Genomic DNA, 144,179 nt, shown 5'->3' with positions numbered 1-144,179 from the left:
CATTATATGTTGAAAGAAAATATTGGAGAGAGCCAGTCTGGAAAACCATTCAGTCTGCTTGATCCACACTCTTCATACTATTTACTGTAACGTGATACCTTATTTATAATATGTACCTCTTATTTTATGTAACATAGAGTTATGCTACATTGTGCGTCACATTACCTCATAAACATAAACATCCGAACACAACATATTTTCTTTTCAAAGAGGATGGTGTAAGCTTATTTCCATTTATAAAATATATTTGTTTTTACTCAAATATAACGATAAAACGTGTAGATTAAGAACACGATTATATCTTGTCGCAATATTTAGGGAAACTTGTACTGAACCATATATTGTGATCCTCAATATAACACAGACTATACACTACTTTAGTAATACGCAGTACCTATTTAAGGGGCTTTCTCACGTTTTGGTAAAATGACAAAATTAAAAATAATTGTTTCAGATTAGCAAATTTTTGTTGTAGTTATGATATTATTGAGGAAACAGTTATACTGAACATTTACCCTGCTCTAAAATATCCATTATGTGCATCTTTTGACTATTTAAAAACCTGAAAATCATAAAGCGTTGCAACGCGAAACGATTGAATAATTTGGAGAGTTTTGTTGTTGTCGTTATATTTTGTGATACTAAGAGGATTGCTTATATAAAGCACAAAATACATCACTCATGGTATGCGCACGGATGGCCGAGTGGCTGAAGCGGTAGGCTTTTACTCCAAGGCTCCAGGGGTCAGTGGTTTGAGCCCAGTTGAGGGTTACTTTTTTATATCTTTAATTTATTCTTGTTTTTTTTTTTTACTGGAGCTTTTTAGATCAAATGTTTAGATTTATCAATATAGAGCATTTAATGACAAACTTCAATACATGCCAAAATTAGTGAAAAGAGCCCTTTAAAATATTATGAACAAAATTATTACATGGAGCTTTACAGAATGGTTATGAAAATTTATAATCCGCAGGCCGCCTATAATCTGAAGTAAAACACCACAAGTTGTTCAATGAACAAAGCGTTAGTTCTACTTTAATTCAAGAAACGAACAAAGTGTGATTGATTATATCATTAACATTCTTTGTAAACATTTCCAGTAAGATCAATAAACCTCATGATGCTGACCTTCCTCTTTTGCTTAGAATGCTGATGGATTATTTTTGCTTTATATGATATTGCCCATCAAAGTCATTGGTCAGTTTGAAACAATGCCTACGGTTCTAATTTCAAAGGTACGCTTTCCTTTTTGTTTCGCTTTCCTACAACCCGAGGAAAGCGCTAACAAACACTTAAAAGGACACACACAAAATTAGTCAAAATTGAAGCTTAATCTTTGTTTACACTCTTCGATAGCGTCGTTTTCAATGCGATGATTTTATAGACCGGAAAGCACACATTTTACGCATTTGGTTTCCCAATTACAATACACAACATCATATATAACTGGCTCAGCTGCATATCGCAATACGGACCTTAGTTACACTCAGCTCACCACCATGTCTAACATTGCTTTTAGCGGCCCGTAATTGGGATCAAATCGAGCTCCGTTGTAAGAATATAATACGCGGCCTTGTCAATATCGGAGTAATTTATCTTAATTTCTTGCACGCTATGACTACCAATAGTTACAGTATGTTGTAAATCACGTATGTTTTACCACGAAGTGAACCAAATAATTATAGGAAACTACAATAATTGTATGCTTTGGTAACAGTGTAATTTTGTCGCGAAGATGTATTTATGTGTTTAACGTATTTCTCTTTATCACATGCTGTACCCTGTTTCCCATGTAATACAACCATTACAAATTTTTTTACATTACACATGTGCAATACAACATTTGTAAGCGTTTTCATTGGCTTAGTTTTCGTTTAATGACCAATCGCATTTTGTTATTTTTCTAAAATGACGTTGCAACGTCAAATGAAGTCACGAAATGTAAACAATATTCGGGATTTATCTTTATGTTTGCGTAAATATCTATTTAATTTGCTCATTAAAAAGAATGTACAAACTGTAATAAAAAAAGATCTGACACTCGCTGTTAAATCATACCATATTTTATTAAACTCGTCCAGAGAATTCGTTAGTAAGCTCGCCAAAGGCTCGCTTACTTACAAAATTCCTAAACTCGTTAAAAAAATGTGGTATGATGGTCAAAATATACTAAAGATTTCCTACACAAATTCAATGTAAAGCAATAACTTTAACAGAAAATAAAGTCAAACTTTTGCGCATAGATATCCACATAACCATTTCTTTTCTAAAAGAGCATTCCAAGCCGCACTGTTTTAAACAATAAAAAGGGGGGGGGGGGGTCATACGTTATGCAAGAAAGAACTTGACGCGAATCAGCGGTCACTGTTTTATGGCCATCTATTTACCGGCTTCGTACCAGTTTAGAAGGGTTTCCCGCCATCTGTCAAAATCTCACGTAGTCTACAACCTTCAAGCAAAAGAGTGAATATCTGTTGAACATCAATGTTTCCCTACCACATGCACAAAGACACATTCTAAAATAAAGCCATGGCAAGTGCCCCTACAGAGAATTGTTTCTTCTTACAAATGATGTTCATGTTTTTAGAGAGTATAGCATTGCACTCCAAAATATTTTAGTATATTGTAACCTGATATGACAACTCGCACGATCCTATATATCTTATGATCTTGACACTTGTGCTATTAGGATCATGTTTCGTTCAGATACATTGTAAAATAGTATTAATAAGAAAGCCAAAAAAGTGAGAGCTTATAGATGGCGCTTTGTCCGTAAGTCCGAATCAAATTATTCTAACATAGAGATTACTTATGTCTACAACGTATTTCTTCGATAATCGTTTCCATCCTGCTAGATTCCCTTCCTTTTGTCCACACTGGCGTTATTACGTCTGTTACAATTTTCGTTTAATTGCGAGATGTCTAAAGTTTCAAATTTAATGAACCCTAATATGCAGAATTCATATAGAGTGGACATGCGCATCCGCGTTAGGTCTTCCCGGTCCAATTATGTTAGGGAGTTATACTTCTTTGATTATTACTGGTAATATGTCATAATATAATGGAGGATTTCGTCTCCGCACGAGACTTCATGAGCTAATTATTCGATTTCGACAAAAATGTATATGCATTTCCTTTAAGGGTGGACACGTGCATATTGCCAGGTCGTTCCGGTGTAAATAATAATTACGTACAACGTTTTATTTCAGAAATCAATTTTCTGAATTTAATGACATTTGGTTGAAACAATATTTAATTAGCTTTTCGTAGACAACACCTAACCAACAAAACAAACTTACATGCTACTTCGGACAAATATACTTAGCATTAGGACTTCAATGTGTGAATGAAAAGAATTGAAAAAAGCTCATATCTTATGCAATGTCTCTCTTCTGTTAGTTGGAAGTGCTGCTGATAAGGTGTAATAGATGCTATAACAATGAGTAGTGTGAATATGAGTAGATATAAAAATACATTATAGGAATAAGAACATTACATAGGATATAATACAAAACAGTGTACCAGAATGATGTTGATATCGAAAAAAAGATATTTCGTTGACATACATCAGTATTATTTTTATGTAATATGCTTTACATAATACAAAAAAGATAATAGTGACCACTTGAGAAAGTTGTGATTAAAAAAAGAAACCTTTTCGGGTCGTGGAATCGTTAGTTTTGGGTCGTGGAATCGTTAATATGATAGGCTCATTTTCCAGAGGCGGAGGAATGTTAAAGTCTATGACTATCTCGGATGAAAGACTTACCATGTTTGAATATCAGATAGTTTTCTTCGTATGATCCGTCTTTGACACGGGAGAGATGAAGTTGCAATGTTACGGGTTGGAAGCTGGACAGATTATCAAATAGGACTGCTCTGTTTTCATTAATTATTGGGCAAATGTAAAAACAAATATGTATCTTCAATATCTCCAAAATGACAATATGGGCTTTCCAGTATGTTATTCCCGTACACAATACAGGGATAATATTGCTACAATGTATTCGAAAACGTGTGTGAAGAATATTAAGCTTAACCATAGAAGTAATACATTGGGATTTTTCGGTTGTCTTAGTTTAGATATGCTTTAAATGTAGAGAGAGAAGAAGCAGATTAAACAGGTTCCTGTAATGCTTTACATTGCCTATATTAACTCAATTACGAAGTGGATAAGCCGTTCTTTCATCCACGCTAGAGCGGATCAGTGCAAAAAATATGGGGTTGATAGAAAAGTATACATCTTGTAAAAGAGGGTCAGTTTATCTGTAGTTCTCCTATGTTTCAAGATAATTATATATAATCCCATACTACATCAGCGTATTCAACAATTGGTCTAATAAAGGTCGTATATACAGATAGAAGAGACTTTCTATCGAGCGTACACTTAAAATATCTCATTAGATGTAATATCTGTCATGCTTACTTAATGGATTCAGTGGATCATGCCAGGAGCATGAGTTCGAAAAGTTCAAGCCTAGATGTTTATTAGATGAAACCTTATTGATTTTAAAGTCTTTAAAGAAATAAGAGGATGGATCGGACAGTTGATCTTCCTGGATATTACTATTAATATTGGTATTAGGATTTTTATTGGATTGGCAAGCGTATATTGTTTGGTTATTGCGTTTCCAATATTCATCGTGTTGTTTGATACTTTAAAGTTTGAGTGTATGTATTTATTGCGTATTAACGATGCAACACAGTTTTATGCAACAATATTGTAAACTTGGTGTAGTTCACTTGTACACCAAAATATATTACTTATATTAAATAAATGGTCATTTTGCCAGTAAAAGCTTTATTAAGGGCAAGGAAAAAACACAATACAAATTTGCATTGTGCTTCTTCGAATGGGCAGGGTGGAGAACGAAACATGTCAGTGTTTAAAATTGTTTGAAAATTAGATTAAACTAGAGAATTGATCTGTGTAACTATTTAAAAAAAATACCGTTTAACAGTTTTTGATAGCCCCTCGTGGTCCGAAATAAAAGAAAGAAATTCTTCGAAATTGGCGTAAAGACAACAAGAAAAATATACAGTGCCCTCTTGGGCCATCAAATGTGGTTGTCATATGAGCATGTTCTCGTGAGACATTTAAGACACGGTCACCTTTGCGATTCATTATAATGTTGTCAGTGACATTTGGTTAATGCAGACTTATCTAATAATTTCCTTAGGCTTTATTGCCAAGTTCCCTTTATTAATCACCACTTTGGACCGTCCGTCTGTCCATCCGTCAAAGTATTCATGTTTTATTTTTTTCGAACGTCAACGGCGTTTAAACTTAATATTTACTTGAAATTTCGGGTTATCGATCTCCTTTAAAAATCGCGCAGTACGCAAGAACCGTAATTCGGTTATTACTATTGGGTGGGTTCGGTTTAGTTCAACCTAAAGTAAAATTGAACAGGCAAATGTCTAATTAAAATTGATGCATTGAAATGAGACGTATCTTGGGATTGTATATGATTATTAAACGGTTTCAGTTCAATACCCAGAAAATATTCGATTAAGCTTTTGAAATGATAAAAATATATAAGGTCCTGGTATTATATAGCTATACGTCGAAAAACAGCTTCAGTTGTTTATTCGTATGGAATATATTAGGCTTTTGAGTTTTACCTTTATATGAAGGAACATTAAATTGTGGGTATTTCATGGAATATAAATATGGAGAATGCATTGTAATGGTCCGAAATACTACGAATAAAAATACTTAAAACATGTAGCGGAATGAGCGTTTGTGAGGAAGCTATTGAATATTGGGACATATCTTGGAATAACATATTGGGTAGGTGTGGTTAAATTCACCATAAGACTTAAGACACAAATCTGACTTTCTGTTCTATGCTATTTTAGCAAGTAGCTTTTGAATGCAAAATTAACATTTCACTAAAAATCTGTCGGGACACTTGCAACTCAAAATCTAAATTTTTCAAAAAAAGATTTGGAAAATGGAAATTTTTCATCCACAACCTTTTTTTTTTATTTTCGTAATAACTTAAAACCCCATACACCCTCAGGATCAACGAATATTCCGTACAATATTGCGAAAAATAAAGTTAACACATACAAAATCAATGTTCCTTATAATTTCAACGCTAGATGCTGGTCTGGTAACAGATTTAACAAGATACAAAATGATCTTTTTTGCTGGACAATATAATCAACGCATGATGTTGTACCAAGTTGTACCAAGTTAGTGTTCGTGTATCGTATGATAAATAGATAAAAAATTAAAAAGAGCTTATTGTTAAATCTATATGACCATACAACATCAAGCTTTGAAAGTTTGGCTATTGCTTTAAGCAACACTGATTTTTTATGAGTTTACTTTATTTTACGAAATATTTTGCGCACTATTTGTTGATTATGAGAATTCGTTTTACTTAAAATAAATTATTTTGACAAATTTGATCTCCGTGGAACTTTAACAATAACTTATTATAAGTATACGTATTGGATTCAATCACTTCATTAAGTTAATAAGTTCATATGTAAATGAATACAGTAGTTAACTATTTATAAGTGTATTACATAGAGCATTCGCTACTATGTGACTTTAAAATCAACGAGGTCATAGCACCACGTTATTGACTGACTCATGCCAATATTTGCTTCACATCAGGAAATACAGACGTAGATTTATATTACACACCATACCAATTACAATTTCAAATACATGTTCAGTTTGTCGGATAGTTCATATCGCACTTTTGGTGCGATTGTAGCTTTTTAAAAGCTGATAATTATATGCATTCTGATTTTCCCCCATTAACACTTCACTTTTCACAATGTCAGAGCATTGACAACCATTGCTACAGTCGCTTAGTGTCCTAAATTCTGCTTATAAATAATCGAACTCACCTGTAAGAACATAACAAGTGGACGCGTCAATTCCCATCCATTTTATTTCAAGGGTCATAGAATTCCAACATTATGTTGGGACTAGTTTCTGAGCTTGACTTGAATGTATTAAGATCATATAATATTGGGTAGATCATATGCAGTGCAAATCAGATAATGCTCAAATCCTATTTGATTTGTCCAGAACGTCGTTTGCCAAGTCCAGATATTTTTTTAACTAGTTCTCGTTTAGCTAGATCTAATAAATCCTCAAATGGAGACAGCAGACTAGAGCACATGTTATACAAAAGAAAAGTGAAAGTAATCCAGTGAGTAGTATAATTGGTTAACTAAGAATATCCCACATATAAATATATAATATATAAATGTAAATATAAACCAACAGTTGATGTATTGAACATAGCTTTCATGCAAACAACGTCTGTCAATACTCACCATGGTTACAGTATGTTGAAGATGGCGAAAAGGGCCAACGTAAAGCATTTGATTCTACAATATAAAACATCACTTAATGTCATCGATTATGATGTTTATTTACAGAAACAGCAAGGTGGATGAATTAACGAATTGTTCGTGCAGATGGCCTTCGTTGTGTCTATATCTTGATTTCCCCTCTGTTTATCGATGACATATTGTCTTATCATAACATGTTTGTTAGACAACCTTCCACTTGTTCCAATTCTAATTGGTCTATTGTTTGTGATTTATTTGATAAATATAGACAATAAAGAATATCGTGACCGTGTAGGCTATGCGCAAAAACATTGCAAATGTATGAAAAGGTATGAGATGGTTATCATGTATAACTTGTTTAAATTTGATTTAAAATTTCAACAAAATGATTTGACATTGCTTTACTTTTAGTAAATGTCATCACTGTATATTTGTTAATTTGTTTAACAAAATGCTATAATATGAAATTACACTTTCCACCAGTGCACAAACAGAAACTGGATGTTTGCACATGGTTGTCAGTTTAAATAATGATGTAGTAACTTTTACTAGATTAGATTATTCCTAAAAATGCAAGACGTAATCGATAATCGGGTATTAGATGCTTTTGATTAGCAGCCCAATAACTCGGGGATTCATTTATTTTGGGAGATGTTATGAATTACATATGGTAACTCAAAATTGTTGATACCTATATTGTAATAAATGGTAAAAATTTTACTCAAAGAAAGCACTGCGTATTTGAAAATAAAATATATAAATAATGGCAATATTTTCAGTTGGAAATACATTTTGTATGTAAAAAAGCAAAATAATTAGAATATTTTTATTTAAATAATTTAACAAATAAATACTTCATTGGTTTACGTATATAAAATGACCCCACTTACGATGCATTTTCGAGTCGTTTGACCTCTTTTGTTAGACAAGAACGGTAATCAGCACATTATTATTTTAAATAACTAAGAACTGGATAGTCATATAGTAATGTATGGATTGCATCTGTATCAAAACTTGCTTTCATTTTTAAGTCCTGCTGACTTGTTGTACTATTCTCTGTTTCCAAAAATTATATATGCGTAATATTGGTGTACAAATTCCAAAGAACTGATGCTTGTGATTATTTCAGATGGTGTTACCTGTTTCTACCAAATAAGCATAGGTCGTTGTTCTCAGAAATAAATACTCGAATATTGGTGTACGGATTGAAGCTATGTTTTGCTGCTGTTACACACAGCACCTCTCTACGGCTGGGCAGAATACACAAACCTAAGAGGTAGTTCATTCCAAGAACCATTTATGTTTTACACAAATAACTCTTACTTATCAATTACATTTATATGCTATATATTTCAATAATTGGATAAAGCTAAGAGGTGTGATTGAATTTTACGCAAAGCAGGTGTGCAAATGATCCAAGACTGTTCATGTAATGTTTTTTTTTCTGCAGGTGTTATTATCAAAACTATGTGGGAATAAATGAGGTACTAAATGATGCGTCATATTGCTGTTAAGTATTTACTTAATGCCAAAGTGTTGCGCTATGAATCAGGATCGTGTAGTATCACTTGATTTTACGTATATTGTTGTATTTCGCAACTTATATTTTGTGTTCTAATTAAAAACCTAATTAATATTAGTATTTTCAGGCGGGTTATTGATTGACATAGTGCCTTTTTATCAATTTGCTGCGAATACAACAAAGGATCATTTGATAGATGTAACCGCATTTGAAACCTGTGTGACGTCAATGTCAACAATGAAGTCAGACATATTGCCGACTCAAAGTGCAATTATACCAGTTATACGTGAAGTGATTGGACAACTGACTGAACAGTGTGAAATCGTGTCAACTGCTATACCGGATGTTAATACATTCTTACGTTGCCAGAGTGACCAATATCTTAATATCATACTAAATAAATATATCACGGGTGAGCTTGAAACATCTATAACCATGGCAACGAATCGATATATGGCAGGACATCTATCCGGATCAAGCAATTAATGTGCATAAAACTCACAATAGAACAAAATGATACCCATCGCTATCGTCAGGTACACTTAGTTAATCAAGGTAAGTGATTTAAATCCTTATTTGTAATAGTTGTAACATACCTTTAGTTTAAACTTATTTATTTCAGCTCGATTGCATCGAAGCCTAAGGCTTACATAAACGCTCTCGAGTCCGTTTCCTGGGCCTAGAATCAGTACTTGGTGTCTTTGGGGGAGATCTAAAGAATGCTCCCACGATAGGGGATCGAACCCTTGACCTTCCGGTCGCTAGGCGGACACCATATCCATTACAACACGGCAACCTTTGTGACATAACATACCTTTGTGAGATGAACACATTGAAATAAATATGACCATGCTTGAATAGTTTTAAAAACCAGCTAGCAATGATATTCGATAAATCTTAAACTCACATGCATTTTTACCACGAGTAACCATAATTTGACCATTGTCTGAATTAAGATACCAAAGTCAGACCATTTAAGACAAGTAAATGGTTACATGGTAAAAACATTATCCACATGAAATAAAAATAGAAGATTCATGTTTGGCCTTCGTTAAACATGGTCAAAACATGGTTGGCGATGTATTAAAACTGTTGCTTTAATATCATGTATAGTTTGACTATGTTAAGCAATGATTTGACTTTGGTCTGACATACTTAAACGACACCGCAGTAAGATGCTAGCCTTCAATCAAGTGTTACTATGGTAAGAAGTGATACAATCATGCTTGGCTATGGTATTCAATCCGATTTCTCTAGTCAATTTTTACCATGAGTAACCATGATTTGACTATGATCTGACTGTGGCTACCACATTAAGGCAATTACATATTTTTTTACTATAAGTAAAAACCATCTCCATATGAAATGTATACCTTGAAACATTGTTGACAACCATTAAACATGGTCAAAAGAAGCTTAGGAAGGTTATTAAACTGTTTCTTGTTTATCAATGTCAACTATGGCATTTAAAGCACAGAAAGCCGTCTTTTGAACACTGTAGACCGTGTTTTTACCGTGTTAATTTCACAAAGGTTTTTAGTCAAGACATGCTAGAAAAATCATAATTTATTATACAATATTATCAATTTAAAACAAGAGGGCCAAGATGGCCCTAGTTCGCTCACGTGAGAGGTAGTCGGTTCATTCAATCTTACCAAATGTCAAACTTGACCTAGATATTGTCCAGACAAATATCCTGGTCAAGTTTCATCATTATTTCATCTGCGAGTCATGATCAATGTACCTATGAAGTTTCATGATCCTAGGCGTAAGCATTCTTGAGTTATCATCCGGAAACCATTTTTCTAAGTTGAGTCACCGTGACCTTGACAGTCAATGTGTGAATACGTTTTTTGGCACTGTAACCTTGACCTTTAACCTAGTGACCTGATAATCAATAGGGGTCATCTGCGAGTCATGATCAATATACCTAGTGAAGTTTCATGAACCTAGGCATAAGCGTTTTTGAGTTATCATCCAGAAACCATTTTACTATTCCAGGTCACCGTTACCTTGACCTTTGACCCAGTGACCTGAAAATCAATAGAGGTCATCTTCGAGTCATGATCATTGTGCCTATGAAGTTTCATGATCCTAGGCATAAGCGCTCTTGAGTTATCATCCAGAAACCATTTGACTATTTCAGGTCACCGAGACCTTGACCTTTGACTTAGTGACCTGAAAATCAATAGGGGTCATATTCGAGTCATGATCAATGCACCTATGAAGTTTCATGATCCTAGGCATAAGCGTTCTTGAGTTATCATCTGGAAACCATTTTACTATTTCGGGTCACCGTGACCTTGACCTTTGACCTAGTGACCTGAAAATCTATAGGGGCATCTGCGAGTCATGATCAATGTATCTTTGAAGTTTCATGATCCTAGACATAAGCGTTTTTGAGTTATCATCCGGAAACCATTTTACTGTTTTGGGTCACCGTGACCTTGACCTTTGGTCTAGTGACCTGAAAATCAATAGAAGTCATCTGCGAGTCATGATCAATGTATCTATGAAGTTTTATGAGTTTTATTCCTAGGCATAAGCGTTCTTGAGTTATCATCCGGAAACCATTTTACTATTTCGGGTCATCGTGACCTTGACCTTTGACCTAGTGACCTGAAAATCAATAGGGGTCATCATCAATGTACCAATGAAGTTTCATGATCCTATGCATAAGCGCTCTTGAGTTATCATCCGACACCATCTGGTGGACAGACGGACCGACATGAGCAAAACAATATACCCCCTCTTCTTCGAAAAGGAGGGGGGGGCATAATGAGAAAACTGCCCCCCCCTCCCAGCAGCCATGTTATTCAACTGACCGGAACCATTTTTAAACTCAACTCTCGTATGAAGGAAACAAATGAACTGAGCAAATTTCATGAAAATTGGGCCAAAAATGTGACTTCTACTGTGTTCACATGTTTTCACTATATACATATAGAGAAAAATGCCCCGCCCACTGGCGGCCATGTTTTTACACCGATCCCGACCATCTTCAAACTCGTCCGAGATATCAATAAAACCAATATTTGACCCAAGTTCATGATGATTGAGCAGAACTTTTGACTTCTAGAGTGTTTACAAGGTTTCTCTATAGCCATATAGGGAAAACTGCCACTATAAACATATAGAGAAAAATTCCCCGCCCACTGGCGGCCATGTTATTTCACCGATCTCGACCATTATCAAACTCGTCCGAGACATCAATTGAACCAATGTTTTGACCACTTTTCATGATGATTGGGCAAAAATTGTGACTTCTAGAGTGTTTACAAGGTTTCTCTATAGCCAAATAAGGAGAACCGCCCCGCCCACTGGCGGCCATGTTTTTCAACGGATCGGAACCACTTTTGAACTCAACCAAGATATCATTTAGACAAACATTTTGACAAAGTTACATGAAGATTGGGCATGAAATGTGACTTTCTACAGTGTTTTCAACGTTTTTCTTCTTTTGAACTAGTGACCTAGTTTTTGACCCGGCACAACCCAGTTTCTAACTCGGCCGAGATTTTATTGGAACAAAGCTTCTCACCAAGTTTCATGAAGATGGGACAAGAAATGTTGCCTCTAGAGTGTTTACGAGCAAATGTTTACGGACGGACGGACATACGACGGACAAAGACCGGTCACAAAAGCTCACACTGAGCAATCAGGTGTGCTAAAAAGCTACCCCTTTTTCATGATTGTTCTTGATATATTACGCCTATTCGCAAGATCCATGGCTAGTTAAATTATAAGTATAATAGTGTGTTTACAAAAAATATATAAACATCATTTAAAAACAAAACACATCGGTCGTCAAATTCTGTCAATCGCATTGTTTTACAATTAATCGGATCAATCAGATATAAATTCATGGTATTTATATTAAAAATAATACAAGTATGTTTAATATATTTTCAGAACTCGGCGTTTGTAGTTTGGATTACACAGATGTAAATCAGTCAGTGGCATCCTGGATAAGTCTCGTTATAATAACAACAACCTGTATACCTTATCTGATGTCCATATCTAGCACTGCGCATGTAGTGTTCCTAGGAAGATACAACGAGTCACGCGACTTCATCTTTCTGTTTTGTCATATGCTTTGCATTGGCTCTGTCGTAGGATTTCTGTGTTCAATGTTTTACTACGTTGTTTCCATACTGACGTATTATTCAATATATTTGAACAAGTACATGATATTTTGGGGTTATATTGCATACTATTGCAACGCACTATGTTGCTCATCAACATTATTTATTTTGTACTGCACGCGATATTTGAAGAAAGAACATACAGTGTTATAGTAATACTTCACAATAAGGCGTTCATGTCTTACATTAAACGTATTTTTATGTTATTAAATGACAAGATGAACGAAAGGTCATTCGTACTTTACAAGATATCCGGCGTGTATACTTCTTGATTTTACTATGAGTAAATCATTTTAAACTAGTGAATATGCTTTATTGTGTTTTACCATTTTTAATAAAAAAACATCAAAAGAAGAACGATATTTAACATCAAAATATATATTGTCATATGCCAACAATATCACCACAACTTAATAAGTCGTGGGAACGAGTTTCTTTCGTCGAGAGAACGAATAACTGAGTTGTGTTTACGTCAGAAATGAAAACAAGCTCATGTAAAATCTGTGTCACCTTACGTTTCCTACAAAAAAAACTTTTCATTTCATTCTAATCAAGATCTAACTATGATTGCGATGTGTAGCTCTTCACTCAGAAACGCATTACATATATAATATGAAATGTACTGCGACTTTCATGCGAAACATTTATAACACTAGACATACCTTGATACAGGTCCGTCAATCACGTAAGCATATGTAAACTGACAATGCATTCACTTAAGTTTTTAAGATAGATTAGAAATTGTTGACATCGTGTTCATCAAAAAAGTAAAGAATTATAACTGTTTCATATTTATTCACTTGACCGTTCGACATGGGATAATTTTCGTTTGTATATTTGTGTACAGATAATAAAACCAGAAAGTAAAGTACAGTGTAGTTTTCTTCCTTCGGTTCTTTAGTTTTACTATTACCCTTTATAGTTATATATGTAAACCAATTGCAGAATATTAATTGTATAATTGCTGCAATAATTAATGAAAATACATACATAAGTTAGTGTTTACAATTCTTAAGAATAATCGGAATAAAAATTGTATACACTTCATTAGAAACAAAATAGGCTGGTTTATATTAATCTTATCTTATACTTTCATAATATTGCAGACCAAGTATTCCTTTTTCAATGTTTCTGTCGATGTTATCGCTTTTCATTTAACTGTTCAGCAATTTGGTATTTTTGAACATTTTAATAGCAACTTGTTTAAGGTTTTCTGAACATCCACTTTAAGCGGACAAAGTCATTAATGCAGACAAATATTGGTCGGCTTATTTTAGTAGAGATTATGTGTATATACAATCGTTTACCATAAAGCACCGTTATTTGATTTAAGCATAGGCCAGGCGAATTCCTTCTATTGCAGAAATTCTTTAGTGAAACTTGTAAGACCAAGAAGAATCTTTACTCAACCTCATGGATGAATCTTTAGTAGAGTCTGTTGTTATAATTATCGTAGAGAGACCACTTCAATGTTATGTATGTTGAAAGCGAGACTATACGATTTCTATATGTGTTAAATTGTATTATACTGATAAAAAATATGTTACAATAAGACAAAATAGGCAAGAAAAAGTATACATTGAAGACGAATTTAATAAAATGCAGCAAAGACAAATTAGCGCCCAGAGCCGATTGTGACGAATATACTTCGTACATATTTTTCTTTGAGTAAGTGTTCGTGTGTCGTATGTATATATACCGTTGCAGAAATTTGAAATGAACCGTTAAACTAAATTTAGATTCACATCGTACAAGCATGATTTACATGCTGGCGAATTTGACTGTACAGACATTTTCGATTTCAGAATTAAATATCTGGCGTATTTCGCATTTTTCGAGACATGTTCTTCTTACCTTTTATTTTAATTTATATTGAAATATGGATATAATAAGTTTTTAACACATCTTATATACATTCATAAAGATTTGACAATATCGTATAGTCTCGCTTTAAGTTTTCAACCTTTTCCTAAATAACATTCTAACAACTTATGAATTTTAAGTCCTACATCCTAACAGTAGCATAACAAATATATTACATGAGATGTGTTTGTCAGAAACACAATGCCCCCAATTGCGCCGCTTTGAAATACAATTTCAATATATCATTTGGCAGGTTTAGAAATCATCTTCCTTTTAAAGCATATTACCACCCTTGGATTGTATTTTTGACCTTGAAGGATGACCTTGACCTTGACCTTTCACCACTCAAAATGTGCAGCTCCATGAGATACACACATTACCATCGAGAGTTAAAACGTTTATTAACTAATTCAGTTATTGGACAGTACAAATCGCACAACCAGACGACACATAACTTGGTGTTATTGCTAGGCCGTCAGGTCTCGCTTTTATCTTGATGTTTTTATGCGAACATTGGATATCATTTTTTTTGAAAATGTAACAGCATAAATAAATTTAAATAAAAACTTAATTGATTTTTTTGCGTTATTATGTTCCACTGACTTTGTTACATGAACGTACATTTTGGATTATTTGCTTCTCGTAAAGAAGAAAAACAAATACAAACAAGGGACAAAATTGTCATAAAACCAAGTCTTCAACTCAAATTGTGACCTTGACCTTGGAGATATTGACGTAATTCTTTCGCGCGACACACCGTCCAATGATGGTGAACAAACGTGCCAAATGATTATAAAATCTCACAATGATTGGCACAGTTATAGCCCGGGCAAGCTCATTTATGGCCATTTTTGACCTTTGAACTCAAAGTGTGACATTGACCTTGGAGATATTGACGTTATTCTTTCGCATGACACACCGTCCAATTATGATAAACAAATGTGCCAAATGATTTTAAAATCTCACAATGAACGACATAGTCATGGCCCGGACAAGCTTGTTCCGCTCGCCCGCCAGCCCGCCCACCAGCCCACCAGCCCGCCCGCCCGCCGACATTCGCCAATCTAATAACCAGTTTTTTCCTTCGATAAACCTGGTTAAAACATCGAACTATGGTTAAACCTTATATGTTATCTTAATCTTAGCAACATAAAGACGTTAAAGGGTTCAACGTGGAGACTATTTGCCTTTGAGCAACTTTAACTACTTAACTGAATGCGTTCATATATTCTGCCGACACTAACACTAATTCAGTTCACACTCCTCAGATTCAAAACTTATCTCCTACTTATTAACTAACCACTTCTACAGCCAACGGTATCACCGATACAACGGACTCTTCTAATAACCCCAATTACTTATCAGGGCATATACCTACAAATACAGCACATAAATGATGTATTGTTTATCCAATTATTTGTATTTATGATATATTCCAGTAACCTACAACGATCGCACTGGTTTGTTTCTAGCGTATATTCCAGACCAAGTACCGTGTCCCGAAAACTTGCACTTAAATGATACACCGCTGCACGAAGGAAACTGAACATTACAACATTTGTTCAGCTTGACAAAGCTTTTTAACAAACGACGCGGTATGGTAAATTATTGTCATTTTTAGTTGTTCGCTTGCGAACAACAAAGGTTAATATAACGTTTTGCAAGCCAGTTGTGTTAGGTACGATAAACCTGATTCTGAAGCATCTGCGTCGAGAAAGAGTTGTATCATTTATGCCAGAGATTTCAGTTCTTCCAGTTTATTCATTTACACATGGACACATCATGTGAATTTCGTGTCAAATGGAATAATTTTTAACAGAGCGTATATAGAAAAAAATCAATAAAAAATATTTGAATTATACGGTTCGCAGAAGGGAATGTTAATGAATGATTAAAATAGACCACTTTTTGCTGTGTCTTTATCACGTGGTATATTTTCGCATCACAGGTCATTGAAAATCTGCGGATATTAATAGATAAGGGAAAATAAAACTTCTTCTGATCAACAAGTATAGTGGGATATCGAGAGTCCAACACACTATCGTCTGTCGCGTCATCTCGTTGAAAGTGCTTGCTAGGACAGCGGCATTAAATTTGATATGCCTGGGAAACGTTCTTCCCAACGAAAAAAGAGAGCAGTCACTGCCAGAGCACCACAGAAATGAATACCACAGGAACACATTAGTCAATATTATGAGCGCCATTAACAGGTATCTTAAGGATATCTGCAGAAACTTTGATACAGTTCGAGATATTGAGTTTATACGGAGCAACCGCACTCTTGATGTGTTTCTCAAAAGCAGGACAGAAGCTGGGCTGTCAATACCTACAAAGCATAAAATCCTGACAAAAGAAGACCTGGAGAAAACAGCAGCCTATCTTCAGAGTATGAAAACTCTCCAGTTATACTACGAGAAGCAGCACGGTACGTGATCGCAGTGCATTTTGTTACTAGGGGCATGGAATTTCACCATCAACTGAGGAAAAATAGCCTTGATTTCAAAAGGGATTCAGACTCGCAATATATAGTCTTAAACCAAGAAATCAAACAGAAAAACCACCAAGGGGGAGCAAGCTCAACAAATCTCGTGTCTGAAAAGCGAATATATGCAACAGGTGAATGTTTGTGTCGAGTGAAGGTTCTGAAATTATTTGTTGAAGAACAAAGTCCTAATGCAACCATGCTCTTCAATCAATTTGAAAACAACGCCATTCTTCACCAAGGATCATCAAATACATTGTACACAGAGAAGCCATTAGCAAAACGGTCGTTTGAAAACTTTATGAAGAATATCAGCACCAGTGCCAAGCTATCACAGCGTTACACTGGTCACTGCTTGCGAGCGACAGCGATCCAAGCCATGAATGATGCTGGCTATGAAGCTCGTCACATAATGTTCATGAGTGGTAATCGAAACGGGGCCTCCATTCGTTCAAACAACAGTGGCTTCAATATTACACAGAAGAAGTCGAAAGCATCGCCCTATCAGCTCTAACAGAACCTACATGTAAATCAGCAAAACAGCTCGTCAAGTGTCAATCAGCCACATCTTCGAGCGAGCAAACCATGATAGAAATACAGATACAGGACTTGCACAACGGGGATGAAATGTCTGCAAATTCTCATTTAGTGCAATGCAATGAACACAATATTTGAAGCATGGAACTCATTAGGGGAGCTTCATTGATCAATTGCACTATTAGCATTACAAAGCCACATTAGAATAAACAAAATATGTTTTCCCTGGAAAATGTTGACAATTAGATCTAGCAGTTGAATATCAAAACAATTAGATCTAATAGAAATTTAAAGTTGAACAATTTAAGTTTTTTGAACTTGACAGTTACTAGCAAGTTAAAATTTGAATAAACTTGGTACTTGGTCAATGGTACCAAAAATTTAAAATAAGTTCCTTAATCTTGTTTTATGTGTTGAATAAAATACAACTGTAATAAAAAGCAGATGAAATAATTAACTTCCTTGGCTTGAGTTACTTTTTATCAACGCTCAAATTGTCACCTAAATTCGCGAATACACAATGATTGGAGCATGCTTTATTATGTAAAATATCAACCTTAAAATACTTGAACACAGATATAAAAAAACAAGATATGTGTTCGTAAAACACAATGTCCCCTACTTAGCCGCTTTTAAGCCATATAGTTTACCTTTGACCTTGGAGGATGACCTTGACTATTCACCACTCAAAATGTTCAGCTCCATGAGATACGCATGCATGCCAAATATGTAGTTGCTATCTTCAATATTGCAAAATTTTACTTTTGACCTTGACCTTGAAGGATGACCTTGACCTAACACCACTCAAAATGTGCAGCTCCATGAGATACGCATGCGTGCCAAATATCGAGTTGCTATCTTTAATATTGCAAAATTTGACCTTAAAGGATGACCTTGACCTTTCTCCACTCATATGTGCAACTCCATGAGATACATATGCATGTCAAATATCAAGTTGCTATCTTCAATATTGCACAATTTTGACCTTTGATTTAAAGGATGACCTTGACTTTGACCTTTAACCACTCAAAATGTGCAGCTCCATGTCATACGCATGCATGCCAAATATCGAGCTGATATCTTAAATATTGCAAAATTCGACCTTTGACCTTGAAGGATGACCTTGACCTTTTACTACTCAAATTGTGCAGCTCCATGAGATACGCATGCATGCCAAATATCAAGTTGCTATTTTCAATATTGCAAAATTTGACCTTTGACCTTAACTTTGAAGGTTGACCTTAACCTTTCACCACTCAAAATGTGCAGGCACATGAGATATGCATGAATGCCAAATATCAAGTTGCTATCGTCAATATTGCAAAATTTGACCTTTGACCTTGAAGGATGACCTTGACCTTTCACCACTCAAAATGTGCAGCTCCATGAGATACACATGCATGCCAAATATCAAGTCACTATCTTCAATATTGTTTATTTTGACCTTTTACCTTGACCTTGAAAGATGATCTTGACCTTATCCATTCACCACTCAAAAGGTGCAGCTCCATGAGATACACATGCATGCCAAATATCAAGTTGCTATCTTCAATATTGCAAAAGTTATGGGCAATGTTAAAGTTTCAGGCGGACGGACAGGTGGACAGACGGAGAGACTGACTGACGAACAGACAGACGGAAAGTTCAAAAACTATTTGCCACGCTTATGGGGCATAAACAAGTTATGGCGAAAGTTAAAGTTTTCCGACGGACAGACAGATTCCATTCGTTTGACCTTTGACCTTGAATGAAGACCTTGACCTTTCACCTTTCAAAATGTGGAGCTCCATGAGATACACTTGCATGCAAAATATCAAGTTGCTATCTTCAATATTGAAAAAGTGATGGCCAATGTTAAAGTTTTCGGACCGACGGACAGACGCCATATATTTGACATTTGACCTTGAAGGATAACTTTTACCTTGACATTTCACTTTTCAAAATGTGCAGCTCCATGAGATACACGTGCATGCCAAATACAAAGTTGCTATCTTCAATATTGAACAAGCTATGTCCAATGTTAAAGTTTTCGGAAGGACAGACGCCATATATTTTACATTTTACCTTGAATGGTGACCTTGACCTTCACTTTTTACCAACTTAAATGTTCAGCTTCATGAGATACACATGCATGCGAAATACCAAGTTTCTATCGTCAATATTGAAAAAATTATAGCCAATTTTAAAGTTTTTTCGACGGACGGACAGACGCCATTTATTTGACATTTGACATTGAACGATAACCTTGACCTTCACTTTTCACCACTCAAAATGTGCAGCTCCATGAGATGCACATGAATTTTAAATATTACGTTGCTATGTTCAATATTGAAAAAGTTATGGCCATTAAAGTTTTCGGACGGACGGACGGACTGACACACTGACTGACGGACAGTTCAACTGCTAATCCTACCGGGGGCATAACAATAGGTTATCCTACTTTTATCTCTGAAAAAGTAAAATCCGTATATAAGTATTTAAAATGAATCCAGAACACACTCTATTCCCACTCAACGTCTCACGCTGCTGTCAAGTGACATTCTTGTCGCGTGTTTCGTGCTCTACTATTATTAAAAGGAAGATGATCTATGAAATCGTTGAATTCCATTTTATCTGTGTTAAGAACTACAATAAAAATAACATTTATCTATAGACAGCTCGATATAGTACGTTTAAAGCAACTTTAAAAGAGTAAATCTTCAGAACTGCTTTTCTTCGCGCAGGAATAATGAATAACACAACCTTAAAGGGCGGGTAGTAGCTGTTCCCGAAACTAAGATTACAACAGGTGTTGCCTCCCTTAAAGTATACAATTCTGAGTTGTGTGTTATGCTCGGATATGTTTTTATTTTTTCAAATCAAATGAAAAATATAAATATAAGGAATGATTCTTATTTTTCGGGCTTTTATGCAGTATGAACACTCTGGGCGAGTATTGAAAATTTACCGGGAATCACGGAATTTTCAAAACTCGCCCTGAGCGTCCTTACTGCATAAAAGCCCGAACAAAAAGAATCAATCCTTAATTGATCTTTTAAAGATATATTGGCTCAACTTCTTGTTATCATGCTTTTAACTAAACCAACGCACATACTCGAGTAGCTGTTTCTTTTGTTGTGTGAATCTGTCTTAACATGTTTTATATTGTTTGCTAGTTCGAAACTCCAAGTCCATTATCAATATACCACACGCTTACACAGAGCTTGTAATAGGAAAACGATTTATGATGTATATGATTTAGATTTCAATGTCAGTATATAAGCAAATGCCTTTCTAGTTGTAGCAAACGCATAAGCATACCTCTTGAATAAGATAGCAACAGCATTAAAGAAAGTGAAACGTATCTTTGTGGAATGGTGATATACATGTATAAACACCACAGTTAGTTTCGGTTACGCATGAACATGCTTTTAATCAATGTTGATATATCTAAATAAGTTTTTCATTTGTGAACACGTTACAAAAGATGCAATGTGCCACAACGCACTAAAGTGTAAAGTGGCTTTAAAGAATGTAAAGGCTAAAGCGTGTTGATTCCAAAAGAAATGCGACAATTGAATCCATCGAGTTAACCCACATTTGTTTTAAGAACACTGCCGAACTTTGTAAATCGTGACACGCGAACGCACCAAAGCGTTATGCAGTTCAGAAGTATATGCCGGTATAAACGGCCTCTCGCAAAAGGGACGTTTAAGGTAATTAGGACGCATAGATAAGCCAGGATTTTAGTACTCTTGATGCCATGCAGACCAGCTTTGTTTTCCTGGCAGTAATAGTGGCGTGTTATGTGAGTAGAACTTCAGGTTATTTGTAATAATAACGTGTTTAAAAAAAACACATGATTTGTTATTAATATGATTCATTAAGCACTCACTTTCTTTCAGCTTGTTGTAAATGACATTTGTTGATTTTCAAGCTGTTAAAAAATAACACGAGTTATTTAAAAAAAAAATTAGATCTAAAATCTTAAGCTCTCTCCAATCTGTTCAAAACATAATTGGACTTCGTTAATGCTAGCCCAATCAAAATACGTTCCGTTTGTAGTTTGTTTTTAAAATCTAAATCAGGTCATACAAATATCATAATCGTCTGATCCGCGGGTCTAACAAAAAATAAGATTGGGTTCAGTTCAACACTCTTAAAAATAAAAGTTAGTTCATATGACCTTCAAATTCCTTTCCATTGATCATGACAACATACACATCACTTAATCATATAGCATTACCATCTTTAAAATGTGTTGCTGATAGCATTGGTCTATGTATACTGTTTTCTCTGAATAACAGTTTAGTGTATGATGTATTTTTCGACACCTTAAACTTATCCTTAGGCCGCCACAACCATCAAACCAAACCATGTGACTCACACCACGCATGCGCACTTTACGCATGCTGACCACACTACGAATGAGCCAGCGGAAAGGGACATGATTACCTTCCAGTTTCAGCCAACCACCGTAAGCAGTTGATGGGTGCTTAATGATATCAAATAAAAATGTAGACGATATTAAGGATATGGTACATATGAGCGTATCAGTTTGTTTTTGTCAAAACTCAATAGAGGGTTTATTACAAGTACAATTAACATGCCTTTAAATTTAACAAGAATGGTATAAAAACTGTTCAATGGTAATCATTGTTGGATAATATATATTCTCAATTTTTGATTATCTTTAGCGTACAATATCACATATCGTTACTATCAATAGTAACAAAATGACGTCGCGAGCGGGCCGTTATTCGTATCTTGCTGTCAATATAAATTATATCGGCCCGCTTAAAACATATCAGAAAAGAATGGGATCGCGCGGCTTATACTTAACAAAATGGCGTCCACATTCAGTCTTAGCCAACGTTGATCAATAAAATTAAACCACCACTCACCGAAAGAATCAAACATAATTATAATGACACGTAGCACACAATTTAGATAATACAAATATCGATTGAAACTGAAACTCATCTGTACATTAAATTGATACCTCTATTTTGTTCTTTAAAAAGATTCGTCAAACAGCAAAATTTATAGCTAAAGACACACTAACCTCGATGAAAACTTAAATCCGGTTCTTATGATAATAAAATGACAAAGATTTGTAATATCATTGTCTGTTAGTACATCCGTTTATCTATATAAAAAAAAAAAATAATATGGGCTTCCCTCCTGTACATAATAAATTGCGTAATAAATTGAATGAAAATAAAAGAAAAATAAAAGAACGGAGAGCTGGTTCTGTATACATTTTAGTGAAGGACCAAAATATTATTATATGTGATATAAACGATAACAAACGACAGAGCTGGGACGGACGTCTAAAATCGGCCCTATTCGCATAATGGCCCTCGGGCCGTTATGTCGGCAGCGGGCCGATTATAGACGTCCGGCCTAGCTCTGCCGTGCGTTATTTTCTAAATAATACGCTGCAAAATGTACTGATACAACATTACTGTTTGCATTTTATCATTCCCATTGTAGCACCATCTCCTTGTGAAGACCAAACCTGACAGACTGACCACAAACTGCTACATCGCCACCCTGACCGACACCGAGCATGCGAATATTCACACCGACTACGGCATGAGATCCGTCGAGGTAGGGAAAGCTTTATTACGCGTTAATTTACTGTCTAAAAGTGGTGGATATAATACACTGACAAAGGACGATGCGATTAAAGTAGTTCCGAATCATTGACGAAATATGTAATTATCTGTTATTAAAGATATATTGCACAACAAGCTACTCAACGAAATTGAGAATGCAAGTTTGAAGCGCATTAGTTCATGGTATGGTTATGACCATCATTGTATTTATTTTCTGTAGCGTGATATATATATAATTTGTGGTTTATTTGAAATGTCAATCTTACCTTATTATATAACATTGATTTGATGAATAGTTCGCCTTCTTATTCAGAATTGTTTTCCTTGTTGGCAATATATTAATTTTATAGTTATATCATTGGATGTGATCTTGTCGAATTGCCATCTACCAGTGTTACTCATAAGTTAATTTCATCTAGTTGAGACTCCTCGCGGCTCTGGGAAGCGCGACTGCCGTAACCGACGTCAGCACGCTAGACCAACGTGATATCGATTCCTGTGGAATGTACAATCACGAAAGACCCCATTACTACACTATCAGCGTCTAAGTCACATGCAAGCAAATATTATAATTTGTGGTTTCATAAAATAAATACATGTTTAAAAACTATGTAAATAGTGCTTTAGTTTTTAGTGTTTTAGTCACTGTAGGAACGACAAGTGCGGACTTCAATAAACCATTTATGCATGCAAAATGTTTAATTTATTTATAATTGCTGCAGAACGTCAAAGTATTTAAAGTGTGAATAAACAAATAAATTATTAATTTTCTCGATTCTATTTGGATGTGTCATATCAGACATTTACTCATTTTGTTATATTTATGATAAGACCGGGACATGTTTTGCAAAATGTATTTGCTTAATTAACAACGTTACAATAATGTTTATCTATGGCTATAAAAAATTTAATGCGCATCTTCATGATTTTTTGAACAATTTGAATTGATTACTTACACACATTCACGAAACATAGCTGATTAATATTTGTCTGAATTTATATCCTGACCTATCATGCACCAAACTGCTAACTTCAACACTTTGTAAGGGCGAACATTCATGCAATTTGTGTATTTTCAATACGCAAAAAACGAATAAATGTATCAAAGTCTTAATTGTCAATGACATTAGCATGATTGAAATATATTATAGGTAAAACACCATATGAAGTACAGAAACATTTAAATATTTTAAAAACATATTGTGACACGTGGGGTCTAAAGGTAAATACTTAAAAGACAAAAATCATTGTTTTTCGTAAACGGGGTGGCTTACGGCATAATAAAAGCTGGACATACAATGAGTAAAACATAGAAGTTGCAAGTGATTTTAACTACTTAGGAACAGTCTTTAATAACACTGGAAAATTTATCTTAAATCAAGAGCATCTAGTTGAAAAAGCGTTGAAAGCTATGAATGTTCTTTTGTGTAAGTGTAAGGAATTTGACTTAAGACCTAAGACAATGCGTCAGTTATTTGATGCCTTTGTGAGTCCTATTTTGAATTATTCCTATGAGGTTTGGGGATATACTAAGTCAAAGGAACTGGAAAGAGTGCATCTCAAGTTCTGTAAGCGGTTATTGAATGTTAAAATGAATACATGTAATGCAGTCACATATAGTGAATAAGGATGATACCATTTGTTTATTAATAGGTATTTTAGAATTATTAAAACTATTTATTCACAATCTGTAGCAGGTTGTTATAACGGTCATTTGAATTGGGCCGCAAATATCAGAAAATTGTTAACAGAATATGGCTTTGCATATATATTTGACAATCCTAACGTTATCGATCAGGATACATTTTTGAATGAATTTAAAACCCGTATTATAGACACTTTTAAGCAAGAAACTAGATCTAAAATAGAAAATAGCTCTATGTTAAATCTATACAAGTATTGTAAACAATCACATTACCATGAACAATATCTAGATATTTTGTCCAAAAGTAATCGTTCTTTTATGAGCAAACTTAGATTAAACGGACTTCCTCTAAATATACAAATAGGCCGTTATAAACAAATTCCTAGAGAAGACAGATATTGTACCTTTTGCAATTCTATAGATATAGAGGACGAGTACCATTTTGTCATTATATGCATTTGTTATACTGCAATTCGAAAAAAATATATTAAACAATATTACTTTGTTAAACCTTCTGTATTTAAATTTACACAACTTTTGACCTCATGTAATACGACAGATATAAATAATCTTTGTAAGTTTGTCAAGGAAGCTCTAAACTTCAGAAATGCACTTAATTTTGTAAATAACTAAATCACAGTTCATCTCCGAATAAGATCTCGAGTAAGTTCGTATAACTCTTTCATTAAATGCTATGTCATGTTGTTTTATGCATTATACATGTTATGTATCGAAGACGATGTACATGTACAAGTCTTAAATAAAATGTTCTGTTCTGTTCTGTTCATGTTCAACGTTTTACAAAGAGAACTGTGAATATAAACAAACTTTACCTTATAATATTGCGCTGTTATCACCGGTGCAATTGGAAATACAAGAACATTTCCCAGACATATCAGATTTAACCCCGCTGTACTAACGAGCGCTATCAAGCGCTTTGGGATCACACTAGTCTTTTTGTTCATCCTCATTGCTTATATACTGTTACTGAAATTTATTTATTTGAATATATTAGATTACATCCCATTTGCGTACTACTTTATAAATGTATATTGTTACTGAAATTTAGTTATTTGAATATATAAGATTACTCAGGTATAACTAGCATTGTCATTTCCATGTTGACACAAGACTTTTGTATCATATGTACATATGTTATGAAGACGATGTACTATGTGCAAGTCTTAATAAATCATCTGTTCTGTTCTGTTCTGTTCTGTTCTATTCTGTATCAGCAAGGTTACGCAACAGACGCATGATAGTGTATTGGGCTCTTTGTATCTCTTGTTGATCAGTAATAGTTTTATTTTTCCTTATCTATTAATAGACTCAGATTTCGAATGAACTGTACTGCGCAAAATACCACGTAATTAAGACGCAGCCAATAGTAGACTTTTTTAATCATTCATAAACATTGTCTTCCGCGACACGTATTATTCAAAACAATATTAAATGATGCTTTCTATATACACTCCGTTCAAAAGTATTCCATTAAACACGATATTCACAGTATGTGTCCATTTGCGAACGAATCTAGTGGAAGAGCTTAAACCTCTTACATAAAAGGCGAACCCTTTCTCGGCGCATGATATGGAAGTTATCAGATTTCTCGTAGTTAGCAAATCTGGATTGCAAAACGTGTAATTAACTTAGTTGTTCGAAAGCGTGAAAATGAATAAAATGAAATGGAAATACATTAAATGAAGCATTTAATTTTAGGCGAACCTATTTTTTAAAATATGTGGTATGATTGAGAATTAAATACAATGCTCGTTGATACCAATACATTTATTATTAGAATTATGTTTTTGTTAATTTTTGTTAGACTAACTTACTTTTCCTTAGCGCCAACTTAGATAAACGTTGAATAGCTTTTATCATCTTTGTTATCATAAGTGGAGTTCATGTGAATCCTGCATACAATTTTGAGAGATTGTAAATCAATGCTATTTTCTCCTTGGTGTTTGTTCAAACACTCACAACTGTTGACACTTATAAGTAAATTAGATTTGTGTTTGAATTTTTCGTGGCCGTTCAATTTGCCTAAGTTAAAAAGTCGAACGTAACGTCCTGTGACTGTAAGTAATAGTAAATACGTTCAAAGACGTTTTTGCTTTATATATATTTTGTTAGGCGTTGAAGTGAAGGCAACAGTTGTCATATCATTTCTCAGTTTCTTTAGGGTATTGCGTTAATTTGATCAATTTTTGTTGGCAAATAATAATGTTTGTCATTAGAAAAAAAAGGATAAAATTTCACGAAATAACGCAAATCAGAATTGCGTTCAAAGTAAAATGACAAACAATTATGTATAATATGTCTTGTAAAATGTGATTTGCTATTGTTACACGATAGTGAAAAACAATAGGGACAGTGCGTGTTGCTGTTCGACAAGTTTTAACACAACACAAACTTTAATCTATGATACTGTCTATTATGGAAAGCCAAAGGGGACCCCCGCTAAAATACATATAATTATATAGTAACTATCGGGATTTTCATTTCTCGCGGAACTTTCACATTCGCGAAAAACCAATGTCAACATGGCCAAAAAAAAAAATACATAAAAATCGAAATCTAAAAAGCGCGGAACTTTCATATATTTCCGTCGGAACAACTATCTTTAAGTATAGAAAAAGCGGGCTCAATTTATCGCGCTGAACCTACTCTGTACAAAAAGTAGTGTATGAAATCGCGCGGAGATTGTAGAACGCTATTTTAAGAAGTCTATATCGTCCGCGAAAATTGAGCATTGAATTACTGTACAAATCTCGGGTTGCTATGTAAATTGCGGGTTGCTAATGAAAAATCGCGCGGAAGATTCATTACTCCGATTTTTCAATAGCATTGAATTACTGCACGAAATTCGGGTTGCTATGTGGTTACGCGATAAAATTTGATTGGTTCCGACACCTAGAGTGAACCAATCAAAACTCGCGTCTTATCCAGCATTCATACAGTCATCATGATGACGGTTGTTTCACATTAACACAAAACCTTTAAAGGGCGAAAGAATGATCAATTTTGATGACATTAGCCATGAGGTAAGTATTTAACATACACGAATTATGAATTGGAATGCAATTAAAACAGCTCAAGCGTATCGAGTGTTGTTTTCACGGTTTGTCGATATGCAAACTATGGAAAGCCAAAGGGGACCCCCGCTAAAATACATATACTTATATAGTAAATATCGGGATTGTCATTTTTCGCGGAACTTTCACTTTCCGCGAAAAACCAATGCCAGCATGGCCATAAAACACTACATATAAATCGAAATCTAAAAAGCGCGGAACTTTCATATATTTTCCGTCGGAGCAATTATTTTTCAACCCTGTAGAAAAAGCGGGCTCAATTAATCGCGCGGAACGTTATTTATCTACTCTGTACAAATAGTAGTGTTTTAAATCGCGCGGAGATTGTAGAATGCTATTTTAAGAAGTCTATTGAAGAGAGAAAATCCAGTAAATACCAGATCCAAAAAGCGCGGAACACAAATATCGTCCGCGAAAATTAAGCATTGAATTACTGTACAAATCTCGGGTTGTTAGGTGTTAGAATCCCTAGTTACCCGAAAAATTTGATTGGATCCGATACTTAGAAATAACCAATCAGATACTTTGTAACAAATGCAACACAATCAGTAAGTATAACGTTTCAAGATGGCGGAGCGAATTGCATGGTTATTGTTTCTACTCGATGGATTCGCAGATAATTCGGAAATAGATCAGATTGGGATCAATAACTGTATTGCATACGATCATTTACATGTATTACCAGGTTTGTATTTGTACTTTTTTAATATTGTGTAAAACTATCCGATAATATGCATAATGTTGACAATTGTTAATTAAATGAGCCGCGTTCTGAGAAAACTGGGCTTAATGCATGTGCGTAAAGTGTCATCGCAGATTAGCCTGTGCAGTCCGCACATGCTAATCAGGGATTACACTTTCCGCTTTAATGGTATTTTTAATTTCAAGGAAGTCCCTCCTTACCGAAAATGAAGTTTATGCGGAAAGTGTCGTCCCTGATTAGCCTGTGCGGACTGCACAGGCTTACGCTAATCTGGGATGACACTTTACGCACATGCACTAAGCCCAGTTTTCTCCGAATGCGACTGAAATAATAACTTAATGTAATGTAATGTACTTGTGTCTTGTATTCGTTCAGTTGAACGTCAATATATTAATACATTTATTTTTGTTTTCAACCTATTAATTAAAATAAGGTATTGTTTTTAATCCGTTTTTAGTTTCGTTATAGCTGACCTAGATTTAAACATTTCACCATAAATTAATAAATAAAATTATTAATAAATTTATGTTTTAATATAATTTATATATAAATTTTGTAGGTGTGTGTTGCCAGTAATGGTTGAAGATATGCCAAACAAATTGTGCCTCTCTATACAGACAGATTTCAGGTCTCAATTTCGACTTCAAAGGTAAACATATCACTGATATCAGGTTTGTCAGCCATTGGTTTATATTATTCTTATCCACATTGCAGCAAGAATAACTGGATAACTTAACTTTTCAATAGCTATTACATGTAGATCTAATTTAAATTAATCATGTTTCTAAATCATCCACTAAATGCGGCTAATTCTCCACTTGTTGGAAGTTTTTTGTGATAAAAACTTGGAGTAGATTTATTTTACTCCCAAACTTCCTTTAAAGGGGCCTTTTCACAGATTTTGGCATTTTTTAACTTATTCATTAAATGCTTTATATCGATAAATGTAAACATTGGATCGTAAAAGCTCCAGTAAAAAAATCAAGAATAAAATTTAAAAAAGGAAAAGAACATTGCCCGGACCAGGTTTCGAACCAGTGACCCCTGGAGTCCTGCCAGAGTCCTGAAGTAAAAACGCTTTAGCCTACTGAGCTATTCCGCCGAGTACACATATTTGACGTAGTTTATACCTTATATAAGCAATCTTCGTAGTTTCACAAAATTTAACGACAAAAACAGAACTCTCCAAATTATTCAATCGTTTCGCGTTGCAACGCTTTATAATTTTTAGGTTTTAAAATCGTCAAAAGATGCATATAATGGCTATATTAGACCATGGTAAATGTTCAGTATTACTGTTTCCTCACAAATATCATAACTAAAACGAACATTTGCGAATCTGAAACAACTTTTTTCAATTTTGTCAATTTACCAAAGCGTGAAAAGATCCCTTTAAGAAAGCCCAACAGCTGTAGAGTGATGGAAAATCTACTTTTTAAAAGTATTTATAAGTGAATAGACCCTTTTCACAATAAGCCAATATAGCAGGTAGTCAAATGATTGCAGAATTCCAGAATGAGGCTGAACGTGTAGAGATTTCTAATAGTGCATCGCAATATCGCTCTGCTTTTGATCATTCAGCTAGATCTACTTAATGATATTGCCAACACAAGTTGACTTCGTCAGAAATAGCCATTAATTACTTAATATATACTTTCCATTTTAAGTGCCAATATATGAAATACATTTTCTTGATTAAAGTACTTGTTTGTATTCTTGTTTGTATTCTTTTTTTTTGCACAAACTCTGACACTCCAAGTATGGCTTTCAATTCTTAGTGTGTGTAAATTGACAGTCTTAAACTTATTGGATTATCTGACACTCTTTGTTTTCGCATTATTTGGGCGATTAATCAATTATTTTATTTATTGATAGAACTTGCGTTTAAATTCCCCTGTATTCAGCACAAACCCATAACCTCTTTATGATCAGATACTGTGCAGACAAATACTAAATAACAACGTGATGTCATAAACCACATTTTGTAGTTATCTGGTCATCTGGTCATTTAACGCAATTAATGACACCTCCATGTGACCATGGCGTCTCATGGTTGTAGCATTGCGTAGCCGTTTCTTGGAATAATTTAACGCCAAATACTCAATTGTTGCTTTTACTGAACATAAAAGATATTGTCAACATTGAAAGTCATCTGTCCAAAAAGATTGTCAGAAACTAAATACTGTATACATATTAGCCAGTTTTATCATAATTATAAAGTGCTTTATACCTATATATTTTTAATATTTCAAAAATTTAATGCTAAACATTTGTGTCATTTTCTTCTATTTGATAGGACTTTGTCTGATGCTTGATTCAACTCTTACACGTTCTATAATTCATGAAATTGTACACATCCTACCTTTGAAAATTGTAGTCTTACAATACTTAGTATTGTATACTGCTAATTTATGACTTCGATTTGTGCAATAATCGATGTTTAGTCTTCAGACCACATTTACTCTGATGCTTATGGGTAACTGGAAATTGTATGCCCTTGGAAGTGTGGCATATAGCAGTTGAACTGTCCGTCAGTCAGGATGTCAGTCTGTCCGTCTGTCCGAAAAAAAATTAACGTTGGCCATTACTTTTGCAACATTGAAGATAGCAACTTGATATTTGGCATGCATGTGTATCTCATGAAGCTGCACATTTTGAGTGGTGGAAGTTCAAGGTCAAGGTCGTCCTTCAAGGTCAAAGGTTAAAAAAATATATGTATAATTAAAAGCGGCGCAGTAGTGGGCATTGTGTTTGTGATGAACACATCTATTGTTATATATAAAGATTAAATATAATTCATTAATATACACTAATAGTACATAACTTATGTCCTTGAATCATTATTTAGGTGTTATAATTTTTATATTTGAATTACTTATCAATTTTTTTACTTAACACAGCATGACATGTGATGGTTGTCTGTATTCATATGTTTGACTTAATTGTAACCAGTGTCAAGTGCGCATTATAATCTTGATATTCAACGCAATTTGCATAGCAAAAGAAAATGCAGTTCCAGGTTCAGCCTTGTTCTGCAATTCAACGCGTCAGGTGATATGATTGATATCTAAAAATAGTATCGGTGTTCATATTGTGAAACTGGTCTATTATTCGATACTGATTAATTTGATGAATCAAGTTAATTTGTTAAATATCTGTTAAATATTTATGCCCCCCTCCGAAGAAGAGCAGGTTTATTGTTTTGCACATGTCGGTCCGAATGTCCATATGTCTGCCCATCAGATGGTTTCCGGATGATAACCCAAGAACGATTTTGCCTAGGATCATGAAACTTCATAGGTACATTGATCATGACTCGAAGATGACCCCTATTGATTTTCAGGTCACTAGGTCAAGGTCACAGTGACCCTAAATAGTAAAATGGTTTCCCGATGATAACTCAAGAACGCTTATGCCTAGGATCATGAAACTTCATAGGTACATTGATCATGACTCGCAGATGACCCTATTGATTTTGAGGTCACTAAGTCGAAGGTCAAGGTCAGGGTGACCCAAAATAGTAAAATGGTTTCCGGATGATAACTCAAGAACTTATGACTAGGATCATGAAACTTCATAGGTACATAGATAATGACTGGCAGATGACCCCTATTGACTTTCAGGTCACTAGGTCAAAGGTCAAGGTCACAGTGCCAAAAAACGTATTCACACAATGGCTGCCACAACAATTGACAATCCATATGGGGGGCATGCATGTTTTACAAACAGCCCTTGTTTGAAATTTATTTTATGACATTAAAGTAATGTATAGGGAATTTAGTTACCTACACATTCTTTGAAAAGAAATTTGAATTGTAAATGTATACTTCATTTATTTTGTAGGAATTCTGTACAACTGTGGAACCATGTATGGTACGTGACCGCACAATGTTGGTTGGCTAAAGGATATTGGAATAAGCAAAGGTAAATTGTATGTGAAGGAGTCTTGACAATTGCAAATATAGTTAGTTTTTTTGTAAGGCTCGCAGAAAGTGACCCTAGCCTTCATATATAAATAAAAAGCTGAAAGAGTATTTATGAAAAATCGTGTAATCAAGTTTGCAATATGTTACATTTTATTTATAAGCTCATCTTTTTTTTTTGAAAAAAAAGAGATATTGTCATCATCTTGGCGTCGGCGTCTGCGTCGGTGTCGGCGTCCGGTTAAGTTTTGTGTTTAGGTCCACTTTTCTCATAAAGTATCAAGTATAAAACTTATTTACTTACTACCATGAGGGGACTGGGCAGGCAAAGTTAGATAACTCTGGCGTGCATTTTGACAGAATTATGTGCCCTTCTTATACTTAGAAAATTGAAAATTTGGTTAAGTTTTGTGTTTAGGTCCACTTTATTCCTACAGTATCAAAGCTATTGCTTTCATACTTGCAACACTTACTATCATAAAGGGACTGTGCAGACAAAGTTATGTAACTCTGACTGGCATTTTGAAAGTATTATGTGCCCTTTTTATTCTTAGAAAATTGAAAATTTTGTTAAGTTTTGTGTTTTGGTCCACTTTACTCCTAAAGTATCATAGATATTGCTTTCATACTGGGAACACTCGCAAATTATCATAAGGGGTCAGTACAGGACAAGTTGAATAACTCTGGTTGTCATTTTGATAGAATTATGGTCCTTTTCTTACTTAGTAACTTTGAATAGATGGTTAAATTTTGTGTTTTGATCTACTTTACTTCTCAAGTATCAAGGCTATTGCTTTCAAACTTCAAATACTGTCATGCTATCATAAGTTACTGTAGCTGGCAAGTTGAATTTTACCTTGACCTTTGAATGACCATGACTCTCAAGGTGAAATTATTAAATTTTGCTAAAATTTCCATAACTTCTTTACAAGCGTTACAAAGCAACTCTTATCTGACATACCACAATAGACTCCACCCAAACCATCCCCCCACGCCCCACCCCAAAAAAAAGAAAAAAGTACTTTTTTTCATTTTGAAAGATCATCTAATAAATGACCACACCCTCACACTATACCCCTGCCCATTTTTTTTTAAACATGGCTAAAAACACAAATATTTATTTTTATCATTTTTTCATTTTTGGAAGATAGTGTAATAAATGACCACACCACCACACTATACACCCTTCTCCACCCCACCTCTCCCTCCTTTGTGATTGAAGTATTGAGATAGGTCCCTTCAACTTTAAAAAAAATAGATGAGAGGTCTGAACCTGCAGGGCGTGCTCTTGTTAACAATCAAATGAGACATAACTTAGAAGCTTCACTTCATTTACTTTGTCAGGCTGGCGTAGTGGATATGGTGTTCACCTAGTGATGGGAACATTTTGGGTTCAAACCTGTTTATTAGCGGTCTCTTTATCTTCATATATACAAAGTACTGATTACTCCCAGAAAACGGACTCTAGAATCTTAATAAGCATAAAGCTTTCAATGCAATCAAGCATAATTAATATGGCTAAACTCTAGCATGAATTTTACTTTTGTATTTCAGGGACTCAACATTACACAGTCATTTCAACATGTAGAGTCTTGTCAGCAATGATGGAGCAGTACTTCAGATTTCCAGAATCTCGTCATGAGCTGAAGATCATTGCCTATGAATTTCATGAATGATGTAGAATGATTGGACTGTTGATGGAACCCACAGTGCATGTCCTGCTTCAACATCTGAGCATAGGTCCTTGTTTATCAGCAGTTTAGTTCTTCAAGCAGTCTGTGACAGTAACTTGAAATGTTTGGACATATGACCTGGATGGCCAAGTTCTGTGCATGAAGCCCATTTAAATAGGAACGGCACAGTGGCGCATTAAATGGACATTTTTCGAATGTTCTGGAGGATTCAGCTTACCGCCTGACAAGAAATCTTGCTTTTTGTTCCGTATCGAGGCCATGGACATTTGTATCATTTGCAAAAGATACTGCGATATTTGTGCCTTTGTTCATGCTTTATAGTTGATTAACAATTGGAAGCAATAACCTGTTTTATAGGATGGTGTTAGTGGGACAATGAATTTTGTAAAGATTTAAAGACTGGAAAAGATAATTAAAAGTCAAAAGAGTTCTGCTATTGTTAAGCATGCTTTATTGATTTGTAATGTTAGAAAGATAGCATTATTAACAGAATAAAATGTCCATAATTTGAATATTCTACTGTTTTCAGCAACATTTAATTTAATATAGAACAAAATGCTGCATCATGTTATATCATGATCTGTTTTGTGAACAATGACCTTTCAATGTATATTTAATAATTTGTCAATGGGTGTTACACGCATAAGCCCTACCATTAGCCCAAAAAGGAATTGCTTAGGAGTTTTGCCACCTTCTAGAGAAAAATACTTCTCAGAAACAATTGCATTTTGGAAAGTCTATGGCTAGTAAAATTTGGATTCCTTTTGGATACCCAAGGTTACCAATTTATGTTTAATAAATTTGCAATAAAAAGCTTTGACAGAACATAATGTCACAGAGTCCAACACGTGTATGGAATAAAGTGGAAGTTGATTAAATGAGTAATACACATTATATGCTTCTTTGATTAAAAGTTTGTGTTTTCACTAAAACTGCAAACATAGTAAGCTTTAAAGTATTGCAACTAAATAAAAGATTCAGATTTAAATTGTATTATTTGAATGCACTGTCTAATACATATGAGCCTCGCTCTGTGAAAAAAGGGGTTTAATGCATGTGCACTCCAGATTAGCCTGGGCAGACCGCACAGGCTAATCAGGGAGGATACTAAACGCACATGCATTAAACCCCTATTTCACAGAGCAAGGCTCATATATGTTCAATAAACCAAAGATAATCAAAAACAAAATGAGACATTTAACCCTGTACCACTCAAAAACGCACTAAGACACATTCGAGAATAAATTTAATTTAAGACCTTTCTTACTATATTAAAGTTTTAAAGGCTTTGTTTCCAACCCATGGATACTGATGAGCAGCAAACAGCATAAAACCTGAACAGATTGTGAGTTACTTGCAGGCTGTTCTGGTTTTTATGATGTTTGCATGTAGAAAATTTAAAATTTCCTCAGAGCAGGAAAAGGTTAATAAACACAACAGCAATTATACTTAAGTTATTTTAAGACTTCATACTAATGCAAGTAACTTGCAACTGTCTAACCAAAATCGGAGATGGTGGAGGGCAAAATTAATGGCTGTGCACCTTGAATTATCTATTCATACTCAAACAATATAATGTTGCTCTACAGTATCTTGTACAGCATGCATCTAATACTACAGCCAAATTTGCTTACAAATTATATTACAAGAAACACAAGTCATTAAAGACTAAACTTTATTGCATCAACCATTTAGCAGGAATAAAATATAAAGAGAAAAATTATGGCAATTTTTTCATCTGAACATGCAAGTCTTCATATACAATCCCATTGCATATGAAAACGACAGTTTACTATTTTTCCGTTCTATATGTCAGCATAAAGACAAGATGGTATTGACTGTGCAATGAAACACAAGCAATCATATTAAAATTGCTTTTAATTATATGAACTGTACCTTCACTAACATTCAAGAATTTTAATATAAATACACGATGAAAGATGAGCTTTTTCTTGTCTTAAAATAACTTGATACTTTGCAATGACCAAACAATACAACTCAACATACAAATTATCCCACAAAATATATTTTAATGACACAATATTTTTATTCAACAGTAGGAATAGCTTAAGGTTGTAACATATTACACTAAAGTCACAGTGTCAATCTAAGCAAAGAGTAGAATCATAAAGAGATGTCCACAACGGATGATGTGCAAGCTGGCTCTGACTCAGATTTCCACATCAGTTGATGTGCAAGCTGGTTATTACAATGATGTGAACAACCGATACGTGCAAGCTCTAAGACAGATATCCACAACAGAGATTGTCCTTGCTGGCTCTGACTAATGTCCACAAGTATATAACATGCAAGCTATCTCTGACTGATGTCCTAAACATATGACGTGCAAGCTGGCTCTAACACAGATGTCCACAACAGATTACGTGCAAGCTAGCACTTACACGGATGTCCACAACAGAGGATGTGTAAGCTGGCTCTAACACTGATGTCCAAAAGAGATGACGTGCAAGCTGGCTCTTACACGGATGTTCACAACAGATGACATGCAAGCTAGCACTAACACTGATGTCCACAATAGAGGACGTGCAAGCTGGCTCTAACACGGATGTCCACAACAGATGACATGCAAGCTGGCTCTTACTCGGTTGTCCACAACAGAGGTCAGATGGGCAAGCTGGCTCTGCCTCAGATATGTACACAGAAGATGATGTTCAAGTTGGGAACACTGCTACAGCTATAAAATACAAAAAGCATGTTTCATACTATCATATTATTTTACTACATGTATTTCTTCCACAATACAGAACATTATACTCATTATTAGCATTCTGCTATTGCTATCTGAAGGTTTACCAGATGCTATGTGTGAAGATAGTTCATACCAGAAATTAGCCGAAAAACACTTTTTAGACATAATGTGCATTCTGCCTTTAGATATATAGCTCAGAATTCACTGGTTAAATCAAATTTTTTGGACTAAATTGGCGTTGCATGCAGACAAAATGTCGAGTTTTGAAACTGTGTCGTATCTGGTGTGAATCTTGAGTTATTTAATTTGGTCAGTATATCAGATGTGTACACCTGTTATATGTTAACTGTAAGAGTTTAGAATGTCTTGACAGTCATTGTGTTTGTAATACATTGTGTTATCTTTCAGATTTGTGTGACAGTTAAATATAATAATCAATAATCTTGTTCTGCATGCCGGTCAAATTGTTCCGTGGTAAACACCTACCCATTGTGGTCAACTCGTACCTGTTTTTTAGTCAACTTGTACCTACCCAAACTAAACCCGTACCCGATATACAGAAATAGGTGTAGGATGGTTAGCTTATAAGTCAAACTCATAGAGACAATTTTTATTTTCCTCTTGATGTTTCCACTTAAATTATCTAAGTATTGCTCACGCAAGTTGTCTGTTGCAGATATGTATAAGCAGCGAAAGTGTTGATGAAAATTGACACTTGTGGTTGATGTCTTTCAAGAATTTTACAATTGTGACAAAATAAGACAAATGAAACAAGTTGAATAGTTTGAATGAGGTACGAGTTGACAACAAGAGCACCGCATAACGGGTGCCACGCTCTGCTACAGGTGCTTGTCAGATTTATTTTTTTTAGAGGTCACCGACCTTGACCTAGTGACCCCAAAATGGGTGTGGCGTGTAGAACAAATCAACATGCATCTACATATGAAGTTTCAAAGTTGTAGTTGGAAGCACTTTATTTTAGAGCCAATGTTAAAGTTTTATAGTAGAGGTCACAGTGACCTTGGCCTTTGACCTAATGACCCAAAAATGGGGGTGGCGTGTAGAACTCATCAAGGTGCATCTACATATGAAGTTTCAAAGTTGTATGTGGAAGCACTTTGAGTTTAGAGCCTAAGTTAAAGTTTTATATTAGAGGTCACAGTGACTTTGACCTAGTGACGCCGAACTAAAAATGGGTACGAGTTGACCAAGGTACGAGTTGCCTTTGGGTTGAATTGCCTGTAAAGCCTTGTTCTTGTTCTTTTTAATTGAAGATGTATACGGTGCTGGACTAGAGCATACGACTGCCATAACAATAACTTGGCTCTCTACTAACTGAGCTTAAGGGAAGATGTTTCTTACACACAAACACTATATTTCATTATTTGACGACATATGATTATGACGTGTGTGGTGTTTATGTTTTAACAGAGACGTTTGCATATAGACAAACCGTGAAAACAACACTCGATACTCTTGAGCTGTTTTAATTGCATTAAAATTCATAATTCATGTATGTTAAATACTAACCTCATCGCTAATGTCATCAAAATTGATCACTCTTTCGCCCTTAAAAGGTTTTGTGTTAATGTGAAACAAACGTCATCATTAGGATTGCATGAATGCTGGATAAGACGCGAGTTTTGATTGGTTCTTTCTAGGTGTCGGAACCAATCAAATTTTATCGCGTAACCACATAGCAACCCGAATTTCGTGCAGTAATTCAATGCTATTGAAAATCGCGCGGAGTAATGAATCTTCCGCGCGATTTTACATTAGCAACCCGCAATTTACATAGCAACCCGAGATTTGTACAGTAATTCAATGCTTAATTTTCGCGGAAGATATTTGTGTTCCGCGCTTTGTGGATTAGGTCCGCGCGATTTTATACACTTCTATTTGTACAGAGTAGATAATATTAAGGTTCCGCGCGATTATTTGAGCCCGCATTCTCTACAGGGTTGAAAGATAATTGTTCCGACGGAAAATATATGAAAGTTCCGCGCTTTTTAGATTTCGATTTGTATGCAGTATTTTATGGCTATGCTGGCCTTGGTTTTTCGCGGAAAGTGAAAGTTCCGCGGAAAATGAAAATCCCGATATTTACTTTATAAGTTTATGTATTTTAGCGGGGGTCCCCTTTGGCTTTCCATAGCAAACGTCTCTGGTAAAACATAAACACGTCAGACTCATGTCGTCAAAAATGAAATAGTGTTTGTGGGTAAGAAACATCTTCCCTTAAGCTCAGTAAGTATAGAGCCAAGTTATTGTTATGGCAGTCATGTGCTCTAGTCCAGCACCGTATACATCTTCACAAAGAAAAAGAACAAGGCTTTACAGGCAATTCATCCCAAAGGCAACTCGTACCTTGGTCAACTCGTTCCCAAATTTGTCAACTCGTACCTCATTCAAACTATTCGACTTGTTACATTTGTCTTATTTTGTCACAATTGTCAAATCATTGAAAGACACCAAACACAAGTGTCAATTTTCATCAACACTTTAGCTGCGTTAAACATATCTGCAGCAAACAACTTGCGTGAAAAATGCTTAGATAATTTAAGTGGAAACATTAAGAGGAAAATAAACATTGTCTCTTATGAGTTTGACTTTTAAGCTAACCATCCTACACCTATTTCTGTATATCGGGTACGGGTTTAGTTCGGGTAGGTACAAGTTGACTAAAAAGCAGGTACGAGTGGGGAGGAGTTTACCACGGAACAATTTGACCGGCATGCAGAAGAAGATTATTGATTATTATATTTAACTGTCACACACATCTGAAAGATAACACAATGTATTACAAACACAATGACTGTCAAGACATTCTTAACTCTTACAGTTAACATATAACAGGTGTACATGTCTGATATACTGACCAAATAAAATAACACAACATTCACACCAGATACGACACAGATTCAAAACTCTACATTTTGTCTGCATAGCAAGCCAATTTAGCCCAACAACTTTGATTTAACCAGTGAATTCTGAGCTATATTGCTTAAAGCCGAATGCACATTATGTCTAAAAAGTGTTTTACGGCTAATCTATGGTATGAACTATCTTCACACAAACAAAGCATCTGGTAAACCTTCAGATATCAATAGCAGAATGTAAATAATAAGTATAATGTACTTTATTGTGGAAGAAATACATGTAGTAAAATAATATGCAAGTATGAAACATGGTTTTTGTATTTTATAGCTGTAACAGTGTTCCCAACTTGAACATCATCTTCTGAGTACATATCTGAGGCAGAGCCAGCTTGCACGTCCTGTGTTGTGGACATCCGTGTTAGAGCCAGCTTGCACGTCCTGTGTTGTGGACATCCGTGTTAGTGCTAGCTTGCACATCATCTGTTGTGAACATCCGTGTAAGACTAAGAGCCAGCTTGCACATCTTCTGTTGTGGACATCCGTGTTAGTGCTAGCTTGCACGTCATCTGTTGTGAACATCCGTGTAAGAGCCAGCTTGCACGTCATCTCTTTTGGGCATCAGTATTAGAGCCAGCTTGCACATCTTCTGTTGTGGACATCCGTGTTAGTGCTAGCTTGCACGTAATCTGTTGTGGACATCTGTGTTAGATCCAGCTTGCATGTCATACGTTTAGGACATCAGTCAGAGATAGCTTGCATGTTATTTACTTGTGGACATTAGAATCAGAGCCAGCAAGGACAATCTCTGTTGTGGATATCTGTCTTAGAGCCAGCTTGCACGTCATCGGTTGTTCACGTCCTTCTAATAACCAGCTTGACCATCATCTGATGTGGAAATCTGAGTCAGAGACAGCTTGCACATCATCCGTTGTGAACATCTCTTTATGATTTTACTCTTTGCTTAGATTGACACTGTGACTTTAGTGTAATACGTTGCAACCTTAAGCTATTCCTATTGTTGAATAAAATATTGTGTCATTAAAATATATGTTGTTGGATAATTTGTATGTTGAGTTGTATTGTTTGGTCATTGCAAAGTAACAAGTTATTTTAAGACAAGAACAAGCTCATCTTTCATCATGTATTGATATTAAAATTCTTGAATGTTAGTGAAGGTACAGTTCATATAATTAAAAGCAATTGTAATAGGATTGCTTGTGTTTCATTGCACAGTCAATACCATCTTGTCTTTATGCTGACATATAGAACGGATAAATAGTAAACTGTCGTTTTTATATGCTATGGGATTGTATATCAACACTTGTATTTTTAGATGACAAAATTGCCATAATTTTTCTCTTTATATTTTATTCCTGCTAAATGGTTGATGCAATAAAGTTTAGTCTTCAATGACTTGTGCTTCTTGTAAAGTTGTAATATTATTTGTAAGCAAATTTGGCTGTAGTATTAGATGCATGCTGTACAAGATACTGTAGAGCAACATTATATTGTTTTAGTATGAAAAGATAATTTAAGTTGCACAGCCATTAATTTTGCCTTCCACCATCTCCAATTTTGGTTAGACAGTTGCAAGTTACTTGCATAAGTATGAACATCGGTTCAATTATAGCCAGGCTGTATTGATAAAAGAAAAAGATAATTTGGTTTCATGGGGATTTAAACCAGGGTCTTCTAGAGTAAACTTCTTTACCACTGTGCCATTCTTTGAAATGAAATAATTACATACCAAATTTATAGGTGCTATGGCACTTTGATTGGAACCAAAGTCTTAAAATGACTTAATTGCTGTTGTGTTATTATTAACCTTTTCCTGCTCTGAGGAAATTTTAAAATTTCTACATGCAAACATCATAAAACCAGAACAGCCTGCAAGTAACTCAAAATCTGTTCAGGTTTTATGCTGTTTGCTGCTCATCAGTATCCATGGGTTGGAAGCAAAGCCTTTAAAACTTTAATATAGTAAGAAAGGTCTTAAATTAAATTTATTCTCGAATGTGTCTTGGTGCGTTTTTGAGTGGTACAGGGTTAAATGTCTCATTTTGTTTTTGATTATCTTTGGTTTATTGAACATATATGAGCCTTGCTCTGTGAAAAAGGGGTTTAATGCATGTGCGTTAAGTATCATCCCTGATTAGCCTGTGCGGTTTGCCCAGGCTAATCTGGAACGCACATGCATTAAACCCCTTTTTCACAGAGCGAGGCTCATATGTATTAGACAGCGCATTCAAATAATGCAATTTAAATCACTTTGCGGATGCGCGTTATATGTTATATATAATAGCGCGATGTGTTTTTTCTTGCCTCAAATTAGTAAGCCCAATCAGCGTTTTATTGTGTTCTTTGCTTCTACTATTAACAAGAACTTCAACCGATACGAACATGAATTTTATTTAATATGTTTATTTAATGCTCGGAAAACTCATTGTATATTTAGACTACTACTTATAAAACAAAGTCGGGTTTTCAACATCTGTTTTCGGCATATAAATTGTTATTCCAAACCAGATTTTACGCACTTTACTGTACAAAATACCGTTAGGGCCACCGTGGTTACTCATTAAAATCCAGAGGGCGAGAATGCGAGAACGCGAAAGTACGATGACGACAGTGCGACAATACGATGGCGACAATGCGTTCGTACGATTGCGAAAACGCGCTAGTACGATGACGACAATGCGACAGTGCGACAATACAATGGCGGCAGTGCGATAGTACGGGGGCGACAATGCGATAGTCATATCGTACTGTCGCCGTGGTATCATCGCAATGTCGCCATCGTTCTATCGCATTGTCGCCATCGTATTGTCGCACTGTCGCCATCGCATTTTCGAATTGCCGCCATCATACTATCGCGTTATCGCATTGGCACCATCGTACTTTCGCACTGTCGGCTATCTCCATCGTATTGTCGCACTGTCGTCATCGTATTTTCGCACTGTCGTCATCGTATTATCGCACTACCGAACTGTAGAATTGTCGCCATCGTACTATCTCACTGTCGCCATCGTATTGTCGCACTGTCGTCATCGCACTGTCTGATTGCCGTCATCGTATTATCGCGTTCTCGCATTGTCGCCATCGTACTATCGCATTGTCGCCATCGCATTGTCACCCTGTCATCATCGTATTGTCACATTGTCGCCATCGTACTATCGCGTTCTCGCCCTCTGGGCATGTGTAACCACGATGGCACTAACGGTATTCCGTAATACTGCTAAAGCACAGTATGATTAGGTCACTCCCAATGCTCAAATCTCTATTTCTATTTTAGTAACAACACATGTCTATGGAAGGATATTTAGGTAAAAGTTACATCATTCGTGGTGAATATTTACATTATGACTGATGCTTATTCTAATTTGCTTTATGACAATTCCAACATGCTTGTTGTCTATTCGTTTATACTTGATGATTGCTGCAACATTACATCATTCATGATGAATATTTACATTATGCGTGATGTTTATTCTAACATGCTTCATGACAGTTCCAACATGCTTGTTCTCTATCGGTTATACAGTCAGTTTATCTATTCCGGCTCCTGTCCGATTCCGACATATTTCTAGATTGAATGGCTGGTACGGAGAGAGTATGTTTAGAAACTTAATTTTGTCTGTTGTTTCATGTAAAGTAATTATTTCTTTGTCTACTGAATGGATGTTTACAAAATGTATGAACTCTTGGTCTGCCAGCGCTTGGATTTCCAAAACGAGGCTTCAGATCGGTTGAATTTCCGGCGCGTTTTTTCGGACGTCTGAAAAGTCGGTGGACAACATTAATCTGTTCAATGACCGAGGTTACCAAAAGGTTCGTGTTATTTTCTTGAATTATATATATTTTACTCGTTACAGTCATCAATATGCATTTCCACCTTCATTTAAGAAAGATAAACACCATTATATAAAGGCCAGTCAGTGTATCTATTCCGTACCACCTGGATGCATAACTCGGGGGCCGTATAAACATTACCGTAACTTCGACAAACATTTTTGGTGCATGTTTTGCGGATTTGGTCTGTTGTTCAATGCTATAGTTCGTCATTAAACTTGGTTGACATGCAAAGTATGCCTTGAAATAAAATGTTTGCAATATTTTCTCCCATTTGTAAATGTGTAATGAAAATAAATAAACTTTCAGTGGTCAGACAAACTGTCTTAACTGTCAGAATTACACCACAGGAGCTTGAAATTCTTTCACTACATAAAGTCTACGCATAAATTATTTAAAAAAAATACCCCACCCACCCCTCTTCTCTATATATAAAAAGACAGCTTGTCTTTTTATATATAGAGAAGAGGGGTGGGTGGGGTATTTTTTTAATAATTTATGCATAGACTTTATGTAGTGATAGAATTTCAAGCTCCTGTGATTACACACACACACATATACATGTATGAACACTATTATAAACAAAAGCTATGATGAATTCTTTCAAATAATTGGTCTCATTATTCACAGTGTGTCACAATGTGTTCACTATATCCCTGCTGCAGGCTCATTAATGAGCAGTTTATAATTTTGTCACAATATTTACACAAATTATCCAATGCATTGAATAATATTCTTTGCATTAGGGAAATGCTAAATGTATGCTGTCTCAGAACAAATTTAAAGAGTATATGCTGACAGATATTATTATAAAGATAAAGTTATAATATTAATTCAAATAAATTGGCGGATTTCTAAATATTCATGAAACATTCTGTGTAGCCCGCATTACCTTAATTTTTAGGTTTAGACCATCCCAAACTGAAAGAGGTTGCAGATAACACACTAAGTTGTAATGTAATAAGACAAAGTTGATTTAGAAGGTTATATATCATTTTGATAAAAAGGGAAATTGCTCAAATTTGAGCAATTTCTCCTTTTATCACAATTATATCTAGTGTCATCATCAAAATCTTGTAAAACCCTGTTATTGCATTGTAAAGGGTTAACACTTGTTATATCATTTACATTTGCAGATACAAATGCCATGGGAAAGCAGAAGACAAACAGATCATCAGTACATTGTAGTCCAGCTGTAGAGGCAGCAAAATCTGTAAAGCGGGTAATTAATTATCTTAATCAAATAAATAGTTATGCGGTAAAAAATATTTCAAAGTATAATGTGCATCTTATAATGGTACACATAACAATTTTGACTTAAATACCATTTTGATTGCTGTGTGTATCTTAGTTGTGAACTTCCTAAAGCCATTTTCAAATTCATTGAATACAGAGCACAGTTTCATACTTAACTTAGCTATAAATTAAAATGTATGTTATACTCACGCAGTACTGTATAAATAAACTATGATATCATAGGAAATATTTGCCTTTAATAAATGTAAACATATAAGGTTACATACAGTATGAACTGTAATAAAAATGAATACAGTATGGTACATGTGGTATTTTCTCACATGATCAGTTGATCACATTGTGCAACAAGGTGAACACAAAAGGATTTAGTTTTTTTTATTTTACCCCATGTACAAAGTATGGGGCTGAATTGGATTCACATCGGTGGGTTGGTCCAGTGTCTGTAAACAAAAGTTGAAAATCTTTGTGGCCATTCAACAGAGTCAAATGATATGTTATACTAATATGCAATACAGTACTCCACAATTGCCTGTAGGTTTGTTTAATGATTCACTTCAAAATATACTTGTGGCCATTTGAATATGCCTGTCATTTATGACAGGTTGTATAATGTGATCACTTGTAGCTGGTGTGTGGGTGGGCTTCAGAGTTTGATTTGCTAAATAACTTAAGTACCCTTGCATAATGAACACCAAACTTTGTTTACACAAAGGGCATGGATTCCAATACTGTGATAAATGCGTCAACCTTTGGATTATTTCACAATTCAAATTTCAGCACGAGTACTGGTTATGTATCTAAGAAGCAGAATTGAGAAGGAATAGTCTTAAGCTGTAAGAACTTGTTTCCCAAATGTTGTAAAATTATTAAGTTTAAACTAAATTGTTGCTGTAAATTGTAACAGATATGAATGAGTTAACACATAACCAAACAATAAAGATATTTTAGATGTTTGTTGCAGATGACATAGGACATCACTAGGATAAAAGTAATATTTACTCATTTTAGCAATTTCTCCTTTTATCATAATGATTTCTACCCTACCAAATCAATTTCTTCCTTCTCTATCAAAGTTCCATTTTTTTCTGCAACCTCATTGAATTTAGGACATTCCAAATGTATTGTTTGGTAACAAGTTGACACCGAACTTCATTTTTTCCCCCACAAAATATGTGATAATATACTCAATGAATATGCTAGTCCTTTATGTCTTGTTTGTTAATTATATATTTTTATATATTTTTATTTTGTTATTGATTTTAAACCTTTCAATGCTGCATTTCAAGATTTGGAATTAATGTGTCTATGGACTGGATTTAAGCACTTGCATCCAATTAGCTCAGCCTTCCAAAATAGCCAAAATGATTTGAGACAGTTTGTAACAAAGATTCAACTACACGAATGTGTGTGTTATCTTTGAAACACATTGTTGATAAGACACGCAAAAAATATCCAGAATTGAAAGTGTTATTTCAACAGGCAGTTGATTTGCTAGAAATAAAATTGTAAAATTATTACTTAATCGTGTTTTTTATTTACAACCCATATTTTGTAACAATGTCTCGATACCTTTTTGTACAAAAATCTGCTTAAAGTGACAGTCAAAAATCATTTTGAGATGACCCCCGAGAGCACACATCTAAAAATAGATATGCGATTCGGAATAGTTTCTCTGCTATCGCAAACGGACACGTCGGGTGCAGGTTTACACGCGTGGTTTTACCTACTTACACGTGCTCGATTTAATTCAAGTAAGTCTTAAATTATCGATAAAAACAAGTGTCTCTCATCATACGAAAACAGAGAAATGTGTCTATCGCACGTGAGAAATTTGCAGCGAAAAAGCGTAAGGTGTGACGGAATAGATACACTGACTGTACTTGATGATTGTTTCAACATGCTTGGTGACTATCCAATGTTTGTGTGTTCATTATTCCTGAAACCAGTCATAATCGGTTTTGCCACTAAGCGTCATTAACAACGGCAGTTAGCAACAGGCAGTAAGCAGAATGCAAGTTACTAAATTATGACAACAGGTGGCGCGCGTTTATTTTCCGTATGTTGAATAAATTACTTTTCGGAAAAAAAGCGAAAACATCCGAATCATTTTTACTAGTAAACTGAATAAGCTGAATTAGTTCCCTTCGTTATATACTCTCCATTAAACTAAATACGTTCATTATTGCCATGAAGACCAGTAGGTTTACACAATGAATTGACTGCCGTGAATGTTTTTGATATTTGTAAGATGCAATTGGCACTCAAGAAATTATACGTGTATTTTATTCAGGACATAACGGGGCTGATGTGTTGGAATTGTGGCCCTTCCCTAGTCCAAATAATTACAGTAGACGTAATCTACCGATGTGCATTGCATATCGACCTCATATTTATAAAGTAGCCCAAACCCCCATTGCCACAGACCTGTGCGTGAAACTTTCCGATTTCTCTAGTCTGTTTACCATGCTATAATTACAATTTCTATAAACACATATTTATCATTTTATGACTATATAATGTCTGTGGTATAAAGAGAAACCTGAAAGTTACAAGTACTCGTGTCTAGTACTGTACAACTATTGTTCTCCTCGTTGAGAAAACAACTACTTCATATACATGTATTAAAATATCATAAAACATAATTTTCAATCAAGTTGGAAAAAATCAATAAATAAATGTCATATAAACAGGTTTGTCATGAACGTTGATGTCGCTCTTGGTTACCAGAAAAATTCCCACGCACGGATTTCAACCGTCATTGTTTAAAATCAATTAAGTGCATAAGTACTTGAATTTGTATCGTGTTTTTTTAAAGTGTCCAGCTACAGGTGGTTAGCGTGTGGCTATAATACTAATTAGTGAAAACATATTTTGGAATGATAAGTAATCATATTATAACGAAAAATCAACTTTTCTTAAAAAAATATGTTAAATATATATTCAACAAGGTATCCAACTCGAAATCATCCGAAAACGGGATGCGTCGTTTTAAACAGCCATTACTTCATCAATTTTGCAGCGATTTTCACGATCTTGGTCTTATTCAACGCAGAAATAAATTTCCTTTCTGGAAATGTATATGTCTTGCAATATTTTTACAAATACTGGGTCAACTTTTAAGAAATAACACGATACACAACTCGCGTGACCCAGCTGTGATCGATCAGACAGTATTCATGACTGAAATCTTCACGGGGAAAAGGGCATTTTCCCTGCAAAGTTCACGAACCTCGATACCATAATTCAATAAAACGTATGAAAAAAACATTCTTACCGTGCTTGTCGTAGCATTATGCATCAAAACTAACTGTCCAGCGCATTTCAAACCTTTGTTTACATACATTTCAACCTACTGACATTTTAAACACAAGAGTGATTTCATTGCTCCAATGCGGAGTTGTGTCTTTACAACTGGAGATTTCATTCATAAATACGGTCTGATCGATCACAACTGGGTCAAGCGAATTATGTATAGCTTTATTTCTTAAAATTTGACCCAGCATGTGTAGAAATATAACAATTTATATACATTTCCTAAAAGGAAATTCATTTCTGCGTTGAATAAGACCGGGTCATGAAAATCGCTGCAAAATTAATTTAGTAATGGCTGCTCAAAACAATGCACCCAGTTTTCGGATGATTTCGAGTTGGATACCTTGTTATATATAAAACGATAGTGTTTTTTTTTTTTTATAGAAAATTTGATTTTTCGTTTTAATATGATTATTTATCATTCAAAAAGATGTTTTCACTAATTATTATCATAGCCACACGCTAACCACCTGTGTGTCCAGCACGTGTGCCGGGAGAACAGGGCTTAATGTATTTTTTGTTAAACTCTATAATATTTATATCCAATCTGTATGAAAAAATGTCGGTGAAAATTATTCCGGTGTTAATTTTTGAAAATATTGAGGCATTCGTTAATTATGGATCTAAAACGGAACATTAATCCGCAAAAAAACACCGGGCATATTGCATATTAGATCGGACACATGAAATTATTTCGAAAGAAAGCAATAACAGTTTCAATTCTACATGAGTAAGTCTCGCTGTGCACGATTACGCTCTTACTGCTCGTATATATTTGACTCTTGGCAAATACCTAGTGTTTTATTTTGCTTAATCTAAATTGTGTCATGCATCTTTATGTACTTAAAGCAGCATGGCCAACAGCTCTTTCATATGTGAAAGAGATTGACACGAAATACCTACCCATCTATAATAAAGTTTATATGTGAACTTCAATATAATAGAGTTTTATAGCATTTTATGTGGTGCAATATAAAAGTACTCTAGTAAATTTGAAATTATGTAATCGATTTCCTCTCAACATACATGCAAAGTTCCAGATAACTTTTTCAGCAAAGTCTTGGTTTACACTCTATTATAATCCAGCCTTAAAGTCTATTATTAATTCTTTTTTATCAGGTAAATATAATTTTTGGCACATCCGCATTAAGGTTTATAGTCTAAGAAGAGCTCATGACAATTGCCGGGTTACAGCAGACTTTTTGCGATAAAAGGACCAGATAATGGAAAACGTTCGGCTTTTCGACTGTTGTAAAGATGGTCTGTTATTCATAATAACGTTAAAGTGCTGTTGATTTCATAATTGTAATGAGGGCCTAGACGAGTGGGAACTCATTGATAAAATGTTTACATTATATGCATTGATATTGAGTTTTACGCATGATCACACATTTTGAATTCTTATTTTATTTTTCCAATGTGTAACCGTACGCACAGAATTTAAGTCTACTTTTTTACTAAATTTAATTCAATTTTTTACGACTTTAAGCGTCTTATCTGGAGCTCTGCATACATGCATTAGTAGCATATATTGAAATATATCCATAGACTTTCTTTGGTTATTGAAGGTAAATTACTGTACAAAAATTATGGTTAGTCATTAACCAAAAAAAGTTAAGTCTGTCTACAAACACGCGGTTAATTTCGGTTCAGTAGCAAATATCTTACAAAGGTGCGCAACTTCTCCTATAACATAAAATTTCCGTTATACGCCGTAAATTTACGTAGTCCTCCGTAGCATTTCGGAATGACTGTCAATTGACATCATTGTATCATGCATGATAGTATGTTGCTTTGTGTTTGGGTGAAACTCACATCTTACCATCGCGTTAATTTATTAAACGCATTAATATTTGATTACATTATGCACTGCGTCTATTGCACAAGTCTCTCTGCACAAACCAACATACACATATGCAGCATGCAATTAACGAACAAGAATGTTGCATCTGTACACATGCATGATACCATTAAGCAGAATGTAAATAGACATTGGACATCAGGCAAGATGTAAGTGTCATCAAGCATGAAAAGGTGTCTACATACTTATTGAAAGTACCACCAAGAATCATGACACAGTCACAAAGAAGGATGTAATTTTTACCTAAATACCCTTCCATATTTGTCGGCACTGTGTGTTTGCTTAATTTCACTGAAGAACGTCTACTGGTACATCTTACAAAAAAGTGATAAATAAGACTGAGTAGCAATTTTTTCGGCGTTGCTGTTTAACGTCAAATTTGGCCTTTCAACGAACTTCTTAAAAGCCCATTGAATTTTAATGAAGAAGTTTCCCGCTTGTAGGTCCGAATGAATTAAATCAAATTTTGCAATTGGCAATTTGATAGAAATCCCCATAAAACATTGCACATAGCTTTCTGAAATAAACAGGCCACATTGAACGCATTCACGATATCCAACAGCTCTCTTTGCAAAGACCTATCTAGTGTTTCTTGGCCGTGTAAGATCTATAATTAGAACATCGTCACCTAAACATCTACTAATAGAAGAGCATATTTTGGGGAAACAAATTCAATAAGAGTATAAAACGTCCACGATCAATAATGTGTAGTTTGTTAAAGATATCACGGCAGTAAAAACATAGCACTTTAAAGAGACCACAATCTGGTACATTTGGTCAATTGTTGCGTCCGTGGCGGACAATACATTTTTAAAAAGAAAGCGTACAAAAAAGCAAACACAAAGTTCTTCGTAAGCTTGTTTTAATCTTAAAAACACATAATCGACAGTCATTCCAGTCAAATACAATACTAACAGTCAGCACTCTAGAGATCAAAATTGCGGATATAAATATTTAATTCAGGGATATCAAGTGTATCAAGTTCGAATTCCGGAAAAATTAGCCGGTAGTCTGGGGCATTAGGTCCCTTACAGGGATAAAAGGTAAATCCCCGCCCGAGCCGTAGCTAATTGATTTATTGTAGTCTTTCTAGTTGCAATTTCTGGTGAGTACAATGCGGAATATTACGGATATTTGCAACATGTCGAAGATTTTCGGAAAGTAGCGAAGAGGTTTTCGTCAGTTAATATTCATGTCCGTGCCGGCCGCTAACTTATCAGAATCAATAAAAAAGAACCAGGAAAAATCGGTACCGATCGCAAATTTCCGGAATTCCGATAAAGCTTCAACATTATTTGTTCTCAAATGATCGCGTACTCGAACGAATCTGTCCCTACGCCTCCAACTCCCTTTAAATCTCATCGGACGTACATTGATCTCAAAATGGTGTCGTCTCGATTGTCCCACATTTAAAAAACCAATACACCCTTTATGTAGGTGTGAAGAGGGGTAAGAAGGGTAAAGTTATAGGTCGGTTCACGAATTACACTTCAAACACTTAACAGTAATACCAGAACTGGACAAACATGCATGCGACAGACGTCTACGGGTCAGCGATTCCTACTCATAGACGAGGGAGACGACCAGAGATTTCTTGTCTTTGCCACAGACTCGAATCTACAGAACCTGTGTGCTGCGAGAACTGTTTACGGTGACGGAACATTCTACACTTGCCCTGACCAATTCTACCAGCTCTACACCTGGCATACTTTCGTAGACGGACACATGTACCCTGTTATGTTCGCCCTACTACCAGGAAAGTCAGTGGAAGTATACAGACGGTTATTCGAAGCTCTGGTGAGAGAGTGCGCGCAGATAGATCTGATCCTTCAACCAGACGTCTTATTCATGGACCACGAGATAGCACCCAGAAATGCTGCCAGGCATGTCTTCCCAAGAACAGATGTAAAGGCCTGCTTCTTTCACTTCGCACAGTGTATTTGGAGAAAAGTTCAGTCGTGTGGACTTACTGAGGCATACAGAACCGACGAGAATGTACACCGCTTGGTACGGAGAGCAGCCGTTCTTCCGCTTGTCCCTATCGAGGCTGTGGAAGATGTGTGGTTCAATGCCCTCACAGACGTAGGAGATTTGGACCTTCCCGCAGCAGTAGAGACGTTTACCGACTATGTTACTGAACACTGGATCGAAGGCGAGAAGGAAGTATGGAACCATTTCAGCACACACGGTCCTAGAACAACCAACAACCTAGAAGGATGGCATAGTATGCTGAAGAAAGTTATCTATCATCCGCACCCGAACATATACAGTATCATCAGGACACTTCAAGAAATAGAATCCTTGAGCTACATCCGACAGCTACAATACTCAACGGGGGGCACCCGACCCATCAAGAAAAGGAAGTACAGAAACATTGACCAACAACTTGTTGCCATGAAGGGGCGCCTACTTGATCAGACTATGACTGTTGTGCAGTATGCTGATGCCTGTTCATATTTTGTACATCTTTGATTTTCTTGTTTGGGTTGAAACATTTCCATGGGGTTGTCTGAGTTTTGGGATCGTTGGACATTTGCGTGCTATATCATGCTGTGTAATGCGCACAGGCTGATGAGGTACGGAAATTTAATTGACTATGAACAAATTCATGTTATATGAACACATTCTTGTTACATTTTCTATGGGTATTAAATCAATTGGTTTTGAAATATACGATTATTATTAAAGTTAGTCTATATTTCATGCTACTGGAGAAAATCAAAATAAAATATTGATCGAGAAGCATTTTATTTGTTTATTTTATGTTAGTAAATACATAAACAGAAATGAGAGAACAACTCCTCAATCGATTGGTGATTAAATATAAAATGTTAATAAAGTGTGTCTTTATTCCCTCTATTGGAAGAAAATAAAAATAAAATTTTTATCGAGAAACACTTTTGTGTTTATGTTTTGTTAATTTAATCAAATAAATACACGAAATAAATACCCCTTTTCGAGCCCCAGATATGCGACTTACCTGTATGTTCCGTTATCGATATTTTACTCTTAAAATAAAAATGTGGGACAATCGAGAGTAAACCGAAATTAGCTAGCTTAATTCAAAAACTAATTATAGCCTCAATATTATCACAAGAACATCATCACATATTCATTGTGCAATATATAATCATATCACCATCACAATATGCCAGAGCGTTAGTATTTATTGTGCATACTAATCCTACAGCAACATTTACAAAACTTATTACAAACCAACCACTCAAGCTTTAATTAAGATTGATTTCAATTTATATTATGATATACATTAAAGATTACTGTCAATTAATTAAAAAATAGCTTGATGCTTCGTACTCAGCGATTTAAATAAAAGAAACGTTGCGTTTACATTAAATCGGGTTAATAAAAAAAGTCTGCAATTAAAATAATCAAATTTAAATAATAATAGATTTAGTTTCAAATTGTCGCTCCAAAAAATGTATCAGTTATATCAGTTACTAGGGAATCGATTTGTTTAATCTCCGCAATCCAATAATAATTATGGTGTTTGTATGACAAAGTAATAGCTATTCGTCATTGAATGTATGATACTCATAAAAATATTAAAACAATAACCACAACAACAACAACATATGTGATTATGTATATATCTTCTTCAGATACTCTGTGTCATACTTTCAAAATTATCCTCATAAGATTCATAATAATAAAATAAACACTTTTGCAATCTTAGTAAAAACCAACTTAGCCGTTATGCTAATGATTTTATGTTCAGTATGCGTGTACATTTCAATATTATATAACAACAAGTGTTCACAAATACCTATGTTTAATAAATATTTAAAACATGAGAACCTATGCAGGTATTGCATTTTAATAGACTAGTTTTACCGTGTGTGTACATTCATATAAAATCTTTTGAAAATCACACTTGAGATAATGTCTTTAGGTTTTGCTATTTCTAATCGATTTAAACACCATAAAACCACCGTATTTTCTCTTACATTCTAAATTTTCTTACATTTCCTTTTTAAGCCAAAATATTTATGTTTTCATGATTCTAAATTTTCGGACATACGGATTTTCGTACAGTCAGTTAAACAGCGCTATTTTATCAGATTTTGGCCCTGTTTTTGCTTATCTGTTGACCCTTCGGTCATGCATTTTTACAACCGGATTAAAGTAATAAAACATAATCATGCCTAAGGGCAATCGACCATTACATTTGCGTACTTGGGTAAATTACCTTGTAAACCTCTAATAAGCAATGGTTCCTTCCAACAGCGTTTGAAATGATATCGTATTAAGAAAGCCAAACGTTTATTGTTTTTTACTTTTTATATATTATTTCAGTTGATTGCAAAGCTGTTAAGTTGAATTTTTAAAGTAAAGAACGAAGGGAACAACACAATAAAATTATGTACACTGATGTATTATTTCTACTTCAATTAAATAATTGACAAACAAACATAGCACACTTGTCTCTAAATATTTTTCGTATTTAAATTTTCCAACACGAAAAACAATATATTTAAGTGAACGGAAACTTATAATTATTACGGCATATAGTAAAAGCAGAGTTGTATTAACCATAAGTAAAATAAAAAATAAAAAATGACACAGCTTATTTTTCCCTCAAGTGTTAATGATAATATGGATAAACAATTAAAAATACATAAAGTCAATTGTGTTGATTACTCGTTATTGAAATATTGCAATGCCAATTATAAGACATCTGATTAAAAACAAAATGTATGGTGGAATACCTAATCTGGAAATACAAACTAATGATACTATTAATGCAACAACAACAATCACATCTTTTCAAGCGCAATCAGAAAACTGCTACAGCTTTGTATTAACAAACATAAATATGTGTGTGCTTATAGATTTAGATAAACTTCAAATCTTTAAGCGTGCTATGAATTGAATATAATTTATATTTAAAAGTTTTGCTACTCTGTTGATAACTTGCAACAGCAAAAAGGAAGATACCATTTTTTATCATCTAATTTTATTTATATTTCATTGTTTATGTGTTTATGATCACAAGGATTGTTTGGATAACAGAGTGTGTCTAGATATACCGGTACCCTTAAAAATATTTTTATGAATTGCAATGAAGCGTAGAAATTAAACAGGCCCTAATACAGACACCATTTTTATCGGAATGCGATTATAGTTTCAATAGCAACTCTTAACGCTTTTTGGATTGAATGTGTAATGAATACTTTTAGCGACAAATTGACTTGGTCAAATTCTGCATCTTAAACGGATAAATAAAATTGAAACCATTTATTTTCAATATTATCAATATTATTATTTAGTTATTAATACATTAAGCAGCAAACTCTATTAATCAAAAAGATTTGATATAACATCCGAATTCACTGCAAAAATGAGCTGAGCGATAGGTTTTACGGTTGTTGAAATTGTTCATGATGAGAATGACGATGACGACGATGATGACGATGACGACGACGAGGAGGAGAACAACGACGATAACAATGACGATGATGATGATGATGATGACACTGATGATGATGATCACGACGATGACGACCATAACGATGTTGTTGGTGATAGTGACAATAATGCTGCTGCTGTTGCTGATGACGATGCTGCTGCTGATGATGCGGTGGAGGCGGAGGAGCAGGACGAGGACGAGGGCGACGACGACGACGACGATGATGGATGATGATGATGATGATGATGATGATGATGATGACGATGATGATGACGATGATGATGATGATGATGATGATGATGATGATGATGATGATGATGATGATGATGATGATGATAATGATGATGATAATGATGAGATGATGATTATGTTGATGATGATGATGATGATGATAACGATGAAAACGATGATGTTGATGAAAATAACGATACTGTAAGTAGTAAATTAACTCATTAATTGTTATTATAATACACAAGCACATGCTAATGGATCTGTATCCGCAAGGCGGTCAAATGAAAACTCACTTGGTATAAATATGAAAAATTGAATCAAAATAACATAATGCGGAGTGTTAAAATGTGTTCAAATCTAGCGAAATTGTTGCAGGACTTTTCTACCGAAACCAATTTTATTTTATTTAAAAAAAAAAAATCAAAATACCACGATACACGTCAATTGGCTAACAAATACATTTGTAAGTTTTACCTCACTCAAAAACAGTATTTATTGAAGACAGGGCGTCAACAATGTCCGAGTTTCTTCAACGTAGCTTAAGTACCTAAAGTACCTTTCCGTTTGATTTATCGCAGGATCCTGGGTCCGCACCCACATTCTTTTAAAGTGTCTGCATTAAAAAAGATAATAATTGTTGTTTGTAATAATCTTTGACAGCTCATAAAAACATGTTAATCCTCAATTCGTAGAGTTTCAGTATGATTTCATTCATTTAAAAAATAAAGACGGTTAACATATTTTATACACACATAAATTAGTAGCTATACGCCATATAACATAGGACATAATGTATATTATAAATAAAAGCGCTGAAGGCACTGAAGTTGTTCGCTGTTGTCGTCCTTGATTAGCTTGTTCGCATTGCATATGCTTATCATTGTGCACAGGCTAATCTTATTTGACGTGCATTAAGCCTCTTTTTCTATGAAAGCAGCCAATATGTGCATATTTTAATGATAAACACTAGACTGGCCAATGGCGTTTACAAGCTGTATATACATTCACTGCTAGAGCAGAATCATTTGTCGTCTGCTGCAGACAGGCAGTGGTAATCGTTCCTAGCAGAGTGAGTTGTGGTTCTTGCCGTACTTAAGTCTTCTAAGCACCTACTGATTTGCAGTTATTACCCATTCTCTTGAAACGCCGACTAATAAAGTGCGATAAACCGCCTTTAAGCACTTGGCACATTAACAAATAAGAACATTCCACACCTAACCGAGAACCGACGTCTTTAATCGCGAAACTATTACCAGAAATACCGCCAGAAACAACAATGAGCTCACTTCGATTAAATATAAATACACTATATTCATTGCGTCCTAAGCAATCAAACATATCAACCGAAAATACCAGCGAATACAGTTTTATATATGACATCGGTCTTATATATCGCCTCAGACATGCGAGAGCGCCACGATGAGTGAAGAGTGTGCGTATGAGAGTTTGTTTACAGGTCCTACTGGCCTCTTCACGAGATTTGTGTTGCCCAACCTGAATGATGAATGAAATGGATGTAGTAACAGTTATATGAACACGATATATCCGTACCAATATCCATGTGAGCACATACTAATAATAATTAATTTTTTAATCGCCATTAGCTTGAAAATAAACGTAAATAGATACAACAAAGACCAATTCGGAGACTTTAAAAAATTAAAATTACCTCCCCTGCAATAGAAAATATATATGGAGACTCGCATTATATGGAATATCAAAATCTCAATATATCTTTCTCCGAAAAAAATTTCTGGTAAAAATCATCTTAAATTTAGCTGTATATTCGTATGTAATTAATTAAACAAGAGTTATAAAAAGGCATCGCAAAAAATATCGCGTTTTACTTGAATAAGTTACCTCCTTCAAGCCTATCGGAATATCAAAAATACGTATATAAACAAAACGCGTTCCTTGCATAAGTGATAATAAAGCGCGTGCCCGTGCCACTCGTCCTCCAAATACTTACTAAATATAGTACAACGTATCTACAATCATTGCGACTAACTCAAACCTCAGTAAATAAGTAACCAGGATAAATATACGTTTAGGTAATTAAGATATAAAACATACATATAAAAATTTACATGTTCCCTGTCTGCCGAACCCGATCCATGGACTATAGCCACAAGAGGTTCCTATGTACCTATGTAGCCGGATTGCGCCCTCAGAGCGCCCAACACCGACAAAGATCACGCTACTCTCCGGTCAAACACAATACTACATAGGACTGCTGCCTTTGTCACCATATTATCAGAATCATTAACGTGCAAAATGGAAACTTTCAACTGTCCTTTCACTTCATACATAAGCCATTGCCGATCTTCAATGATCGCTTATTTCCGAGAGATGCATTTTATTTTTTTCAAACTTCGAATTTTGATATATGTTTAACTTATTCATTTAGATTACATTATTTTCACTATAAATATTGACTTTGATCCAATTATCATCTGAAAAATACGATTTCGCGATTTCTTCAAAGATCGAGCGAGCCTTTTTACCTGTTTATTTATATATATCTAATTTAAGGTTACACAGATGTGAAGGTTTGTGGCCGAGTGGGTAAGGCGATGAATTTGAAATTTATTGGGATTTTCCCGCGCAGGTTCGATTCCTGCCGACATCGCATACTTTTTGCGACGCGTTTTATTTCTTTTCTAACGTAATTTGATTTAATATAGCACATAAGCTATGTTTATTGTTAAATATGTTGACAATTGTATGCACATCCTTCAATTTTAAAATTAAAACAACGTTATGGCTAAATTGATTAATTTACTGCTGAAAATACGAATGATGCATGTTGCATTTTTATTTTTATTTCAAAAAGTAAACGGTAAATCTGTCTATTTTTTGGTATTTTTGCTGTATATAGTGTTTCTATAAAAACTTAGTTTAAAATATTACTTAAATGATACTATTTTGAATTTTATGACACTTTCTTTTTAACCGACCCAATTTTTACTTGGCTGAAATCACTTACATTTCATGGGGCTATTCCATAGATTAAAATTTGTAAAAAATAAATGTCTGTAAAAGAATACTTATTTCATCTTGTTTAAACTTTAAACACCTTTTCTGCATCTGTACACACCAACTGCATGCCCATATTTGGAAATTTGAATGAATTATGGAACTTTTATATACCTCAGGGGTGAAAATAAACTGGACAAAAGCCGAGCGTAAGGTAGGTTTTGAAAAAATCGGTTTATTTTTTTTAAGCATGGAAAGCCTACTTATAAATTTGCATGTAGTTTAGTGAAATGATGCTGATTAGGAAAATAATTAATTAAATTATATTTGGATATGTGCCCATTAGTGGTGCGCAAGCTTAAAAAGGTAGAATTACCGAAATTCCCGTTCTTACACGTTGTAGCATGGATCGGGTATTGAACACGATACACGTGTGTATTAGCACCCTACTGTAGTCCCGGCGGGGTTTTCAACTGCACCAATACACCAATAAGCAACCAGGGGAATATCATATGAAAAAAGAACTATCATGCATGTTTGATTTGTTAAAGTGTGTCACAAAATTTCCCTAACTGCCGATGTCGGCTATAATTTCGGTATAAACATGCAAAGAAATTAACATATATATAATGTTATTGCCGATATGTTATTGGACATTTTGTATGTCAAATGTTCATTATTTGTATTAAAATTAAGACGATTGTATTGAACACGATACATGTGTGTATTAGCACCCTACTGTAGTCCCGGCGGGGTTATCAACTGCACCAATACACCGGTAAGCAACCAGGGGAATATCATATGAAAAAAGAACTATCATGCATGTTTGATGTGTTAAAGTGTGTCACAAAATTTCCCTAACTGCCGATGTCGGCTATAATTTCGGTATAAACATGCAAAGAAATTAACATATATATAATGTTATTGCCGGTATGTTATTGGACATTTTGTATGTCAAATGTTCATTATTTGTATTAAAATTAAGACGATGCTTATTTGCCAGAAAGCGTTTATTTCAAATTCAAAACAAGCAATAATCATACATAATACCAAAATATAAAACTAACAAAATGACAACACTCTCGCTTAACGCAACGTTCAGAAGCACGCGCACTTAACAAAATTATTGCAACTAATGCAAGCTGTAATTAATATGTGACTACTTGCTATACAACCAGTATCATGCGAAAATTGATCTTATTTAATTGTGGTTCCCTCTTTGAATTTATGTTGCCTGTCGACTTTTAGAATAATGTGTCAGTAAGAAATGTAATGCTTGCTCTACAACCAGCATCATGCGAAAATGGATCTTATTTAATTGTAAATCCCTGTTTGAACTTAAGTTGTCAGTCGACTTTTAGAATAATGTGTCAGTAATAAATGTTTTTCTTCAGTTTCACATGTTTTTTTAAGAAAATATAGTGAAAGATGCAAATGTGTCTTATTTATTTTTTTCTGTGTCTTCAATGTATCTTATTTATATGTGACTGCGTGCTTATTATTTTTTTCAAGAAATGAAAGATGCAAATGTGTCTTATTTTAATTTTATCCATGTCTTAATTGTGGCTTATTTATATAAGATAAAATGATATATTGCCAGTGTCATGCAAAAAAGGATCTAATTTCTTAATATCCACATTCACGCTTTGTTCTTTATTAGCACCGTCTTAAATTAGTCTACCTCTATTTAAAGTACAGATTACTGTGAACTTAATAATTGTGCAACGGTGATGTTGATCCATTATCGTTGTTAATTTAAAACGTAGACAACAAGTTAGCAATTAATGAAATCAGTTATTTTGGAAGTAAATCTTATTTTTTCTGTACAGTAGCCAGGTGGATGTGTATTGAGCGGATAAGATAGGGATCACCACAACAAGTTTCTAACACAGTATAGACTTCCCCTATTATTGTATTTGTTATTTACCTGATTGGAATAAATAAAGTGTTAAAGATCATTTCATGTGAAAAGCAGGATTTCTGACATAATTTCAATCGTTTTGCTTTTATACACAATTTCATGGAACAATGAATATATTGGCGCGATGGAACACAATTTATAAATCAAGCTGACAGTATAGTATCAGTTTTTAATTATGTGTAATTTAATTCGCATCTCTTCCTTAACTCGTTCAATGACACGTGAACTTATATCAATTATAAAACATCACGTGCATCATTAAATATATTTTTTTTAATTATGAAAACATATTATATGTTCTACATGGTTTTGTTTAGTTTTTTTTCTCAACCAGAGAGACATTATAAAACATTGTTATATATAAAGCGCTTTACTTTTCTACATTACATAAAGATATATTGATTTTTTTGTTAAGTGTACGTGCTTGACATATTTGTAAAAAGGCAGTGTTTATTTTTGTAATAAAATCGAAAATTGACATGTAATTTGATGCAATCCACATTGTTTAGCGGCCAAGCGCAGTATTCCGCTCTCGGCGGCCGATGGTGTATTGCAATATATACAATGAAAAGCTGGGTTTCTGACATAATTGCAATCTTTTTGTTGACGCGGAAGTGCTTTTTGGTGGCCAAAAATACTATTGTTCCCTTTATTTAAACCTAAATCAGTATTTTTTTTACACTTGAAGGTTTGTACAGCGGGGATTTCGGTACCAGCGCGGGTTTATGTGCTTGTTAAGAATTACCGAAATCCCCACTGAGAGGCAACTTAATGCTGTCAAGAGTGCTTAATAATTAAAATTAATATCATTTTTTTGCACCTAAACATTCATGTGAAGTCAAAAACCATTCATACCGATGACCTATTGACCCTTTAAGGCGTTAATATGGGGATTTCGGTACTAGGCGGGCGAATGTAGAATTACCGAAATCCCCTTTTCCTCATCGCACATTAGTGTAACATAAATTGTAACACAATATATGTAGGGAAACTCATATGATTCGCGTAATGTGAAAATGATTATTATGCTATAATTCGACCACGAAACTTGACGTGACTTAATACCGGACATTATGGAATGGAGCTACGCTGGCCGTATTTGACATAAGACCCATTTTCGCATATTATCTTATCAATGCTTATATGAATTTGATTGCTATAATCTAATGCGTATTCGACACGGAATTATTGTCAAGGTTTTTCATTTTGTCAATATTTATCATAGCAGGGGAAATTGCTGACATCAATATGGATACTGTTTTCATTTTCTGTCGAGAAATGATATGACTTATTATCAAGATTATTTTATAGTACGGTAGCGTTCTCTACACAAGTGAGATTTATTTGTACTGGTAAATTGCTCTTATACTCACCATTCGGACTCGACGATCGGCTCGAATAAAAATGTTAGTCGCTTAAAAGTACAAATTCTTCATATTGAGCACGATTATTATTATTATTATTATTATTGTGATTATTATTATTATTATTATTATTATTATTATTATATAGCTTTTAGAAACTTATACCTTAAAAAAAATCCCATTTGAACAAAAATCCCATGGGACAAAAAAATCCCATGGGACAAAAAAATCCCATGTTTTTTTTTGTTTTTTTTTTTAACACGATTTAACGCGTTGAAATTGCGAGAAATGCTCATCATTTGTTAAAAGGTAGTGTTTCTGAAGGTTACATGAATAAATCTCTAAAAATCAGAAAAAAATCCCATGGAATTTTTTTTTCCCATAAAAAAATGGGATTTTTTTTCTATCAAAGTAAATTGAACGAAAATAATCACAAATGCTTTAACAATGCTTAAAATCGATAACTAAGCACAAACGAACGTGTTTTATGTTTTTGAAAATCCCATGGGATTTTTTCTCCCATAAAAAAAGCTGGAGAAAAATCCCATGGGAAAAACCAAAATTCCCATGGGATAATGAAAAATCCCATGGGAAAATACAAAAATCCCATGGGAACCCCAACTTTGCAAATAAAGTTCATAATGAAGAAAACGCATTTAACAAGCAAAAATAACCAATTATTAATCACAAGTTAGACTTGTATCTTATACTTTATCACAAATAAGCAAACCTTCAAGAAAAAGGGTACTTAAGTTTGCGAAATTTCGGTTTCGCAAAGTTTTTCCGGTGGCCGTTTCTTGCAAACTCATTGCCGGTATCTCTCTTGCACCATGATCCCAGTGTTTTTCCACTGTTGTCCAACTTCTCCATCCATGAAGGGTTAAACTTTGTTTTCCCACTAGAAATTTTAGCACTTATAGTGTATCTATGATAATTAAGTTTCAAGCAAAGCTACCCTGATAAAGAAGTATACATGTAATTAGATGCTGTTCATTTTGGTGTATCATCAAATAAGTGGTTAGAGGTCTTCTGTGTATCGATATAAAAATCGTAATTATATTGTGCATGTTATATCCTTAAGCAGAAGACCAAATTTATTTAGTGATACACCAACTTGTTGTACAAGATTAATACTAGTATATAAAGCAGTGTAAATGCTCTGCTACAGCTACATTGTGAAACCTTTAAATTGACAATAGGGTGCAGTTATAATGACTTAAGTTACATTCAAAATGACTGGTCATTGCAGAGCAGAATATGCAACTGGAGATAGGACCTGACATCTTTTATGACAGCATTGATTGGGCAATGAATCAGTTGCACTACATTGTTTATTCCAGTTTCAAATAATGGCTTTTACATTATTGATGACTTTGCGGTATTGTAGTAATGCCGTTTAATAATTTTAATACTTCGCTTTAACACCTTGAAGTTACCTCACTAGCTATGGCATCATTAGACAAGAATTGTGTTTGTCCGAAACACAATGCCCACTATTGCGCAGCTTTGAAATAAAATTTCAATATATCATTTGGCAGGTTTAGAAATTATCTCCCTTTTAAAGCTTATTACTTCCCTTGGATTGTATTTTTTAACTTTTGACCTTGAAGGATGACCTTCACCTTTCACCACTCAAAATGTGCAGCTTCATGAGATACACATGCATGCCAAATATCAAGTTGCTATCTTCAATATTGCAAAAGTTATGGCCCATATTAAAGTTTTCGGACGGACACACACACACAGACAGACAGACAAACGGACTGACAGTACAACTGCAGTATGCCACCCTACCGGGAGCATAAAAATGTATCAGGGCATTTAGGCTCTGTGCATTTATCTTTAATTACTAAACATGATGTACCTATGATATCAATAGAACATCATATCCGTTGTCATGTAATACAGAATTTATTACATTATATTTGTAAATGATGAAAACTCGGCAAAGCATCAGTTTTATCTTTTTTCCAATAACTTGTGTAATAAATTCCATATTACATAACCACTCATACAATACATGTATCTCTATATCTCTACATTCCAAACAGCACTATCATGTAAACATGCATAAGGTTTGGTCAAATTGTTGTCAATGGAAACAAAATAAAACTGGAATAAACAATGGGTTCCCTCAGCTCTTGCATCACTGGGAACTGTGTAAGGTAGTGAAGTCTGCAGTGTACAAATGCTAAGGAAGTAAACAAGGCACTATTGTTACTTCAAAAAAAAACTTGTCAATAATTTTAAAAGTTACATAAGAAATAAATATTTATGCTCCTGAAGAGGTGCTAGCAGACAGTCAGCATGGGTTGTCAGGTCTCATCTAGATGAATGCACATTAACAGGGACACAGTCATGCCATAGATTTATTCATCCTGCAAGTTTACTAAATAAACTCTTTAAAAAAAAATCTCCATTGAAAATGAAAAAGTAGGAATAGTAGGAAGATTTGGTAAAAAAATAGGAAAAAGTAGGATCCTGATGAAAAAGTAGGAAATAGTAGGAAAAAGTAGGAAAAAGTATGACCGCTTGACAGCCTGAAATTGGTAACCTTGGGTATCCAAAAGGAATCCAAATTTTACTAGCCATAGACTTTCCAAAATGCAATTGTTTCTGAGAAGTATTTTTCTCTAGAAGGTGGCAAAACTCCTAAGCAATTCCTTTTTGGGCCAATGGTAGGGCTAATGTGTGTAACACCCATTGACAAATTATTAAATATACATTGAAAGGTCATTGTTCACAAAACGGATCATGATATAACATGATGCAGAATTTTGTTCTATATCAAATTAAATGTTGCTGAAAACAGTAGAATATTCAAATTATGGACATTTTATTCTGTTAATAATGCTATTTTTCTAACATTACAAATCAATAAAGCATGCTTAACAATAGCAGAACTCTTTTGACTTTTAATTATCTTTTCCAGTCTTTAAATCTTTACAAAATTCATTGTCCCACTAACACCATCCTATAAAACAGGTTATGGCTTCCAATTGTGAATCAACTATAAAGCATGAACAAAGGCACAAATATCGCAGTATCTTTTGCAAATGATACAAATGTCCATGGCCTCGATACGGAACAAAAAGCAAGATTTCTTGTCAGGCGGTAAGCTGAATCCTCCAGAACATTCGAACGATTGTCCATTTAATGCGCTACTGGGCCGTTCCTATTTAAATGGGCATCATGCACAGAACTTGGCCATCCAGGGCATATGTCCAAACATTTCAAGTTACCGTCACAGACTGCTTGAAGAACTAAACTGCCGATAAACAAGGACCTATGCTCAGATGTTGAAGCAGGACATGCACTGTGGGTTCCATCAACAGTCCAATCATTTTACATCATTGATGAAATCCATAAGCAATGATCTTAAGCTCATGACGAGATTCTGGAAATCTGATGTACTGCTCCATCATTGCTGACAAGACTCTACATGTTGAAATGACTGTGTATTGTTGAGTCCCTGAAATACAAAAGTATAATTCATGCTAGAATTTAGCCATATTTAATTATGCTTGATTGCATTGAAAGCTTTAGGCTTATTAAGACATTCAAGAGTCCATTTTCTGGGAATAATCAGTACTTTGTATATATGAAGATAAAGAGACCGCTAATAAACAGGGTTGAACCCAAAATGTTCCCATCACTAGGTGAACACCATATCCACTACGCCAGCCTGACAAAGTAAATGAAGTGAAGCTTCTAAGTTACGTCTCATTTGATTGTTAACAAGAGCATCGCCCTTCGGGTTCAGACCTATTTTTTTTTAAGTTGAAGGGACCTATCTCAATACTTCAATCACAAAGGAGGGAGAGGTGGGGCGGAGAAGGGTGTATAGGGTGGTGGTGTGGTCATTTATTACACTATCTTCAAAAATGAAAAAATGATAAAAATAAATATTTGTGTTTTTTAGCCATGTTTAAAAAAATGGGCGGGGGGTATAGTGTGAGGGTGTGGTCATTTATTAGATGATCTTTCAAAATGAAAAAAAGTACTTTTTTCTTTTGGGGGGGCGTGGGGGATGGTTTGTGTGGAGTCTATTGTGGTATGTCAGGTAAGAGTTGCTTTGTAAGGCTTGTAAAGAAGTAATGGAATATTTTAGCAAAATTTAATAATTTCACCGTGGGAGTCATGGTCATTCAAAGGTCAAGGTAAAATTCAACTTGCCAGGTACAGTAACTTATGATAGCATGACAGTATTTGAAGTTTGAAAGCAATAGCCTTGATACTTGAGAAGTAAAGTAGATCAAAACACAAAATTTAACCATATATTCAAAGTTACTAAGTAAGAAAAGGACCATAATTCCGTAAAAATGACAACCAGAGTTATTCAACTTGTCCTGTACTGTCCTCTTATGATAATTTGCGAGTGTTCCATGTATGAAAGCAATATCTATGATACTTTAGGAGTAAAGTGGACCAAAACACAAAACATAACCAAATTTTCAATTTTCTAAGAATAAAAAGGGCACATAATACTTTCCAAATGCCAGTTAAGAGTTACATAACTTTGTCTGCACAGTCCCTTTATGATAGTAAGTGTTGCAAGTATGAAAGCAATAGCTTTGATACTTAAGGATTAAAATGGACCTAAACACAAAACTTAACCAAATTTTCAATTTTCTAAGTATAAAAAGGGCACACATTTCTGTCAAAATGCACGCCAGAGTTATCTAACTTTGCCTTCCCAGTCCCCTCATGGTATTAAGTAAATGTACTAAGTTTTATACTTGATACTTTATGAGAAAAGTGGACCTAAACACAAAACTTAACCGGACGCCGACGCCAAGGTGATGACAATAGCTCATAATTTAAAAAAATAAATAAATAGATGAGCTAATAAATAAAATGTAACAGATTGCACACTTGATTACACGATTTTTCATAAATACTCATTCAGCTTTTTGTTTACATATGAAGGCTAGGGCCACTTTCTGCGAGCCTTACAAAAAAACTTACCATATTTGCAATTGTCAAGCCTCCTTCACATAAAATTTACCTTTGCTTATTCCAATATCCTTTTTCCAACAGACATTGTGCGCTCACGTACCATACATGGTGCCACAGTTTCACAGAATTCCTACAAAACAAGGGCTGTTTGTAAAACATTCATGGCCCCCATATGGGCCCTCCGTTGTAGTGACAGCCATTGTGTGAATATGTTTTTTGTCACTGTGACATTGACCTTTGACCTAGTGACCTGAAAATCAATAGGGGTCATCTGCCAGTCATGATCAATGTACCTATGAAGTTTCATGATCCTAGCCATAAGCGTTCTTGAGTTATCATCTGGAAACCATTTTCCTATTTCGGGTCACCGTGACCTTGACCTTTGACCTAGTGACCTGAAAATCGAAAGGGGTCATCTGCCAGTCATGATCAATCTACCTATCAAGTTTCATGATCATAGGAATAAGCGTTCTTGAGTTATCATCCGGAAACCATTTTACTATTTCGGGTCACCGTGACCTTGACCTTTGACCTAGTGACCTGAAAATCCATAGGGGTCATCTGCGAGTAATTATCAATGTACATATGAAGTTTCATGATCCTAGGCATAAGCGTTCTTGAGTTATCATCCGGAAACCATTTTACTATTTCGGGTCACCGTGACCTTGACCTTTGAACTAGTGACCTGAAAATCATTAGGGGTCATCTGCCAGCCCTTATCAATCTACCTACAAAGTTTTATGATCCTAGGCCTAAGCGTTCTTGAGTTATCATCCGGAAACCATTTTACTATTGCGGGTCACCGTGACCTTGACCTTTGATCTAGTGACCTCAAAATCAAAAGGGGTCATCTGCGAGTCATGATCAATGTACCTATGAAGTTTCATGATCCTAGCCCCAAGCGTTCTTGAGTTATCATCCGGAAACCACCTGGTGGACGGACCGACCGACAGACAGACAGACCGACATGTGCAAAGCAATATACCCCCTCTTTCGAAGGCGGGCATAATAAATGAAGTATACATTTACAATTCAAATTTCTTTTAAAAGAATGTGTAGGTAACTCAATTCCCTATATATTACTTTATTGTTATAAAATAAATTTCTTAATATTTAAACAGACATTTAACAAAAATTAACTTGATTCATCAAATTAATCATAATCGAATAATAGACCAGTTTCACAATATGAACACCGATTATATAGGCGATACTATTTTAAGATATCAATCATATCACCTGACGCGTCGAATTACATCACGAGGCTGAACGTGTAACTGCATTTTCTTTTGCTATGCAAATTGCGTTGAATATCAAGATTTTAATGCCAACTGACACTGGTTACAATTAAGTCAAACATATGCATACAGACAACCATCACATGTCATGCTGTGTTAAGTCAATAAATTAATAAGTAATTCTGATATAAAAATTATAATACCTAAATAATAATTCAAGGACATAATATTTAATACTATTAGTGTATATTAATAAATTATATTTAATCTTTATAAATAACAAGAGATGTGTTCGTCAGAAACACAAAGCCCCCTACTGCGCCGCTTAAAAAAAAATTATTATTATTTTTGACCTTTGACCTTGAAGGATGACCTTGACCTTGAACTTCCACCACTCAAAATGTGCAGCTTCATAAGATACACATGCATGCCAAATATCAAGTTGCTATCTTCAATATTGCAAAAGTAATGGTCAACGTTAAAGTTTTTTTTCGGTCGGACGGACAGACTGACATACTGACTGACTGACAGTTCAACCGCTATATGCCACCCTACCGGGGGCATAAAAATACGAGTTACCCATAAGCATCAGAGTAAATGTGGTCTGAAGACTAAACATCGATTATTGCACAAATCGAAGTCATAAATTCGCAGTATACAATACAAAGTATTATACGACTACAATTCTCAAAGGTATGGATGTATTAGTGTGTGAACTATTTCATGAATCATAGAACATGTAAGAGTTGAATCAAGCATAAGACAAAGTCCTATAAAATAGAAGAAAATGACAATAATGTTTAGCATTAAATTTTTGAAATATTTAAAATATATAGGTATAAAACACTTTATAATTATGATAAAACTGGCTTATATCTATACAGTATTTAGTTTCTGACAATCTGTTTGGACAGATGACTTTCAATGTTGACAATATCTTTTATGTTCAATAAAAGCAACAATTGAGAGTTTGGCGTTAAATTATTCCAAGAAACAGCTACGCAATGCTACAACCACGAGAAGGCATGGTTACATGGAGGTGTCATTAATTGTGTCAAATGACCAGATATCTGCAACCTGTGGTTTATGACATCATGTTGTTATTTAGTAATTGTCTGCACAGTATCTGATCATAACTAGGTTATGGGTTTGTGCTGAATACAGGGGCATTTAAACGCAAGATCTATCAATAAACAAAATAATTGATCGATCGCCCAAATAATGCCCAAACAAAGAGTGTCAGAAAATCCAATAAGTTTTAGACTGTCAATTAACACACTAAGAATTGAAAGCCATACTTGGAGTGTCAGAATTTGTGCAAAAAAAATGAATACAAACAAGTACTTTAATCAAGAAAATGTATTTCATATATTGGCACTTAAAATGGAAAGTATATATTAAGTAATTAACGGCTGATACTGACAAAGTCAACTTATGTTGGCAATATCATTAAATCGCTAAATGATCAAAAGCAGAGCAATATTGCGACGCACTATTAGAAATCTCTACACATTAAGCCTCATTCTCGAATTCTGCAAATCATTTGACTACACGCTATTGGCTTATTGTGAAAAGGGTCTATTCACTTATAAATATTTTAAAGGAGTAGATTTTCCATCACTACAGCGGCTGCACTTTCTTGAAAGGAAGTTTGGGAGTAAAATAGATCTACTCCAAGTTTTTGTCACAAAAAACTTCAAACATACAACACTTTCAAGTGGAGAATTAGCCGCATTTGGTGGATGATTTAGAAACATGATTAATTTAAATTACATGTAATAGCTATTGAAATGTTAAGTTATCCAGTTATTCTTGCTGCAATGTGGATACAAATAATACAAACCAATAGCTGACATACCTGATATCAGTGATATGTTGACCTTTGAAGTTGAAATTGAGACCTGAAATCTGTCTGTATAGAGAGGCACAATTTGTTTGACATATCTTCAACCATTACTGGAAACACACACCAACACAATTTATATATAAATTATATAAAAACATAAATTTATTAATAATTTTATTCATTAATTTATGACGAAATGTTTTAATCTAGGTCAGCTATAACGAAACTAAAAACGGATTAAAAACAATACCTTATTTTAATTAATAGGTTGAAAACAAAAATAAATTTATTAATATATTGACGTTCAACTGAACGAATACAAGACACAAGTACATTACATTACAATAAGTTATTATTTCAGTCGCGTTCTGAGAAAACTGGGCTCAGTGCATCTGCGTAAAGTGTCATCCCAGATTAGCCTGTACAGTCCGCACAGGCTAATCAGGGACGACACTTTCCGCATAAACTTGATTTTCGGTAAGAAGGGACTTCCTTGAAATTAAAAATACCATAAAAGCGGAAAGTGTAATCCCTGATTAGCATGTGCGGACTGCACAGGCTAATCTGGGATGACACTTTACGCACATGCATTTAGCCCAGTTTTCTCAGAACGCGGCTCATTTAATTAACGATTGTCACCATTATGCAAATTATCCGATAGTTTTACACAATATTAAATAGTACAAATACAAACCAGGTAATACATGTAAATGATCGTATGCAATAAAGTTAGTGATCCCAATCTGATCTATTTCCGAATTATCTGCGAATCCATCGAGTAGAAACAATAACCATGCAATTCGCTCCGCCATCTTGAAACGTTATACTTACTGAACGCACTGATTGTGTTGCATTTGTTACAAAGTATCTGATTGGTTATTTCTAAGTATCGGATCCAATCAAATTTTTCGGGTAACTAGGGATTCTAACACCTAACAACCCGAGATTTGTACAGTTATTCAATGCTTAATTTTCGCGGACGATATTTGTGTTCCGCGCTTTTTGGATCTGGTATTTACTGGATTTTCTCTCTTTAATAGACTTCTTAAAATAGCATTCTACAATCTCCGCGCGATTTTAAACACTACTGTTTGTACAGAGTAGATAAATAATGTTCCGCGCGATTAATTGAGCCCGCTTTTTCTACAGGGTTGAAAAATAATTGCTCCGACGGAAAATATATGAAAGTTCCGCGCATTTTAGATTTCGATTTGTATGTAGTGTTTTATTGCCATGCTGGCATTGGTTTTTCGCGGAAAGTGAAAGTTCCGCGAAAAATGACAATCCCGATATTTACTATATAAGTATATGTATTTTAGCGGGGGTCCCCTTTGTATGGAAAGCATGTCATCTGTTGTGGACATCCGTGTTAGAGCCAGCTTGCACGTCCTCTATTGTGGACATCAGTGCTAGTGCTAGCTTGCATGTCATCTGTTGTGAACATCCGTGTAAGAGCCAGCTTGCACGTCATCTCTTTTGGACATCAGTGTTAGAGCCAGCTTACACATCCTCTGTTGTGGACATCCGTGTAAGTGCTAGCTTGCACGTAATCTGTTGTGGACATCTGTGTTAGAGCCAGCTTGCACGTCATATGTTTAGGACATCAGTCAGAGATAGCTTGCATGTTATATACTTATGGACATTAGTCAGAGCCAGCAAGGACAATCTCTGTTGTGGATATCTGTCTTAGAGCTTGCACGTCATCGGTTGTTCACATTCTTGTAATAACCAGCTTGCACATCAACTGATGTGGAAATCTGAGTCAGAGCCAGCTTGCACATCATCCGTTGTGGACATCTCTTTATGATTCTACTCTTTGCTTAGATTGACACTGTGACTTTAGTGTAATATGTTACAACCTTAAGCTATTCCTATTGTTGAATAAAAATATTGTGTCATTAAAATATATTTTGTTGGATAATTTGTATGTTGAGTTGTATTGTTTGGTCATTGCAAAGTATCAAGTTATTTTAAGACAAGAAAAAGCTCATCTTTCATCATGTATTTATATTAAAATTCTTGAATGTTAGTGAAGGTACAGTTCATATAATTAAAAGCAATTTTAATATGATTGCTTGTGTTTTATTGCACAGTGAATACCATCTTGTCTTTATGCTGACATATAGAACGGAAAAATAGTAAACTGTCGTTTTTATATGCAATGGGATTGTATATGAAGACTTGCATGTTCAGATGAAAAAATTGCCATAATTTTTCTCTTTATATTTTATTCCTGCTAAATGGTTGATGCAATAAAGTTAAGTCTTTAATGACTTGTGTTTCTTGTAATATTATTTGTAAGCAAATTTGGCTGTAGTATTAGATGCATGCTGTACAAGATACTGTAGATCAACATTATATTGTATGAGTATGAATAGATAATTTAAGGTGCACAGCCATTAATTTTGCCCTCCACCATCTCCGATTTTGGTTAGACAGTTGCAAGTTACTTGCATTAGTATGAAGTCTTAAAATAACTTAAGTATAATTGCTGTTGTGTTATTATTAACCTTTTCCTGCCTTGAGGAAATTTTAAATTTTCTACATGCAAACATCATAAAACCAGAACAGCCTGCAAGTAACTCACAATCTGTTCAGGTTTTATGCTGTTTGCTGCTCATCAGTATCCATGGGTTGGAAACAAAGCCTTTAAAACTTTAATATAGTAAGAAAGGTCTTAAATTAAATTTATTCTCGAATGTGTCTTAGTGCGTTTTTGAGTGGTACAGGGTTAAATGTCTCATTTTGTTTTGATTATCTTTGGTTTATTAAACATATATGAGCCTTGCTCTGTGAAATAGGGGTTTAATGCATGTGCGTTTAGTATCCTCCCTGATTAGCCTGTGCGGTCTGCCCAGGCTAATCTGGAGTGCACATGCATTAAACCCCTTTTTCACAGAGCGAGGCTCATATGTATTAGACAGTGCATTCAAATAATACAATTTAAACCTGAATATTTTATTTAGTTGCAATACTCAAAGACCTATCAATATTGATAGGTCTTTGCAATACTTTAAAGCTCACTATGTTTGCAGTTTTAGTGAAAACACAAACTTTTAATCAAAGAAGCATATAATGTGTATTACTCATTTAATCAACTTCCACTTTATTCCATACACGTGTTCGACTCTGTGACATTATGTTCTGTCAAAGCTTTTTATTGCAAATTTATTAAACATAAATTGGTAACCTTGGGTATCCAAAAGGAATCCAAATTTTACTAGCCATAGACTTTCCAAAATGCAATTGTTTCTGAGAAGTATTTTTCTCTAGAAGGGGGCAAAACTCCTAAGCAATTCCTTTTTGGGCTAATGGTAGGGCTTATGCGTGTAACACCCATTGACAAATTATTAAATATACATTGAAAGGTCATTGTTCACAAAACAGATCATGATATAACATGATGCAGCATTTTGTACTATATCAAATTAAATGTTGCTGAAAACAGTAGAATATTCAAATTATGGACATTTTATTCTGTTAATAATGCTATCTTTCTAACATTACAAATCAATAAAGCAAGCTTAACAATAGCAGAACTCTTTTGACTTTTAATTATCTTTTCCAGTCTTTAAATCTTTACAAAATTCATTGTCCCACTAACACCATCATAAAAACAGGTTATGGCTTCCAATTGTTAATCAACTATAAAGCATGAACAAAGGCACAAATATCGCAGTATCTTTTGCAAATGATACAAATGTCCATGGCCTCGATACTGAACAAAAAGCAAGATTTCTTGTCAGGCGGTAAGCTGAATCCTCGAGAACATTCGAAAAATGTCCATTTAATGCGCCACTGGGCCGTTCCTATTTAAATGGGCATCATGCACAGAACTTGGCCATCCAGGTCATATGTCCAAACATTTCAAGTAACTGTCACAGACTGCTTGAAGAACTAAACTGCTGATAAACAAGGACCTATGCTCAGATGTTGAAGCAGGACATGCACTGTGGGTTCCATCAACAGTCCTATCATTTTACATCATTCATGAAATTCATAGGCAATGATCTTCAGCTCATGACGAGATTCTGGAAATCTGAAGTACTGCTCCATCATTGCTGACAAGACTCTACATGTTGAAATGACTGTGTAATGTTGAGTCCCTGAAATACAAAAGTAAAATTCATGCTAGAGTTTAGCCATATTAATTATGCTTGATTGCATTGAAAGCTTTATGCTTATTAAGACATTCTAGAGTCCGTTTTCTGGGAGTAATCATTACTTTGTATATATGAAGATAAAGAGACCGCTAATAAACAGGGTTGAACCCAAAATGTTCCCATCACTTGGTGAACACCATATCCACTACGCCAGCCTGACAAAGTAAATGAAGTGAAGCTTCTAAGTTATGTCTCATTTGATTGTTAACAAGAGCACGCCCTGCAGGTTCAGACCTCTCATCTATTTTTTTTAAAGTTGAAGGGACCTATCTCAATACTTCAATCACAAAGGAGGGAGAGGTGGGGTGGAGAAGGGTGTATAGTGTGGTGGTGTGGTCATTTATTACACTATCTTCCAAAAATGAAAAAAATAAATATTTGTGTTTATTAGCCATGTTTAAAAAAAATGGGCAGGGGGTATAGTGTGAGGGTGTGGTCATTTATTAGATGATCTTTCAAAATGAAAAAAAAAAGTACTTTTTTCTTTTTTTGGTGGGGGGGCGTGGGGGGATGGTTTGGGTGGAGTCTATTGTGGTATGTCAGATAAGAGTTGCTTTGTAACGCTTGTAAAGAAGTTATGGAAATTTTAGCAAAATTTAATAATTTCACCTTGAGAGTCATGGTCATTCAAAGGTCAAGGTAAAATTCAACTTGCCAGCTACAGTAACTTATGATAGCATGACAGTATTTGAAGTTTGAAAGCAATAGCCTTGATACTTGAGAAGTAAAGTAGATCAAAACACAAAATTTAACCATATATTCAAAGTTACTAAATAAGAAAAGGACCATAATTCTGTCAAAATGACAACCAGAGTTATTCAACTTGTCCTGTACTGTCCCCTTATGATAATTTGCGAGTGTTCCCAGTATGAAAGCAATATCTATGATACTTTAGGAGTAAAGTGGACCAAAACACAAAACTTAACAAAATTTTCAATTTTCTAAGAATAAAAAGGGCACATAATACTTTCAAAATGCCAGTCAGAGTTACATAACTTTGTCTGCACAGTCCCTTTATGATAGTAAGTGTTGCAAGTATGAAAGCAATAGCTTTGATACTGTAGGAATAAAGTGGACCTAAACACAAAACTTAACCAAATTTTCAATTTTCTAAGTATAAGAAGGGCACATAATTCTGTCAAAATGCACGCCAGAGTTATCTAACTTTGCCTGCCCAGTCCCCTCATGGTAGTAAGTAAATAAGTTTTATACTTGATACTTTATGAGAAAAGTGGACCTAAACACAAAACTTAACCGGACGCCGACGCAGACGCCGACGCCAAGATGATGACAATATCTCTTTTTTTTTTCAAAAAAAAAGATGAGCTTATAAATCAAATGTAACATATTGCAAACTTGATTACACGATTTTTCATAAATACTCTTTCAGCTTTTTATTTATATATGAAGGCTAGGGTCACTTTCTGCGAGCCTTACACAAAAACTAACTATATTTGCAATTGTCAAGACTCCTTCACATACAATTTACCTTTGCTTATTCCAATATCCTTTAGCCAACCAACATTGTGCGGTCACGTACCATACATGGTTCCACAGTTGTACAGAATTCCTACAAAATAAATGAAGTATACATTTACAATTCAAATTTCTTTTCAAAGAATGTGTAGGTAACTAAATTCCCTATACATTACTTTAATGTCATAAAATAAATTTCAAACAAGGGCTGTTTGTAAAACATGCATGCCCCCCATATGGATTGTCAATTGTTGTGGCAGCCATTGTGTGAATACGTTTTTTGGCACTGTGACCTTGACCTTTGACCTAGTGACCTGAAAGTCAATAGGGGTCATCTGCCAGTCATTATCTATGTACCTATGAAGTTTCATGATCCTAGTCATAAGTTCTTGAGTTATCATCCGGAAACCATTTTACTATTTTGGGTCACCCTGACCTTGACCTTCGACTTAGTGACCTCAAAATCAATAGGGGTCATCTGCGAGTCATGATCAATGTACCTATGAAGTTTCATGATCCTAGGCATAAGCGTTCTTGAGTTATCATCGGGAAACCATTTTACTATTTAGGGTCACTGTGACCTTGACCTAGTGACCTGAAAATCAATAGGGGTCATCTTCGGGTCATGATCAATGTACCTATGAAGTTTCATGATCCTAGGCAAAATCGTTCTTGGGTTATCATCCGGAAACCATCTGGTGGACAGACATATGGACATTCGGACCGACATGTGCAAAACAATAAACCTGCTCTTCTTCGGAGGGGGGCATAAATATTTAACAGATATTTAACAAAAATTAACTTGATTCATCAAATTAATCAGTATCGAATAATAGACCAGTTTCACAATATGAACACCGATACTATTTTTAGATATCAATCATATCACCTGACGCGTTGAATTGCAGAACAAGGCTGAACGTGGAACTGCATTTTCTTTTGCTATGCAAATTGCGTTGAATATCAAGATTATAATGCGCACTTGACACTGGTTACAATTAAGTCAAACATATGAATACAGACAACCATCACATGTCATGCTGTGTTAAGTAAAAAAATTGATAAGTGATTGAAATATAAAAATTATAACACCTAAATAATGATTCAAGGACATAAGTTATGTACTATTAGTGTATATTAATGAATTATATTTAATCTTTATATATAACAATAGATGTGTTCATCAGAAACACAATGCCCACTACTGCGCCGCTTTTAATTATACATATATTTTTTTAACCTTTGACCTTGAAGGACAACCTTGACCTTGAACTTCCACCACTCAAAATGTGCAGCTTCATGAGATACACATGCATGCCAAATATCAAGTTGCTATCTTCAATGTTGCAAAAGTAATGGCCAACGTTAATTTTTTTTCGGACAGACGGACAGACTGACATCCTGACTGACTGACGGACAGTTCAACTGCTATATGCCACCCTTCCAGGGGCATACAATTTCCAGTTACCCATAAGCATCAGAGTAAATGTGATCTGAAGACTAAACATCGATTATTGCACAAATCGAAGTCATAAATTAGCAGTATACAATACTAAGAATTGTAAGACTACAATTTTCAAAGGTAGGATGTGTACAATTTCATGAATTATAGAACGTGTAAGAGTTGAATCAAGCATCAGACAAAGTCCTATCAAATAGAAGAAAATGACACAAATGTTTAGCATTAAATTTTTGAAATATTAAAAATATATAGGTATAAAGCACTTTATAATTATGATAAAACTGGCTAATATGTATACAGTATTTAGTTTCTGACAATCTTTTTGGACAGATGACTTTCAATGTTGACAATATCTTTTATGTTCAGTAAAAGCAACAATTGAGTATTTGGCGTTAAATTATTCCAAGAAACGGCTACGCAATGCTACAACCATGAGACGCCATGGTCACATGGAGGTGTCATTAATTGTGTTAAATGACCAGATGACCAGATATCTACAAAATGTGGTTTATGACATCACGTTGTTATTTAGTATTTGTCTGCACAGTATCTGATCATAAAGAGGTTATGGGTTTGTGCTGAATACAGGGGAATTTAAACGCAAGATCTATCAATAAATAAAATAATTGATTAATCGCCCAAATAATGCGAAAACAAAGAGTGTCAGATAATCCAATAAGTTTAAGACTGTCAATTTACACACACTAAGAATTGAAAGCCATACTTGGAGTGTCAGAGTTTGTGCAAAAAAAAAGAATACAAACAAGAATACAAACAAGTACTTTAATCAAGAAAATGTATTTCATATATTGGCACTTAAAATGGAAAGTATATATTAAGTAATTAATGGCTATATCTGACGAAGTCAACTTGTGTTGGCAATATCATTAAGTAGATCTAGCTGAAAGATCAAAAGCAGAGCGATATTGCGATGCACTATTAGAAATCTCTACACGTTCAGCCTCATTCTGGAATTCTGCAATCATTTGACTACCTGCTATATTGGCTTATTGTGAAAAGGGTCTATTCACTTATAAATACTTTAAAGAAGTAGATTTTCCATCACTCTACAGCTGTTGGGCTTTCTTAAAGGAAGTTTGGGAGTAAAATAAATCTACTCCAAGTTTTTATCACAAAAAACTTCTAACAAGTGGAGAATTAGCCGCATTTAGTGGATGATTTAGAAACATGATTAATTTAAATTAGATCTACATGTAATAGCTATTGAAAAGTTAAGTTATCCAGTTATTCTTGCTGCAATGTGGATAAGAATAATACAAACCAATAGCTGACAAACCTGATATCAGTGATATGTTGACCTTTGAAGTTGAAATTGAGACCTGAAATCTGTCTGTATAGAGAGGCACAATTTGTTTGGCATATCTTCAACCATTACTGGCAACACACACCTACAAAATTTATATATAAATTATATTAAAACATAAATTTATTAATAATTTTATTTATTAATTTATGACGAAATGTTTAAATCTAGGTCAGCTATAACGAAACTAAAAACGGATTAAAAACAATACCTTATTTTAATTAATAGGTTGAAAACAAAAATAAATGTATTAATATATTGACGTTCAACTGAACGAATACAAGACACAAGTACATTACATTACAATAAGTTATTATTTCAGTCGCATTCGGAGAAAACTGGGCTAAGTGCATGTGCGTAAAGTGTCATCCCAGATTAGCGTAAGCCTGTGCAGTCCGCACAGGCTAATCAGGGACGACACTTTCCGCATAAACTTCATTTTCGGTAAGGAGGGACTTCCTTGAAATTAAAAATACCATAAAAGCGGAAAGTGCAATCCCTGATTAGAATGTGCGGACTGCACAGGCTAATCTGCGATGACACTTTACGCACATGCATTAAGCCCAGTTTTCTCAGAACGCGGCTCATTTAATTAACAATTGTCAACATTATGCATATTATCGGATAGTTTTACACAATATTAAAAAAGTACAAATACAAACCTGGTAATACATGTAAATGATCGTATGCAATACAGTTATTGATCCCAATCTGATCTATTTCCGAATTATCTGCGAATCCATCGAGTAGAAACAATAACCATGCAATTCGCTCCGCCATCTTGAAACGTTATACTTACTGAACGCACTGATTGTGTTGCATTTGTTACAAAGTATCTGATTGGTTATTTCTAAGTATCGGATCCAATCAAATTTTTCGGGTAACTAGGGATTCTAACACCTAACAACCCGAGATTTGTACAGTAATTCAATGCTTAATTTTCGCGGACGATATTTGTGTTCCGCGCTTTTTAGATCTGGTATTTACTGGATTTTCTCTCTTTAATAGACTTCTTAAAATAGCATTCTACAATCTCCGCGCGATTTTAAACACTACTATTTGTACAGAGTAGATAAATAACGTTCCGCGCGATTAATTGAGCCCGCTTTTTCTACAGGGTTGAAAAATAATTGCTCCGACGGAAAATATATGAAAGTTCCGCGCTTTTTCGATTTCGATTTGTATGTAGTGTTTTATGGCCATGCTGGCATTGGTTTTTCGCGGAAAGTGAAAGTTCCGCGAAAAATGACAATCCCGATATTTGCTATATTAGTATATGTTTTTAGCGGGGGTCCCCTTTGGCTTTCCATACCTTTGGCTTTCCATACGATTTGTATGTAGTGTTTTATGGCCATGCTGGCATTGGTTTTTCGCGGAAAGTGAAAGTTCCGCGAAAAATGACAATCCCGATATTTACTATATAAGTATATGTATTTTAGCGGGGGTCCCCTTTGGCTTTCCATACTTTGAAGTGGAAATTAAAGTCACGTTTTTTTACAGGGTTGTTACAGTTTAGATGCGTTTAATTATTCCGGATTAATCGGGAAATCCGGATTATGTAGACCAGTTGATTGCTATTGTATTCATTCGGGCTGTTCTGCGCTCGCGCATATATACTTGGTAGTTTCAAATTACTTTAATTTCATTTTTTTAGATCTCAAGTTAGCGCAGTGGTCGGTACGGTACATGCACTTTCCACCTGGGTTACCCGGTTTGCATTTAAGCTTAGTTGGTGATAACATACCGGACTACAGCACAAATGCAATATTCAGACTACAACACAAATGAACTATTTCAGAAAAAAACACACTGGACATTGAGTCTTTTATTAAAATTTGTGTCCCAAATTGTGTGCTTCCAGTAAGTTCATTAGATAGAAGTGCTAGGACAAACTTCCGATCCGCACAAAAAAAGGCTCATGCGCGAATAAAAAAAAACATCATATACTTTGAAATACACAAACTCACTGATTCTTTTCGTAATATACAGTTTGAATCGTAGATCTGAAGAAAAAAGCACAGCAGTTTATCCGCGAACCTATTGTTTAGGTCGCTGGTTTATTGTGAGTGCCAGTCAAAAGCAGACGACAATACAAAATTTGTCCAATGAAAAATCGAAGAAAAAAAGCACAGCAGTTTATCCGCGGACCTATTGTTTACGTCGCTGGTTTAATGTGAGTGCCAGACAAAAGCAGACGACAATAAAAAAATTGCCCAATGAAAAATCGAAATCACGTGACACGTTAAAGCAATATAAAGTGAATCGCATACATACACGCACGCACATCAGTATCGTTATACCGGTTGTGTTCATCGTAGGACTAGCTCAATACAGGTACGGAGAATTTGTTATGTACCGGTTTTTATGTCTTACATGCACGTATATATAATTGTTTAGAGGTATGATACTCAAGTGCGCGACATGTCGGTGTTCGGTTTCTAAAGGTATTTATTGAATGCAATAACTATTTAATATGCATACCACAGTTCACACGTATTTTCGAGCATACAAGTAGACAACAGTTTGTTTTAAATATTGACCTTTTAGTATTCTTTTAAACTATTTCAATTATTACCTACATGACAATAATGCGCATCTGCCTATGTTAACGATGTAATTATCGGTAAAGCATTAAATGTTTCCTATACTGTGGTACAGTATAGGAAACATTTAATGTACTATATTGTAAGTTAATGTATTTATATAGACCTTTATCAAATTATTCAAACTGAATGTTTTATCATCAAGGGAAAGATTTGTCCTCCTTTCAGCTGATTTCCTCCCTTTAGATGTCAAACTAATTATAAATAGTTCTTAACTTTGCAGGATCTACCGGTATATCCAAATTAAGAGTTTAGTTGAACCCTGTAAGGGGGGGGGGGGGGTCATTTTCCTCCCCTAAGGTGGTTCTTCAATCACACCGTAATCATCCACATATAATGTATTTAAAATGTACTTATGTGTCAGTTGTATTGACAGAAATTATCTTTTTGAAATATTCAACACTCGGGTTTTACCAGTTCGGCAGTCATAGTTTGTCATTGCGTTACTGGTGTATATCATAAAACAGGTGTGAAAAATAAAGGCTTCAAACCGTACTTTTCCTCAGTTGTACAGATCAAAATGTCATGGAATTTATTTTTAAAAGGCTAGTGATTTGATTCATAACATACTTTGGTATAATAAGATATGACCACTTTAATAAATTGACGATTAAATAGTATATAAGGCTTAAAAAGCATGTCACGATGTCAGATGATACTTGTGTTAGTTGTTATATGCGAAATGATACTGTATGAAAACGGAAAAGACTTTATGTACAAAAAGAGCTGCAGTTTGATTCGGGCTAACGTTGGCAACCCTGAACCTGCTAGACTGGTAAGTTGATTTATTGTCGACCATTAAATATTTAATTGATATTAACTTTATATAAACAACAATCAAAACGAAAAGCAACGCATGTACCCCGGGTTCTCTTAAATATTATAAAATGTACCATGTGCCATGAATTATTATGCTAAATTGGCTGTCGGCTAATTCTTTCAAATTAATTATGTTCAGATTTATTACAATAGTATGCAATATGGCCTGTAATCGAAACTCCTCAAAAAGCTTGTTGTGAATGGTATTGTTCATGTTTTTATGCCCCCGAAGGAGGGAATATAGTGATCGGACCGTCCGTCCGTCTGTCCGTCCGTCCGTCCGTCTGTCTGTCTTTCCGTCAAACTTTGCATTTAGGTTTCGCATTAAGGTTTCGAAAAATGCTCATAACTTCTATGTGCCTTCACATAGCAACTTGATATTTGATATGCATATGTATCTCATGGAGCTGCACATTTTGAGTGGTGAAAGGTCAAGGTCAATGTCATCCTTCAAGGTCAAAGGTCAAAAACATGTATCAAAGCGGCGCAGTAGGGGGCATTGTGTTTCTGACAAACACATCTCTTGTTTTCGCATTCCGTAGCGCTTTTTTTTCACATCGAATTTGGGACGATAATACAACTCTGGTCTAGTCTTAATTAGCCGGGAACGTGTTAGTATATTTTCCGTATCCGGATATATTTAAGTAGAACCCGAGCCGTCAATGAGCAGTCAAGCGGTAATGTTATCTATTAAACAATCAGTCGAACAAAATATTGACACATACATTTTGAGTATAAGGGAAATAATTGAAAATTTTCACTATATTTTAAAATAATGCGAAGCAACGATTGCCCAATTATTTCAAAGATTTAGTAAAATACATGTAAGTTTGCATAATATGATATTTTAGGTACAACAAATAATAGGTGTTTCGTTCATGCATTTAATGAGACACGTTCTGAGAAAACGGGGCTTAATGCATGTGTGTAAAGTGTCATCCCAGATTAGCCTGTCAGTCCGCACAGGCTAATCAGGGACGACACTTTCCTCTTGGTATGGTATTTTTCGTTTAAAGGAAGTCTCTTCTACACGAAAATCCAGTTAAGGTGGCAAGTGTCGTCCCTGATTAGCCTGTGCGGACATGCATTAAGCCCAGTTTTCTTCATATTTTTATGTTAATTATTATATCAAAGGGGTTAATCATGCGATAGTCAAGATGACGACTTCCAACGAAATAAACGCCTTTCACATTTTATTTTACTCATATGGCTAGTACGTGAGCGGCATTTAACAAAAAACAATACAAGTCATGAAGGGAATACAACGGCGAAAAATGCTTGCCTTGGCGTGGACGTCGCCATCTTGACTATCATGTGATTAGTAATCTCTTTTATATAATATAATAGTATAAATATTAATTAGACGGTAACCAATCGGAATTGTGGCGTCTATCATTTCTTTCGCCGGGTCATGTCTTTGCCGTTTCTCTCCATATTTGATGCCTTGGAGGAGCGGGCCAATAATGACATACGGACGCTGGCGTTGTATATATCTGTAACACCTGGGTAACAAGCAGCGTTTTGCCAGTTGAGTGATGGCCCTTCTTCAGGAAAAGTGTTAGAACAAACAACGATGATTGTGAAGGATGACACAACCGTCTCAACACCAGGGTTGTAACGCGAGGACCGGTGCAATTCTATCCACTTGTACTCGAACTCTACACGGAGGCATCTCTCCATCTCAAGCTGATGCCCGCAGGGGAAATGCAACGAGATAAACGGAAAACCACCCGTTCCATCCAGCGGGAAGCTGTTGTCTTTGTGGGAGAGTTATATTTAGAGAGAGTCGAGAGCTCTCCACCTCACGGCTTCTCAAAGAGTGTGCTCAAATGTACGGGCCGGCTGCCTGTGATGGATATTAAACAATAATTGTATTTGCTATTTTGCTTATCTACGAATACAACAAATTATAACCATTTATTTCAAATAAAGTACGATTTAATGCAGTAATGATGAATTTCTGATGAATTTCTGATCATGTTTGTTTTTGCCATGTCCAGTTTTAACGATGTTAAAAAGTAAGTACCGTGTTTTCTCAGGTTTTTTTTTTCAAAATCGGACAATAAAACTGGTAAAAATTCGATGTGTTTGCTATATTTGAATGTTCCTAATTAATGTTATATATAATAATATATATGAATTACCTAGGTTATTTTGTAAAAATGAAGTTAGTGTCGATGAGTATCGACACTAAGTGCCGATGACAATACAACCTATATTGAAAGATATAAAAATAAACAATACATGCATTTAATTATTTTTTTTAATTAAAAACAAGATACGTGCCGAAACGTCTAACAAAAAGTGCCGAAATATCCAATATCAAGTGCCAAAATAACTACCGAGTGCCGTAGTGACTAAAGTCCGAGTTTTAAATGGAGTAATTTTGATGAATTATTGTTTTGTGACCTATTTAAGAATTTGATTATTTTGAACGTAAGCCAGTGTTGTCAGTAAGAGCAGGGAGGTCGGCAAAATAGACCTTGTAAAACAAAACAAAGGGCCCGCACAAATGTTCAGAGGAAAATTTCACACGCTATATCCTAGTATCGTATAAAATCATTGACTTAACTGACTCATTTTGTATTAATAAATATAACGTTAGTTAACAAAATTCTTTGAAATCACTATCTCTATACGTCGTTTTGACAATCTTGCAAACTGTTAAGCTGTGGACAGGTGTTTTTATTTCAGGCTTAATCCAGAAATCCTAAATTCGGAAGATCCTATACAATAATTAAGGTCTTTATAAAGCATGGTTCTTTGTAAAACTGGGATTGCGTGCGGAAGGCGGATGAAAGAATACGTGTTGTAAACAAATATTGACAAATCCGGTTTAACCAGTATTGCCAGTTAGGTGACAGTCCAATGTTTCATCGAGGTGTTATAAGCCATCTAGATATCCATTTCTCGCTGTAAACCCGTAGCCGGAAAAATCTATAATTGATTATATTCATTATTGTTTAGTGGTGAGAAAAACAACAACCCGTTAGCAGACTAATCCTCCTTTGTAGTATAAGCGACAAAAGTCGCATAATTGTTTTAGATTGTATTTGTAGCGTCGTACTTTATGTATCGGAAAAAATAGTTCACTATTAAGGTTTAAATTTCATTTTCAGTTTCATTTTCATTTATTCCATATGTATATTTATGTACTTTTTTGTAAAGTGATTGTATGTGCATATATTACGTAATGAATAAAGTCATTGCCGTATATTTGCACCATGGAAAACCACCGACAAACTATTCCATGCCACGAAGAAAATAGTAAAATTGGTAATAACATGAGCAAAAACGTAATTCGTTCAAACCCACATGTCTCAAAGAGTGTGACGAACATTTTTTCCGGCATAGCTGTTTCATCCAGCGTTAAACCTTAAATAACCTTTCTCGACAGCCTATATAATGCAAGGGGAATTTCTCGTCACTAGACCCGAATGAATACATCAGACTTTGTCATTGGCTGATTCAGAGAAATTCACCAGAACATTGGCCCTATTACTGTGTTGGTAGAGCGGATACGATGTTACTCTGTTAAGTTTACAGAAATCCGGATGTGCATGTTCATACAATACATCACACATTTTGACCCTGTTACACAGGTAGGTATATAATTCCATCTCGCAGAATTTCTGGATCAGTGTTCGGTCAGTAAATCGTCAGGGTTAGACAGAATTGACTATCGATAAACTCCTTATGTTGATAACGCAGTATTGCTATCAAGATATAAAGTAAAGCAAAGTTTTGGGGGAAATGCATTTTGAGAAAAACGTACCGAAAAAAGAATTGTGTCATGATTCGAGGGAAATCGTTTTTTTCATCGTTGTGTGACGATGGAGCTCTGTCAGCTTGTCTGTAAATCGTTACGGTCAGCCAGAATACGCTCCCGGCATTTGCCATTGTGCTATTAATAACACAGTATGACTTCAATTTATATCGAAAGGTATCGTGGTTAGATGTTCCATTTAAAAGAAACAATGAGATTTTCAGAGACCATCGTCTTGTGAAAATAGGCCTTATGCAATATGCGACCAGACTAGCTCAGGCTCGTCATTTGCGCAGGCTGGGCTTGAGCTACGCTTGCCGCCTTCGCCAAAAGACACATTTTCGCATGACGCGGCGCTAAAAGTTTGACTTGGATATGAGTAAAGAAAACCGCGTCTTACTCAAATTTAATTTATATTTCGATGGCGAAAATATACATTCATAATAAGCCATGTGAGGACACTTGTGATGTGATCGCACGTAGTAAACCCTGTATCTACGAATACCATTGACGAAACGTTCACTTCATAACAAACATTTCATGCGGCGGATATGCGACTTACAAGTGAAAACAACAACAGCAATTGAACCTTTTTTTTAAATTTGATCATCTACCAATTTTATTTGTCTGTCTTTATTTTAAAAGGAGGATATACGCCGAATATCTTTTAAACCATATTTCTTGTTAGTACTTACATAAAATTAACATACATAATATGATCAGATACAAGTAACATAACGCGACATGACTATAATTTTACTGTATAATTAATTGTTTAAAAATGTTGATATAAGAGATTACTTAAATAACATAATTGTAATACGGCGGAAAAATATCTAACACCCATACAGATGATAAGAGTTCTAGTTTTTAAATTAACTTGGTCCGTTTTCAACTCTGTATGTCAGCAATTTACAAGTATTCGGCTTGTGGTTTTAAGTAGCGACTACACATGGTGCGCAGGCATCCCGAAAGTGGCTCATTTAGTAGTGTATAGCGGGCTATTAGCGGTATGTTTCAATATATTCTCGGATTATCCAGATTTGTCAAGTTTAACAACAGTTATACCGTTTATCATTTTTAGCTTCAAATGTGCTTTTTAACAACCGATATGGTCTGAATGCGTGATGGATGTAATCTCACTACATAATGTATATATGCTCGAATTATTCGGTATCAAATATTCGTTTTGCGTTCTTTTCATCCTCTATTGATGTGACCATTTTAACATCACAGCTATCTCAGCTTTCACGCTAGCACGCCAAAGTAGCTGCAGTCGGTTCGTATCGGCTTACTCCGACGAAGTAACTGTATACCGCATCCGTTTTTAGTGTTAAAATCCCCCAAAGAACAGTCCTATGGAAATAATGTTGTCTTACACTAGCTTAACAGTCTTTTTAAACCGTGTATTTTATTACCAAGTGTAACAAGGGCTCTCTCCGCACCACTGCAGCTAATCACGGCTAATAGTCTTAGTGTGTAAGAAAGCAGCCTTTATCTCATAAGTACGCGACGCGATAACTGCAATCGGGCACTATCGTTAAGAAGTTGTCACCAAAGTGAAATCGACAAGTGCTTTGTAACGTTCGGTCTTTTCGAAAATAAATGCATGGTGAGTTATTTGTATTAACTAATATTTGTGAAATATATTCTAAATATGGTAATCCAAAATAATGATGTCCTCGATCTTTTCATGTATTGATACTTTACTTAACAACTTATGAATTTCGATACTGATCATATTTCATGTCTTTAAATATGTTACTATGTTTTGAACATGTATACTCATTGACGGTATGTCTATTGTAAATATCGAATAAACCTAAACCTAATAATCTTAATCTTAATTAGTCATAACTAGCAACGGCCTTCTACCAAAGTGGTATTTTGGTGATGAGGGAGTAGAGGAGGTAGGGGTTATTTCATGCTTTTTCTTGCGTTTTCAAAAGTATTTTGCTCACATCGCGGTGGTCAGCCTACTGACATTTTTTAAATAACATGTAACGACTAATGCGAAGATTTCAGTCTTTGATCGGGTCAGATAGACGACGAGTAGGTCACACGAGTTGTGTACCGTGTTATTTCTTAAGATTTGACCCAGCATTTGTAAAAATATTGCAAGATATGTACATTTCCAGAATGAAAATTAATTCTAGCGTTTAATAAGACCGAGTTCATTGAAATCACTGCACAGGGCTTTTCTGGGACGACATATTACGCATATGCATTAAATCCCCCTTTTTTTCACATAGCACGTCCCAAATGATTTCGAACAAAAAAAAAACATCCGCGCCGAGTACCAGACCACGCGATGTCGTCAAACAACAACCATGCACATGCTTGTGTGGTCGTTATTTAAACCTCCATTTACCAAATTAAGGTCACTTAAATGTAAAATTTTCACGACCAATAATTTTTCCATGCTGATATCAGGCTCATTTATTCTTTGTTTCAAGAGACGCATTAAGCTGTTTCAGTCGAACGTTATGAAAACTAGCATAATACACATACCCTTAGGTACAACGTTTTTTTTCTGTGTCAAGATTAATACAGTATTTGAGTGACTTAAAGATTACGGCTTATTTCACTTGCGAAAATATTGTGCATTGTAAGCATTTTCCAGTTGACTGCTTTTAAGACCGATAGTCCGACAAAACATATTATAAGTATTCGACCGACTTATGAATACTCAAGGTTTAAGTCTGCGTTGAGACATCATGCCATGGAAACATCTGTAATATGCATGCGAAATAGTTTTAAATACGTTTCCAGTACATAATACCCCCGTCACACCGGACTGGCGTCCTTACTGCGTCCTTACGGCGACCCAGGTCGCAGTGAGGACGCCATATACTATGGGATACCAAAAGGGTCGAAACTTTAACTTCTGCTCGAGCAGAAAAAAATGCTGCTCGAGCAGCATTTAAATGCTGCTCGACCAGCAAAATGCTGCTCGAGCAGCAAATTTACTGCTCGACCAGCATTTTTTCTGCTCCAGCAGAAAAATCCTGCTCGACCAGCATTTATTTTTAGATTATGGCATTAGCCAATCAGAACTCTTGTTATATTTGCCACATGGTGCTAAACTGGTTTGTTTGGAAAAAATGGCTGCCGCCATGATGGTGCCTTTTTCACATCTTCTGCAAGTTTATGTGATGACCTGTTAAAAGTTTAACAGTGACACGCGGTAAGTGCTTTATATTTTGTCTGCAAACTAGTCGATCAAAAAATTGTTGTCATTCGCTTAATAAGAAAATCGACCATAAATGTCTAACGGCTGTTAAAACTTTTGCGAAAATCACGACGATGACAGATAAGAATTGCCCAATGGGTGCGCAAGTGTAGGTTCTCTGTTTCTATCGATTTACTTTCTTAATGATTCTTAATAATTGCTTCCGACACAGGTGCCGATTGCCTGTGATTGTGCCTTTCTGGTTAACATTGTTTACGTTTCTCGTTCTCCCCATACATGTATATCTGCTGTCCTAACTAACAATTATCCAAAATATTATGTCTGTTAACTAGTTCTCAGTGCCCCAGATAAGCTGCGTATCTGCGTCTTTCACCCTATGAAAATGTTTAAAAATGCAAAGAAATACAATATCATGAGTATTGAAAACGCAACCAATTTGACTTTTACGCAAATTCGTCAAATTAACGATACAAAACTTTGATTAAAAATGCTTTGCTTATTTTAGGTATTTTCTCTTTGGAATTATTATCGTAACGCGGTGACGCTTACATTCAGCAAGCTCAGCAAACGGTCATAGTTATTCAAACGCTATATGCGTTTTCAATCTGACCTAATTCGTCGCTCATTGTGCATGTATTTGTAAAGCGTCTGTACTTTCAGTTTCTATTACGATGCGAAATAAAAATAGCTAAGAGAGGTCGAAAGACGTCCGAGATTGTTGCGCCAAACAAAATATCAGCCGATCTCAAATTTTTTCGAATCAAGAAAGCAAGAGCCAATAAGTGCCGAATCATTCGTGTTATCGATTTTGTTAGAAACTGTGTATACAGCAGTTGAGTTGACATCCAAAAAACATGATGGAAAGTCTGTGACTTAACAAACCTGTAAAAAGTATAAAAAGGCATGTCATTAGTTAGAAATTGTCGACATTTTTTAAAGTTTATATCATGGGCAGTTTCAAGGATTAAAGATATTACGAAACATCAGTTTATTAAAATTTATGATGATAGTTTACAGTTCTATTGAATCAATACAAGTGTGCAGCGTCAACGGAAGTAAATCAGCAATTATTTTAAGGTATGCATTGTTATTACTCATTTCACTCTATATGAAGAATGGAATCACCCTATTTTTCAAAATCAATGGTTGAAATCCCTATTTCCCAAATAATTATCTGGGGCACTGAGTTCTCGAGGACTTTTCTCAATTTTAATGTAAATTATTTTTCACAGAGGCCAATAAGCTTGTTCAAAGCTAACAACAGGTAAAATGTGAGTTGTGTCTGAATTACAAGTTGTTTAATTTTTCATAATTGAAATGTTTACAATTTACTATTTATTGAATAACTTGGCAGTGCATAATTAAGTTCTGGGATGTTATTTTCAGCTCTGAACTGCGAAAAAATTGCATAATAATTACATTGGTGGCACTATAATGAGTTACCTTTCATCTGTCCTTCCATTTAAATGTCCCTAAAGCAGACTTCCCAATCTTTGCAGAAAGAGTTTAGGCATTGTATTACACACTCATTTTAACCATGGCATGCTATTGTACAACACGTCTTGACGGAAATAATTTCGATAAAAAATATTTGCAGGAAATAATTTTTCCATTGCGAATTGTTTGTATCTTTTTATCTTTATTCTGCAATGCCCCTCTTAAGAATAATGTCATGTATAGCTGGTTTAGAATTAAGGATGATGATATGTCCTAACAGCATTTTGTCATGTCATTTACTGTACTTCTTAACCTACATGTATTTGAATATTAGTTTAAACCTCTTTATTTTAGCTCAATTGCATAGAAAGTAATTCCTACTTATTTGAAATGCTCTCGAGTCCATTTCCTGGGCCTAGAACCAGTATTTGAATATTCAGTCCCCATATAACTACGCCCATATGTTGTGGACATTTTCATACAAGAATACAAACAGGAATATGTATTGAAGTTTGCTGTTTAAATTGACAGTCAATCGGAGGGTAACAGGTTTGTTTTTAACCAGAAGTGAGGAACTAAACACAATTTGCAGGGGAAAAAAATATCTCTTTATACCACTTAAGTATATTTGCATCACAGGAGCTCTGGTGTCGTGAGGTTGAGGAAACTAGTGTTGAATCTAAAACATTTAGCATCATGGACTCAAAAGTGAGAAGCCAAGTCAGACACCGCAAAATGTAAAATAATCTGTCAGATGTTTGGTCTGACAGGCTACGAAATTCTGTCAGACTGAAGGATAATTTCTGGATTCCACTTATAAGCATACCTGATAATAGCATATTTCTGTTATTAGCATAAAGAATGTCAAAGCACAGATTAATTCTTAAATTTTAATGTATTTTTCTTCTATTAATAGCATAATTTTTAACCCCAATATTCAGAATTCACTTAAAGTCTTTATAGCATAGAACATTCTCAGAATGCCAAGAAAATATGCTTTAAATTTGCAAAAATATGCTCAAATGCAAATACCTTAGAATACAATTCCATTTGATAAATAGTTATCTTAAACATCAATCATATACAATGTTGAATTTAAATTTCACTTTGACGATCAATTATTAACAGATTTGACTTATTGTATTCCCCCAGTTGCTTTATTTATGCTAAAATGTGTGTTCCTGTTAATAGCATATTCCTGTTATAAGCATATTTTTTGCTGACATGGTATGCTAAGAACAGGAATCCACTGTAGCAACATATTAATCAGGAATTATGGTTTGAATCCGTGAACTATTATTTTTAATGGTGAAAGAAAATCTCCAAGGTGCGTTTTCAAAAATTCCTAATCAAGCTTGGTAAAAGAGCACACAGAATAGCAAATTTATTACAGCGCCAACTTCCGGGTAAAAATGATTGATTTTTTTTTATATTCCGTAAAGACAAATGCCGCATCATAACCTATGGGTGATTTAAAAAATAATGAAGCCTAAATAAAACATGCATTTATTTTCTTACCATTAAGCTTGTTTGAGTTCTTTTTCTATCTTACAGAAGTGTTTCCATGTGATTAACTTAAATGTGAAAATTCTTCTCAATAACTTTCTTCATTAACAAAATATATTGAAAAATATCCTTAAAATTGTCCCAAGTGTACTGGTTTTGCGTGACATTTTATGTAAAAGGCAATTTTCAATTCTATACTTCAATCAAACTTTCAGAAATATTAGGTATTGCCATCATTTAATGAATATAAAAATGCATATGCTTTAAGAAAAATAAAACAATGCTTCTTACTTAGGTTGATATCTTTTGTAGCAAAGCAATGATGTTCTTGTCAATTTTGTACCACAATTTTCAACTCTCTTCACGTATATTAAGAGGTGGGATCATAAAGTGCTTCAATATTTATAGGCAAAAAGTGTCCTTTTAACCTGTCACATGTTTTTTCTACACATTTGTACAGGTATTTATACAATTATTTGTTCATGTATTTTGAACAGCTGAATACTAAATGTGGTCAGAATTTGTCCCCAGTCACAAGTGTACATTTTGCAAGAAAGTTATTTTAAATTTTTCATAAGATAGAATTTTCAAGGTTTTACATAATTTTCTTCAAACCATTAATGCTTATCACTAGATGTACTGAAAATTTGATGCCAAAACCTTGTGAACTTTTTTTGCAAGACAAATATCGCATTGTCCCAAGTGTACGAATTTTTTATCATGTTTGATGGACAGGTGATAGCTTTAAAAAAATAAACAAAGGAACTAATTTTCTGGAAAGAAGTACACAGAAGGGTGTAATCTCCAAGAGAAAAAGGTGGTGTCTTCACTCTGGGGGTTAACTACTCTTATTATATGGGTATGTCTCCATATTTTGTCTTCAGAAGAAAAATATAAGCATATAAATGATAATGTGTGGGAAGTATATTTGACTTTACCATAACATTATTATAAAAACACATTTCCTCTTCTCAAATTAATGTCAATTTTAATCAAAATGTTTCTCCAATTATCTTCAATGTTAGCGTGAAGTTGGTTATTAAATGTTGTACATGTACACTTGGGACACAAAATGAATGTTTTTCTTATAAACCTCCAGAAAGTGAAAACAAACTTACATTATAGCAGAATTAATGATTAAATTTCGATTAAATAAAGCATTCAAAAGTAACTGGAAAAAAAGCCAAACTAAAAGTTGAACATGGTCAAATGTCAAATATGATGGATGAAAAAGTCTTTCAGACACTTATAATTAAACCACGCAGACTGTCACCCTTGTGGTACAATTCCTACACATCTGCAGCGATTTTCCTTGTCCAATTGGGAAAAGTACCCGTACCTGTCCAATTGGGGAAAATCGAGTCGTGAAAACCTCAAAATTGGGAAAAATCGAGTCGTGAAAACCTCAAATTGGGAAATTGGTGTATTTGATTTTTTGCTCCCAAATACTTTAAAATTGATAACCAAGTGTTTTCAAGCTGTCAATATTATATAAACCTAGGTTCAAGCTATAGAGCTGCAAAGGGAAACTAACAAAATGTTGCTTAAAAAAAATAAAAAAATAAAATTTTTTTTTTTTTTTTTTTTTTTTTACCTTTTATTGGGAATTTAAGGACAGCAATTGGGAAATTTGTATTTTTTTCGTAATTGGGAAAGTGTCGTTTACCGGTACTTTATAAAGAAGGAGGAAAATCGCTGCATCTAAACTAAAAACCATGTTAAAACCTTCGATAAACAACGGTACAGCACTTATTATTATTTCATTCATTTTTAATGACACATTACCAAAATATATAGAGGATATTTTGTATTACAGAGGAAGGTCAAGTAAGAGGACATTGTGTTTAATGTATAAAGTATAAAAAGAACAAGGTCTAATTTATAAAGAACAAGGTCCAATATATAGAGAATATAATGTTTAATATATAGAGAGCAAGGTCTAAATAAAGAACAGTGAATTATATGTGTCTTGTTCTGAGAAAACTGGGCTTAATTCATGTGCGGAAAGTCTCGTCCCTGATTAGCCTGTGCAGACTGCACAGGCTAATCAGAGCCGAGACTTTCCGCTTTTATGGTATTTTTAGTTTGAAGGAAGTCCCTTCTTAACGAAAATCAAGTTAAAGCGGAAAGTGTCGTCCCTGATAAGCCGGTGCGGACTGCACAGGCTAATCTGGGACGACACTTTACGCACATGAATTTAGCCCAGTTTTATCAGAACAAGACACATATTATAGAAAACGAGGTCAAATATTATAAAAAAATATAAACATGTATTTGTATACAGAACCATGTTCAATATTTATAGAAAAGCGTCCATTATATAGAGAACACAATATTAGATCAACTTCAAGTATAGAGAGCAATGCCTTATATATAGATATCAAATTCCAACATATAGAAGAGGCATAATGTCTTATATTTAAAGATCAAGGTCAATGCCATAGAGCAGGGCTCGAAATTAACACTCGCACACTCGCAAAATGCGAGTGAAAAATACCGATTGCGAGTTAAGTTTTAAGCCACAAGTATTTTTTTGCGAGTAAAGAAATAGTGGAGAAAAAAAGAGTAATAATGCTAAATGCGCTCGACGTTGTGAAGGCTAAACTGTAGGTCAATTTATAGAACGTCCGAATACTTGTATGTGGAAGGGCGCATCTTGTATGTAGACTAGGTATAGGTATAGTTGTAGTTCAGAACGTGAAACAATCGACTTTTCACGTGTTCATTGAACTTGATCAGACATGGCGTCGAAGCGAAAAATAACTAGTTTCTTTTTACCTAAAGACAAAAATAACAATACGAAAGATTAAGCAGAGTAAACTGTTGAGATGTATTTTGGTAACGTCGCACTCAACACACGATATCATAGCTGATTTTTTCACTAATTGAAAACCCATTACAAAATATCCCAAACTGACACTTTAACTTTGTTTTCTGAGTGAACACGACACACTTATATTTGAAAACAATACCCGTATGGTCCAAGGAACTGATATCTTCGTATGATTGCAGAAATAAAATGCGTATGTTTAGTGCTTTTTATTTTGCTTTAATAGTACTAAACTAATGTCCAAACGTGCTTTTTATGTTTCCAGCCAAATTTGCGAGAATGTTTTTGATTTTACGAGTTGGTATTAAAGCTGCTTGCAATGTTTTGCAAGTTGGAAAAAAGTTAAATTCGAGCCCTGTAGAGAACAATGTTTAATATGTAGAGAACATCATTTGATATTTAGAGAACAAGGTATGCTATCCATTTGTATAGAGAACAATGCCCAGCATATAGATCTCCAGCATATAGAGAGCAATGTATAATAGATCTTTATTATATAGAACAAGATAAATTATGAAACCAAAGTCAAATATATACAACTATGTGAAAAATATTGAAAACCAGGTCAAATGTATCTACAATTTGTGAAATATATGTGTTTTTTATGGAAAATACAGATCTATGACACACTGCATAATTATGGAGATTCCTTATGCCTCTGATATCCCATCGTTTATTAACATATTTAGCGCCACAAAAATACCTCAAATGAAATACATATAAAAGTTATGCTATTTTTCTTCAGATTTTCATCCATTTTGAAAATGTCCCAAGTGTACAGATATGGCCTAAAATCATGCTAGATCATTTCAGCAAACAATTCAAGTTCCCTGTAACTTATCTTATAATTTTATAAGAATATTTTATGCCAATTTAATTTGTATTCTATATTACTGACTGTTTGGGTATTTCTTAGAATAAATGATAACTAAAGTTGTCAAGTACAAATAACCTTAAATCTCTAAACATCAACCTTAAATCATCAAACGGACACAGAACATTATTTGGGGAAACATTAATTTGTATAGTCAAATGTAATAAAAATTAAAAAAGTATTTATATATGTTGAATGGTTTGCTTATTTAACTTGTATACAAAAGTCATGTAAGTGTCTCAAGTGTACAAATGTTTGAAAATTGTATACAGTTTTGGCAAAAGCTAGTTTTTGAAGATTTTCTTATATAATAAAAAAAAAACTTAACATATATTTGAAGACCATCCTATATTTTGATAAATCTGAGTTTTTACTTTAAAATACACTGCTTTGAGGCCAGGAAAAAAAACTTTTAGGAGTATAGTTTTGAAAAATATGTGTTAAAAAACATAAAAATTTCAATTTTTTCCATATTTTTTTTAGAACACTTCTGATTTTGTATTTTAATTTTGCTTAAGAACATACTGCATGTTGACAAAACACACAAAATATTGATAACATGTTTTAATGGGATTTTATTAAGTGCAAAAGACATGTACATTTATATAAAAAAAATCAAAACATTTGGTAGACATCTTTTGTTGTGAAAAAGTGATTACATCTGACAGAACGGCCCTACTCATTTATAAAACTTGAACCCTTTCCCTATGAAATACAAACAAAACTGTTGCCATAACTTAACATCTAAAATTTGAGAAAAATTTTCATTTAGGCTTCATTATCCCCACGCTTTTTGGAGAAAAAGTGGGGATATTGTGGTTATCTTCGTCTTCCGTCCGTCTGTCCATCCTGGCCACTTTCTCCTACACTATAAGCACTAGAACCTTGAAACTTACACATATGGTAGCTATGAGCATATGTGCGACCCTGCACTATATGGAATTTTGATCTGACCCCTGGGTCAAAAGTTATGTGGGTTAAGGTGGGGCCGGGTCAGAGATTTTTACTCATTTTTATGCCCCCGGATCGAAAGATCGGGGGTATATTGTTTTTGGCCTGTCTGTCATTGTATGTGTGTGTGTGTGTGTGTGTGTGTCCCAAAACTTTAACCTTGGTCATAACTTTTGCAATATTCAAGATAGCAACTTGATATTTGGCATGCATGTGTATCTCATGGAGCTGCACATTTTGAGTGCACCGGAGACTACACCGAATGTCTTCAAATTGATACTGAACCTCTCTTATGGCAATACGGATAATCTCAACTATGCATGGCCCCATTACCAACCCTGGGGTGCCCCGCCCCAGGGCTCGACATTTACTTTTGAAGCCACTTGTCCAGTTGGACAAGTAGACCATAATTTCTCTTGTCCTGACCAAAAAGCAACTTGTCCTGACCGTTGTATCTTATTCTGCTCAGTACTTTGCAAAAATAATGAAATAATACAAAATGCTCAAATCATAAAGACTCGAATCGTTCAAAATACATGTAAACATAATTGTAGGCAATTTAAATACAAAAAGAACTGACTAGAATAACAGGAAAACTCAAGATTATTGATTTTTAAACATTATACAAAGCCATAATACCTGACAAAACTTGCGTGTTGCCAACATCAAACAGAAAATGTTAAAAGTGATGTATATGTACAGTACTTAACTGATATTTAAAAAAAAATCATTCTATACATAGAGAGGATGTCACTACTTTAATTGTCTGTAAGATCGGTGTGTACCGGTGTCGTAAAATGCATATTCTTTACAAGGGAAAATATTCTTGTTATCTTGGCAAAGAAAAAAATGTTAAGGGTTGATTCCCTTGTAAACAGTACAGTGTAGTACATGTATCACTCACTTAGGAATGGAGAGTAACGTAATGAATAGACTGGGGGTGTCCGACGATGGGAACTATCGGAATATCTCGGGCTTCGACGATTAACGTATACAAAATATACTCGGAAAAGTTGAGTGATATCTCCACAGAAATAATGGCTTTAAAGGCATTTTTTCTAAGTTATACAATTATAATGACCACTTGTCCCGTCGGACTAGCAAATTCTTTATTTACTTGTCCGGACTAACAATTTGGTTGTCCCGGACAGTCGGACTACCTTTAATGTCGAGCCCTGCGCCCACATTGGCCACGCCCACATAGACCACGCCCACCCAAAATTGCCTTTTACTATAATTTCTTCATTTCTACACCGATTTACTTCAAATTGATACTGAACCTTTCTTATGACATTATGGTTAATCTCCACTATGCATGGCCCCATTACCAACCCTGGGGCACCCGCCCACATAGGCCACACCCACCCAAAATTGCCTTTTACTATAATATCTTCATTTCTACACCGATTCACATCTAATTGATACAGAACTTCTCTTATGACAATACGTTCAATCTCAACTATGCATAGCCCCATTACCAACCCTGGGGCACCCCTGGGTCAAACATGCGGCGTGGGTATACACGTCGGCCTCTGCCGCGCCATTTCTAGTTTATATTTTTGAAATCACCCATATTTGTGTAAAGTTTGGAGAAAAATAAAAAAAAACATATTTTAACAATGAAATACATTTAAGTTGTTTGATGATATTTTCATGTATTTCAACGTTTCCAATGTCCAGATAAATACCCTATTTGTACCCATTGAAAACCTTTAAAACTTTAATTTTGCATTGTTATTTTGTGTTGGGCTTGAAGAAAAAAGATTGATCTGTAATGCAAATGTTTACATTATATCTCACAATCATAACAATTTTCAATTTATCGACAGTGGTGACCGGGTTTTATCATTATTATATGAATTATTAGTGCTTGTGATCATATTTCAGATGCCCAGGGGCCTTTATGGTTGGGTTAGTGAGGGGTGCTCCCTCCCTTCCTTAATTGATTTTTAGCTCCACTGGCCAAAGGCCAGCGGGGCTTATGTCATGGTCCTGTGTCCGTCATGCGTGCGTCCGTCCGTGCCTGCATGCGTCCTTGTCCTTAACTCTAGGATCTAGGGCTACCACATTTTGTATGTAGTAGTTCTCTATGTGTCCAATAATTATGTTGATGAAGGTGGCAGTGGTAATGACTTGATGTGTCTGTGAGATATGAATGCCAAAGTCTTCGTTTTACATGACATGAATTTTTATGTAAAAGTGGTGGTTTTTTATAAATTCTACATGTTCTTTGCAAATGATGACCTCTACAAAGTTGTTCCAGGAGTACCATATTGCCTGAAAATCTTTTGTTATCCCCCACAAGTCTGGCGGAGGGATATTGTTTTGGCGTTGTCCGTCCGGACGGACGGACGGAATTATCCCCCGCCAGTCTGGCGGAGGGATATTGTTTTGGCGTTGTCCGTCCGTCCGGCTGTCCGTCCGGCACTTTTGTGTCCGGAGCCATATCTTGGAAGTGCTTTGGCGGATTTCATTGAAACTTCGTATGAGTATATATATGCATAAGAGGATGATGCACGCCAAATGGCATTGTACACCATCTGTTAAAAACAGAGTTATGGCCCTTTGTATCTTGAAAAAATGCTTTTTACTATAGGCACTTTTGTGTCCGGAGCCATATCTTGGAAGTGCTTTGGCGGATTTCATTGAAACTTGGTATGAGTATATATATGCATAAGAGGATGATGCACGCCAAATGGCATTGTACACCATCTGTTAAAAACAGAATTATGGCCCTTTGTATCTTGAAAAAATGCTTTTTACTATAGGCACTTTTGTGGCCAGAGCCATATCTTGGAAGTGCTTTGGCGGATTTCATTGAAACTTGGTATGAGTATATATATGCATAAGAGGATGATGCACGCCAAATGGCATTGTATACAATCTGTTAAAAACAGAGTTATGGCCCTTTGTATCTTGAAAAAATGCTTTTTACTATAGGCATATCTTGGAAGTGCATTGGCGGATTTGATTGAAACTTGGTATGAGTATATATCCCGCGCCAGAGGCGAAGGGATATTGTTTTGGCGTTGTCCGGCTGTTCGTCCTTCCGTCTGTCACTTTTGTGTCCGGAGCTATATCTTGGAAGTGCTTTGGCGTATTTCATTGAAACTTGGTATGAGTTTATATATGGATAAGAGGATAATGCACGCCAAATGGCATTGTACACCATCTGTTAATAACAGAGTTATGGCTCTTTGTATCTTGTTTTATTGTTAACTTAAACTGTACTTGATTCTAGCATGCCACTATACTTCTTTGAAGTAATTTGAGCAAATTTCTCACTGTTTAGTAATGTATACATTGTTTAAGGTACATTATAATTTCACATTTTGTAGGTGGACTTCAATATGTACGAACTTCTTATGCTGCCACAATGTAAAGGCAACAATCACTGGGTTTTGCTGGTTGCAAGTGTTATGTCCAGGACTGTAACCATTTACGACTCGTTGGGTGGTAACAACAAGGCATTGTTCGATTTGTTCTGGTAAGGTTCAAAGCTGTACGTCATTTTTATGTCCCCCACTATAGTAGTGGGGGACATATTGTTTTTGCCCTGTCTGTTGGTTGGTTGGTTGGTTGGTTGGTCCGTTGGTCTGTTTGCGCCAACTTTAACATTTGCAATAACTTTTGCAATATTGAAGATAGCAACTTGATATTTGGCATGCATATGTATCTCATGGAGCTGCACATTTTGAGTGGTGAAAGCTCAAGGTCAAGGTCATCCCTCAAGGTCAAAGGTCAAATATATGGGTCAAAATCGCTAATTTAATGTACACTTTTGCAGTATTTCAATATTCAAGATAGCAACTTGATATTTGTATCTCATGGAGCTGCACATTTTTAGTGGTGAAAGGTCAAGGTTAAGGTCATCCTTCAAGGTCAGAGGTCAAATATATGTGGCCAAAATCGCTCATTTAATGAGTACTTTTGCAATATTGAAGATAGCAACTTGATATTTGGCATGCATGTGTATCTCATGGAGCTGCACATTTTGAGTGGTGAAAGGTCAAGGTCATTCTTCAAGGTCAGAGGTCAAATATATGTGGCCCAAATCGCTTATTTTATGAATACTTATGCAATATTGAAGATAGCAACTTGATATTTGGCATGCATGTGTATCTCATGGAGCTGCACATTTTGAGTGGTGAAAGGTCAAGGTCAAGGTCATCCTTCAAGGTCAAATATATGGTCAAAATTGCTCATGTAATGTCACTTCTGCAATATTAAAGCTAGCAATTTTATATTTGAAATGCATGTGTATCTCATGGAGCTGCACATTTTGAGTGGTGAAGGGTTAAGGTCAAGGTCATCCTTCAAGGTCAAACGTCATATAGGGGGACATTGTGTTTCACAAACGCATCTAATGTTTGTCTTACCTGCTTGATATAGCAGTCACAGTAGCAGTTGGTGTATGTGTATTTTATGTGTGTCTCTGAGCTTATCCAAACTGTGATTCGATAATTGAATATGCCATTTTTATGCCCCCCTTCGAAGAAGAGGGGGTATATTGCTTTGCTCATGTCGGTCTGTCGGTATGTCGGTCTGTCGGTCGGTCCGTCCACCAGGTGGTTGTCAGACAATAACTCAAGAACGCTTGGGCCTAGGATCATGAAACTTCATAGGTACTTTGATCATGACTTCCAGATGACCCCTATTGATTTTGAGGTCACTTGGTCAAAGGTCAAAGTCACGGTGACCCGAAATAGTAAAATGGTTTTTGAATGATAACTCAAGAACGCATACGCCTAGGATCATGAAACTTCATGTGTAGATTGATCATGACTCGCAGATGACCCCTATTGATTTTGAGGTCACTAGGTCAAAGGTCAAGGTCACGGTGACCCGAAAATAGTAAAATGGTTTCCGGTTGATAACTTAAGAATGCATACGCCTAGGATCATGAAACTTCATGGGTAGATTGATCATGACTCTCAGATGTCCCCTATTGATTTTGAGGTCACTAGGTCAAAGGTCAAGGTCACGGTGACCTGAAATAGTAAAATGGTTTTTGGATGATAACTCAAGAACGCATATGCCTAGGATCATGAAACTTCACAGGTAGATTGATCATGACTCGCAGATGACCCCTATTGATTTTGAGGTCACAAGGTCAAGGTCACGGTGACCCGAAATAGTAAAATGATTTTCGGATGATAACTCAAGAACGCTTTTGCCTAGGATCATGACACTTCATAGGTTCATTGATCGTGACTCACAGATGACCCCTATTGATTTTCAGGTCACCAGGTCAAAGGTCAAGGTCACAGTGATAAAAACGTATTCACACAATGGCTGCCACTACAACGGACAGCCCATATGGGGGGCATGCATGTTTTACAAACAGCCCTTGTTAATATAGCTTATCACATATGTAGAGAAGCTACGCACATGCGTTAACAAGAGATCGAAGGTCACATTTAGGGAGCTTTTTTGGCCAGTTCCAGTTATCATTCATCAGGCAATATACCAAACAAGATATTCAAAAAACTTTGTAAATCTTGTTTGTTTTCTATATTTGGATCTTTATCTTAAATATTAACTTGTAATGACCACCAACACTTTACAAATGATATATATATATAAATTTAAGCTTGCTTTCTTAGTTCATTCTTATTTATTATTGTGTCCTATCTCTCACACTTATGTGTTTCAAATAATGTGTTAATAGATTCACATATATATATATATGTTTGAAAACTGATTACCAAAACAATTTGGTATAGATAAAGTACCGCTTAAGTATATAGGCACATGATTTTTGTTGATTTTTACCAACAAAATATTTGTTGCAGCCAGTTCATGTGTCAACGAGCGCAAATTGTGAAAGATGGCTTGGAAAAAATTCAGTTCAGAGTTCAAAGCGCCACCTTGCAACAAACAGCGCCATGGAAACAGCTGTGGAGTGTTTGCATTGATGGTAATAAATTAGCTTTATATTTCTATATAGGAGTCACTTTGTCGTACTGTCGGTCGGTCTGTCCCGAAATTTCATCCGATCTTCACCAAACTTGGTCACAAGTTGTATCTTGATGATGTTTAGGCCAAGTTTGAATATGGGTCATGCTGGGTCAAAAACTAGGTCACGGGGTCACTTAGTGTGTTTTAAACCGAAAGTTTGTCCGGACCATAACTATGTCATTAATCGTTAGATTTTAAAATAACTTGGTACATTTGTTCACCATCATGGAACGGTGTTTTGCGTGAAAAAAGTACGTCGAGATCTCCAAGATCAAGGTCACACTTGGAGTTCAAGGGTCAAATGCTTGTCCGGGCCATAACTTTATCATTTATTGTGAGATTTTAAAATCATTTGGCAAATTTGTTCACCATCATGTGACGGTGTGTCGCGCGAAAGAATTACTTCAATGTCTCGAAGGTCAAGGTCACACTTTGAGTTCAAAGGTTAAAAATGGCCATAAATGAGCTTGTCTGGGCAATAACTATGTCATTCATTGTGAGATTTTAAAATCATTTGGCACATTTGTTCACCATCATTGGACGGTGTGTCGCGCGAAAGAATTACGTCGATAACTCCAAGTTCAAGGTCACACTTTGAGTTCAAAGATTAAAAAAGGCCATAAATGAGCTTGTCCAGGCCATAACTATGTTGTTCATTGTGAGATTTTAAAATCATTTGGCACATTTGTTCACCATTATTGGACGGTGTGTCGCGCAAAAGAATTACGTCTATATCTGCAACGTCAAGGTCACACTGTGAGTTCAAAGGTCAAAATTGGCCATAAATGATCTTGTCCGGGCCATAACTATGTCATTTATTGTGAGATTTCAAAAATACATGGTTCATTTGTTCACAGTCATTGGACGATGTGTCATGCGAAAGAATTATGTCGATAACTCCAAGGTCTAGGTCACACTTGGAGTTCAAAAGTAAAAAAATGGCCATAAATTTGGACTGCATGTCATGCTAATGAATTCAAGAGTTCAAAGGTCGAAATGGCCATAAATGATAATGGCATTATCATTCTTAAAAATCGCCATAAATTTGATTCTCTTGTTTTGTGAAGACAGCATGCAAAATAGTCTGTGTCAATGCGGCACGTGGGGGTATTTGTCACGTCTGCGACAAAGCTCTAGTTTGCTTAGTAAAGATCTGCATTAACTTTTATTCAACAAAATAATGGGAGAATGTAGAATATAATCATCGTACCTTTCTGTTGGTGCATTGGTTTTTAGAGCCTTGCATTTTCTTTTAATTTATAAAGGACATGATATTTCAAATGTAATATCATAACCTAAGGATCAAACTGTGTTATAGAGTCCCACTTTTGTCAAATAACCCTGAAAAAAGGTTAAACAAGAATATTACTCATATTTTAATTTATTAATGTGTAATATAATGAAAAATAGCATTCTCTTTGCTCCATTATATTATTTTGTATGAAAAGTTGTTTTTCAGTGTCTTAATGTGTTATAGAGTCCCACTTTTGTCAAATAACCCTGAAAAAAGGTTAAACAAGAATATTACTCATATTTTTATTTATTAATGTGTCATATAATGAAAAATAGCATTCTCTTTGCTCCATTATATTATTTTGTATGAAAAGTTGTTTTTCAGTGTCTTAATGTGATTGTATATTTATGATGCATAAAACATGAATACTTTTCACTGTCAAACTATCATTCTTGCAATTTTATTTTCAGAAATAGTATTTTTTGTGAACACTTAATCTAGTGAATATATGCTTTTCTTATTGCAAACAAATGTTGTTTTTTAAGTTAAGTATGAATGACTTTTACTTTATTTCCAGACTGCCAAAAGTTTGGTCATGAAAAAGCATCCCACAATGTTGCGACAGGCCCATGATTCAGTTTATCGAGACTAGTCGTGAGACGCAGACTTCTGATGCATGGAGTGCGGCAAACATATCTGTGCGACTCGATCACTCCACTGTAAAGACCCACACGGCATTAAAATGGATATTATCAATATGTGTTGTTGCTCGAAAATATGTTTTTGTAGCAGGAAGTGATTTTGGCTCGATTAATCTGAGAACTCAACAAAATATTAATAAAATCCTTCTGTGCCTTTTAGTTCTGAAAACAGAAGTAGCCAGTTGGTATTACACATCTCCTAAACAAGTACAGCACAATAAAACTTAAGGTTTAAAATCCTACATTTTTATAACATCTTTATATCCACACAAAAATATTGATGATTGTGGTGCTCACCTGTTTGGTAAACATAATGCAGATGGTTAGATTATGTTATGATAAGTGCAAGAAAAAAAGAATAACTCTGGAGATAATAATTGATATGATAATCATCGCTTGACAGAATCACAATTGACCTAGATATTTATTTATGTAGTGGTGTATTTTTCAATGAGTGCCTTAAGATTCCAAAAACATATTGACTTAAAATAAATAATCCCGATGGCGTAAATGACTTAAAATACTTTGTAGACTTATCTGCTAGGCGGTGAGGACTTTTAGACCACCTGATCAACTTCAACTTTATTTGCCCTAGTTAAGTAACTGACTAAAGATATGCTAACATAAAACTAATGACTGATGAGTCTGTTGTGTCTTATATTCTCATTGCTACTTAAAATATTAAGTCTTTTTCAACGTTTAGACTAATAATAAGCAAATTCGTTAAATTGATATCCCCCGCCAAATAAATTTTGATTATTGATGGGTGCAGAACTAACAGAAAAGTTTATTTGAAGGGTTGTACCCTTATCTCACTTATCTAAAAGTAACAACATAAAAAAAACAAGGGACAAAATTGTCACAAAACCAGGTTTTCATTGTGAAAAAAAATCTGATAAAGGGAGACAACTCAAACTGAACTTTTGAAATGAACAATCAAAATTAACCCCTTTGTAAGTTTGTTTTAAAATAAATCTATTTTTAGTCGTGGGGACCTTGACATTGGAGATATTGACGTGATTCTTTCGTGCGACACACCGTCCCATGACGGTGAACAAATGTGCCATATGATTTTAAAATCTCATAATGAATGACATAGTAATAGCCCAGACAAGCTCATTTATGGCTATTTTTTACCTTTGAACTCAAAGTGTGACCTTGACCTTGGAGATATTGACGTAATTCTTTCGCGCGACACACCGTCTAATGATGGTTAACAAATGTGCCAAATGATTTTAAAATCTCACAATGAACGACAAAGTTATGGCCCGGACAAGCTTGTTCCGCCCGCCAGCCAGCCCGCCCGCATTCGCCAATCTAATAACCAGTTTTTTCCTTCCGAAAACCTGGTTAACAATTGGCAATAACACTTATTTAAGAAAGTGTAGGGTTAAAGATTTTGTGCATGACACCTCTCCTCATTGATATCTTAACATCCATTAAATTTCATCTTTAAATTGTGTATAGTTTTCTGTGATATAGTCCTGTAAAGTAACATCAGACATGTACATATGTACTAGGGTTATGTTTCTTGTGCATGGCACTTATTCTCATTGACAATTATACACCCATGAAATTTCATGTTGAAATCTTGTATTTATAGTTTCTGAGATAAAGCCCTGAAAAGTTACATCATACAAAAACAACAAAGGGCAATAACTCTTATATATGAAAGTGAAGGGTTGTGGTTCTTATGCATGGTTCTATAAATGAGATATAGCCCTGAAAAGTTACATCATAAAATAACAATAACAAGAAAGGGCAATAACAGTTATGTAAGAAAATATACGGTAATGGTTCTCGTGCATTGATAATTATACACCCATGAAGTTTCATGTTAAAATCTTGTATAGTATCTGAGATATAGCCCTAGTTACATCATACAAAAACAACAAAGCGAAATAACTCTTATTTCAGAAAGCGACGGGTTATGGTTCTTGTGCATGGCACCTCCTCAGCTATATTTATACACCCATAAAGTTTCATGTTGAAAACTTATATTGAGTTTCTGAGATAAAGCACTGAAAAGTTTGTGAGTGACTGCACTGACAGACAGACCAACGGTACGTTTAAGTATATTTAGCGTACCCGGGGTACATTAAAGTATACTTAAGAGTACACGGGGTACTTTAAAGCATTACCCGAGCCGAACCGACAATTACCAATCGAGCTTATTGACATGTTAAATAAATGATGATAGTGGTAAATATGATTGTGTGAAATATAATACAATAGTTTTCCTGAATTGAGTGTACATGTGAATTAGCTAAAATAATGATAAAAACACCGATTGGGATTATACATTTCTGGAACTGAATTTGGTTCATAATCAGTTTTTAACTTTTTTAAGCTGAAATAATATATATATATATATATATATATATATATATATATATATATATATATATATATATATATATAATATATATATTATAAAAGTATTTTCTTAAATCAATGTTATATCTTTGTACTAAAAAACTGCAACACTCATGACTGTAAATTAGGCATTACCATATTTCTTTACAACGTAATGCATGTACATCATCGATATATATAACATTTAAAACGAAAATCGTTTTAAAATTAAAATGTTTGCATGGTGTTTGAACTACTGTTTTGATATCTTTGTTGTGAACAATGTGTTTATTTAAATGCTGCTCGAGCAGCATTTTTTTCTGCTCGAGCAGAAGTTAAAGTTTCGACCCCTTTGGTGCGCCATAATATACGCCGGAGGGACGCAAGAGAACGCAGTGAGGACGTCGAAAATTGCTCAGGACGTGAGCCCACGGCGACCACTTTGAACATTCGCTTAATTGTTCAATTTAAAACCTCGTGAATATTATCAATAATATTTATCTGTTACATTTCATTTTTCTTATATCTATAATCTTATATTACATATTCGTACAAGTTTTTGCAGAAAATGCAAAGCATAATGTATTTAGACGTCTTGAATCTATACGTAACGAGGGACGACGAAGCGCATAGTGGTTTTGTTCTCTGTTGAAATTGGGAGGAGAGGACAAAACAATCAAATGTTTTCATTTATGGGCAGCAACTCATCTTCACAAACTTTCTGTATGCATAACACTTAACGTAATAAACACAGCAGTGGTACATAACACAATGACATGCATACTCGTTGTATCCCTGTAACGAGGGGGTATGCAACATGCTTTATGGACATCAGTTGGTCGAATTTGTCGTCCGCCTGTCTGTTTATCCCTTCACATATTTATCTGATTTAGCACCCCATTACTTTGTAACAGTCAGGATTGAACATTGCATCATTGTTCCATCTTCTATGATGTGGTGTATGTGCAGTGTTCATAATCATTCGTTAACAATTAAAAAAATATGCACTGTTAGAAAATGGAATTTCTGTAACATACATGTATTTATTACATATTGCTTGTATAATTCATCTTCAGAGCATTGGTCCCTACTGTTACAAGCTCTGGTCAAGTGTTACTTTTAATAAGGCTATAATAACTGACTTCGCCGAAGCATTTGTTTGCCTTAACCCATTTATGCCTAGCGTCTAGGAAAAAAGCCTTAGCAAACAGCGTAGACCCAGATGAGAGGCCGCATGATGCGGCGTTTCATATGGGTCTGCGCTGTTTGCTTAAAGGAATTTCTGTAAGAAATATTATATAGAAATAAATATACTAGGCATCCCTTATTTTGGAAATAAACCAATCCAATTTAGAAGGATGGGAGAGTCCATTAGGCATAAATGGGTTAAATAACAAACACAGAACCGTCTTTTCAGATCCAAAAGTCTAGCAATGAAGATGTTTCGGGCGGCTCTGTGTGTGGTCATCTTGGCGTCGGTGGTCTACTGCATGCGTAAGTAAAGACTTGTATCACACAAATTGTGATAAAGTGGCCGAATATACCAAGGCCTGAATTAGAATTGTATATGGGAAAATAAAATTAAAGAAATGATTTTCTGATCTGTCATTTAATATATTGAAAAAAAAAACGGTGTCTTGTCTCGAATCATTGTCCTTACAACCCTAGCGGCTCAAAAGTCTGCTACGCTTTATATTCACAACTTGATTGATTCATTATGTAATAGGTCTGAAACTGCAACTGCACTATTTTATATTCAATTATCTCCTCCTCACCTTTCATATCCGGGAAAATATTTCCAATCCATCAGGTGCAGAGTTAATACGTGTTAATGTAACACTGGCGATCGAAACCGAGTACTCTGGCTTTGGTCGGGCATAACCCTGGAAGGGGATCCCCTGTCATTTTGCTTTAATTAAATCCCTTAATAAATTGGCTGACAGAAAACGTGCATTAAAGTATCCAAGCGGTAGGATGTCTTGGTTCACCTCTTGTTATACAACGTCTTACTAACCGAAATGTTTACTGGTTGCGTTTTTTAAGCGACTGAAATTGATGCCAAAGCCAAATGCGGATCCTCGTTCAACCTGACGCTAAACGAAGATTATCGCGTGGCCACTAAAGCTGTCGTTGACACGAATTACACGTGCATGGTCAAGTTCACTTCGGAAACCAAGGGCGACTGTAAGGGCACGTGCTACATGTTCGACAAGTACGCGGAGATATCAGACGACAAAGTTACATTGAACGTGGGCAACATGGTAAACGTTTTTTTTTCTTTCTTTTTGTTTGAGAAGAATCATAACCATTTTGTTTCTCCTAATACATAGCAGTGCGTATGGTATGGATGGGACCAAGGTCACTCTTACAAAAAAACAACAACAACGGGATTCCCTTTAATTTCCCTACATAGAAATGAGCTCATGTTGTGAAACTACATCTATTTATACCCTGCATCCAGACTCAGCTTTGGATTGCATATTGGTGGATGGGAGTATCGTAATGTTTATTAACATTTATTGTGATCAAGAACTCAAGAATAAATTTAGACATGGGTAATAACACTAAATATATAAGGAATTAATTACCAGTCCTCGCTGGTTGTATGTTTTGGCATTCGATCAAGGTAATGTCACTATTTCATGACCTATATAAAACATGGATTCTGCGTAGTAAATTAAACACAAATTGAGCTTTTGCCATGGAACTACATACATAATAACTTGCTTAGATGCGTTGCATCGAAACTTCATTAGATATTGCAGATAGGGTTAATGCCAATCTTATTTAATATTTCCACACAATGACTCTACAACACATTGAATATTTAGAATTGAAACTAGCAACAGAAATGCCTCTTGTTCAGATTTAACATGATATTGCACATTTGGTGTGTGGGGTTAAGGCCATCGTAACTTTTACTAAATATTGAAGAATTGTTTGAATGGAATAACTTGAAAATAAGTGTAATCAAACTTAATGTATAGATTTCTGCATAGATTTCGTTTATCAAGGGATAATAGGCATCATAGTCTCGAAAACGGAATGAAAATGGAATGAGCTTCTAAAATGAGGCACACATGCAAATACACTAAATGTTACTGTTAGTAAATATTTACTTCTATATGCGTCTTTGATATTTTGCAAATTAAAAAAACAACACTAAATTATTTGATAGCTAAGAATCATATTTACTAAACAAACAGTTCAGTTTACATAAAAAGAGCTCGCAACTTAATACAAGAACATGAAAAGTCTAGCACATGTTCTCCAGCCCTTGTATGTTTCTGTTTCTTTTATTATTATGAATTTGTCACATCTGACGCCGGATTTTTTTATGAAACGCCATTGTTGTGTTTATCCAAATTTAATCTAAATATTTAAACTAGTTAATTTTGTATGCTTTGATCACTACAGCTAGATTTTGTTCGGTGAATTGAGAAATTTGGAAGCATATAAATCGTACAATACTACCGTGTTATTTACATGTTCTACATGACTTGCTCTTAGAGTAAAGAACGGTATTAAGAAAATGTTGTTGAAATAAGTGATGTCATAATTATTGACCTCCATATGGGATCTCTTATAAGTATAAAAACACCTTATTTAAAATTGATTTATATATAAATACTGCTTCAAACGTTTTCGACGTTATTAAATATCATTTCTCTGTGCCTTGTAGACCTATCAGAAAGGAAGCGATTTCCCGCACGAGCCCAGGTGCATCGATGACGTCACTGTTGACGTAACGTTGATCCACGTGGCGGGATTCATGTATAACAAGACTGACCCCAACTACAAGTTCAAATTGGACGTTTACAACAAGTGCGGACCGAAGGGAAAAGTTAAAAGTATGACCTTTGAAGAAGCAGTTGAGGAAGTAGATGGTATGTCAATAAAATGGATGGCTCTATATGCTTACTTTTTTCTGGCATATTCTTTAAAATATTTCGTTTTATGCTCCCAAAAATGTCTGCTATGTGTCCGTCCGTCCAAATTCTAGTGTTGATAAAACTGGGTGTACGTGGGTCTTAAACGACTTTCACCGATAATATTCTCATGCCTTCTCGATGTCCCTTTGTTCTTCCGGCCGTTCTTCCATTTTCCGTCATAGTTTACGTTTCCTCGCGTGATCTAGGGCACTTATAAACCGATTTTGATGACTTAATAAGCAGCCTTTCTAAAGGAGTGCATACATACTTGTAAGATTGTTTCATTTTTAGTCCGTCACGCTTCCATTCCGCTCGACATCTAGGCCACTTATTATGCGTCTTTGATAAAATATGATATGCAGCCTCTTTCTATAGAGCGGACATTTGCATCCTTGTCAAATTGTTCCGGTCCAATGATACTTGATAGTCTATTGTTTCCTCTTTTGATTATTTATGCCATTTTTATAAATGGATTTTTCGTTTCCGCGCTAAATCTCAGGAAATGCTTCATTTGTTTAAACTTCTTATGCATTTTCCAATTAGGACGGTCTTGCGCATATTGTGAAGTCGTTTCGCCCTATTGATTTTGCATAGGGTTATTATCATGTGAATAATATTTACTTTTTTGTTTGAACTCGGATTTATCCGAATGATCCGATTTGGTACGATGCTTCATATGCAGCCTCAATACATTGTGCGTTTTTGTATCAGATCAAGGAATCGTGATTTCCTACACGATGTACATACTCTACCTCATATAGTCATTCCGCTTTTTGAGATTACGTGGGTGAATTTCCACTTCAATAATAATAAGTTTGATAAAGCGCAGACTCGATCAGTTTACTGATAGTCCTGTTTGAATAAGCTATGATAATTCAGTAACATTACCGCCTCGGACTCTTGCCTTGTTTCACATTGTTGCTATGTTTAATTAATTGAACAAGATACATGTATGCACACCTCGTTGCAATGTTTACTTTACGGTGAACCAGTATTCTGGCGATATAACTCTATTCTTATACAGTTCAGTCCCTTCCATTTTAATGCCAGAAGAGGTTATTATAACTATTACACAATAAATTGCATATATTTACACTCCTCGTTGCTAGGTTACCATCACGGCGAGGAGAAGACGACCCGCGAGAAGTCTGAGTTGGTATCTGGGGTTCTGATCGGGTTCGGCTTAACGTCAATGTTCCTGGTCACATTTGGCATCGTCCAATGTTATTCCCGCTTTTGCCGCAGCCGTAACAAACTTCCAAAACGTAAGATATACGCAGACGCTTTCTGCAGCCAGCGTTTATTCCACCACAAGGGATTATGGCTTTTATAAATGTATAAAAAATGTCATTCATTTTGATTCAATGTCATTGCTTTTCATTTCGTAGTTATATCATTTCAAAAGTCACAAAGTGACACTGTCATTGGTTTACATAATTTGGTAATGTCGTTTTTTGTTGTCACCACGTGTTACTTTCATTTTTATAGCATATTCATATTTTCTTCACCGCAGCAACTATATTGCTTTTTATGCCCCCGGTAAGGTGGCATATAGCAGTCGCACTGTCCGTCCGTCTGTCCGCACGTGTGCGTCTGTCTGTCTGTATGTCCCTCTGTCTGTCCGTCACACTTTTGCGTTTAGGTTTCGAAAAATGCTCATAACTTCTATGTCCCTTCAGATGTAACCTTCATATTTGGTATGCATGTGTATATGGCAAGGCCTTTCCATACGCACACAAATTTTGACCCCTGTGACCTTGACCTTGAACTAAAGGTCCGCGTTTAGATTTCGAAATCTGCGTTTAGGTTTCGAAAAAGCATTTTTCGGTGGCATATGTGTTCTGACGGAGACAGCTCTTGTTCTATCTCTATCTTGTTTTTAGACGGCGCTCAGCAAAATATAACCCCCGAACAACAACCCGTACAAGTTGAGAATGGTGTCCAGTTCAAGTCCAACGGAAGGTACATGTACACTTGGTTAATATACAAAATAATAATAAGCAATATAATGCATAAACAACATACGAATGCTCTTTAAGAAAAAATATATGAATTGTAAGGTTGCAACTATAATTGTGATAGGTTGAATATCATAATTTATGTTTTTGCTCTTACATTATTATTATTTTCGATTAAAGATAGTGGAACATAACGGCATGCCGATGTAAGCTGCTAAGTTATATAGTTTGAACGTATTTACTTAATGTCATGGGCTGTTACTGCCGTTTTTAGCTCGACTTTTCGAAGAAAAATGAGAGCTATACTACTCGCCCCGGCGTCGGAGTCGCCGTCGGCGTTGGTTAAAGCTTTTTATAAAGTCAAAAGACTTTAGCAGTATCAAAGATAATAAACTCAAACTTGGAATACTTCTTTATGGCAACAAGAAAATTGTGTAGGTCAAGGTTCATAACTCAGTTAGCATTATTTTTAGAGTTATGCCCCTTTTTATACTTAGAAAATTGAATATTTGGTTAAGTTTTGTGTTAAGGTCCACTTTATTCATAAAGTATCAAAGCTATTGCTTTCATACTTGCAACACTTACTAACTATCATAAGGGGATTGTGCAGGACAAGTTGCATAACTCTGGTTGGCATTTTGACGGAATAATGGCCCTTTTTACACTTTGAATATTTTGTTAAATTTTGTGTTTACATGCACTTTACTTTTTAAGTATCAAGGCTATTGCTTTAAAACTTCAAATACTTTCTTACTATCATGAGGGTACTGTACCTGGCAAGTTGAATTTGACCTTGACCTTTGAACGACCTTGATTTTCAAGATCAAATAAATAAATTTTGCTTAAATTGCCATAACTTCTTTATTTAGGATCAGATTTGATTCATACTTTGACAAAACAACACTTACCTGACATACCACAATGGACTGCACCCAAACCACCCCCCACGCCCCACCCCAGAATCCCCCCATTTTTTTAAATATTGTTTTTATCTTAGCAGTTGAACTGTCCGTCAGTCTGTGAGTCCGTCCGAAAACTTTATCATTATTCATAACTTTTGCAAGATTGAAGATAGCAACATGATATTTAGCATGCATGTGTATCTCATGGAGCTGCACATTTTGAGTGGTGAAAGATCAAGGTCGTCCTTCAAGTTCAAAGGTCAAATATATGGCGTCTGTCCGTCCGTCCGAAAACTTTAACATTGGTCATAACTTTTGCAATGTTGAAGATAGCAACTTGATTATGGCATGCATGTGTATCTCATGGAGCTGCACATTTGAATGGTGAAAGGTCAAGGTCATCCTTCAAGGTCAAAGGTCAAGGTCAAATTTTGCAATATTGAAGTTAGAAATTCGATATTTGCAATGCATACGTATCTCATGGAGCTGCACATATTGAGTGCTGAAAGGTCAAGGTCATCCTTCAAGGTCAAATGTGTAGGTCAAAGGTCAAATTTTGCAATATTGAAGATAGCAACTCGATATTTGGCATGCATGCGCATCTCATGGAGCTGCACATTTTGAGTGGTGAACGGTCAAGGTCAAGGTCATCCTTCAAGGTCAAGGTCAAATTTTGCAATATTGAAGATAGTAACTCGATATTTGGCATGCATGCATATCTCATGGAGCTGCACATTTTGAGTAGTGAAAGGTCAAGGTCATCCTTCGGGGTTAAAGGTCAAGGTCAAATGTCAAAATTTGCAATATTGAAGATAGCAACTCGATATGTGTCATCCATGCGTATCTTATGGAGCTGCACATTTTGAGTGGTGAAAGGTCAAGGTCATCCTTCAAGGTCCAAGGTCAAGGTCAAATTTGGCAAAGTTGAAGATGGCAACTCGATATTTGGCATGCATGGAGCTGCACATTTTGAGTTGTGAAAGATCAAGGTCATCTTTCAAGGTCAAAGGTCAAAGATATGGCTTGAAAGCGGCGCAGTAGTGGGCATTGTGTTTCACGATTACAGCTCTTTTTTTCTTCTTCTTTTTTAAATATCATCTAATAAATGACCACACTCCCACATTATTCCCCCTCTCCACCCCCTCCCACACACGCATTTTTTAAACATGGTTAAAAAACACAAATATTTATTTTTATTATTTTATTTTTGACCGTCCAACCATCCCATCCAAGCTATTGCTATCAAACTTGAAATATAATCTTTTTAGTTTGTTTTATGTGTTTACAAATGTTCAATAGAGTGTGGAAAAGATACCTGAACTCAGAATCGTCTATAATGTACCACTTCTTTAAAATATAAGTGATCAATATGTTTCAATTATGGTCCTCTTCCAGTTAGAATATGACTATATTACCTTGACCTTATTGAATATGAACAATTTCCCCATGATGGCTTACGTTATACTGTCAAGCACTCGAAAAGTTGAGCGCGCTGTCTTCTGGCAGCTCTTGTCCACAGTGTGTAATCCTTTGTTAATGAAGTTCATTTATGCATTAAATTGTGCGTGAATAGCCTATATAAGTATAAATGGTGTACCATACAACTGCATGAAAATTGTATACCGGTACATGAACATTCAAACATCAAAAACTATAATTGATGCATGGGTAATTGAATGTATAAAGCTTCTGGCACGAAGGCGACCTATTGTTGACACAAGGTTCGAGTTGAAGTTGAGTCTGTGGAAGAGTATTTAAAGGGGCCGTTCAACAGATTTTGGCATGTATTGAAGCATGTCATTAAATGATTTATATTGATACATTTAAACATTTGACCTAAAAATCTCCAGTAAAAAAACACAAGAATACAATTTAAAAAAAGGAAAAAAAAGTAGCCCTCAACAGGGCTCGAACCACTGATCCCTGGAGTCCTGGGCCCGTAGTCACCAAACAATTTTTAGACTTAAGTCTAAGAATAAAGAAAATTCTTTTTATTCGAATATTTAAGAATTTCTTTAATTTTGACTCAAACTCTGCGATAAACATCTCTATATATATTGTTCTTCATATGGAACATTTTGTAAATGACATAATCACCAGTGGAGGCCTGTATATATTCAAACACTAAGCACATTTTCTTGGTTCTAAGTCTATTCTTTATTCTTAAGTCTAAGAATCGGCTGGTGAATACGGACCCCGGAGTAAAAAGTCTCCCGCCTAGACCACTCGACCATCCATGCTCATGCTTAGAGCGGGTGTATTTTCTTACCTATATAAGCAATCCCCGTAGTTTCCCAAAATATAAGGACAACAACAGAATTTTCAGTTTTTCAAATCGTCAAAAGATGCATATAATGGATATTTAAGAGCATGGTAAATGATCAGTATTACTTTTTCCTAAAGTATCATAACACATACGAAAATTTGCGATTCTGAAACAACTTTTTTTAATTTTGTCAATTTATCAAAACGTTGGACGGCCCCTTTAAAGTGAATCATACGATTGTCACGTTTTGTAGGGTTCATTCATGAACAAAGGAATATCAATACTTGTATACAGTGGTAATGAGTACTAGTTTTACTCCCCCCCCCCCCCCCTTCATCCTTTCAACGCAATAGAAGGGTTTATTAAGTACAAAATCCGCCCGTCAATTCTTTAGTCCAACTGTTCATGGGCATACATTTTCTGACGAAGTACTTATTCACTTTTCATCGAACAGCAGTTGGTTCTTATGGTAAGAATTGGTACAGGCGAGCCGTTGGTTGTCTCCGTCAACATGTTCTCTAGTTATTGCCGTTTTTAGCTCTTATATTCACGGGATACTCTGCGATATACTCATCAACTTAATTTCGGCGTTTTTTTTCTACTGTAGGTATTCAATAGAAACTTTACTTTTTTGTTTGGGGTCATTGTATGAGAGCATTGACCTATCCTTTTAATTGGATCTTCAATTGAGCAGAGTCTCTTTTATAATGGTGGTTAATGTTTGCGTGCAACTACTTCCTATACCAAACTACCCCATTCCTCTAAATCTACTAGACTTATTCAAATATGTCTCTCTGGTCATTATGCCAAGGGACTTAGCAAAGCGAAATAATAATAGAGCGCGCTGATTCAGGACAACTCTAACTCTCTTACCGCGCTTGTTCTTGTCCAAATTTGCTATACGACATGCAGCATCCTTTTTATTCGTCATCACTGCCACACGTTTTCGTATAAGTAATTTTAGTAATAAAAGCTTTTACTTATCAGCCGGTAATTGTTCATATTAATTTTAATATGCTTGTTAAAACTAATATATAACCCGACATATTACTTGTAATGCAGCAAGCGTGCAATAAAAACTAAAGTTGGTTAAATTTGGTATCCTAAACATGTACACCAACTGAATTTTCTAAAAAGAAGCAATTTAGTATACATTTTTCTTTTAACGTTTAAACTGGAAACAATTTAATTATCGTTTATAACAAAATATTTCAACCGCGATGTTGATTTAAAACTATATTGTTGCAGTTTTTTAGTATTTACCAGCAACACTATCGTTGTGCTTTTGTACATAAAAGGGTAGCAGAATTGATGTAATATAAAATCGCTGTTGTTTTTGTCGTATTTACAACGCAATGACGTCATGTATGTATATCGTTTACAGCTCCGGTCAGAATCGCTACTAAGCCTCTGGTGACAGGCGGTAACGGAGCAAGTAGAGGTGCGTATATGATTTGTTGTCATGTATGACAGGTGGTAGCGGAGCAAGTAGAGGTGCGTATATGATTTGTTGTCATGTATGACAGGTGGTAGCGGAGCAAGTAGAGGTGCGTATATGATTTGTTGTCATGTATGAGTATATATATATGGATAAGAGGATGATGCACGCAAAATGGCATAGTACACCAACTGTTAATAAAGGAGTTATGGCCCTTTGTGTCTTGAACAAATGCGATTTTGTGTGTTCGGAGCCATATCTTAGAAGTGCTTTGGCGGATTTCATTGAAACTTGGTATGAGTATATATATAGATAAGAGGATAAGGCACGCCAAATGGCATTGTACACCATCTGTTACACCATCTGTTAATAACGGAAATATGGCCCTTTGTATCTTGAAACAATACTATTTTGAGTGTCAAATATAACATTTTGTGTCCAAAAGAATATTGGCGGGGAATATCAATTCAACGAATTTGCTTGTTATTATTATTATTATTATTTTATGTCAAATGTTTATGAGTGTTATATGGTGCGAATTATTTTAATTTATGTTGCATGTGGTTCATTTATAACAAAATAAAATATCTTATACGTCCATAAGCAAACTAAGTCTCATAGCAAGTTTATGTACAGCATAGCATGGTATATTGATTCTAAAAGACTACATTCCATTTCTCGGTTTAGATTTTTTAAAGCCCTAGAACCCCTCTTACCCTTTAGCTTAAAGTTAAACTGACAATTGTTCAATTTATTCAAACGCGCACACGAATTGATTACTGTAATGTCCGATTTTTAAAAATATATACCAAACCTTTTAATGGTCTAGTCTTTAAAAAATCCAATAAAAACAACGAATATATTCAGTAAGGAAGATCTTCCGAATGACTTATATCGTGTATTATATTGTGTGTTAACTGACCAAATTGAATGTTTATATAATTGAATAGTGTTCCATTAAATATGCATATTTATCACTGTTCTTTTATATTCAGTATAAGTAAGGTTGGTATTTTGCACGTATAACCACACTTCATATGTAAAGGTTTAGGCGTACATGTACATCATTGGAATGATTATTACTTATTGGAAAAATAAGAGAAGAACTTTTCTTTTTATGCCCCCGGATCGAAAGATCGGAGGTATATTGTTTTTGGTCTGTCTGTCTGTCTGTCTGTCTGTCTGTCTGTCTGTCCGTCTGTCCGTCTGTCCGTCCGTCCGTCCGACTGCCCGCCCGCCCGCCCGGCGCTCAAACATTTTTTAAAAACACGTTCATTACGGATTAATGTATTGTGTTGCTCAGGATGAGAAACTTTTCCTCCATGTTTGTTGAAGTTAAATTTTAAGAATCAGTGATCAAATAGGCTTGGGAATATGTCCATCAAAATGATATGACCTAATACATCTTACAGATAATTCCTGCCGTCTCTCATTTACTTTCTTATGGGATGTCGTGTTATATAATCAAGAGTGTTGAACATTTATTCCATTGAGCATACATAAAGAATTGATCCAAAAAGAAGAGATACAGATTCTTCTTCTTATTATTATTGGATCTACTTATTTGGAGATTTAGTAATACAGACGTATACCTTTTTTGATACGTTGATTAATTACGTTTTGGATTTGAACCCAAATATTGCTATATAGAGAAAAATAGGTTACTGCCTGATCGTTTTGTTATTTATCAGGCGACTCTTATAATAAAATAAATATCGAGGCTTACCGTGCATTTTAAGCATTTGTGCGGGAATACATATGATTTGGTTGTTTTACGTGTTAATAATGACGCCATGAGCACTTGCAATTAATACTGGTAAAATATGCATATTTCTGTGTTTGTTGCTTGTTATGCCCCCGCCGGGTGGCATGTAGTTTTTGAACTGTCCGTCCGTCTTTCTGTCCGTCCGTCCGTCCGAAAACTTTCACATCGGTCAATATCGAAGATAGCAACTTGATATTTGGCATGCATGAGTATCTCTTGTAGCTGCACATTTAAGTGGTGAAAGGTCAAGGTCATCTTTCAAGGTCAAAGGTCAAATATATGGCTTCAAAGCGGTGCAGAAGGGGTCATTGTGTTTCTGACAAACACATTTCATGTGGTATCTAAAATAAATTACATCTTGGTATCAATTTGTTTTTTGTTGTTGATTTAGCTATATAGTAAATAAATGATGACTTTATTGATTCCGAGCAATATGACCTACCTTCTTACATCGACCGACATTTGCATTAATATATAAAACGTTTCTTTATGATAATGTTTAGTTCGTTATTAATGGGCATTAATTATAATCAAAATGCTTTCCTAAATTTATTATTGCATACACAGTTTACCAGTTGGATTTGTTAATGTTTGCAGAAGACGAAACGGCATAACTTGTTCCAACAGAGATTTTAGAAGAAACCGCCGATGAGACAACGAAAGAAAGCACCGTAACACTTGAGGAAAAGGATGATTTCGATGTAGGAGATGACTTTTTGATGCAGGAATTTAAAATAATAAATAATATGTTGGTTTATTTTACTAATGTATACGTGTGTCGTCTACAATGTTAAACAACTTATGATGATATGAAGTATATAGTATTGTACATATTTGTTAACATTTAATCAATTATATATTTTTATATTTTCACCGATGTACTTAATCTTTAGATATAATCAATTTTATGTTTTTTACGCAATATTTAGCACAAAGCATTTTCTGGCTGATAGATTCTTCCGTATTTAAGACTACATTTTTTAAGATTGATTTTAAAATAATGACGAAGATGTTTTGCTAAAGATATATTTCTTTTCGCGCTGAAAAACACATTTTTGTAATAAAACAATTCTAAAATTACTGTTAGTGGTGCTAGGTGCATTGATCATTTGGAATTGTTTCAAAATTCGATTAATAACAGTTTGTTTAAGCTGATCAATGGATTTTTTTCATGAAACATTTTAATAATGTAACATGACTATGCATTTAGATAAAAAAACATCGTATGATTTTTCAAATATTCAGCAAAAAAATGTTTGTTTTCAAATAGTCAACAAAGAAATATTGTTTTAAAGTCTTTTTTGAATACGTTACTGAATGTACCTGTAGTCATGATAAATTTGTAAGTCAATGTACATGTGCAATCTGAGTGTAATGTAAATAACGTTTAAAATAATCTCAAGTTTGGTTGCGTTTTATTTTTGCAAAACATCATATTTATCTTCATCCAATGTTCGGACTTTAAACGCTATTATTTCTTTACCATCCATTTTTTTACAGTTGTTTCGTTCAAATTGTTTTCGTTTCTTTTTGTTAAACCCTTTTTCTCTAAGGGTGATATGCTTTTGATAGTTTTTTTAGAGTGCAGCGCATTTGTTTAAAATCGTTGTATCTGTATTAGAGTAAACAAATGAATGCAATTGTTTTCAATATAACATTGATATAATTGCATTTTTCATTCCAACGTGTCTTTTTTGTGATACCAGTCATTTACTATATGACAATACATGTGATAGTTATGGCGTCTTCCATTTATACACTTTTATAAAGTTTGTATGATATTCAAATTATTAAGACATGGATCCTTACAATCATAATATCTCTACTAACGTTTCGTTAGTAATTGTATAAATATAAATATAAGATAATTGTGTCAAAGCACTTCTTTTTAATGTATTTACTTATGATATATATACTTATTGGCACCAACAGCTTTTTGTGTATATTTGTCTTTATTGTCCTATATATAAGTGTTTTATCTACTTAGCATCCAGATATGAATCATGTTTTTAATGTCTTTGTATTAGGTGGTGTGAGTGTGTGTCTGGATGTGTTGGGAGATTACAGTTTTGTTTTAAAACGCTTTCAGAACTGATTCAAACTATATTTAAGGATTGTTTTACACTTTCGTAAAATTTAATGTGCTGTTTTTATCTTGCCATGTGTATCTTATTATTTCTTGCTATTGCTATTAAATGCGCAAAAAGTAGGATACCTTTTGTTTTAAATATAAAGCCAATCAGTTGTTGTTTATTTGCTTATACCCGTTGACGAGACATATGCTATACATTGATAATGACTATGCTTGCCGTGGACAGATGCCGAAATAGCGAGCAAGATTCGATTTGAAATCCTGTCACAATGTTTAGCGTTCCAGAGGATATGCTTTCAATCAAACCATGTCCGTGTCATGTTTTAAACATGGTCGATCCAGTTGCTCCAGCTTATGTTTAAAAAAGGTGATAACACGTAAAACATGATCGATCACGTTTGTAAATTGGATAGAAATCAAACTCGGATTTTGTATGAACTTGTACGCATGAACTCAACAAAGGCTCGAAATTGCGCTTTGCCGCTGTTAAGAAGACTTCAACTGGTTTTTAACTAGCTAGTATCTCAATGAATTATACCAAGGACTGCCGTATATTCCTTACTTGCTTGACAATGCAATACAGTTGTCCGTCACAAACTTTAAGACTAACTATCCCGTATTATGTCGACAATATACTTTACAAAACTTGAGTACATGTATATGAAAGTCATAAAGACTGGGTTGCGTTGTCTTGTATCAACGTTTAATTTCCAATCTCTTCCAAGGCCATACTTTAAACTATGGATATACTTATAGTAAGTAGTACTGAATAATTGTGTATTGACTGTGCACTGACAATTAATGCTATTCCAATTTTGCAAATCAGTATGCATTTGCTACGGTGCCCTACCGTAACCCATGACTGCCTGTGTGGATAACTCCTGTAAAATTCGTCTGCTCTAACCACTGCATCTACCTGTTCTCACTGGTACTCTACATAGCGTGTATTTAACAGCTTGTAAGACTACGTTGGCCAGTCTAGTGTTTATCATTGAAAACTGTACATATTGGCTGCTTTCAGGGAAAACGGGGCTCAATGCATGTCAAATAAAATAAGCCTGTGCACACTGATTAGCTGTATCAATGATTAGAAAAAAACTCAAATCTCGACCTTTGCTTTAAGACACACTTTTTAAAATTTGAATGGTTTGTGGTCATTTCAAACTTGCGATATTAAAAGCTATAACATAATTTTAAAAACTGAGTTGCGTCTAAGATTATACAACAGCAAACAAATTCGATGCCTTCAGCGCTTTGATTATGCTCGTTTTCTGACCAATTAATTAATGACTCGTGATGTCGGCAGTAGAGTTGATCCGAAGTTGGATAGAGACGACAAAGCCCTATCCACATTTATTTTTAGGAACGTTATACTTGCTGGCATTGTATTATGCCCCACTTCGTTAAGCAATCTTATGCGACATTATTTTATTTCAAATGTTGGATATAGAGATTATGAACTGTTACACTGACACATTTTTATTTCAATCACAGGGTCGACAGTATTTGGGGGCGTTTTGACATCATATTGGGCGACGGTACTACAACATCTAACATTAACATTACTGTATACAGGCTGTATAAGATAGCTCTGACTTAACTGTTTTGCTCTAACCGCATCAGTTTGCTAATCCAAATACCACCTCTAATCGCGTTATTGGATCACAGTCGTTGCATCGTTTACAAACGTTCTCAACGTTGTGTTAACCATTTTAACAACCTAATGGCATATGGCCATACACGTTCATAAAGTTTTTATTCTTACTCCAGTATTTAATTATATTCGACAATGATATCGCACACAAAATGTTTCTCCCATTTTTTTTTAAATCATCGACATATGGATGTTTTTAGTTCAAATTATTTTGGGAATAAATTACATAATGCTCTTATACTTTTAATATTTTTTAACCATTCAACAGGTCTCTTTCAGCGCATTTTGTCTATTTGCATCGCGTAAATGAATCAAGCATTCAATTGCTGATTTATAAGAATGAATTGATGTTATTCGATATGATAAAGAATGCAATGCTATAAAACACTATCTTACAAACGATAGTGCACACACAACGTTTTCAATTGACACAAAATATTCGGGCACAACAAGATAACGATCTATTTCCTGCATGCATATTTGACAAGTACTAATCACAGAATCGACGAATGTATTATGCATGTAAAATGTCTGCGTCAGCCAATTTCAACAGGCTGTTAATTAAGAAAGTCTCATGTTTTTTAACAAAGTCTTACATCGAAACAAGGCTGACGCTGAATTTTAATTGTTTCGTATTTACTCACAAGACTGAACAGGGACAGAAAAGCGGCAATTTTCAGGTCGGTGTTTAGTTCACATTTTCGTTTTTAATATTTAGTTTTGTAGTAGAACATACACTTTATTTGGATAAAAAAAAGTTCTTCATAGTATTCATCGAATACCATACTATTTCAAAATGACCAATACAATGGTAATCGTAAATAATGATAGTTTTGTATAGAACTGTTTAAACTGCAAACAAGCTGACAACGCACACCGTACTGTATACATGATTATTGCATGCAGCTGACAGGTCACACCTTACTGTTTACACGATTAATGCATTCAGCTAACAGGGCACACCATATTGTACACACGATTAATGCATGCAGCTGACAGGGCACACCGTACTGTATACACGATTAATTCATGCAGTTGACAGGGCACACGGTACTGTATACACGATTAATTTATGCAGCTGACAGGACACAACGTACTGTATACACGTTGAATGCATGCAGCTGACAGCGCACAACGTACTGTATACACGATTTATGCGTGCAGCTGACAGGACACACCGTACTGTATACAAGATTAATGCATGCAACTGGCAGGGCAAATCGTACTGTATACACGATTAATGCATTAAGCTGATAGGGCACACCGTTCTGTATACACGATGAATGCATGCAGCTTACAGCGCATTCCGTACTGTATACCTATTAATTCATGCAGCTGACAGGGCACACTGTACTGTATACCCGATTAATGCCTGCAGCTGACAGGGCACACCGTACTGTATACACGATTAATGCGTGCAGCTGACAGGGCATACCGTACTGTATACACGACTAATGCGTGAAGCTGACAGGGCACACCGTAAGGTATACACGATTAATGCGTGCAGCTGACATTACACACCGTACTGTATACACGATGAATGCATCCAGCTGACAGGGCAAACCGTACTGTTTTCACGATTAGTTCTTGAAGCTGACAGGGCACACCGTACTGTATACACGATTAATTCATGCATCTGACAGGACACACCGTACTGATTATACGATGATTGCATGCAGTTGACAGGGCACATCGTACTATATACACGTTGAATGCATGCAGCTTACAGCGCACGCCGTACTGTATACACGATTTATGCGTGCAGCTGACAGGGCACACCGTACTGTAAACACGATTAATGCATGCAGCTGACAGGGCACACCGTAAGGTATACACGATTAATTCTTGCAGCTGACAGGGCACACCGTACTGTATACACGATGAATGCATGCGGCTGACAGGGCATACCGTTCTTTATACACGATTAATGCGTGCAGCTATCAGGGCACGCCGTACTGTATACCCGATTAATGTGTGCAGCTGACAGGGCACACAGTACTGTTTACACGATGAGTGCATGCAGCTGACAGGGCATATCGTACTGTTTACACGATTAATGCGTGAAGCTGACAGGGCACACCGTTCTGTATACACGATTATTGCATGCAGCTGACAGTGCAAACCGTACTGTATACACGATTAATTTATGCAGCTGACAGGGCACACCGTACTGTATACACAATGAATGCATGCAGCTGACAGGACACACTGTACTGTATAGACGATTAATCCATGCAGCTGAAAGGGCACACCGTACTGTATACCCGATTAATGCATGCAGCTGACAGGGCACATCAAACTGTATACACGATTAATGCGTGCAGCTGACAGGGCATACCGTACTGTATACACGATTATTGCGTGCAGCTGACGGGGCACACCGTTAGGTATACACAATTAATGCGTGCAGCTGACAGGGCACAGCGTACTGTTTACACGAATAATGCATGCAGCTGACAGGGCACACCGTACTGTTTTCACGATTAATTAATGCAGCTGACATGGCACACCATACTGAATACACGATTATTCATGAAGTTGACAGGGCACACCGTACTGAATACACGATGAATGCACGCAGCTGACAGGGCACACCGTACTGTATACACAATGAATGCATGCAGCTGACAGGGCACACCGTACTGCATACACGATTAATGCATGCAGTTGACAGGGCACACCGTAAGGTATACACGATTAATTCATGCAGCTGACTGGTCACACCGTACTGTATACACGGTGAATGCATGCATCTGACAGGGCACAGCGTACTGTATACACGATTAATCCATGCAGCTGACAGGGCACACCGTGCAGTATACACGATGTATGCATGCGGCTGACAGGGCATACCGTACTGTATACACGATTTATAAGTGCAGCTGTCAGGGCACACCGTACTGTTTACCCGATTAATGCGTGCAGCTGAAAGGGCACACCGTACTGTTTACACGATTAATGCATGCAGCTGACAGGTCACACCGTACTGTATACACGATTAATGCGTGCAGCTGACAGGGCACACCGTACTGTATACATGATTAATGCATTAAGCTGACAGGGCACACCGTACTGCATACATGATTAATGCATCCAGCTGACAAGGTACACCGTACTGTATACACGATTAATGCATTCAGCTCACAGAGCACACCGTACTGTATACACGATTGATGCATTCAGCTGACAGGGCACACCGTACTGTTTAAACGATTAATGCATGCACCTAAATGGACACCGTACTTTAAACACGATTAATGCATGCAGCTGACAGGGCATATCGTACTGTTTACACGGTTAATGCATGCAACTGACAGCTTAAATTTATGAAGCAGCATGATAAATGGGATTTGAATACATAATATTTTCCGCTACGGGAAATAGCGTACTCAAGTATAAAAAAATATTAAAATGCGAACTTATGGCGTTTATTTACTTTAGTCAAATATGCGATTAACGAAATAATGTACTGCTAGTGTCTGCCTGCACAATCTTCCCTCTTACTCAATCCGTCGGTTGATGCTTGAGGTAAGGGGAAACATAACTTACCTGTCCCGGCTGTTTTTGACGGTTGTAGGGACCCTTAGACCTCTGTACCCGAGCTCTCGCTTCATGGTGCCGTGTCAGGTCTCTAGGGACAACAATACCCGAGCTCTCGCTTTATGATGCGGGTCGGGTCTCTAGTGACAACGATACCCGAGCTCCCGCTTCATGATGCCGGGTCAGGTCTATAGTGACAACGATACCCGAGCTCCCGCTTTATTGTGTCGGGTTAGGTCTCTAGTGACAACGATACCCGAGCTCCCGCTTAAGGGTGCCGGGTCAGGTCTCTAGTGACAACGATACCCGAGCTCCCGCTTCATGGTGCCGTGTCAGGTCTCTAGTGACAACGGTACCCAAGCTCCCGCTTTATTGTGCCGGGTCAGGTCTCTAGGGACAACGGTACACGAGCTCTCGCTTCATGGTGCCGGGTCAGGTCTCTAGGGACAACGGTTCCATAGCTCCCGTTTCATGGTGCCGGGTCAGGTATCTAGAATCAACGGTTCCCGAGCTCCCGCTTCATGATGCCAGTTCAGGTCTCTAGAGACAACGGTTCCATAGCTACCGCTTCATGGTGCCGGGTCAGGTCTTTAGTGACAACGGTACCCGAGCTCTCGCTTCGTGAAGCCGGGTCAGGTTTCTAGGGATCCCGAGCTTCCGCTTCATTATGCATGGTCAGGTCTATAGGGACAACGACCCTTAGTGTACCGGAGCTGCCGCTTTATGATGCCGGGTCAGGTCTCTACTGACAGCGATACCCGAGCTCCCGCTTCATGATGCAGGGCCTGGTCTCTAGTGATAACGGTACCCGAGCTCCCGCTTTATGCATTTTGTCGTGCTTCATTCTTAAAAGTAAAAAAAAAGTAAAGTTCATGATCGTTTTGACCGCACCGGATTTCTCTCTTTCGTAATTAAAACTAGCGCAACCATAAATCATGATCTTTGGTTTAAGCTTGATATGAACAGGACGTTTGGTCAACAACGAAGAATGTGAATCACCTAGTAAGTGTTTAATTGAAACCTGTTAATTGAAGCGCGACTAAGAAACTAATTTTCCTTGAACCGTTGTCGATTCATATTCCTGGCTTGAACCATTAACTAGTTCTTTGTTAGAGACCTTAAGACGCCTCCACAGTGGGTTCCCAGCCCGAGACCTCCCGATAGCCAGGCACACACCATATCACCTCAAGCGATTCGATAATAAGTAATAAAAACGTACACAAAACACTGCCCATTATGCAACAAATCTGATGGTCTGAGGCGCGTTGCATATTGGACATGTTGATGCTTTCATGTTTGCAACTTGGGTCAATATTAACATTACTCAATAGCGTTACGAAAACAAGTCTGTAATAATAAATTTAAGGTACAGCGAGAACAATCTGAATTTCATACTTAGTGTAAAAGTACTACACCAGCGTAACGCGGAAGTATATGGAAATAAAAGTTAGTGCGCTAAAGAGGAGCCGTAAATTAAACCAAAACTGAGTTGAAACCAACAGGCTTTCATTCGCCCCAGCCAATATAAATGTATTCGATACTTTATGTTAATTTTCTGGCATCTGAACGTGAGCGGAATTTCTGAATGTTGAAAACCTGATTGTGTTTACCAAGCGCTTGATACTGATTTAGACACGCGTTTTCGCATCCGAATTTTCAGCTGGAAATCAATTACTCTTTAGCAATTTCAGTCACTTCGTTACCTGAGATACATCGACAACAGGCTCTTACAATGAAAGATATTATTCCTTCTTCAATCATCGATTCAAAGCGTGAGCTGTGGTTTGCAATGTGAAGTATTCGCGTTTCATGTCGGAATGATATAACTGTTGATCACACGTTAATACAGTCTTATTTAAATCGGGAATTAAATAGGCAAGTTTTGTGCGTGATAAAATAATGACAACCAGAGTTGTGCAACTTGTCCTTTACTGTCCCCTTATGATAGTTTGCGAGTGTTCCAAGTATGAAAGCAATTATTAATGTGTATAGTGTTGTTGCAATAATTGATTTTCTTTCTTTTGGCTGCATGTGTTCCGAAGTCGGAACAGAGATAGCTACAATTTAAACTGATTTCGGGTTGAAATTAACTTGCCGCTTAACCTGTCCACCTATTTAAATAAGATTAACTCCACTTGTAAATACCTGAGCATTTAATATGTGCGGACACGTGTCAATTACTAGTATTCTAACCATTACTATACCACATTATATTAGTGTCATGCAACTCATTTATAAACGAAGCTCAACAATATAAACTATTTTAACGATCGCTTCATGTATATTTTACTTAAGTTAATCAATTACCTATAAAAATACACGCTCATGTATTTAATAATAAAATAACAAGTTCAAGAATGATCGCATGTGTGTAAATGCTGTGTAACCATAAGCTATAAATGTAACGCACATGTGTGTAAATGCTGTGTAACCATAAGCTATAAATGTAACGCACATGTGTGTAAATGCTGTGTAACCATAAGCTATAAATGTAACGCACATGTGTGTAAATGCTGTGTAACCATAAGCTATAAATGTAACGCACATGAAAATTGTAAAAGTTGCAAAACTCATGCGCCCCTGTCACTGTACAATCACGTGTCGCTGAAGTGTCTTTATTGTGTTCATACACATTTAAAAAAGCGAAAACGATGCTGCTTTACCGTCGCCGTACATTAACATATATATAATGTTTTTTATTTAGTGTAACGGTGTGAACGCGAATAAAATTCACATTACACTTACAGCAATGTCAGATAAAAGTTTTGAATACAGTATCAGACAGGTTCCAGATATCATACGCAATGTTTACCAGAAATTACCAAGCTTGAAGATGTGACGTAAAAAGTTGATGTCAAACAGAAGTAAATAAGTTATACACGTACACTGTATGTATAGACATGTTGTAATTAAAGATGTTTTCTTTTTTAGTTTTATTTCAATTATGTGTTGCTTAATTTGATCAATAGTGTTTTCTATTTTCCGGGTATACGTATTGCTTGGCTGATGCTGAATAAGCTATGTAACAATTTTCAGAAATTTCCTCATATATGTGAAGTGGAATATCTCTGCCTTTTCTTAAGGTGTGTCTGATATTGTCAAGTGTCGAGACGCAGTATTGGTGGCTTTTGTCCTTTGACAAAACATGCTGCACATATATACTAGTATATTTGTGCAATTTAGATTTAGAGTTTAATTTTATCATCTCATTTAAAGAAGATAGTAAGCAGAGTGTTACATGACCTTTTACGCCAACAAAGGCGCAATCTCTTCTTCTGTCGTTTTCATGCTTAACTCTTTCAGTGCTGGAACCGAATTTTGAAGGCCTTTGCAAACAGTTTGGATCCAGATGAGACGCCACAGAACGTGGCGTCTCATCAGGAGCCATATTGTTTGCTATTCTGATAGTATTCTTTGGGAAAAAAATCGAATTTAAGAAATTCAGCCGACGACATTTTAGCAGACGACAAATTTCCCAGCATGCAAAGGGTAAAAGTTATAATCATTGCACACAGATGCATAATATAGGACCATCATTTCAGAACAATGTCTCCAGCTGTTATGATGTTGCGGGGAGCGCTTTGTATCTTTGTCTTGGTGGCTACGGTCTACTGCTTGCGTAAGTAGAGACCTCCCATATTTCACACAGATTTATAACCAGAACATTATGATTTTTTTTATTGAATGTCTGAAAATATTCTAGCAACGATGATTGATGTGAACGCTAATAGGTTATACATGTAGATAAACGTAATCTCTTTTAAATAATGTGGTTAATGCCTGTGTCGTGCTACAAGTCCGGGACCTCTGTGTCAACTTTTGCTGAGCTCTATATCCACTAGCTTTGCAAATGACATCATATCAAAACAGTTTTATAAGTACATTGGGTAAATTGTATGTTATTTAAGAAGCATGTGTCTGTCTTGGAGAGAAAAAATATGCAATTGTAAACAACATATAGTGAATTGGTTCCAACCTGTTGGATTTGCCTTGTATAGTTGTTGATTGTTCACTTAAGTGTTTTAGCCTGACGTTATACAGACTTCGGAATCCGGCTTCTAGAAGTAATAAAGGTCAAAGAAGTATACGATATTGATTTTAGGGGTCCCACTTAGGTACATTGTCTTCGTAACCGAAATATTAATTTGGGATCATTATTTACAGCGACTGAAATTGAGGCCAAATCCAAATGCGGATCCTCTTTCAAGCTGACGCTAAACGAAGATTATCGCCTGATCAGTAAAGCTGTCGTGGACACGAATGACACTTGTACGATCAAGTTCACTTCGGTTACCAAGGGAGACTGTAAGGGCACGTGCTACATGTTCGACCATTATGCTGAGATAACGGACGAAAATGTGATATTGAACGTGGGCAAAAAGGTAGAAAATTAGTTTTCGTGTTGTATCAGAGAGAGGGTTTAGAATCATGTCGTTTCTCGTATAACGTTATCGAACCATCTTCCTCTTGAAATTTGTGATGTTTTGGACATTCTATTTGAGTCGAAAACCATTGAATAAATAGCATAAAACTCTAGTCCTATTTACGTGTTATGATGCAAACAAATATACAGATTAAAGTTGACTTTTGACTACTTATTCCTGATACAGGATCTAATGGAGAAAATTCTTGCTCGAACTTTTCATCCACGACCTGGTACAAATAAATTATTTCATAAAACAAAAACTGCTTCTAATCGATTTTGATGTACTCAACATACTTACTATAACTGTAAAAAGGTAGTCTGTCATCAAAGTAGTTTTGACATTGATAAGCCTTTATATAGTTTTACACAATGACTTACACTGCCCAGCATCTAAGTGTTTCATTCCGTTGGATTGTACTATTTCGACTTTTAAACAAAGGGCAAACCATTTAAGTACCATATTTAAATACCCGCATACGCCTAGTTTGGTTACTTTATTTTGAAAGTTTACACTTAAAGATGTAAACACATAGACTAATTTGTTTTGGAAAGCTAGTTTGTCAGATATTGACCTAAAATATTTAATTCAAACATACAGCATGTATTCTCCATACTGAACTGACCATTTAGGCCGAGTTTTGTAAATTAAGTTTGACTTGTTTTAAAATTAAGGCTCTTTATATACTTTGAATTATATTTTAGATACGGATGTTAAACATTTTGGTAAAGCTAGTTTCTCATGATTGGCTTAAGGGATATCATTTTATGGTAAAGAATGTATTTACAATATTAAAATGACCTCGCAAGCTAAGTTTATTAACTACCTTATCCGATATTTGCCATAATAATTAACGGTATATTTTACACTTAGAAATTTTACATTTTGGCTATGTAGACAGTTTTTAGCTCTTCCGACTTAGAGATTTTCATCAAACTTCATATATAGCAACCTTGTACCAAGATCCCACCCACCCTAATTTGGATTGTATATTGATGGCGTCAATGTCACTGTTACAAAAAGAACACCCGGTATTCCGATACATTTCTCAATTTTGAATTAATCTGATGTAATGAAACTTCATAAATATAAACATTGCATCAAGATGTCGCTTTGAAAGGTAAAGGACAGGTATAGTAAAATATTGGTTAAACTGTAACTATTAATGAATACTGTAAAATCCTTTATACATAATAACTTGAAAGGAAATCGACTAATTGCAATAGAACTTAATTAATATATTTCCTTTATACATGGAATATAAATGGGCTTAACGTGATCAAGGTAAATTTAACTGTAAGTTAGTATATAAAAATGATTTCGGCTCAATATCTCGAAAATAGATTGAGCTATTATAATGAAGCATACATATTTGAACAGTGTACACCTGCTTTTTTTTTGTTTGAATATTGGGGCAAGGGCAACACTCAAAGCCACTGTTTTCTTAATATGGAGTAATGGTTTCTATTCTATATTTGTCTCGTAGTATATTTTCAAATTGAAAAACACACACTAAATTTCTTGAAAGCTAAGATAATATGTATCTACTAAACAAACAGTTTAGTATAAAAAAAGCCAGCAACTTATTTAAAACACGAACAACAAAGGTCGAGCGAACTGTCATCCCAATAGCTCTTGTTATAAGAATATGCGATTGGTTCATGTGTGACGCCGTTATGTTTGTCTTTAGGAAGAAACGACATAGTTTTGATTCTCAACATTAAGTTCAAAACATTCAAACTGGTTTACTATGTTAACTTTAATTACTTTAATTAATGTGTTCAGTTAATTAAGCGATTAGGAAGCAAATGGTCTTATAATATTCCCGTGTTGTAGACATGTTTTAACTTTAATTGCTTTTGGAGTGTTAAACCGTAATCTGGAAAGTTCGTTCAAATAACTGATTTAAAAATTATTGCTCTTTCAATTTCTCGAGATCAAAGTATCATAACACTTAAGCTGCTTGAAAAGTAAAATACAGATCAAAAATGTCCTTTTGTTTTCTAAATAAGTTTGAAGGTGTTTGACATTACCAAATATAATTGTGTCCGTATCTTGTAGAGTTATCAGAAAGGAAGCGATTTCTCGAACGAGCCCACGTGCATTGATGACGTCACTGTCGACGTAGCGTTGATACACGCGGCGGGATTCACGTACAACGAGACATACCCAAACTACAAGTTCAAGTTGAACGTCTACAACAAGTGCGGACCGAAGGGCAAAATTGTAAGCCTGACTTTTGAAGAGGCAACTAGGGAAGTTGATGGTATGTGAACATTTATTATGTCATATCGTACACAATGAAATCATAGAGAATTTTGCATTGTTTTCTTTGCTCTTCCTAAGTTAAATATGTGTTCTGTTTCGAACTCTTGTGGTTATTTACGTCGGGTCAATATTAAGGTATGTAATGTTTTATAAGAAATATGTGTTTGGTATATACTTAGTTTATATTTTTAAGTAAAAGTTTCATAATATAATGATATTAATTAATTCAATTTCTAGAAGTAGTAATATGGGAAATAATTACATTAATTTGTTCACTTGCTAGAAGCTTAGTTATTGGGCGTCATTCAGTCGTATAAAACTACTGCTTTCCGCCTAATTGCACTGCATATATGATTAAAAATGATAATTGATAATTGTATTACTTGACTTAATAATATAATGCATCTCATCATTTTATAGTTGTTTTGCTTGGTCATCCACTTTCTGCTTTGGATATGACCATTTGGACCCATTCCAAAACATTTGTGTATTATAAACCGGCCGGTGCAAGTATTTCTGTGTTTATTTGTGTTTGCAACTAATATTTTATTAATTGCAGAATCAGATATAAAATGCATTTTATAAACATCAGTTATAAAATAGGCTGTATCAAATACAGAAACTTACACTTATGTGAATACTCACACTTTGTTCAGACTATGTGAGAATAAAATATTGAGGCGTCTATTTTATATTGTTTGTTGAAAGAAAAACTGTAAATTCGCCGCATAAACAACACAATCGGAATTATTTTATCAATTTATTGGAAAAAACAACCACTTAATAATGCTATAATATTTGACTAGAAGCTAATATAAAAACGCTAAATGATCATCTTTAATACGGAAAAAAAATGGTTTAATTAAACCGGAATACGACGACTTTGAAGCTGGTATTGGCTAGTTAATAGAGAAACAGCTAACTCTCTTCTTCATTTTTCTTTCTAGTATGCATTCCAATATAAAATGATCAAAAAGGGCAGTTATCAGTTCAAGAAACGTTTAAACAAAATATAAACAAGCTCTTATTTGAAGATTTTTTCTTAAGGATTTCACAATTCACTGAGATATTATTGCAAGCAAATCAAAACTGTATTTGTGTTATTTAAACTAAAACGTTTTATTTAAACTTCACATTGTAATGATTTTGATCGTTTTCATAATGGCGTCGTTTTTCTGTATTGGCAGAGTTTTCGGAGGTTAAACATAAGAATCACGCTGCTGTGGGCTGAAACCGAACAAGATGGTCGTTTAATATTGTACATTCAATAAATAATATATTTACCATTTTACAACGAACGTTTGCAAAACAATTCCATTTTTAACACAGATTATTCAAAATAGCAAAATGGAATGACTTCATAAACATCAGTTTACTTATATGCAGGTCAAATTATTTTCATTTTCCCTTCCGAATATTCCTATCACGTTACTCCAAGCGCCTCAAAGAAGAATGTTTTTGCTTGATTTAGTTTAACTTTCTTTATATTTCCTGTTTACATGACGTACACACATAATGAACTGTCCCCGTTACTAGGTTTCCACCACGATGCTTAACGGATTTTTTTTACAATTTCCAACTTCTTTCAAGAAACGACAGAAGATTGAAAACAACTTTAGTATTTATGATCATCCAACAATTCCAATGGCACGATTGCTTCGAAAGCGAAGAAATTACGTGGAATGTTCTTTCTGGATAATTTTAAACGTCATCCTGCAAGACTTTACAAACAATACATACAAATACAAATCAGGCTCTGATTGTAGCTATACTGTGAAACGACGTCTTTGTGGCCGAATGTTCTGAGTTGATAAAGTACAACCCCTTACTAGAAAGGTAAAAAGGATTTTCATTTTTATTAGAATATAGGAAAAACATCTGTTTACACTGCTCGTTGCTAGGTTACCACCACGGCAAAGAAAGAGAGTCGCGCGAAAAGAACCAGTATATTGTGGGAATTCTGACCGGATTTGGGCTCGCTCTGTGCTTCTTGATCCTGCTGGGACTCACCCACTGCTACAAAGGCAAGGGCACCAACAGCGGCTCCAGCCGCAGCGCGCTCCCCACACGTAAGATATTCGCCCATGCTTACGTATTCACTGGTTGTTATTCCGACAAGTTATGCACTTGTTTTAGATTATTGATGTTTCTAATCAAAATCAGTAAATACTTTCGCCTCAGGATAACGAATAATCTGAATATATGCTAGTGATACGGAAAGATCAACCAGTTTGTTTCTATATCGTAATCTATCAAACAAGTTATGTCATAACTATCGGAAATGAAGTGTTGTTTCACTTTTTACGCTTAAATACAAATTTACTATTGATGATTTCGCTGATCTTGACATAGTCCAGGTAAAAAAATTGAGTATCATACAACGGCGGTCCTTATATATTCATAAAATTTTGCTTCGCACTTGCTTCTCTGTTTATACATATATAAATGTATTTAATATGATATGGGCTATGTAAATAGGTCATAATTGCAAATTTAAATAAACTTGTACTATCATTTCATGTCTAATTGTGTGATCTATCTCAGCAAGCCGTCTCTGTAATTGTGATATAACGTATGCATTCGCTGAATGTCAGCATGTTTGTAGCTGGTATGAATATATCTCGTTTTGCTGGTTGTATTTAGATCCAGACAAAGTGGCAGCTAAACCTCTGATGTCGGGCCAGGACGGATACGCAGCCAGGAAAGGTGCTTACTCGATTTTCACTCTTAATTTTTATTTATGTATTTATTTATTTGTTTGTTTGTTTGTTTGTTTGTTCGCTCGTTCGTTTGTTCGTTCGTTCGTTTCGTTTCGTTTCGTTCGTTTCGTTTCGTTTCGTTTTGTTCGTGCGTTGGTTCGTTTGTTCGTTGCTTCGTTTGTTCGTTTCGTTTCGTTTCGTTTGTTCGTTCGTTTCGTTTCTTTCTTAAGAATCAAATTAAACAAATTAATTCTTGTATCTCTATACAAAGCTATTTGCGTTAAATTCATCAAGGCACGCATGCAGATTTATTAATGATGCTGCAATTTAAGAGTATGCTAAGTTAAACATGTCTTGTTTTGTTATTGTGTTTGGCGATTTAATGTTATAGTATGTTTAACATGGTTTTATCATAATTTAAATGTATGACTGTTCTTGTTTATCTTTAGCATAAGTGAAATGGGTACTTAGCAAATATATCGCTTCATATATGTGCATGTGTAATCAGAATCTTTTACAATTATGTAAGTACCAGTAAATGTACTAAACGTGTGAAGCAAGAACATATTAAAGCCGTGGTGTCACGTTTTACCCTAAGACAATATCTACAATTTATTGAACGTAGCTGGCGTTAATGTTCGCTTTTTGGCTCATATATTTCGCAGAACATTAGTGCGACAAATGGATTGTCAATGTAACCAAGAGGAACACTCCGCATGTCATGTATTAAATAAAAGTCAATGATGTGTCAAGAGAAAAAACAACAACATGATTATGCATTCGAAAACTTGTATTATTCTAGACATAAAATTCAGGCATTTTATTATTATTTGCTATAAACATTAGTTGTCGTGTAATACAGTCAGTTAAAGTGTTTCCAAGTATCAGTATGTTTTGGTAATGTAAGATTGTGTTTTAGTTGTTAAAAGGTTTAAAAAAACATAGATTTGACACATATTGATTGTTTTCCCTCCATATTCCATTTACCTCGTCAAAGAAATGTGTCATTGAGTTGCGCGCTAAGTAACAACATTTCTAAATTCGTTTGATATAATATTATTTGTAATAAAAAGGCATGTGACATATAAGGCAACGGCGCTGACACTGAGCATACTTCTATAATCGTACTCAGAGTTTGCAAGGGAAACATCGTATGATTTAACAATCATGATTTTCATGTCAGTTTTGTTTATTTTATTCGAAAGCAATTTCACAGTTTAGTTTTTCTTTAGAAAATATCCGGTAAATTTTAGAACAAATAATAGAATATTTACATTAATTCGTCATAATGCACAATAATCAGACAGATCACCAAATGTGTCGTCTAGCTTTAAATTCTATTTAATGTGTGTGGTTTTGAAGTGGCAAGTATTCAAAAGAAATCCATATACATGTTTACCATTAAACATAATTTACTAAAATGTTGATTCATAAAGTAAATATTAATTAGAAAGTGTATATGGAAATTAAGTTTTAATAATAAAACGGTGTTTTATTACTTGAAATACATGAATTTATTCCAAGTCAACAATCAATGAGAAAAAACGCGACACTTGTTATATTTAGGTATCTTATGCATGTATAGTGTACTAAAGCTGAAAGATTCAAATTAATAATAATGTATATTGTTATTAAAGTAAGGCAATCAATGGTAAAATTTCTACTCAAGATGGTTTTCAAAATTTTAGGCATATGCAAATAGTTTAACAATTGTACAACAATTTGGTGTTCACAGGAGTTCAGACAGACGCATAACTGAAAACCGGGACTGTCGACGAAAGCTTATTTATTCAAGAAACAAGGAATGGTGCAATCGAAAAGGTTGAAGACACTGAAAAAAAAGAAACAATAACCACCCTGATGCAGAGTCGGGAGAGCGTTAGGATATAATCGTCTATTTAAGTTATTAATTTGTATATCATACAATTGATTAGCCAGATGTTTGAGTAATATGTTAAATCATGTAGCTAATGAATCATTCTTCAGTAAAAAATATCAATTAAATATTTCGTTTATATTTTCTTTCTCGTGCATTGAAATATTTCGCAGCTATTGCTGACAAATGTGGATAACTTCCGAAATTGCAAACAAACTGGAATATGAACTAATGACTGCTATAAATATTACTGAATATAAATTGAAATCAAGTTACCACGAGTTATCGATACCCAGCTGCTATGAACATGAAAATGCCTGAAGTAAAATCAGGTATTTATAGATCGCTATGATTCACCTGACACATACGTGTAAGCTATTAGCATGCGTGCGTTGCATGGAGTGCTGTTTCTCAGTTTTGTTTGTGTGCGTCGTTTAAGAAATAAATGAAACCCTGATAATTAGCAGTCGTGATTTGTTTTGTATCTTTACCAATATTAAAGTACGACACGTTATTTAGTCATCATAACGAAACTTTAATATGTTTATTGCCCAATAAACGTTTGCGATGTTTCAGGCATGGTGTCTTCAGTATCGAACATGTCAAAAAATATTCTCCAGCTTTGTTTTGAAATATACAAATAGCGATCGCGTGTGTAAATGTAATTCTGTTGCGAATGAAAACCGGGTTTTTGAAGAATTCGGTTTCTCCGACCACGGTTCGCTCTATGATTATGATATTGGGATGGATTAAACTACATGTTGAACTAAAATAAATATATATACAACATTATTAAGTAGAGAAAGTCGCTAAGTTTTGTTTGTACCAACATTCTAGACATGCTTGCAACAATCAGTCAACTACGAAACTATTTGTCACAGACACTTGACCATTGGCAAGAGGGGCTTAAAGATTGGCCATTCATGCATAATTTTCCAGCACAATGCCTATAATATTTCATGGATAAAGTCCACAATGTAATGATAAAAAACAAGGTAAGAATTACGAAATACTGAAAGTTTTGGTTACATTCCTTGGATCTGGCCAGAAAATTATTTTAACGTGGTATCTTCTAGTATTGGAGTGATTTTTATGGTAGTGCATTAACGATTGTTTCCAAATATCGAACACATCAATAGTATACATACCGGCAATCTTAATAGAAATAAGTCATTATTTGTTAAGATGATTGCGGAGTTGATGATGCGGAGACGGATAAGCAATCCATGTTATATTTTTTGTAGCGCTTTACAAGTACACACGTTTGTTAGAAAAACAGTCAACATCATTATATATATTTAAAAAAAAATGATAAGAAGACAAGATCGAACAAAACGTTGAAAATAAACTAAAAAGGCCTTTAAAGGTTCATTTAAGATCAGTTAGATCACTCAAGGGTCGTTACTTCATTTTTAGTACGGACGTTTTTCTCATCAATCAAATATGTCCACTCTTTATGCTCATCTGCTCGCAACGCTCGGTGACGATTTGGTAACAATATAAAAAGAGGGAAGATATTTGGGTATTAATAGGATGTTAACTAATGGACTTATAGAGATGGCTTTACATACTTTTGGGATCATTCGATTTGGAAAAAAAAAACGTTCGAGTAAATTATAATTTTATGCGACACATTTATGAGAATAAGCCATGAATATGAGATGAAATAAAAAGGTTTATGCTGAGAACAGAACTATTGTGCCCGACTGGGTGGCATACGTAAACAAATTAACCCCACCATCTTCGACGTGGGCAATATCATGAATTCGTCTGATCATAATGCTTGATTGTGCAATTTGAAACAACTCTGACTATGGAATTGAAACACTTGTATTTACATAAATTCTATGTTAAATGGTTGTTGAACCAACTCATAAAATGTTTTGTTAAATATTTAGTGTTGCAACTTAATGTACACCGATCGCTAAACTATTGTCAAATAATCAATTTAATAAAATTCAACTATCACTAATTATAACATATATATATGTAGATATTATTTTGCAACCGATAGCTTAAACGTCTTAAACATTTATCAATATTAAAGCTTTATTGAGTATGAGTAAAAATACCATACAACCATAAAGTTCGATTTATATAACTACATGTACATGGGTCGTGGCTTAATATAATTATAAAATTCGTACAGAAGCTAATTTTCTGGCCTCCTTTAAGTTATTTCAGACAAATTATCATAAATTGTAATAATTTAAAAGCACGGAAGGAGTGTTTTTGCCATTGAACTTGTTGCTTTAAAGCGTTAAGAAAAAATGGAAACGCTGCATTCAATTTTGTCTAATGGGCTTTCGGAGAGACACATGCGGTTAGCGGTGGTAAGCGTGATCATGGCGCACAGTTATATAGAGTTATTGACCACCTTATGACTTCGTTTGTCATATATTCATAACTTATGTCAATGTACTTGCTGTATGCCCCTTAAGTACCGCTTTGATCGAACTGTGTTCTTATGACGTTCTTTTATTGAAAAAAACAAACAACAGAAAACATAACGCCCTCTGCGCATATAAATACACATTTATTCGAATTTCAAAACACTATTTAAAGCTCTTATTTCACTAAGACTATTTTTAAAAGCGGTTTAATTCACCAATGTGTTACATTGACCAATACAAACTCAGTAACTTCAGGTTATGTCATAGTTATGTTTGTTTCAGGCTTTGTCCATCACTGCGATAGACGTATTTAGTAGTATGAATAGTGTGTAGTCAACGCTAAATTATGCTACACATGCACACTTTATATCATATATTTTATTTTCCTCATCAATAGCTATGTGAGAATCGTGGGAATCCCACATTAAAAAAACATAATTTGATTCGATTACCAACATTTCATAATATTAATTGGAGCTTCAAAAGTAAGGATACCAGTTTGTTTTACATTACATATTGATAGGCGCTTTAATGTATTGTGTAAGAATAACTTCTATCCGACCTTGGTATTGTTTCAAACGTTGTAATGCAAACTCATGTATCTCTTGTGTGCATTTTGTTCAGGTGCTGTGAACGGAAATTACTAAGCCTTCTTATCAGACCTATTTAATACCGATAATAACAGTATAATTATTAACAAACAGTTTTAACATCGAACGAGGGATAAGACAAGGATTTCCACTTTCATCCTCGCTATTTATTATATGCATCGGGTATCTATCACATTATATCTAATCAAATAAACAAATAAAGGGAATATAGCTAGAAACTGACGAAGAAATTTTACAGTCCCTTCTGCTGACGATGCAACTTATATTTTAAATGACAGTAGTGACTTATTTAATGATCTTATAGAATCGCTTACTTATTTTGGAATGGCATCGGGTCTTAAACAAAACAAAACAAAATGCACTGTGCTACGAGTAGGTAAATTTAAACAAAGTAATATTCATCTTGAACAATAAATGAAATTCAACTGGATATCAGATGAAGCAACAACGTTAGGAATAACCTTTACAAACATTGAAAATGTAACAATTCTAAAAAACATATTGCCTAAACAACTAAAATTTAAAAATTGTTTAAAATCGTGGCATCATCGTAATCTTACACTCATCGTAAAAAACACCGTGTTGAAAACGTTTGCACTCCCTCAATTAATTTATACATTAACAGTTCTCCCAAACCCACCAAATGATATTATTGAAGGTATAAAATCAGAAATATTTAATTTCATATGGGACGGTAAACCTGATAAAATAAAGTGAACTCAATTAATTCAACCCATAGAATATGGCGGTATCAAACTAACGCATATAGATTCATTCCTGAATGCAATCAAATGCAGTTGGGTTAAAATATATTTTGATTATACCAATACGAGTGAATGAAAATTATTCGACCAGAAAATTCTTAAAACATATGGTGACTCCTTACGTTTTGAATGTAATATCGACAATAATATCTTAGATGAAATTAAACCAAAAACATATTTCTATCGAATATTCTATCGGCACGGTGTAAAGTAACTAATAATTTAGAAACCAAAATAAACAGTAAAAACATTTTATGGAACGACAGAGACATTACTACTAACAATAAATAATGGTTCGAACAAAAACATAAAATATGTTGATCAATTGTACGAGTACAGAATAAACGACTTCTATTCTTTTGATAACTTATGCTACATATTCGGAATACCTACAAGTAATTTTCTGATGTACTACAAATTGATCAAAACTATACCCATACATATTAAAGCTGTAACCAATACAAATGACACACCATGTACTCAAAAAACATTCGAAGAAAACATAATTGCACAAGAAAACAAAACGAATATTTTACACGCTTCAAATTAAAAATCCTGCCGAAATCCTTGAAGCTAAAAACTAAATGGAACCACCTTCTTGAAGGAAAAAAATTTAATTGGAAACAAATATGTGTCATGCCATATACATCAACTACTGATAGCACACTGAGAACTTTTCATTATAAATACATCCATGGCTAGAAATAAATATCTTTTTTTAGTGCAACCTATCCAATACAAATCTATGTGATATGAGCAGTGAACATATGGAAACAATATAACACCTTTTATGTGAGTGTAAACATATTCAATCTCTATAGAATCAAATGACAACATTTCTAGAGAAACAACAATTAAATGTTAAACTAACTCTCTCAAACATCAGTTTAGGGCTAAATGCCTTCGAAATACATGAGGTAAATAACGCTGTGAATTACATAATTTTATTAATGAAATATTGTATATTCATTATGAAATACAGACAACATACAGCAACAATGAATGGTTTTATCAATTATATAAAACTGAAGATTCAAATTGAAAAAGAAATGATACACTTCATATTTTCGAACAAAAATAGAAACACATTAAATTTTCATAAACAAGTCCAGTATGCTTTCTACCCACTTTATGCAACTCATCCTTATTAAAAACTATTATGTTATTTTGTTCTTTCTACAAAAACACCTATCACACACAACCAAAGAACAAAAATACATATTAACATTTGTTTAGTAAAAGGAAACCACAAGGTCAAAAAAGTATATATAAGCATATATTGTATAACATGTTTTTTGAACATTATTGTTCCTATATTGTATCACTTTGTGTTATGACCATATGCATGTATACACTGTTTGTCTTAAATTTAATAAAAATAGAATCTTATCAGACCTTTGCTCAATCCGTTAGATTTTGTACAGCCGTTTATCTGGTGTGCATTCTTCACTGCTCATATTCAGCTAAACAATTGTGTTTCAATGATATAGAAATTACTTTATCTTTAAGCTGATTGCCTTGCTTCTCTTAATCACTCATGAAGCTGGTTTGCAGTATTTTACCTTTTTGTAATTGTAAATAAGTCTGCATAAAAAAATCTCATCTACAGCATTCAACTATGTAATCGCCTTTGGAGTATTCACTATCCATATACACACTAGTAAACAACGTATATACCGATGGACATTCTTATAAGTTAATATGATACATATACTACAGACATATCCGAATGAACAATTGTTTTAATACCAATTTTATTGACAGTGTATGTCTCGAGTTTGTCAGTGACGGTCAATAGTGGTCAGTGAACGGTACAATAAACACGTTCGTTGCAATAATTTTCTTGTGAAATCTTCTAACTATTTAACATGTGGAACAATCGGTATCGAGCTCACTCAATACCGTATTTGGTATTTTAAGCAAACTGTATCGCGTCCGACACAGCGGAGTGTGACGGTAACCGATGTGCAGTAGAGACCAGTCGCGTTCCTGTTGGTTGACTTGCGTCTGTGTATCTATATTAAAGGCATTAATTACATTGTAGACTTACTATCCACATTTGTTGAATGTAAAACGGTGGGGTTAGATATTTTGTTACGCAAATAAGGTGTTGCTTAGGGATGAATTTTTGTAAGGATTAATCTACAAAAAGCCGGGTTTTTAGGGATTAATATCTAACAATCCACTATAGAAGTTTTGAGGGATCGTTTCAGGATGAACACGGATTGTTTAAAATTGTTATTGCTAAATAGGGATGTTAGCACTCAGCGCATGTGTACGGGTGAATAAGCGGAGTTAAGAATGTGAGCTTTTGCTAGTACTTCTCATGCGAAGTGATGAAAAGGCGCAATTATTATCGCGAACTACATAAAAGCAAAGATCTATGCATAAACACATATCGAAAACATCCAATTGGACAATAAGAAAGTATCAGGACTGTTTTTCACGTGAAATCAATCGGACAGTCGTTGATCTCCTTCGGCTATATGGCGTTATTTTGCGATACGGCAGCGTATCCATCCGCTTGATTCCAATAAACAACATGTCATCACTTCGCACAATTCTAGTGAAAACATGTG

General features: G+C 35.0%; 4 protein-coding genes, 2 long non-coding RNA genes and 1 other non-coding gene across 12 annotated transcripts; all 7 read left to right on the top strand.

Moving 5' to 3' along the window:
• The first annotated feature begins 21,493 nt into the window (after positions 1-21,493).
• LOC127879220 (uncharacterized) lies at positions 21,494-26,324 on the top strand. The gene is made up of 4 exons (XM_052425923.1): positions 21,494-21,659; positions 22,203-22,328; positions 23,348-23,464; positions 23,892-26,324. Exons 1-4 carry the CDS (start codon positions 21,615-21,617, stop codon positions 24,018-24,020), a joined length of 417 nt encoding a protein of 138 aa, XP_052281883.1. The 5' UTR covers positions 21,494-21,614; the 3' UTR covers positions 24,021-26,324.
• Positions 26,325-28,572: 2,248 nt separating this feature from the next.
• Positions 28,573-35,044, top strand: LOC127879699 (uncharacterized). Its single transcript, XR_008049217.1, has 4 exons — positions 28,573-28,897; positions 29,475-29,586; positions 32,759-32,839; positions 34,393-35,044. It is a non-coding gene; the product is annotated as an uncharacterized LOC127879699 (long non-coding RNA).
• Positions 35,045-52,129: 17,085 nt separating this feature from the next.
• LOC127878462 (uncharacterized) lies at positions 52,130-52,872 on the top strand. Its single transcript, XM_052424988.1, has one exon. It carries the CDS (start codon positions 52,138-52,140, stop codon positions 52,870-52,872), a length of 735 nt encoding a protein of 244 aa, XP_052280948.1. The 5' UTR covers positions 52,130-52,137.
• A 5,727-nt stretch (positions 52,873-58,599) lies between these two features.
• On the top strand, positions 58,600-58,688 carry Trnas-uga (transfer RNA serine (anticodon UGA)). The gene has a single exon. It is a non-coding gene; the product is annotated as a tRNA-Ser (tRNA).
• Positions 58,689-65,180: 6,492 nt separating this feature from the next.
• Positions 65,181-74,221, top strand: LOC127879993 (uncharacterized). The gene is made up of 2 exons (XR_008049373.1): positions 65,181-65,305; positions 73,984-74,221. It is a non-coding gene; the product is annotated as an uncharacterized LOC127879993 (long non-coding RNA).
• A 5,523-nt stretch (positions 74,222-79,744) lies between these two features.
• On the top strand, positions 79,745-121,488 carry LOC127879991 (uncharacterized). 5 transcript variants are annotated; one of them, XM_052427162.1, is made up of 11 exons: positions 89,026-89,163; positions 100,106-100,254; positions 102,563-102,687; positions 104,540-104,681; positions 108,436-108,512; positions 109,062-109,279; positions 110,701-110,905; positions 112,060-112,215; positions 112,834-112,912; positions 117,461-117,517; positions 119,877-121,488. In XM_052427162.1, exons 4-10 carry the CDS (start codon positions 104,635-104,637, stop codon positions 117,480-117,482), a joined length of 804 nt encoding a protein of 267 aa, XP_052283122.1. In that variant the 5' UTR covers positions 89,026-89,163; positions 100,106-100,254; positions 102,563-102,687; positions 104,540-104,634; the 3' UTR covers positions 117,483-117,517; positions 119,877-121,488. The 5 variants fall into 5 exon arrangements, with proteins under 5 accessions (XP_052283126.1, XP_052283123.1, XP_052283125.1 ...); XM_052427166.1 differs by lacking the exons at positions 89,026-89,163; positions 100,106-100,254; positions 102,563-102,687; positions 104,540-104,681 and adding an exon at positions 79,745-79,767; XM_052427163.1 differs by lacking the exons at positions 89,026-89,163; positions 100,106-100,254; positions 102,563-102,687; positions 104,540-104,681 and adding an exon at positions 79,945-81,122.
• Positions 121,489-123,537: 2,049 nt separating this feature from the next.
• Positions 123,538-137,960, top strand: LOC127879987 (uncharacterized). Of its 2 annotated transcripts, XM_052427148.1 has the most exons (8): positions 123,538-123,705; positions 130,108-130,184; positions 130,730-130,947; positions 133,051-133,255; positions 135,159-135,326; positions 135,901-135,963; positions 136,406-136,419; positions 137,692-137,960. In XM_052427148.1, exons 2-7 carry the CDS (start codon positions 130,112-130,114, stop codon positions 136,408-136,410), a joined length of 732 nt encoding a protein of 243 aa, XP_052283108.1. In that variant the 5' UTR covers positions 123,538-123,705; positions 130,108-130,111; the 3' UTR covers positions 136,411-136,419; positions 137,692-137,960. The 2 variants fall into 2 exon arrangements, with proteins under 2 accessions (XP_052283108.1, XP_052283107.1); XM_052427147.1 differs by lacking the exon at positions 136,406-136,419.
• Positions 137,961-144,179: the final 6,219 nt, after the last annotated feature.

The sequence above is a fragment of the Dreissena polymorpha genome, chromosome 4 (genome assembly GCF_020536995.1).
Source record: "Dreissena polymorpha isolate Duluth1 chromosome 4, UMN_Dpol_1.0, whole genome shotgun sequence".
NCBI classification, from domain to species: Eukaryota; Metazoa; Mollusca; class Bivalvia; order Myida; family Dreissenidae; genus Dreissena; species Dreissena polymorpha.
Note: the sequence above shows the minus strand (reverse complement) of the source record. Positions and strands in the feature narration are given on the sequence as shown.

Excerpts from the sequence above, each read along its gene's own strand:
- LOC127879220 (XM_052425923.1), top strand. The coding sequence starts at position 21,615 with ATGCAGACCAGCTTTGTTTTCCTGGCAGTAATAGTGGCGTGTTAT. Across the intron at positions 21,660-22,202 it reads CAGTAATAGTGGCGTGTTAT|GCCGCCACAACCATCAAACC; the intron begins GTGAGTAGAACT and ends ACTTATCCTTAG. Across the intron at positions 23,465-23,891 it reads ACGGCATGAGATCCGTCGAG|TTGAGACTCCTCGCGGCTCT; the intron begins GTAGGGAAAGCT and ends AATTTCATCTAG.
- LOC127878462 (XM_052424988.1), top strand. The coding sequence starts at position 52,138 with ATGTTCGCCCTACTACCAGGAAAGTCAGTGGAAGTATACAGACGGTTA.
- LOC127879991 (XM_052427162.1), top strand. The coding sequence starts at position 104,635 with ATGCATGGAGTGCGGCAAACATATCTGTGCGACTCGATCACTCCACT. Across the intron at positions 108,513-109,061 it reads GTCGGTGGTCTACTGCATGC|CGACTGAAATTGATGCCAAA; the intron begins GTAAGTAAAGAC and ends GCGTTTTTTAAG. Across the intron at positions 110,906-112,059 it reads AGCAGTTGAGGAAGTAGATG|GTTACCATCACGGCGAGGAG; the intron begins GTATGTCAATAA and ends CCTCGTTGCTAG.
- LOC127879987 (XM_052427147.1), top strand. The coding sequence starts at position 130,112 with ATGTCTCCAGCTGTTATGATGTTGCGGGGAGCGCTTTGTATCTTTGTC. Across the intron at positions 130,185-130,729 it reads GGCTACGGTCTACTGCTTGC|CGACTGAAATTGAGGCCAAA; the intron begins GTAAGTAGAGAC and ends CATTATTTACAG. Across the intron at positions 135,964-137,691 it reads CGGATACGCAGCCAGGAAAG|GAGTTCAGACAGACGCATAA; the intron begins GTGCTTACTCGA and ends TGGTGTTCACAG.